General features: G+C 48.1%; 42 protein-coding genes across 42 annotated transcripts; 21 read left to right on the top strand and 21 right to left on the bottom strand.

The window, feature by feature from the left end:
• Nucleotides 1-1,267: 1,267 nt before the first annotated feature.
• ABOM_007470 (TMEM199/VMA12 family protein) lies at nucleotides 1,268-2,261 on the top strand (the record flags this gene model as incomplete). The annotated part of the gene is made up of 2 exons (XM_022534599.1): nucleotides 1,268-1,513; nucleotides 1,629-2,261. The coding sequence occupies 2 exons, from the start codon at nucleotides 1,268-1,270 to the stop codon at nucleotides 2,259-2,261; spliced, it is 879 nt and encodes a 292-aa protein (XP_022388384.1).
• A 473-nt stretch (nucleotides 2,262-2,734) lies between these two features.
• On the bottom strand, nucleotides 2,735-4,298 carry ABOM_007469 (allantoinase alX; the record flags this gene model as incomplete). The annotated part of the gene is made up of 2 exons (XM_022534598.1): nucleotides 2,735-3,751; nucleotides 3,801-4,298. 2 exons carry the CDS (start codon nucleotides 4,296-4,298, stop codon nucleotides 2,735-2,737), a joined length of 1,515 nt encoding a protein of 504 aa, XP_022388359.1.
• A 2,106-nt stretch (nucleotides 4,299-6,404) lies between these two features.
• Nucleotides 6,405-6,820, bottom strand: ABOM_007468 (ACT domain-containing protein; the record flags this gene model as incomplete). Its single annotated transcript, XM_022534597.1, has 2 exons — nucleotides 6,405-6,644; nucleotides 6,686-6,820. 2 exons carry the CDS (start codon nucleotides 6,818-6,820, stop codon nucleotides 6,405-6,407), a joined length of 375 nt encoding a protein of 124 aa, XP_022388358.1.
• A 513-nt stretch (nucleotides 6,821-7,333) lies between these two features.
• Nucleotides 7,334-8,706, bottom strand: ABOM_007467 (uncharacterized protein; the record flags this gene model as incomplete). Its single annotated transcript, XM_022534596.1, has 4 exons — nucleotides 7,334-7,707; nucleotides 7,784-8,392; nucleotides 8,462-8,577; nucleotides 8,639-8,706. 4 exons carry the CDS (start codon nucleotides 8,704-8,706, stop codon nucleotides 7,334-7,336), a joined length of 1,167 nt encoding a protein of 388 aa, XP_022388357.1.
• A 1,000-nt stretch (nucleotides 8,707-9,706) lies between these two features.
• Nucleotides 9,707-10,202, bottom strand: ABOM_007466 (mitochondrial 37S ribosomal protein uS14m; the record flags this gene model as incomplete). The annotated part of the gene is made up of 3 exons (XM_022534595.1): nucleotides 9,707-9,769; nucleotides 9,832-10,003; nucleotides 10,096-10,202. The coding sequence occupies 3 exons, from the start codon at nucleotides 10,200-10,202 to the stop codon at nucleotides 9,707-9,709; spliced, it is 342 nt and encodes a 113-aa protein (XP_022388356.1).
• Nucleotides 10,203-11,864: 1,662 nt separating this feature from the next.
• Nucleotides 11,865-12,426, top strand: ABOM_007465 (DASH complex subunit SPC19; the record flags this gene model as incomplete). The annotated part of the gene is made up of 2 exons (XM_022534594.1): nucleotides 11,865-11,996; nucleotides 12,058-12,426. The coding sequence occupies 2 exons, from the start codon at nucleotides 11,865-11,867 to the stop codon at nucleotides 12,424-12,426; spliced, it is 501 nt and encodes a 166-aa protein (XP_022388355.1).
• A 632-nt stretch (nucleotides 12,427-13,058) lies between these two features.
• On the bottom strand, nucleotides 13,059-16,816 carry ABOM_007464 (tRNA methyltransferase RSM22; the record flags this gene model as incomplete). Its single annotated transcript, XM_022534593.1, has 4 exons — nucleotides 13,059-15,483; nucleotides 15,931-16,307; nucleotides 16,368-16,673; nucleotides 16,748-16,816. The coding sequence occupies 4 exons, from the start codon at nucleotides 16,814-16,816 to the stop codon at nucleotides 13,059-13,061; spliced, it is 3,177 nt and encodes a 1,058-aa protein (XP_022388354.1).
• Nucleotides 16,817-18,753: 1,937 nt separating this feature from the next.
• ABOM_007463 (uncharacterized protein) lies at nucleotides 18,754-19,440 on the bottom strand (the record flags this gene model as incomplete). Its single annotated transcript, XM_022534592.1, has 4 exons — nucleotides 18,754-18,773; nucleotides 18,826-18,913; nucleotides 18,964-19,074; nucleotides 19,159-19,440. The coding sequence occupies 4 exons, from the start codon at nucleotides 19,438-19,440 to the stop codon at nucleotides 18,754-18,756; spliced, it is 501 nt and encodes a 166-aa protein (XP_022388353.1).
• A 3,275-nt stretch (nucleotides 19,441-22,715) lies between these two features.
• Nucleotides 22,716-23,641, top strand: ABOM_007462 (SUR7/PalI family protein; the record flags this gene model as incomplete). The annotated part of the gene is made up of 4 exons (XM_022534591.1): nucleotides 22,716-22,728; nucleotides 22,788-23,085; nucleotides 23,149-23,331; nucleotides 23,395-23,641. The coding sequence occupies 4 exons, from the start codon at nucleotides 22,716-22,718 to the stop codon at nucleotides 23,639-23,641; spliced, it is 741 nt and encodes a 246-aa protein (XP_022388352.1).
• A 3,262-nt stretch (nucleotides 23,642-26,903) lies between these two features.
• Nucleotides 26,904-28,901, bottom strand: ABOM_007461 (ribosome-associated complex protein SSZ1; the record flags this gene model as incomplete). The annotated part of the gene is made up of 5 exons (XM_022534590.1): nucleotides 26,904-27,572; nucleotides 27,641-28,412; nucleotides 28,477-28,603; nucleotides 28,678-28,714; nucleotides 28,812-28,901. The coding sequence occupies 5 exons, from the start codon at nucleotides 28,899-28,901 to the stop codon at nucleotides 26,904-26,906; spliced, it is 1,695 nt and encodes a 564-aa protein (XP_022388351.1).
• A 571-nt stretch (nucleotides 28,902-29,472) lies between these two features.
• Nucleotides 29,473-30,291, top strand: ABOM_007460 (exosome non-catalytic core subunit RRP40; the record flags this gene model as incomplete). Its single annotated transcript, XM_022534589.1, has 1 exon — nucleotides 29,473-30,291. The coding sequence occupies one exon, from the start codon at nucleotides 29,473-29,475 to the stop codon at nucleotides 30,289-30,291; it is 819 nt and encodes a 272-aa protein (XP_022388350.1).
• A 401-nt stretch (nucleotides 30,292-30,692) lies between these two features.
• Nucleotides 30,693-32,744, top strand: ABOM_007459 (MYB DNA-binding domain protein; the record flags this gene model as incomplete). The annotated part of the gene is made up of 2 exons (XM_022534588.1): nucleotides 30,693-30,744; nucleotides 30,820-32,744. 2 exons carry the CDS (start codon nucleotides 30,693-30,695, stop codon nucleotides 32,742-32,744), a joined length of 1,977 nt encoding a protein of 658 aa, XP_022388397.1.
• Nucleotides 32,745-33,234: 490 nt separating this feature from the next.
• On the bottom strand, nucleotides 33,235-37,929 carry ABOM_007458 (putative UDP-glucose:glycoprotein glucosyltransferase; the record flags this gene model as incomplete). Its single annotated transcript, XM_022534587.1, has 5 exons — nucleotides 33,235-36,096; nucleotides 36,154-36,414; nucleotides 36,469-37,297; nucleotides 37,360-37,713; nucleotides 37,784-37,929. The coding sequence occupies 5 exons, from the start codon at nucleotides 37,927-37,929 to the stop codon at nucleotides 33,235-33,237; spliced, it is 4,452 nt and encodes a 1,483-aa protein (XP_022388398.1).
• Nucleotides 37,930-39,261: 1,332 nt separating this feature from the next.
• Nucleotides 39,262-40,746, top strand: ABOM_007457 (uncharacterized protein; the record flags this gene model as incomplete). Its single annotated transcript, XM_022534586.1, has 1 exon — nucleotides 39,262-40,746. One exon carries the CDS (start codon nucleotides 39,262-39,264, stop codon nucleotides 40,744-40,746), a length of 1,485 nt encoding a protein of 494 aa, XP_022388392.1.
• A 575-nt stretch (nucleotides 40,747-41,321) lies between these two features.
• On the bottom strand, nucleotides 41,322-42,740 carry ABOM_007456 (uncharacterized protein; the record flags this gene model as incomplete). The annotated part of the gene is made up of 2 exons (XM_022534585.1): nucleotides 41,322-42,086; nucleotides 42,141-42,740. 2 exons carry the CDS (start codon nucleotides 42,738-42,740, stop codon nucleotides 41,322-41,324), a joined length of 1,365 nt encoding a protein of 454 aa, XP_022388380.1.
• Nucleotides 42,741-52,646: 9,906 nt separating this feature from the next.
• Nucleotides 52,647-54,209, top strand: ergS (the record flags this gene model as incomplete). The annotated part of the gene is made up of 1 exon (XM_022534584.1): nucleotides 52,647-54,209. The coding sequence occupies one exon, from the start codon at nucleotides 52,647-52,649 to the stop codon at nucleotides 54,207-54,209; it is 1,563 nt and encodes a 520-aa protein (XP_022388390.1).
• A 3,421-nt stretch (nucleotides 54,210-57,630) lies between these two features.
• ABOM_007454 (uncharacterized protein) lies at nucleotides 57,631-58,212 on the top strand (the record flags this gene model as incomplete). Its single annotated transcript, XM_022534583.1, has 3 exons — nucleotides 57,631-57,726; nucleotides 57,983-58,042; nucleotides 58,105-58,212. The coding sequence occupies 3 exons, from the start codon at nucleotides 57,631-57,633 to the stop codon at nucleotides 58,210-58,212; spliced, it is 264 nt and encodes an 87-aa protein (XP_022388391.1).
• Nucleotides 58,213-59,553: 1,341 nt separating this feature from the next.
• ABOM_007453 (uncharacterized protein) lies at nucleotides 59,554-61,588 on the top strand (the record flags this gene model as incomplete). Its single annotated transcript, XM_022534582.1, has 7 exons — nucleotides 59,554-59,766; nucleotides 59,835-60,060; nucleotides 60,127-60,443; nucleotides 60,551-60,865; nucleotides 60,925-61,059; nucleotides 61,118-61,198; nucleotides 61,265-61,588. The coding sequence occupies 7 exons, from the start codon at nucleotides 59,554-59,556 to the stop codon at nucleotides 61,586-61,588; spliced, it is 1,611 nt and encodes a 536-aa protein (XP_022388395.1).
• Nucleotides 61,589-62,752: 1,164 nt separating this feature from the next.
• On the top strand, nucleotides 62,753-64,580 carry ABOM_007452 (protein kinase domain-containing protein; the record flags this gene model as incomplete). Its single annotated transcript, XM_022534581.1, has 2 exons — nucleotides 62,753-63,340; nucleotides 63,402-64,580. 2 exons carry the CDS (start codon nucleotides 62,753-62,755, stop codon nucleotides 64,578-64,580), a joined length of 1,767 nt encoding a protein of 588 aa, XP_022388396.1.
• A 1,875-nt stretch (nucleotides 64,581-66,455) lies between these two features.
• Nucleotides 66,456-66,965, top strand: ABOM_007451 (uncharacterized protein; the record flags this gene model as incomplete). Its single annotated transcript, XM_022534580.1, has 1 exon — nucleotides 66,456-66,965. One exon carries the CDS (start codon nucleotides 66,456-66,458, stop codon nucleotides 66,963-66,965), a length of 510 nt encoding a protein of 169 aa, XP_022388393.1.
• A 787-nt stretch (nucleotides 66,966-67,752) lies between these two features.
• Nucleotides 67,753-68,481, top strand: ABOM_007450 (ribonuclease P subunit p20 family protein; the record flags this gene model as incomplete). Its single annotated transcript, XM_022534579.1, has 2 exons — nucleotides 67,753-67,828; nucleotides 67,916-68,481. The coding sequence occupies 2 exons, from the start codon at nucleotides 67,753-67,755 to the stop codon at nucleotides 68,479-68,481; spliced, it is 642 nt and encodes a 213-aa protein (XP_022388394.1).
• A 1,412-nt stretch (nucleotides 68,482-69,893) lies between these two features.
• On the bottom strand, nucleotides 69,894-72,199 carry ABOM_007449 (putative cytoplasm to vacuole targeting Vps64; the record flags this gene model as incomplete). The annotated part of the gene is made up of 2 exons (XM_022534578.1): nucleotides 69,894-71,024; nucleotides 71,078-72,199. The coding sequence occupies 2 exons, from the start codon at nucleotides 72,197-72,199 to the stop codon at nucleotides 69,894-69,896; spliced, it is 2,253 nt and encodes a 750-aa protein (XP_022388361.1).
• Nucleotides 72,200-72,611: 412 nt separating this feature from the next.
• ABOM_007448 (MGR2/ROMO1 family protein) lies at nucleotides 72,612-73,751 on the top strand (the record flags this gene model as incomplete). The annotated part of the gene is made up of 6 exons (XM_022534577.1): nucleotides 72,612-72,745; nucleotides 73,096-73,184; nucleotides 73,241-73,267; nucleotides 73,329-73,358; nucleotides 73,412-73,502; nucleotides 73,628-73,751. 6 exons carry the CDS (start codon nucleotides 72,612-72,614, stop codon nucleotides 73,749-73,751), a joined length of 495 nt encoding a protein of 164 aa, XP_022388360.1.
• Nucleotides 73,752-74,970: 1,219 nt separating this feature from the next.
• Nucleotides 74,971-75,770, bottom strand: ABOM_007447 (Rer1 family protein; the record flags this gene model as incomplete). The annotated part of the gene is made up of 4 exons (XM_022534576.1): nucleotides 74,971-75,050; nucleotides 75,116-75,415; nucleotides 75,501-75,639; nucleotides 75,702-75,770. 4 exons carry the CDS (start codon nucleotides 75,768-75,770, stop codon nucleotides 74,971-74,973), a joined length of 588 nt encoding a protein of 195 aa, XP_022388367.1.
• A 513-nt stretch (nucleotides 75,771-76,283) lies between these two features.
• echA (enoyl-CoA hydratase echA) lies at nucleotides 76,284-77,334 on the top strand (the record flags this gene model as incomplete). The annotated part of the gene is made up of 4 exons (XM_022534575.1): nucleotides 76,284-76,428; nucleotides 76,491-76,628; nucleotides 76,690-77,235; nucleotides 77,285-77,334. The coding sequence occupies 4 exons, from the start codon at nucleotides 76,284-76,286 to the stop codon at nucleotides 77,332-77,334; spliced, it is 879 nt and encodes a 292-aa protein (XP_022388366.1).
• Nucleotides 77,335-77,575: 241 nt separating this feature from the next.
• Nucleotides 77,576-79,361, bottom strand: ABOM_007445 (putative MFS alpha-glucoside transporter; the record flags this gene model as incomplete). Its single annotated transcript, XM_022534574.1, has 3 exons — nucleotides 77,576-78,658; nucleotides 78,723-78,962; nucleotides 79,038-79,361. 3 exons carry the CDS (start codon nucleotides 79,359-79,361, stop codon nucleotides 77,576-77,578), a joined length of 1,647 nt encoding a protein of 548 aa, XP_022388369.1.
• A 1,592-nt stretch (nucleotides 79,362-80,953) lies between these two features.
• On the bottom strand, nucleotides 80,954-81,332 carry ABOM_007444 (uncharacterized protein; the record flags this gene model as incomplete). Its single annotated transcript, XM_022534573.1, has 2 exons — nucleotides 80,954-81,174; nucleotides 81,305-81,332. 2 exons carry the CDS (start codon nucleotides 81,330-81,332, stop codon nucleotides 80,954-80,956), a joined length of 249 nt encoding a protein of 82 aa, XP_022388368.1.
• A 2,544-nt stretch (nucleotides 81,333-83,876) lies between these two features.
• Nucleotides 83,877-84,194, top strand: ABOM_007443 (uncharacterized protein; the record flags this gene model as incomplete). Its single annotated transcript, XM_022534572.1, has 1 exon — nucleotides 83,877-84,194. The coding sequence occupies one exon, from the start codon at nucleotides 83,877-83,879 to the stop codon at nucleotides 84,192-84,194; it is 318 nt and encodes a 105-aa protein (XP_022388363.1).
• Nucleotides 84,195-86,657: 2,463 nt separating this feature from the next.
• fgaCat (catalase easC) lies at nucleotides 86,658-88,270 on the top strand (the record flags this gene model as incomplete). Its single annotated transcript, XM_022534571.1, has 2 exons — nucleotides 86,658-86,679; nucleotides 86,739-88,270. The coding sequence occupies 2 exons, from the start codon at nucleotides 86,658-86,660 to the stop codon at nucleotides 88,268-88,270; spliced, it is 1,554 nt and encodes a 517-aa protein (XP_022388362.1).
• Nucleotides 88,271-88,969: 699 nt separating this feature from the next.
• Nucleotides 88,970-90,812, bottom strand: atg15 (triglyceride lipase ATG15; the record flags this gene model as incomplete). The annotated part of the gene is made up of 2 exons (XM_022534570.1): nucleotides 88,970-90,589; nucleotides 90,657-90,812. 2 exons carry the CDS (start codon nucleotides 90,810-90,812, stop codon nucleotides 88,970-88,972), a joined length of 1,776 nt encoding a protein of 591 aa, XP_022388365.1.
• A 684-nt stretch (nucleotides 90,813-91,496) lies between these two features.
• On the top strand, nucleotides 91,497-93,741 carry ABOM_007440 (VPS9 domain-containing protein; the record flags this gene model as incomplete). The annotated part of the gene is made up of 2 exons (XM_022534569.1): nucleotides 91,497-91,840; nucleotides 91,902-93,741. 2 exons carry the CDS (start codon nucleotides 91,497-91,499, stop codon nucleotides 93,739-93,741), a joined length of 2,184 nt encoding a protein of 727 aa, XP_022388364.1.
• Nucleotides 93,742-94,201: 460 nt separating this feature from the next.
• On the bottom strand, nucleotides 94,202-95,713 carry ABOM_007439 (uncharacterized protein; the record flags this gene model as incomplete). The annotated part of the gene is made up of 1 exon (XM_022534568.1): nucleotides 94,202-95,713. One exon carries the CDS (start codon nucleotides 95,711-95,713, stop codon nucleotides 94,202-94,204), a length of 1,512 nt encoding a protein of 503 aa, XP_022388400.1.
• Nucleotides 95,714-96,203: 490 nt separating this feature from the next.
• Nucleotides 96,204-97,517, bottom strand: ABOM_007438 (uncharacterized protein; the record flags this gene model as incomplete). Its single annotated transcript, XM_022534567.1, has 1 exon — nucleotides 96,204-97,517. The coding sequence occupies one exon, from the start codon at nucleotides 97,515-97,517 to the stop codon at nucleotides 96,204-96,206; it is 1,314 nt and encodes a 437-aa protein (XP_022388401.1).
• Nucleotides 97,518-98,896: 1,379 nt separating this feature from the next.
• Nucleotides 98,897-101,509, top strand: ABOM_007437 (RING finger protein; the record flags this gene model as incomplete). The annotated part of the gene is made up of 3 exons (XM_022534566.1): nucleotides 98,897-101,020; nucleotides 101,078-101,353; nucleotides 101,408-101,509. The coding sequence occupies 3 exons, from the start codon at nucleotides 98,897-98,899 to the stop codon at nucleotides 101,507-101,509; spliced, it is 2,502 nt and encodes an 833-aa protein (XP_022388402.1).
• A 911-nt stretch (nucleotides 101,510-102,420) lies between these two features.
• Nucleotides 102,421-103,199, top strand: ABOM_007436 (phosphoribosylglycinamide formyltransferase; the record flags this gene model as incomplete). The annotated part of the gene is made up of 2 exons (XM_022534565.1): nucleotides 102,421-102,831; nucleotides 102,936-103,199. The coding sequence occupies 2 exons, from the start codon at nucleotides 102,421-102,423 to the stop codon at nucleotides 103,197-103,199; spliced, it is 675 nt and encodes a 224-aa protein (XP_022388381.1).
• Nucleotides 103,200-108,579: 5,380 nt separating this feature from the next.
• ABOM_007435 (Zn(II)2Cys6 transcription factor) lies at nucleotides 108,580-110,972 on the top strand (the record flags this gene model as incomplete). Its single annotated transcript, XM_022534564.1, has 3 exons — nucleotides 108,580-109,716; nucleotides 109,834-110,630; nucleotides 110,711-110,972. The coding sequence occupies 3 exons, from the start codon at nucleotides 108,580-108,582 to the stop codon at nucleotides 110,970-110,972; spliced, it is 2,196 nt and encodes a 731-aa protein (XP_022388403.1).
• Nucleotides 110,973-111,737: 765 nt separating this feature from the next.
• ABOM_007434 (ATP-dependent 3'-5' DNA helicase) lies at nucleotides 111,738-115,228 on the bottom strand (the record flags this gene model as incomplete). Its single annotated transcript, XM_022534563.1, has 2 exons — nucleotides 111,738-112,654; nucleotides 112,684-115,228. 2 exons carry the CDS (start codon nucleotides 115,226-115,228, stop codon nucleotides 111,738-111,740), a joined length of 3,462 nt encoding a protein of 1,153 aa, XP_022388404.1.
• Nucleotides 115,229-116,023: 795 nt separating this feature from the next.
• Nucleotides 116,024-118,054, top strand: ABOM_007433 (flavin-containing monooxygenase; the record flags this gene model as incomplete). Its single annotated transcript, XM_022534562.1, has 4 exons — nucleotides 116,024-116,631; nucleotides 116,680-116,933; nucleotides 116,986-117,122; nucleotides 117,176-118,054. The coding sequence occupies 4 exons, from the start codon at nucleotides 116,024-116,026 to the stop codon at nucleotides 118,052-118,054; spliced, it is 1,878 nt and encodes a 625-aa protein (XP_022388405.1).
• Nucleotides 118,055-118,785: 731 nt separating this feature from the next.
• ABOM_007432 (Ran-binding domain-containing protein) lies at nucleotides 118,786-120,501 on the bottom strand (the record flags this gene model as incomplete). The annotated part of the gene is made up of 5 exons (XM_022534561.1): nucleotides 118,786-118,851; nucleotides 118,911-119,218; nucleotides 119,276-120,295; nucleotides 120,374-120,406; nucleotides 120,465-120,501. The coding sequence occupies 5 exons, from the start codon at nucleotides 120,499-120,501 to the stop codon at nucleotides 118,786-118,788; spliced, it is 1,464 nt and encodes a 487-aa protein (XP_022388406.1).
• A 667-nt stretch (nucleotides 120,502-121,168) lies between these two features.
• On the bottom strand, nucleotides 121,169-122,294 carry ABOM_007431 (Yip1 domain protein; the record flags this gene model as incomplete). Its single annotated transcript, XM_022534560.1, has 4 exons — nucleotides 121,169-121,418; nucleotides 121,480-121,632; nucleotides 121,715-122,129; nucleotides 122,207-122,294. 4 exons carry the CDS (start codon nucleotides 122,292-122,294, stop codon nucleotides 121,169-121,171), a joined length of 906 nt encoding a protein of 301 aa, XP_022388407.1.
• A 746-nt stretch (nucleotides 122,295-123,040) lies between these two features.
• ABOM_007430 (pentatricopeptide repeat-containing protein) lies at nucleotides 123,041-125,451 on the bottom strand (the record flags this gene model as incomplete). The annotated part of the gene is made up of 2 exons (XM_022534559.1): nucleotides 123,041-124,678; nucleotides 124,756-125,451. The coding sequence occupies 2 exons, from the start codon at nucleotides 125,449-125,451 to the stop codon at nucleotides 123,041-123,043; spliced, it is 2,334 nt and encodes a 777-aa protein (XP_022388408.1).
• Nucleotides 125,452-127,376: 1,925 nt separating this feature from the next.
• On the bottom strand, nucleotides 127,377-129,339 carry ABOM_007429 (putative C2H2 transcription factor (Con7); the record flags this gene model as incomplete). Its single annotated transcript, XM_022534558.1, has 4 exons — nucleotides 127,377-127,405; nucleotides 127,589-127,936; nucleotides 128,262-128,442; nucleotides 128,653-129,339. 4 exons carry the CDS (start codon nucleotides 129,337-129,339, stop codon nucleotides 127,377-127,379), a joined length of 1,245 nt encoding a protein of 414 aa, XP_022388371.1.
• Between the last annotated feature and the right edge of the window lie 5,965 nt (nucleotides 129,340-135,304).

Below are 135,304 nucleotides of genomic sequence, written 5' to 3'. Positions count from 1 at the left end.
ACACAGTATCTAAAATAGGACGCCAACGCAAAGGTCTCTTGATCCACACTTGCCACCTTGTCCTTTGGAGCTACATACAGAGATACGTGAGGCATTGTACACATGACCCGTCTGACTATTTGAAAGCTTTTGGTGAGTCCTAAAGAAGCCCTAGAGAGTTCCACTGATCACCCACAACGGCACACTATCGTCTCGTTACTGACAGCCAAGAGTGGCCGATTTGCCAGAAGCCCGGGTTCTGTATGATAAATCAGGTTATGATTTTCTTTCGTCTCATACGCTGTAGATCCCCGATTGTGAATCACATCATATTCCCTACTCAGGTACGGTGGATAAACGAAGACCCACCAAAAGGATGTGCCTCGAATCTACGACTTGTTCTATTCTAAAATAAGAGTACAAAAGAAATGATAGTCACATATCACCTTTCCAATATCTAATCTCTATTTATAAGACATGTATTTGCCACCTACGGCTCGGCCATTGAAGACCCATAGTTGGTGGCAACGCATTGTGTATATCGTAGGTCCCTCCCTACTTGCTATTTATGAAAGTACGTACAATTTTTCTATCTACGATCTTTATTAGCTTGCGATTGTATACGGGTTATTTCGCACCATCCCTCAAGACACCATCCCACCAAATCTGCTCTCAGACCTCATTCCTTTTTTTGCAGATCAGACAAATCACTACGAGTACCCAATCTCCTTCCAGAGTTCCTCTAATAGAAAGCATTCCCTATACCACTCAAGTCATCTTCACAAAAATGTGTTCAGTATTACTGGGATGCCTGTGGTTCATTCCAGACAGTGAAACCATCCCAATCTCCCTTACTCGGACCAAGGGCATGTATGTAGCTCGGTTATAGCCTCACAGTATCCTTACCTAGTCGACCGTTCTTCTACTCTGCGTAGTAAACATTAAAAGTATATTACATTATTATTCTAATCCACTAAGCTAGGATATGATGTATTAAGCTTAAGTACGGAGGAGTATATGGAGTATAAGCTACTCGAGTACTTCAATGTACCGTGATAACCAGACTAACCCCGACTAGGCAATACTAACCCTAATCCAGTAACCCCATTTATCACCGTCATGTGGAGTCCATATCGTGATTTGATACCAGTAACCAAATCCATCATCTTGAACAAATACTGTATATCCATCATCAACAACAACAACACCTGCAGTTCAACCAACAACCCCCCACCCAAACCACACATCCCCAAAATGTCCTAACCCAAACCCACACCACTACACAACCATGGTCCAACTAATAACAACAACCCGCATCCTCTCCGCTCTCGAAGCGATCCCAACCTCCGATCGCAAAGACCTCAATCTCCCCGACAACCCATCCCTCGACAGTCCCATCACCCACGACCAACTAATCCGTCTATCGCGCTACTTCCGCACCGAAAATGGCATCTCCAACTCCGCCCGAAGCCTCAACTCCCTGCTCCACGGAACAAAAGTCTACGTTCCGCCACCGCCGCCGAAACCCGAACCCGTACGTCTTGTCTTGTTCTCTTCACCCCATTCCAAACACCATACCACAAACCCCAACCACTAGTCCAAACCTCTCTTGTGCAACTAACTAACTAACTAAATGACAACCCCCTCAGAGCCCAGAATACCTCGCCCTAAAAGCGCGTCTCCTCGCCGCCTACGAAACAGACACCTACAACCAAATGACGACCTCGTCAAACACCACAAATGGCCCGTCACCGATCTTCGCTTCCTCGACACCGACTGTCTCGGCACTCCATGAGGACGACACACACTCGGACGCCGATACGCTTACCCCCGGGCTTGTGCTGAATATTTTCCTTTCGGTTGTTATCACCGGGTTCAGTGTTTACTGGGCGTTGGCGAGCTTTTCGACGCCTGAGTTGTTGACGGAGGCGGTTTCGTCGGTTTGGGACCAGAACCAGGGGTCAAGGAGGGGCGGAGGTGTCTCTGAGGCTGTGAAGGTGCTGGTGTCGTTTGGGGCCGCGGTGGGGGTCGGCGTTGCGGAGGTGGCCATCTATGCGATTTACCTGGGGAAGGTGGAGCGGGCGAGGAAGAAGGAGAGAGGGGTGAAAGAGAGGAAGGTGGTGGTTGGAAGGGAGGTTTTGGGTGGCGGGGATGAGAGTGAGAGCGTGCAGCGAGTGGATGGGGAGAAGGAGGAAATTTGGGGGAGAGGGCCTAATGGGGGGTTACGGAGGAGAGTGAGGGAGCGGTGGGAGGAAAAGGGAAAGGAAGGCGATGGGGATTGATTGATTGTAAGTTGCCGGTCCGCCGGTCTTCTGTTAACACTTGAACAGGATGCATATGCATGTTCTTGATACCCCTCAGTCTGGAAGGACTGATTTGTATGATACGTTTTTATCGACCTAAAAAAAAAAAAATGAGATACACCTTGTTGAAACGATTTTACTTCATTTGTTTACTTTTACCTACGTTCACCAACATGGACGGAAAGATGTTTTGGCAAAACATTAATATTGGTATTCATATTCCCTCTATAATAAAACAAAGAAAACAATGCTTAACAGAAATGCTACATCATCGCTCAGTCTATGGCGCTGATATATGCTGTGCTGCTGTCAGGTCGTTAGTGATCATCAGTAGCGTGGATATCTATGGTCATCAGGTATCTTTTGTGGTTTTTAGTTGTCGTCGGAAATGTGCGGGCGGCTGCGCCTTGGTCAACAGCCCGATCGAAGTACGGGAGCACAAATGAAAAGGATCAAACCCGTTTCTCTAACAGCAATGTGCCGGCCGGAGTCTTGCTGCTGAAGCCGCCGTCTCGGCTGAAGATCTTCTCGCCACGCAGCCACGTCTCACGGACCATGCCGCGCAGGGTGCGACCCTGGTACGGCGAGCACTTGTTCCGGAAGAGCATGGTGCTAGGCTCCACGACCCACTCGGCCGAGTCGTCGAAGACACAGATGTCGGCGTCAAACCCGGGGACGAGGTCACCCTTCTGGCGCTCGAGGCCAACCTGTGCCGCGGTGTTGGCACAGCACAGGCGCACAATGTCTTGGAGAGCCCGCTTGGTGTTGGTATCCTCCGGCGCAGAGGTGAGACCCTTCCGGCGGCTGAGCTCCGTCCACAGGATCGGAAGACCCAGGCCGACAGAAGAGATACCGCCCCAGGCCGAGTTGAAGCTACCTTGGTTCTTTTCAATAGCGGCATCGCCCTTAGCGGTGCAGCTGCCCGGGATATGGGAGGGAAGGAGCTTCAGATCCGGGGTGCACGGGGAGTGGTCCGAGACGACGGTCTTGATGACACCATCCTCGGCGTGGCGCTCCAATTCGGCCCAGAGGGCATCCTGGTTGAGCTGTGAGCGAATCGGTGGGCAGCACTTGTGGCGGGTATCACCGTCCCGGATTTCCTCGGCGGCCAGGGATAGATAGTGGAAACAAGTCTCTGCAGTGATGGAGATCCCATCTGCGCGGGCTTTCTTTAGGAGCGGAATAGCCTCCATGGCCGAGAGGTGGACAATATGCAACGCAAGCTTGGGAGCCAGGTGGGCCAAGGAGAGGATCTCTTCTACAGCGCAGGTCTCATATGCGGAGGGACGAGATGCCAGGAAAGTGGAGTATGCTTCCGCGGGGCCTTCAGGGGTCTGGGGTTGGTCCGCCTGGGAGGATGTGTTGGGGGGTACCATTTCCGCATGGAACATGAGGGTGGTGGGCTCATCGGCCAGTTCCGCCATGGCCTTACGGATGTCTTCAGAGGAGACGGCGGGGAATTCGTCAACCTACAACGGTAAGCACGGAAACTTGCTGAGGGAGCGCTGGTATACTTACCCCACTGTCGATGAGGAACCCCTTGAAGCCACGGACACCCTGGTTAACGAGGGCCTTCAGTTCACCAGCGTTGCCGGGGATGATGCCGCCATAGAAGCCGACATCTACCCAGCACTTGCCTTGGGCAGCATTGAGCTTCTCCTTGAAGCCTGCCACGGTGGTGGTGGGTGGGATGGCGTTCAAAGGCATGTCAATGACGGTGGTGACACCGCCAAAGGCAGCAGCCTGGGTGCCGGTGTAAAAGCCCTCCCATTCGGTGCGGCCAGGCTCGTTCAGGTGAACATGGGCATCAACTAAGCCGGGAAGCAGGACATGAGGCGAATAGTCGGTATAGGGAGTCCCCTCAGGGAAGTCAGAGGCCGGAATGACGGAGTCGAAGACCGCCGTGATCTTGCCAGAGGTGCGAGAGATAACGATCGTGGCTGACGTTAGACGACCCGAGATGACCGCCCGAGACGACGTCACCACAGCGATCGAGGGTATTTGTTGCGTCTCCATGGTCAAGGAAGGTTATCGATAGGCGGAGAGAAGAAGAGATAAGGGCACAAAGAGAGGAAGAGGAGGAAGAAGAAGAAGAGAAAACGGGGGAGAGGAGGAGGTCAAGGAGGGGCCCAAAGAGGGTGATGACAGTGAGTGGACGAAGAGATAAGGACGAGTTCAATGAGCTGATAAGAAACGAAGTTTCAGAAGGGTTTGGGAGGCAAGGGATTCTTCTCTGGGAAGTTCTTGAGGGTGGGCTGATAAGGACGAAACTCTCACAATGAAGAAAAGCGATATGGGAGGGCAGGCACGATATCGCAATCCGGGGTACCGATAAGGGTTTTATAACCATGTCCCCAGCATCTCCATCATCCGTGGGAGCCTTAGTGCCTTGTCTTTTTTCACTCCCCGAACTTTGGCCACATTTTCTCCCCTAACGATAACAGTACTGATCGAGTAATCGGAAAAGGGAAAAAAAAAAAAAGAAAAAGAAAAAAGTATAAAAGGGGGATCCACTTTCCAAACAAACGGATCCACCGGTGCCACCGGAACAGTATCAGAGATTCGTCTTACTCGATTGAAATACCGATAAGCCTTTCTGACTGTGTCGGTGTATTCACGGTCTCTCACCCCAAACCTGATCCAGCCATCAGCCGACCTGTTCGCCCTCATCGTAGGGAGATTCATGAGCAGAGGGAAGTTAGAAGGATCCATGTGACCCTCGATACCCTCACCATTACCGATTCGGGTATTGGGAAAAGTTGTTTTGGTGGCCTCGTAAAACCCTGAGTGGCCTGAGTGCTGGCCAGTCTGGCTGCTCCCCCTCAACCGTGGTTTTGCATCGGGCGCCTCCGGCATCCGCCATCGGCTCACGCCCTGCAATTGCTTTTAGTACCTGTCGTTACTCGATCAAAATTGGTCACATTTCCCCTTCAGGAATTTCCTTTACTCGATAGCTTCATGTAGTTGGACACAGGACCTCGGAGTCAGATGTACAACGCAGTGTGCGAAAAATCGTTATGCAGGCACTCCGCATGCGCGTGAATGTTTCCAAGCTCTGGGCCATTCGGCTAAACATGCCCGTTGTTGGACCGGAGGGCCCCGTTGGATTCCCGTCTCTCGATTTTTTATTAATTTTTTTTTTCATATTCTTTCGTTTGTGACGATGAGGGGAGGCACGATCTTGAGATTCGTTCCCCCTCACGAAGAGTAGATACTCGTAGATCCCAGGGAGATCCTGGGCCACAACACATCAGGGGGAAAACTCAAGAAATAACCGGGGGTTTCCCTGTAACACTTCCGAGTGTCACAACGCCACCCAGCTAAGCCTTCTTTTGCTTCAGGACACCCAACCGAGGAAAGTCCGTACCTGTGGTCGGACCACGCCACAGTGTCAACGCCGCTTCGACGTAAATGCTCTACAATATCGAACCTGCATCCACGATGATGATGCTACCATGATCCGCAACGGCGAGGAGATGTGCAAATAAACCTGTCAATTGACTTTCGAGTATCCACTTTTTGGACGAATCGAAGTTCTGATCGTATACTCCCAGACAGGGATGGACGATACGTTAGTCCCTGTCAAACCAAGAAGAAGCAAAAATAAGCAACCCATCGAGGCGACTAGAATCTGGTTCTTCGATCTGACATCAATGCCTGATTCAGCCTCGATGCCTAACTATCAGTAAACCAGAAATGAATTCCCATCGCCAGGAGACCGTCGGGCATGACTTTCCCCAACCAGTTTCAGTTTCACATATCGCTTGTAATATCCATATTTTAGTCTTCCATATAAGCTTGGTTCTGGCGTCATCTCGTCAACTGTCTATCTGAAAAGCGACACACAAGTGTAGTCGGAAAAGGGGATCATGAAAATGCACATCCTCAACAAGGAAGCGATACGTCCAACATCGATCTCTCCTCCCCCTAAACAAGGGAGAGGAAAGATGTACAAACCAGGTTACGGTCGCCCATGACCTTCCTCTCCGGGTTTGCGCCCGGTAACCTCTGACGTACCATATCAGCCCTACATAGATAGCCCTGTTTTCCCCATCATAGACAACGATCTCAATTTCCCTGTCTCCATGACACAATATCATACATACATACTCCAGCCCGCAATCAAGATTCGCCATTCATCATCCCCAGCAGAACACCCATCGCATCCCCCTCTCTGCCCGCCGGAACAAAAACATGGTCGTGGAAAAACCCACTCACAACGTTCGTGCTGATGCCATGCGCCGCCAAGGTCGTCGATATCGTTGCGATCAGGCCCACGGCTTCGAGGCTGGAATGCACCTTGAGGGAGATCTTGCGACAGGGGAAGGTGTAGTTGTTGTAATTGTGGGCTTCGGCGATGGCCTGGGTGGTGATTAGGGTCAGGCCTCGGATTCTTGGAAGACCATTTGGGGTTGGAGCGTGTGGAGGGGGAGGGAATGGAGGGGTGTGGTGGTCGTGAGAAAGACGTAGGTGTCGGGGTCGAGGACTGGGTCCATTGTTGAGAGGAGGATGGGGATGTTAGTTTCGCCTTGCGCCATTTTGGATGGTTTTGGAGAGCTTTTGTTATTTAGGGTGGGTTTGGTCTGGCTTGATGGTGTTCTTGGTGCTAACGGTGATTGTATCTCTGAGGTGGGGGCGTTGGTTAACTGGATTACATTAGTCCTGAGTGAAAATGGGAAATGCTTAGAGTCTAGACTCGAGGAATGCCGCTAATTACTAGTGTGCATGGGGAGGGAATTAATCGATGATCTTTCAGGAACGCGTTATCGATGTTAAATCGAACTTCTGTTCAAGCGACACTGAAGCGAGTCGATAGTGCCATGTGGACACAACTGACCTTGCATAAATTGATTGGGATAAACATCTTTCTGTACTTTCCGGAGGTCCCTAACTACAACTTGATCGCTACCTAATGCTTGGGGCTGTAAAGAAGCTGGAGCTCAAGTCTCGCCAGCATATCCATCCTAATCCCAGCCAGTAACTTTGCATAAATCCCAGAACCATCGATCAACGCAAACCAGCTCTTACAACGGCCAGAGACTAGACGAAACTTATGCATTGCTTTCATTCGAGCTCAAAGCCTCCGAGTCGCTGTCATCCATCTCCTTCAGCTCCAGCTGAGCCTCGTACATGGTCGGATCCGCATGTGCCCGATTCAGCCACTCAAGCATATGCTTCCAAGCGCGGGGCATGATGCACTCCACATGCTGCTGCTCCCCAGACGAGTAGCAGTTACAGCCATGCCGACGGGCACCCGGGACCGGACAACCCTGCGGCTCGTCAGAGATCACATAGGCACGACAGCGGGAGGAGATGAAGGCAAGGAATGAGCCCGAGATCTCATCAGTGACTGCCAGTTCAAGGTCAACGGAGTGCAGGGGGTTAGTCAGAACAATAGCAGAGATATATCCGCGCCAGTCCTCCCCTGTGTTGAATTGTGTCATTGTATTAGCCGTGGGACAGACGGATGTTCACTCTGAATACAATACAGTAGTACTTACAGTTCAGAGATAAGTGGCGGATTGCGCCCTGGCCCCCTTCAGCGATTCCGACGATGTTAATTTTCACATCGTGGCGCACCAAGCGTCCGCGGTCAGCTAGGATTTCATCAAAGACGCAAGCGACGTGATCTTCCCAGCAGCCGTTGGAAGGGATCTTGTTTCTGTGGGTCATCATCAGGGGAGGGTCGACGGCGGAGGGACGAGGATAAGCGAGCCAGGACGGCAGGGTCATTGGGCGACGAGCACCGCAATGCCAAATTAATTGGCCGGTGTTGGCCAGCACCAGAGCAGTGTCGCCGCATTTGGAGAAGGACTCAGTGTTGGTTCCCTCTCCGTTGGTTTCGGGGTGAAGGACAGCTTTGGCAAACGAGACAGCGGAGCCTGCGTTGATGCCATCCACACCTATGCTTCGATACGCCCAGATCCCAAGGTCCTGTACTGGCTCCCCAAAGACGACAATGATTCGAGATGCCGTCGATAGGTTAGATGACACCAGAATCGGAACATGGGCTTCGTTCACTTTAGAGGTGAGAGGGAGACGCAGGACTGTAAGGTTGAGCTCCCGCAGGCGAGAGGCCACGATCTTGCGGATGCACTCTGGAGTGTTTACTAGTGTTAGACATCTCAAGTTATGAGGTCTTTTGGGAGAAATGCGTATCTCGTCTTAAAAGGACGTACCACTCATCGCCTCTCTCTGCATGTCATTAACACGGGCATTTTTGTTGATCTTATATTGAAAATCCTCCTTGGGGTCCGCGATCTTTCTGATCTGGTCGTTCTCGTTGATGAAGTATCTTGTTATCATTCCTCGTTTAGTATTTAGTCTTGACTGTAGAGGAAACGTCGAGTTCATACCCTAACTTCTCAAGGTCCGCAGGAAACTCATGCTCGGGCGGCAGGTCTTCACGACGATAGACAAACATCTTGTGGGTTTATTGTTCTTTCAATTGTGAGGAAAGACAAGGAGGCACAGGACCAATGTGACAATTAAAGAAGAATAATGAGGCTGTTGCACCGAGAGTAAAGATGCCAGAGTTGATTAGTCGTCGTGAATATGCAGACGCATGAAACGAAGTGAATCAATACTGATTGAATAAATCCATCCAAACGGATATCCAGGGTTGACGATGAACACTTGGTCACAGACTTGTACTACATATCATAAGATATAGCTTCTTTGTATGCATGTCAGACCTTTGTCTTTATTTCTTAGGTATAAGATATCACTATCAAAAACATCCTTGAGCTGCAATATGAACATCGCAGTCGAAATTCTGGTAGTCGATGTACGGAATGGAGACCGCTGCTCAAGCTTAGGCTTATATACAGCAATAGAATTGTGACAATATATCAAAGAGTGTCAAGAGCAGGTTGGGATAAGGTCTTAGCCAAGTCAGTCAGGTTAATTCAGGGTTCTTCAAGGTACATACACTGGTACTGTGGAGGCATACTGATGACAACTAGACAAACATTCATTCACCTTTCAACTGAGTCCTTCTTCACGGGACTATTGCATGGAGAAAAAGAACCAGGAGCGACAAGTATATTCGCCAATTAATATATACTAGGATAAAAGTAGGCTCCCGGAGAGTGTTAGCTTTGTCTGTGTACAGTTTTATACAGCAACTATTTATGAATGACAGAGTCATGATCAATGACTTGCTGGAAAACAGATGGATTCCACCAACTATCAGGGTACTCATCCATTTTTGGAAGACTTAGCAGACGGTATCGAATGCCCGATATAAACGAAAAAATCGTAAATCAGCGGAGAAAATCCAGCACATATCGTCTATTGAAACCCAGCAGTTGATATATTGTACATCTTTCTCGAAAAAAAAGTATGGAATTAAACGCCCTCATGCAAACCAGCTGACCCAGTAGCCATGAACATAATAAAACAATCCGCAATATATGGACACACTACCAACTGGCCTTCTTCACACCGGGTAGTTCACCAGCCAGTGCCTGTTGACGGAATTGGTACTAAACACGATGTCAGTCAACGCCTGCCACCCCACGAAAAGAGCTAAGATAAATTCACTTACTCTAGCAATTCTGAAGTCGCGAATCACACTTCGAGCAATACCACCTGCCACACAGCGGTTCTTGATCTGGGTGGGCCGGGTGTAGGCGTGCATCTGGGAAAGCTGCAATTGAGCCTGGGCACGGGTACGCTGCGGGAGGGAGGTGTTGCGGATGATGTAGCGGAGAGCTTGGCTATATGATAAAAATCAATTAATGAGAGATAGTTCCCCAGAATCCTTGTCAGGGTGGAATGCGACAAGGTCAAAAAAGTCGACTTAGCATACCGTTCAGGCTCGTGCTGCTCGAAAACCTTCCGCTTGGTGTGGTCACGGATGACACGGGCGTTGATGAACCCGCTGAGGTCCAGGCGCTTGGATCTGAAGAGCGACATGGTGTATTTTCTCGTAACTGGTGAACTGCGATGGTCTGGATGTCGGCACTTGATATCTTTTGATGGCGGTTGTGATCGGAGTTCTGGGGTCACGGGAAAATACGCTTTCCTAGTTCGGATTAGTGTTCATCTGCCATACGTGACGGCTATCGATCCCCATCCGTCCGGTCTTTTTGATAGGGAGCTGTACCTCTGGATGACCCTCGTGCAAGTGATCATTGTTTACATGAGTTGATATGACGATAGTAATGTACACAGCCTACACCAACTTTACTGGGGCTTCGTAATAAACTCGGCAAAATGGACAAGATCGCGCTGTCAACATTAAAGATTCTTCTGCAACCGCATGATCAGCCTTGCTTGAGTAGGCCACTGAGATGCAGCTTAATTTTATCGAGCCGGTGGATTGAGTGACTCTATAGAAAAGCCCCGTAGGGATGGAACAGATTATCCATACTGTGAGACTGGATCATGCATGACTAGACTTGAGCTCTAGATCATTGCATGCATACTACAAGCGACTTTTTGAAGCTAACAGGCCAAGAGAATTGAAGAGCATTTGGCAGCGAAAGGCAGTTCACATAGAATAGCATGGAAGCAACAACGGCGTGTGATAACTGCTAGCTACTGCTGACTTCACAGCCAAATTACGCGAAGGGATATCATTCAAGACAAAGAGACCAGGTGAATCCTGTACCGAAAAAGACGGCCGTAGCAGTAGTGGTACAACTTGTCAATTCGTCAAAATCTTATGACGGTATAGTCTATATGCCTGTACAGAATAACTGTTCGCGAACCGAAACTTTGGCGAAACAGCAATCCGGGTAATCAGCCACCCTCCATATTCCTCTTTCACCCCGTCATGTCGACATTCTCAGATTAACAGAGATTAATTTAATGCTTGTTGTTCTTGAGGTTGGGGTTGCGGGGGTCGTTCTTGAACTCCTCGGCTGCAGAAGGGAACCGAGGTTAGCTATAATCGAGACATTGCGAGAATTGCTCGCATTGAAGCGACAAGCCAGCTCCTGAGGGGCAGGGCATATCATAAAGTCGGAGAATGGAGCGACTCACTGTTCATGAGGAGGTTGCCGAAGGAGTTGACGCCGTAGAGGATGACAACGCCTAGAAACAGTCCCGTCAGTATCCGAGATCTAGTACCCTGTGCACTTGTCCAAACACGTATCCCATAGTTGAAGCCAGATAGAATAGACGTATTCGAAGAGGGAATTCAAGGATGGCGGTGCATACCGGCAGCGAAGAAGGGGCCCAGAGGCTTGGCTATAACGAGGTAGGTCAGTCAGCTTTCAACCTGGTTTAATCCAACAAAAATATCCGACCCGCGCGGTGTCTTACCGATAGGGGTGGGGAACTTCTTTCCGAGGAGAGACATGGTGACAAGTTGTGTATTGCACGGGAATGTCTTAAGAGGTGAGAGGTGAGAGGTGAGTTGATGTAGGCGGAATACGGTGCGACGAGGAGGAGCGGGAACAACGAGTTTTGCCCGGAGGTCCGACTCCCGGCCGCTTTTACCATAGCCGCACGGACCCATCGCCGCTTTTATCGCTCCGTTAGCCCCTCCTGTAAACAAATGCAGCAGTTATCATCCAACTCCAACTTCAAACTTCATACGTATAGTCAGAAACGTTGCTCTCTCATATCACCATGGCGGCGTCACTAAATGCTTCAGTCTCATCGCTCCAATCATCACTTCTACTCCTCGACTCATCCATCTCCACTCTTGAGTCTGGTGTTAGCGACTTCCCCCGACTGTGTAAGGTCTTGCAAACAACCCGAGTAAGTGCCGGAAACGTACCTTTCGGAAACCGGCCAAGCTACTGATAAAATCCGACCACAGCACTTTGAGCTTCTCCCCGAGCCTACGCTCCGTGAAGCACAGCAATCATTACTTGATGAAATCACCCCCAGCATCGGACACTTGCTGTCATTAGCGTCAAACCACGTGGAAAAGCTCTCTCGCCGCGAACAAGCTCTCCGGGCAAAAGCTGAACTACAGGAAGGCAGAATGTACTCCAGCGAGAGCCGCCAAACCTCAAGCCGTAGCCAGAATGCCCATGGTGATCGACAAAAGGCTAATGCTGCGAAGGCGGCAGAGTTCAGGCGATTAGTGCAGAAGAAGGAACGGCTGAAGTATGCCGTGGAAAGACTGGAGTTACAGAGTAAACAGCGCGAGCGCCAGCTGAGAAAGAGCATGGCCGCCCAATAAGTCTGCTGCACCCACGGGGTGAAAGGAAGAGCAACAGCGCAGGATTGTTGCCACTACGTCATCCTTGGTATACAAAACACCTGCCATTATATGCGGTGAAACGACCTGAGCTCAACGAACCGAGCTCCGAGGAAGTAGGTCGCTGCCATCGCGGAGCAGCATTAAGACTGTATCTTCGATACGTCTACTCTTTGCATTAGTACCCACGGTGCATGGTGTTCCTTATGCGCTACTAATGTATAAAGCCAAAGAGTAGTGATGCGAAAATAAAGTCTATCGGCCATGTCGCCATGCGCCAGCAGACGACAGGTCTCTCATGGCGGGCATCTTCAGACCATTGACATTTTCCCGTGAATCTCCGGTCACAATTGTATCCAGTACAGCCTATGGAATATGTGGAGTTGCTGGTGTTACATGTGAGAGGAATATTGGTCACATTGAAATTGAGTGAAGAGCTCAATAAGCCTTACAGTTGTAGTCTAATTACATATATCCGTCATTTATGATACATTTATAATACATCTCTCAGAAATTGAAGCCCGGGCGCCTGTACCGAGATATGAACCATCCATGCGCCGTAGCCCTATGCCTTGTGTTCCCCGCCAGCCGATGAACTATGCCAAACGAAGCTCTCAAACCAAAAAGTCATCCTGCGCTACTTTCGCAGCGGCATGCTTCTTCGAAGCCTGTCTCACCTTCTTCTTGTCCGCATGCTTTTTCCAACTGGGAATTGTTTGACCCTTCTTTCTTTGCGGGATTAGCACTTCGGGCCAATCAGAACCCTCGGCCTGCTGCTCAAGTTCACCCTCCTCGGCTAATTCAGCCCTGAAAGCTGCCCGCCTGGCCAAACGTTCTTTCTTGCCTTCGCCGTGCTTATCACCGATTCTCAAGCTTCTTGGGATGCGGGTCTTCGCACCAAGAGCCCACAGATCTCCCCAACTTGACTTGCGAGCATCTTTGTATGCCCGACGACTATAGGAGCGGGGAACAGTCCAGCGCTCAATCTTTCCAGCGGGCGTACAGAAATCAAAGATAACATGTCCGCGGCGTTTCATTGGAGGATACACAATACGAGGAAGAGACAAGGTGTGGAAGTTCTCGGGCTTGGCCTGTTCGCTTACCTCAGCCTGGGAGCCACCAGCTTCGTTTGATGCTTCCATCTCTTCTACAGCTGTTTCATGTAGATCTTCGTAGCCAGCAAAGGCCGCTTCGGTAGCCTCGGGGCCTTGTATGATACCCTTCGTCTCACGTAAGTCCACGCCACGCCGTACAGCGATATAACTAAACTTCACGTCTTCGTGGTTCCGATCCTTGGCTCCTAAGATGCGCTGGAGGAATGACGGTCTGATATATCTCTGCTGGAAATGGCAATAATCTTTGCGACCCTTGGAATGGCCAGGGACGCTGAACATAGGGCATTTCTCATGGTTAGTGCAGGGCGCGACGATCATTCCGGGCTCCTTCTCGATATGTGAATCCTCAATTGGCGACTCAGTGAAGTTGGTATATTCTGTAGAGCCAGGACTTGAGATGAGACGCTTCAGGAGCATCTCACGAGCTCCAGCAATTGCTTCGAATCCTTTCTGGTGTCCCTTCTCGAGAAGGATCAGAACACCGCCGTCAGGGTTGAGGAGATTCCACAGGTTCTCCACGTGCTCTTTGCGTAAGAATTCCTCCTCTATGCCGAGCAAGCTATGGGGAGCGACGATGATGTCATATTGCTTTCGCTTTGGAGGAGCTCTCTCATCATCTAGAGTTGGTTTCTCGCGGATGTGAACGTAGTCCGGCAGGCGTGGTAGGAATGAAGTATTCTCCAACATTAAACTTGCGCGCATTCGAAGGGCATCCGAACCAGTGACGACAGTCGATCTACCCACAGGATAAGGACTTTTCTTCGGGTGGTCTGGGACCATAGTCTCCCACTCTGCGCGAATGACATCTCGCCAGGCAAGGACGCCTGCACCGCCACCACTAGCATCAAGGATATGCGGGCCATCTTCTTTCGAGATGAGCCCACGCAGCCACTCTGTGCCCAACCGCTTTCGGACCTCGACCAGAGTACTTAGTATAGAGGTATACATTCCGGGGTACAGAGCCGCAATATATGCATTCGCCTCCATTTCCGTCATGTGCCGCTGGGAAGCTTCTAGTGGAATAGGAAGCTGAGGCATCTGTGCGCGTGGTGGAGGAGTGGTAGTAGAATAAGGCAGACGCGGGCCGCCAAAGGTGCGATGGGTAACATCTGCGATATGTTTATTGGCGTAGTCGGATAAAATGATGGAAATGGGACTAGTTACTGTATCCTTAGGCAAGAAAACAGTGCTGGGATCAGTAGAGAACTTCCCCTCCACAGTGAGAGGATGTAGTCGAGGTGTGTCATCCGGGTTTGCTTCTTCTTCGAACTGCTCCAGCATGATTTCTCCGCCGAGCTGTTCTGCCACTTCCCTTGTCCGTTGCATGGCGATAGATTCATCCTCAGCCGGGCCAGCCTCCATATCATAGACCACAGGTGGTTCATCCTCTAAGTCAGCCTGCTCTACATCGACTGCTTCCCACCCTCCCTGGCCATCCTCACGGTATAATAAAACATCGGGGTCCTTCTCATCTTCCTCCGCTTCAAGCTCCAACTCCTCCTGCCGAATGATTGGCTCGCCATACAACTGGGTATACAACTGCAACTCGGTATTGTTCAGATATCCATCAGGCAGAGTGTCCCCGAACATTTGCCTCGCCTCCTGCACGCGCGCTTCTAAAGTCTCCTGGTCCCGATGGCCGATCGTCTCGCTAAACGCATGATCAAGCTCTGGACCATCAAGGTTGAGAGCTTCCCAATAGTCATCCAATAGGCTCAGCTCATCCATAAGCTCGGCCATTTCCATCTCATTCTGTTCAATCCTATCAATCACATCGTAGACAGCGTCCTTCCGATCCGTATTGACGTTGCCATCTGCAGGGGGCACCGTAGACGCATATCGCCGACCATCTTTCAGTCCGATTGGATAACCAGTAGCAGTTTTTCGGGGGAATCCGACCGGTGAATTAAGGGGAAACTCGTATCTTGCGTTTGTGCATCTGTACCGCTGCGCTATGAAACTGGTAGCTCCGCCGCGGAGCTGTTGCGAACAGATCTGCGACGACTTCGATGCAATGGTGCGCAGAAGGCCGTGGGAGCAAGACCGGCTCGCCCTTGATGCTGGAGATCTTGACAGCATCATCAACCCTTCTTACCACCCTGAAAGCGATAATCTGCGGTCTGAGTCTGGGGATGAAAGAAAAAACGCCACTCGTGAGAGCTCGGCCAGGAAAATCTTTGCCAAGAAATGCGACCATCGGAAATTCCGTTCTTCCTATTGGCAGGTAGAAGTAGATAGTCAGATTATGTAATAATTCAAGTATGGGCATTATCTCGACAACATGAGATTGAATATAGAAGTATTAAGTGACATGTTAATGTATCTGAATGATATAGAACAGCATGTACAATTTAGGGCCTTTCAAAACTACTCCTCGCTATCGGTATCTTCATTGCCCATAAGCACTTTCAGCGCAGAGATCCATTTCATCACTTCGTGTTGCAGAGCAGTCAACTTCGCCATGACTGCCATCAGGCTCGGGTCCTGACTTTCCACGCGAATCTTTTCCCTTACTTTGACCTCGTCTCCCTTCCATGTGAAAACATCTCCGGCCTCATCATGTCCACGGTGTCGAGTTCCAAACAAACGGTCTCGCAGATTGAACCCAGTCAGAGAAATGTCGGTGGCAAAAGCCGTTGGAGTATGTGTGGGTGTGCTGGACTCGAGCGTCCTTAGATATAAAACGAGGGCTGAATCGGCGATGGAGAGATGGAACGAAAGGTTTAGCGGCAACGGTGGGTCAAACATCTTCGCAGTCATAAGTTAGTCACGAGGAAAGAAAACTACAGAACGATGCGCCGAACATACATCCTCAAGCGCACTTGTCTCCCACCACTTGCCCCTGACCTGATCACTCTCGCCCTTCAACATCTGCCGAGCCTCGGACAGAGTTTCATATAATAGACGCAGCTGCCCATATATGAAACTTGCATTGAGTGGGTCGCCAGTCCAAGTGCTGACGTCCACCACATCGAGACTCTGGTTGACCAAATTCCTCACGGAAACCAACTGATGCAGCACAAGCTCTGGCGCACTGGGCGAGTTCGACAAACATAAGCGAGTTGTTGGGGAGCCACGCGCAGGAGCAAGGGAGCCAAGGCGTAGTTGAATATCCTAGCGCACGACGATACTTGGTCAGTCCAATCGGTTCGTTCAAGAATAGGAGAAAGCAAGCGCGGATAACATACGCCTTTCACGATTTCGGTTCCGACCCTTGTTACGAATCCTTTGACGATTTCGGATCGTACAGAGGACATAACCAATGTTGAGCCTGGCTCTTTAGGGGCAAGAAGCGCAGCGCATTCATGCAAGCCTTCCCTTAGGGAGACTAGCGAGTCCTGCAGGGAACGCAGTAACCATTCTAATTCCCTGGCCTGTATCGGTGCCAAAAGTCAACAACAGAGGTATACTATACATGCGATACTTTAATTTGTGTAAAAATCCAAAGGAATCTCGTATGCATCTGGGGAGAAGTATACCAATGCACTATCAGCTTCCGGTTCCAGCTGCTGCGGAGGTAGTGGTGGGTATACCCAAGTAGCCATTTTGGCGAACTGGGTCCACTAGATTGGGAGCCGTGCTATCTGTTCTAGGGATAGAATTTCTGTTACTATCCTAGAGCTTAGTGAAAGGTAGAATAATGACAGAGAAGGCTGTTCAGTTAGATGGTTGCTATTGCGCTCTTGCGACAGCGCTCGTGACGTTTGTAGGCGGATGAAAACGTACTAGCGCAGATCTAATCTATCGCCTGTATAATTACGTAATTTATGCTAATATGCGTTAAATCTATACAGTTACCCCATGGCTACGAATAGTTCTGTCTGATACTATAGCGGATCTTTCGTATGTTGTAGAAAAGACTGGTAGAAGTGGCCAGGGCAACACTTTTACCTTGTGAGTCCTTAATAAAAGTCGTACCTGATGGTTATGGAGTATGTATACTATAGCCTATCGATAACGATTTCTTCGGCGGAGAGGAAAATATATATACGTAGTAGTAATACTACTATTTGCAGTGCTTTCCCCTTTCCTCGTAGGTTCCATCATGCAAATATTTACATATATCATAATACCAACCATTTATACACTAAGAATTTATGGATTGCTATTTGTTTTCGAAATTGTCTTGAGCCTTCTTCCACAGCCAGCGGAGTCATACTGACGAATCCTGCGATGTCCGGGGGCGAATAGAATAAGAGAGAAAGAAAATTAATTATTTCTCATTTACTAAATCATAAATTGTGGCTTCGGGAGTGACTTGACAAGCATCAGAGATCCATTTACATACATTATCAATGTGCTTGATTTGCTATAATCTTTCCTAAGTTCTTTAAAATAAAACTGATATCGCTCAGGTTTCACCGCAATAAGAATATTGCTTCCGCTCCACTCATACATACTCTCCATACAACTTCCACGATCGTGAATTATGATGTTTTCCAGATAGCATTACCGTTTATTCTATTTAGGAGCTGATCTATGACTGATCTAGATTGTTCATAGTAAGGATAATAGTATTTTCTCTAATTAGTAATCCTGTAAGCACAACTTTTCATAATCTGAATGCTCCATCAGAGTTCTGCGAGGTCCATTGTTATATAACAGACTTTTGATATAATAATTTCAACCTCTGCCTTTATCATAGAACTACGATTTCAGCAAGGGGTTGTTCGCTTATCCAAATTACTGGCTGCGGGTCGATCATATTGGGAAGTAACACTGGGACTGCTGGCAGCAACTGGAAACATAGGACGAAGACTGTACCTAGCCTGAGCACATTGAGGCGCTGCTATATCACTGTTAGGTATACCGTATGAGCCTGACCCGAATAGCTCAGTCCAGAGAGTTGATGAATTCGTGGAAGACAAAGAAACAAAAATTGAAAGATTGGTATCCAAACGTAGCCAGTTTAAGCTTCGATGACAATTTTCATGCATACTCCTGCGTTACTATAGCATTTATACCTCGATTCCCATTTTTTGGGACAACGAGGAAATGGTCCCTGTATGGCTCGACATCATCGAGTGTAGTGTCAACCAGTCTCAGATCAAATCGACGCAACAAGGTAGCGAGTGTAAGGAATAGTTCTGCGTAGGCAAGGCTAATATATAGCATGGTTAGCTTCTCCTCGATTACGAGTAATTCTAGACTAGAGAAGAGGGAAGGGAAGAGGGGGAGTGCACGTACCTTATGCCTATACATTGGCGGCTTCCTCTAGAAAATGATACAAGCATTGACTCCAGAGTTCTTCTTTCTTCAGCTGTACCCAGCCATCTTTCTGGGTTGAAGGTGTGCGGGTCCGGGTAATGCTGAGGATCCATATTGACAAAATATGTTGATTGACTCACTGGTGTCTGACATAGTGTTAGATATGGCCACTATACGGACATCGCACCGCACTTACACCTGGAGGTATAATGTGTCCTTTATAGTTCAATGCTTCGAAAGGGGCAACTCGTGGCAAGCGCGTGAGCACACCAAAGGAGAGCCGAAGGCCTTCGTGTATTACTGCCCGCTTCATGGAATCAGTAAACAAACTATCTGTGAAAGTAATATGGAAAAGGAAAAAAGAAGAAGAAAGGGAGGCGAATTCCTATACCAGTAGTGGCAGAGTCTCGAGCTCGAATAGATCAGGAACATGATTTGGCTTCGGCATCACAAGCTTGAGTTCTTCATGAAGCCGGAGGAGAAATTTCTTGTTACTCAATAAATAAAACAGAGTCACACTTAGTGTCCAGCTTGTTGTTTCAGTTCCTGCCGCAAGAAGGACATACCCCTCATCCTGCAGCCGATCCAATGTTCGCTCCTCCGGGGGCAGGCTTTGGTCAATCAAAGAGGTGAAGACTGTATTTGGTAACGACATAGACTGCTTAGCAGACATTGCTACATTTGCCTGTTGTCCTAATAACTCCTGTACTTTGATCACCCTGGCTGCTGGTGGGAAGATCTTCTCCATCACGTTTGAAGGAATGCACCTTATCCTGGGCATGCCGAAGGGGATGAATCTGAAAAAGTGACTGAACGATCCAAGCGCTTGTGCTGTCTCTTTTAGCTCATTGTGTTCGATATTCTTCAAGAAACAGTAATCTTTACTGTATGCATAATTTGAGATAATATCCCCAGTTAATGCTGAGAAGGCTATAGAGAGATTTATGACACTTTGCTCCCTGTGGGCCTTTCCAAAATGTTGAATTAAGGTGTCAATTTTCCCCTGAATAAGTGGCTGCATTTTGGAAACCGAGCGTTTAGAGAAGTATTTGCTCAATATCTTACGACGGAACTGATGATGATTGTGATCAACCGTCGAAGCCATTGAATCCGGTGCACAGAATAAACGAACGAAAGACGAAGACTTTTCTCTCACACTGGAACCACCAGTATATATCTCATTGTAAAAGGATGAGTCTTTTATATGCACCTCGTCTGGCGTGATACGTACAATCGGCCCTTTTCATTTGTCAGTCTCTCGCAGACCTTCAAAATCTCATAGGTCTAGCATGAAGCCAATCCTTGATACCGTATTTGTCATGTAACCTGCCAAGTTCCCAAATGAATTGACCATCTTTAATCACTGTATAGTAAAACTCATATAGGCTTGTGATGGCTGCAAGCTTCGGACCGGGAAAGGAGCGAAGAGGGTGGAAGTACAGGCGATAACATGCCGTCCCAAGTATGTAAATGACAATAGCCACAATAGACAAGAACATAATGATATAGTCGGTTATCGTTCGATCTTGGATCTAGACTATAAGAAGCTCCAGGGTCCAACATGGAAAGCTGTCCAAATTGCTTCTTAAATATAGACTTTCTTCCTCGGGATATACTTTGAAAAGTAGTGTATTTGAACAGAACCAAGATAGATTTGGATTAAAACAAGGAATGTTAAGTCTAAACTTTTGCTTCTCCTTCCCTTTTCGCACTACTGACTACTGCTGATTTCAGCAACTTGGAGCTGAACTGGTTCGCATCTGATGACAATCTAAATAACCATAGCCATTGTTCCAAGTGCCTCGGGAATTTCGATGATTATACTATAGGTCTTTAAGATCATGAGGGGAAAGAGATAACATCCTCAATACCCTCGCGGGCATATTTTATTAGAGGGAAGTTATCCGGCTGGTCAGCGAGGCAATCACCTATATAAGAACTGTATAATGGAATGAGATTTATGTTCTAGTAGTAGATAGCTGGATAGAAAGCCACTGTTTGAGATATATCCTCCGTATCCATACTAGCAAATCGCAAAAGGTAATATAGAGGCATAATTATGTTACTTATCTACTGATTACAAAGCCTTGTGCTTTGGCACACTCACCCGTAAAGCGATGAGGCTTCAGACCGCATCAGTTCCTGGTCACGTTGATAGCTGTGGCTTGATTCTAGAGTACGGATGATCGGACAGAAAGCCCTGCTTCCCACCCCCTCTGGTGGCATGTACCAATTTTGACAGGCTTACAGTATATCTGGGACAAGCAATACCGTTTCAAGTCTCATACTCGCCAGAGTGAAAATTCTTAAGATACTTGATACCTTCAGGACCGGCGGACCCCTAGAACCTACATCAATAGTGGCTTCAATATGCCTCTAGCTACTTTGGAGGCATTAAATGGCCCGGCAAGGCGTGGGTTAGAATTTCCTGTGTGAAGAATCGGCTTGATGAATATAGTGCTGCAGCGTACACTCATTGTATTCCTAGATAATATACGTGAAATAATTGAGCAGTAAGCCAAGGTCTGGTGATGTTTAAAATGTCAGCTTGGATGTAGAGATATTTGTATGGCATATAAGTAGCGGACAAGAGTAGGGTATATTCAGATGTTTTGCCGAGGAGAGCACGGTTGCCGAAGAAGTGGTATAACTCGCTTCGGATGCTGCGGGCTATATTAGGGACTTCCTTTTGACAATGGACTGCAATCAAGGCAAGTAGATTATCCATAAGTAGATCAGTAAAAATTAAATGATCAAATTAATCAGGGTCTACGCTGCTGTGAGATGGAGAACTGAGTATGGGGATTTTTATTTACCCTTTGCTTAGAGTTTGGTTTTGTTCTCAGTTAAACAGCTAAGGAAAGTCTTTCTTGGGACTTTCATGGACGAACAATTTGGGCCAAGTTTACCGGTACAAGTGTTCAGCCACAAAAGGTCTGGATTGAAGTTAATTGCAGCGCGAGGGACAGTAAGCGACAGGGATCGAAGAAGATTCTCGGCCTCAGCTTTAAGTCAAAACATGAAGGCCTCATGGCGGCCGTCAATATATGATATCATGCAAACAAACCATTAATATCTAGGAGTACCTTGGAGCTTCTGCAGAAACTGTCACACTTCACATAATTTAGACCTACGCGTACATGCCGCTCTCTTTGTATGGTGGCACCAGAGTATTCATGGAAGGGTGTATGTGTGTACTGCAGCTAGTGGCGAATATACCCAACTAGCTATTCATGCTGATTGGGTTTACGAAACGTAAATCGGGATCGCTGTCCTCAAAACTTGGGTACTGTGATGTACCTAGTGGCCAAAGAGGCACCGTAAAGCGACAGTGACCAATATTCTACCACGCCCTAAGTAGGCGTAGCCACTTGACCGGTTCAATAGGCGGACGGGAGAAGAAATTGCAGCATTGACTTTTGGGGACCCACGCCAACCAGCGATCACCTTGAAAAATCTTGCAGCCTAATGGGAAACACAGGAGAGCGCTCAGTTCAGTTGCAACGTCAGATCAGAAAATGTAGTTCGACAACGTCATGGACGTTAAGTTTAAGTTGCCTGAATGGGGTTGGCGTGGAGGGAAAACTGGGGCTAGCCGAGGATAGTTAGCGGGGCACGCTGCAACGATGACGTTGAGACCGAGTCGCATGAGTGCAACTTTCGCCAGTCAACGAACCATGATGCACTCTCATTATTATATCACTACCCTTCCCCGTGAACATGGATCGCCGGGACTGCCGGGTTTCCGCTTTAATAGCTAAACCTCTAGCTGTGTTCTCCCACTTTCATCGTCTTCGACTCTTCCTTCCTTTTCGTCTACAACTCCTCCCATTGTACACCCAAACTGGCCAGTTGAGCATTTGAGATTGACCATCTTGATACGGCAATTGTGTGGTTATACATAAGATTAAAAATCCTTAGCCGGATAGAAGGCCAACTGCTTCAATCATGGCTTTCAGCAGTATGTTTCTCCCACTCCGGTTGCTGCAGTCGCGAAACCACTGACGCGGACCCGTATAGGAGTACTGCTGGGCTTCCTAGGCCTATTCTTCACGGCCGGAGCTCTGCTACTAATGTTCCTGACCCTTCTTGGAGGAGCACGGAACTCGGTTCCCTTGAACGAAATATACTTCCTTCAAGTCGACACAAGCAACATCCCGGGTGCACCAGCTGTATCCCGGTGGACATTCTGGAACATTTGCGCCGTCGGTGCCAATGGAAAGAGTGACTGCGGAAGCTCCTATCCCGACTTCCCCTTCGACCCTCCAAGCCACCGTAACTTCGACACGACAACCAACATCCCTGCAGACTTCATCGGGTAAGCAAGACACTCGGTCAGACCGGATCGCGACGAATTGAATTCCTAACTGATCCTACCCAGCACAAACCACTACTTCCTGACCTCCAGGTTCTCATTTCCATTCCTCATCATCGCGCTTTTCTTCGGCGTCGTATCTCTCTTCACCGGATTCCTGGCCATGTGCACCCGTATCGGCAGCTACATCTCTTCCCTGATGGCATGGATCTCCTTGATTTTCCAAATCATCACTACTTGCCTGATGACGTGAGTTCGGCCATTGACTCTGTAGAATACAATTTAAAGCACCCTTACTAATACCTATATTAGCGCTGTCTTTGTACAGGGTCGTAACAAGTTCAACGCCAACGGCCAAAATGCCAGCGTGGGCGCCAAGTCATTCGGCTTCATGTGGACGGCTGTAGCCTGTCTCTTCCTCGCCTGCATTATGTACTGCCTCGGCGGCTCCGTCGGCAGCAAAGAGTCCGGATACAGCGGTCGCGAACACCGTCGTCGTGGTTTCTTTTCTTCCCAACGGTCCAATAGCGTCCGGAGCAACAAGGAGGCCAACCCATGAGCCAGCTAGCCATATAGCCCCCACTTCCTCCGTCTATGTACGGGGGATAGATCTAAGTGGGTCGTATATATGGAATTATGGGTGGTGGGTGAGGAATAACTAATATGAGTTGCATTTCGACGTAATATCTGGCTTCATTCATTATAAGTTGGGGGAAAGAGCGATGGATAATTCCTCCAGAGCCAGCCCCTGTTTACCGCGAAACATATCGTGCTTTTCTCTCGCTGGGCTGCTATGATATGGTGGCTTAATTTTCGGAGCCCCATGGTCTTTTATCTTTTTTTCCTTTACAGGTAATTGGATGGTGTATGTGGTGTTTTATGGTATCTGCTACTTTTTTGCTGTTACTATACGTACAAGGTATTAATTGTAATGTTCTATCCCAACAGCTAGTCCATCTCACCAGAAAAGGCCCTGGATCAGGAAAACCAACTAGTAATAAATATAAGGACATCCAAGGGTTGTCAAGTAGCGATACGGCCCACCCTCTGTGCAGGCAAAACCGTTGACTGTTTGAGATGGGAACATTTCTGAATGCTCACTACGGCCGTCATGCGTCCTGAGTCACACCTCATGTTGATATCGTACCAAATGCCTTTATAATAGACTAGTCCAAAGCTTAGAACCTCATGGATTCGCCAAAGACCCAATCCCGAACGATAGATGCAGGGTAGGAAGTGGATAGATGCCATTGGTACCTCTTCTGGAGGCAAGGAAGAAGTCCCTCACACCAACTTAGCTCCTACAGGAGAAACAACCCCCATAAATAGAGAAGGGTTCTATACAGCCGCCAAATGGGGCAAACCCTGGTATACATACCGATTACAACTATGTTTGTCGGCGTCTCTGCCACTCAGCCGATGATGAAGGCTTACAAAGAATAGAGGGAAATGCGGGAAGAAGTTACCGAGAAGGATGGCGCTTGACATAGGCGATTCAGAATGAGGCTTTTATTAAAGATTGGAAGGAGTCGTTTGCAGACGTTTGGCTGGACTTTAGGGAGGCATTAGACCGAGGCCTCGTATGACATTACTACAGTAGTAAGCTTAGGGGGAATTAAAGGAGTTATGTATAAGCTTGACATATGCATGGAGCTCGCGATGCAGGTCAAGCGACAGCCTACGCTGCAAGACATTGAGGCGAAAGAATAATGTTTGCATGTCGGTACATACAAATCTACGAAGGCCATAGCGTAAATCCTACTAAATAGGCAGCAGATCATCCAGTCAGTCCCCTTTTCCATAGGCGCTAGGGCGGCCACTCCCGCATGATTTGCAGAGACCCACTAGTATAAATAGGGTTCCGTTGAAGTTCTCTATAGATCATCATCCCACCCTTTGCGAGAATTTGAACGAATACACCGTAATTCATTTTACCTTGCGCGGCGTGTAGCTGGATCAATGAACGCCAAAGGTGTTATAGCTATGAAAGCCGCGTCAAACTGGTCTATGAAGCAGGCGACCGATGCGTAGCTTTCAAAGTTCGGGGCGCTAGTCTTCCGACATACGAAGTACCAGACATTCAGCTCGTATAGAAAGAAATATTAATTCCTGTTTCCGGATAAAGATTCGCTTCACCATGATCCTGTAGTATCTGAACACGAAATATGGGCAGAAATGGAGTAAGGATTGAAAGAAACTGTGCCCGAGACCGTATATATACAACTCCGACGTTGAGTATATCACCCGTCGTATCTTGTATCTTTACATATAGTAACCCAACATATATCAATATTATAGTTGAGAACAGCTCCATTACTGATTTTATTGATTGGGAGTTTTCTAGATACTTTCCAATATAGTAGAAATATACTTATATTTCAGTTCCTGATCGCGAAGAGGATAGAGAGTAGAAAGTTTTGTTACAAAAAATATACCTCACCATAGCGCCGCGCGTGAATTCTGACTGGGTTATTACTACCTCTGCACAAGTCTGAAGCATGAAAGAGCCATGACATCTACTGAGGAAACAAAAAAGGAAGCCCTGTAGAGAGATTGTGACGCCTTGACTTGTAAGTCAGTAAAGAGCTGTCTCCGTTACTTGGAACCCTCATGACCTTGACCAGGGTCCTATTAGCGATTAACTGAAGGGCTATAATTATTGCTCTGTCATCTCACCACTATCCAAGGGCAAAAATACCCCATTTATGATCGTCTTACGCCCGTTGGCTCTGGCAGCGTATCAACAATTAGGCGCTCTATCGCGGTAATGGTTTTGTGAGGGTTTGGACAATCGCGATCGAACTAATCAACGTGAGCAGTTGGACGGAATTCATAAGAGAGCTGTATGTCATATCACTAGATCATCTCAACCATCTAACCTTTGAAGATCTGCCAGCAGCCCCGCTCAGGCTGTGAGACGCCATTGGATGTGAGCGACTGCGGCCAGGAACCGAACCAGAACTTTCGGAGTCCTTGTGTGTTGTATTTCTCAGGAGATACGAAGGTTAAACTTGAGAAGGCGCATGGCCAATGCTTTCTTAGCGCCTAACCCAGAGTCAGGCGCGGAAAGGTTGGATTGGAGCTGTCATTTGGGGTCATTTACCAGGCCCGTGCAGGTTCATTTAAGCGTAATAGGTGAAGCAGGGCCTTGGAGGGAAGAAGAGGATAGTCATTGGGTCGGCAATGAGTAGCATGGCTTTGCAAGGGAGCATCCTTAGATTGGACTAACCAAAGCTCTATTGGTTCGCTTGGTCCTTGCGAATTGAAGGTTGTGATCACCATATTGGAAGAAAAGACTCAACAGGGAAACATAACCTGGTACGTGGTAACTGACCCCAAAGAAGTTCCTGAAGGGTAAATTGTCCTTTACAATGAAATGGGCTCACTTGACACTATAGTCCTCAGTGGCCATTTTGACCAGACTGCGGAAGAATCAACCAAGTTCATTGCCCGAATCCTATCTTCCTCAGATGATTTGTGGTTATGGAGGTGTATGGTTTTATCCGTAAGGAATCATATTTCTAGAGTCTAGGCCTCTCTATATACTTTTGAAGAAACCATCATTGATACATTCATCATCGAACAGTCATTGCAAGACAGAACGCGTCTAAGACAAAAGGTCTCTCCTATCCAGAATCTCTTCTCATGAACCGACCACATCGAGATGAGGATATGGCGCGGTGGAGATAGAAAGGAAGTGCATGATGTCTAATAAATTTTGATGTTCTAATAAATCCATTGGGGAAAAGGAGCAAAGCATTAACCGTGAGGTGCGTCTGGAGATAAGAGAAAAAATACGTTATATATTACCGACGAAAGACTTAAGCAGCCTGCACAGCACCGCGGACGGCGTTCTGGCCGCCAACCTGGCGAGCGGTGATCTGCAGACCCAGGTCGGCGTTGACGTGGACCATCAGCTCAACCTTACTGCCGGCCTTGACGCCCTTGACGGCAAGCTCAGCAATGGGCTTCTCGGTCTTCCAGACGATCTCACGGGTCTCTTCCTCCTCATCCTCGTCGGAGTCGAAGTCGGAGTCGTCCTCATCGTCCTCAGCCTTGGGCTTCTCCTCCTTGGCCTTAGGCTCAGGCTTGGTAACCTTGATCTCGCGGACACCTTCGCAGACGCGGATGAAAACATCGCCACCGGCCTTGGGAGCGTCGTATTGAGCGACACGGCGAGCGGGGAGGGCAGTTTCAGTGTTCAGGAGAGGCTTGAACTCGACAGTCTCGCCAGAGGTGAACTCGACACCGATAGCGTTCTTCAGGTGAGGAGTGGCAGTAACCATGGGGTGGATAGACTGCTCAATGTCCTCCTGCTCAAACTCCTGGATAAGAGAGGCCTGGATGGCGGCACCCCTGGGGGCCAGCTCAGCGGGGTTGATGGCGCCAGTGAAAGTCGAAGGGGCGAGGATCTTAGTCTTCTCGGAGAAAATGTTGCGGGCAAGCTGGGCGATCTTGGGGGTATGAGAGGCACCACCAGCGAAGATAACCTAACCCTTAGTTAGAACATATCGTCTTATACTACTGTTGATCCTGAGAAATAACACAAGGGACTAACCTCATCGATGTCCAAGACATCCAATCCAGCCTTCTGGATGACCTGCTCGATCAAGCCGGTGAACTGGGCGAAGATCTTGCCGGAGAGAAGTTCGTAACGAGTACGGTTGACGGTGGAACCGAAATCAATGCCATCTGCGAGACTCTCAACGCTCAAGCTGGCGTTGGTACCCAAGCTCAAGGTCTTGCGAGCACCCTCACCCTCAAGCTTCAGCTTAGCGAGACCACGAGCGTTCTCGCGAGGATCGGTCTTGTGCTTCTTGATAAACTCCTTGGCGAAGTGGTCGATGATGATCTTGTCCAACGAAGCTCCACCCAATTCGTAGTCATGAGCAGTTGCGAGGATAGAGTACATGCCACCACGGCAAGCGAGAACAGCAGCGTCGGAGCGGGTACCACCGAGGTCGGCGACGACAACAAGCTTATCAGTAACAGTAGCCTCGGGCCTGGCATCGTAGGCCAGGGCAGCGGCAACAGGCTCATGGATGAGCTGCAGGACCTCAAGGCCAGCAGCCTTAGCGGAGGCGGTCAAAGCCTCACGCTGAGCGTCGGAGAAGTCAGTAGGGACAGTGATAACAGCAGCATTGACCTCCTTGCCCAGGTAGTCAGAGGCGGACTGCTTCAAACGACGGAGATGGCGGGTGGCAATCTCGGAGACGGTGACAGTGCTGGGGGTCTCGTTGGCAGAGTCCACAATGGAGAAAGCAACGGTAGACTCGTGAGGCTGAGGATGCGCCGAGTTATGGCATGGTGTGGCGTCTATCGACTTGAAGCTGTGGGGTATTCATGTCAGCGTTGTCTCACATGAAGTAGCATTTTTATATCACGAAGACATACTCCTTGCCAAGGTAATCTCTGAAGTATGCGACAGTGTTCTGGGAGTTGCGGACCAGCTGGGCCTTGGCTTGAGTACCGTGGTACTCCTCACCATCAATGTATGAAAGGACGGAAGGAATTTGACGATCTGTGTATCCGTAAGTTTGTGCTCCAAAGTTACCCGCCACCAAGCAATAATAGGGAGAGAAATATTGGACTAACCTCCTTCCTCGTTGGCGATAACCTCTGGCTTGCCCTCCTATATATTGATAACCATTAGTATAAATTTTTTTTTTCCATAACAAAAATTCATAGCCTTGAGAGTAAATCCGAAGTCACGAATCGGGCTCACATACAGGGTTGATGCGGGCAATAGAACTGGAGGTGTTGCCAAAAGAGATACCGATAGCGAAACGCTCCGGGGTACCGTTTGTTTCGTCACTCATTGTGAATTGTGTGTAGAGAGTTATAAAGGGAGGAAGAGGGAAAAGGGAAGGATTCAAAGGAGAGAGGGAATGGAGATAGAAAATGGGACACAATTCGGGCTCCGCCTCGGAATGGCTGATTCTCTTCCTTCGTTTTCTGCCAGACGATGAAAAAAATTTTTGGTCTGTTTGACAAGAAGGCGGGCATCTGTGGCTAGTGCTTATCGATAGCGCGGTGGCGGTGCGATCTAGACTGGGTAGCCAAAAAATGTATGGATGTACAGTACAATTATTGGACAGGTCACATAGACCGACCCTTCCTTGCATTGAAACAATAGTAGCTCACAAGAATTGTTAAAAGAAGTTTTAACATTATATCCTTGAAGTTTTTGTACATAACCACTAGTACTACCATCGCCTCAAGTCCACTGATAATAATACTGCAGAAACAATCTCTCACGTGGAGATAGCCGATAAGCAACGATTTGCGCTTTTCACAGCCAAGGGCGATCCTTCAAGTCTCCACCATCAGATCTCTTCAGACGCAAAGACAAACCACCACAACAACCCGCCCGGTGGACTTACCCTCACAATGGCGTCGCCATTAGTTCTACTCCCGGGCGACGAAGTCCCCTCCGAATATCTACCATCCAGTAATTCCGGTCCCTTGAGACTTGGAGCAGGTCTTCGTCTCCTCTCGCAACCGTCGTCGAACCCCCCCAGCCATGTCATATCCGCCACACAACCCGGGCTCCTCTCAACAGATAACAAAAGAAACGCCGTCTCGATCCTCTCTACCCCGAACCGTCGCTACCTCCCGACACCAGGCGATCTTGTGATCGCGCAGATCCACCACTCCAGTCCGGATTACTTCCATTGTATGGTTACGCCGCAAGCGCCCCAGACACTGCTGGGGCAGCTTTCATTTGAGGGTGCGACGAAGAAGACGCGGCCAATGCTGAAACAAGGCGATCTGGTCTATGCTCGTGTGTTGTCGACTGGTTTGGGCGCTGGCGCGGAGGTGGAACTTACATGTGTCAATCCGGCGACGGGACGGGCTGATGGGGGATTGGGTCCGTTAACTGGCGGTATGGTTTTTGATGTGTCGACTGGGTTGGCGGCTCGGTTGATAAAGGCGAGCTCTTCATCGGCGGAGCAACAGGATGGTGTGGCAGGCTTGGTGGTCCTGGATGAACTGGGCAAGAAGCTGGAGAAGGCAGGTGGATTTGAGATCGCTGTGGGGAGGAATGGAAAGGTTTGGGTGGATTGCGCCAATGGAGGCGATTATGCTGTCAAGGCGACGGTCGCAATTGGGCGATGCCTGAGTACCATCGACGAGCATGAATTGAGCTCGACAGATCAGAGGAAGTTGGTGACCAGGATATTACGAGAAATGAAGATAGAATCGTGATGTGGAAGATATTGCGTATTCTATGTTATATCTTATACACATCATCCGTTGTTGATGGTGTTATTCCTCATGTACCTACTAGTAGTTTACGACGCTGAGCGCAATTCAAAAGCATACCCAATAGAACGTGTTTATGTTAAGCAGGAAAAATTACAGAGGGAATGCTTGACCGCTTAATTTCTAATGCTTTGGCGCGGAAAAGACTGCAATAGTCCGCCCCGTGTTGCTCAGCTTTAGTGTCCTTCGGCCGGAACCTTTTTTTTTTTTTTCCCTCTTTTTTTGTAATTGACTCTTGACTAGTTAAACATTGTGCCTGACAATTTCAACTACATCCATACCTCCACCTACAACGTCCTTCACTAGATTCAGGCGATTCATCTTTTTACCCTTCCTCCCACCCCATGGGTAACGGGTCTTCCAAAAAGGCCGAAAATGGCATCCCCGACCACACGCGTAAGTTTACCAGAGAATGCCGGCGCGAGAAGCTCCGACCCTTGAATGATACCTGACATTGGGCTTCCACCATAGATAAAGTCGGGTCAGACGTCACGCCGAGTCGCCCGAAAAGTTTGAAAGCCAAGAAAAAAGAAACACCCAAGGGGCAGTCCGACGATGCAGCTACGCCGAAACGGAAACGAAAATCCAGCAAACATGACAAGTCGGCCGTCGCGCCGTCATCGCCGCCAGCCGAAGAGGAACCTAGGCCTTCGAAGCGCAAGAAGCTCACCGACTCGCCTATGGATAGCACTGAGGATGGTCGCAAAGCAGAAAAAGCATCTACCGCCGTGATTGATAATTCGCCAGTCAAAGCTCAAGTCAATGGTAGCCCTTCGACCAAGCCATCGAATGACACCACCATACCGCAGGTGTCTGTTAACAAAGGCAAGAGAAAACAAAGCGGAAAAGGGCTTACAGGCTTTTTCACGCAAGACGAAGTTCAGGCTCTGGAGAGTTTCAAGTTGGAGTTCTGCAACTCCCATGGCCTTCCGGCGCATGCGTTTGACGCGATGGTCCAACATTCCGAACGAGAAAAGGGCATTGACTTCCCTTGTGATTCGTCTATCACCATGAAACCCGAATTCTGGAAGACAATTTACGAAATTCTTCCTGACCGGGATAGGAGATCAGTGTACCGCTTCATGAGGCGCCACTTCCAAAACTCTGACGTGAAACCCCATCATTGGAGTCACGAACAAGATGAGGAACTCATTCAGCTCGTTGCACGGTATGGCTTCAAATTCGCCCAGATAGCTAAAGAGTTAGGCCGGAGTGACGACGATGTTGTCCAGAGATGGAAGAACCGCTTGGAGCATAGAACTACGATGAACCGAGGCGCATGGTCGGAGGAGGAAATTCGCTCGCTGCAGAACGCCTTGCAGACTGTATGGAAAAACATGAAGGAAAAGGGCCATGAAGTGGGCCGGGATATCTATGAGATGGACGAGACGCTCATATCCTGGGGGCATATCAGCAATAAAATCGGAAATTGTCGTTCCAGACAGCAATGCGCAGATAAATGGCGCAAGGCCAGGAAAAAGGTTCAGCAACTGCGCGACAAAGGGCACCCAGATGCTGTTTTTGACCCCGTCAAGGAGTCAAAGAACAGCAGACAGAGGTCGCGGCCGCCCACTCCAACTCCGGCGCCTCCTCCAAAAAGCGACAAATATGTTTATTCAGACGATTCAGATGTAGATGAAGCCGTGCAGCAGCATGAAAAGGAGGAGAAACCAGGCAAAACGTCCAAACAGGATTCCAGCTCAAGCGACAAATCCTCATCTTCCGACTCCGAATCACAATCAACGGAGGAGTCAAGCCCTGGCGATACAACTCAAGATGTGAAATCTAAGGCAAAGCGGAACAAACGCTTCACGGTCAAAGACCAGCTACAAGCTACAGAGAGCAAGAAAATTACCAATACTACCCCGCAGAAGAGAAAACAGTCAACATCAACATCCTCCACATCAGATTCTGAAGATAGCGACTCGAGCACAGGCTCTGATGTGCCCGCACACCCACAGAATTCGACGAACATCAAGCCAAAGATATCACCAGTAGCTCCGAAGAGCAAGGACAAGAACGAAGAGAGCTCTTCCGAAGATGACTCGAGCGATCCATCCGATGATGGAAGTAGTGAAAGTGATGCGGAGTCTGAGAGCGAAAGTGACGTGACCAGCTCAAGTGGCAACGAGAAAAGAAAGTCACCGAAGAAGGCCTCAAACAACATCAAGCAGCAACCCGAGGAATCCTCGTCAGAGGATGAAAGTGAAAGTGAGGATTCCGACTCGTCCGAATCAGAGTCGCCCCCAGCGCCCAAGTCCAGCAAGTCTAAGCAAAAGAGCACCAAGGAAGCGGGCGCTTTGAAACGACGCCGTCTCGCAGAGCTTTCCTCAACGTCTACTTCGGCTCGTTCGTCGGCTTCCCGAGATATCAAAATGGAGGGTGCTAGCGACTAGCTGTTGTCGGTGTTTTAAGAGGGGAGAAGAGTGAGACGTTGCAGGATGAGGTGTATGCAGAAGAGACTGGCTGACGAATGATGAACAACAAATGTGTGCACAATTTTGTCTAAGCGTTGGTGGGATGGAATGTAATTGTGTTGTTGGACGATGTCCTTGCTATTTATTCTCAAAAAGTTGTGTTTATTTTTATTCATATACCCCGTCATCCACATGTACAGTTCAGAACAAAGAATGACTTCGGACCTGAGAATATACCTGTGGATGTCCTTTCGAGTTGAGCAAGCTCTCTGAGGCGTTCCATCGACCTAGGGCGGGTCTTTTATCTACTAAATTCTACCTACGCACGAACAGGTTCGGCGTTCAACCTCTGATCGAGCACTCATTTAGATCTTAAACTCTCCATCCAAATGGATGTATGTACCATGTAATTCCGCGCAAACCACATATCTATTGAAATACGAACTCTAACACATAATATAATGTAGATCTACAACTCATCCTTTGTCCATTCCTCATCTTCCTCATCGTCAGGCTGCACTTCTTCACTCTGTTGCTGCTCTAAAGAAACCTTCTCCACCAACGCAGCAATCTCCCCGTCATACTCAGTCCACTCGGGGACTTGCCGTCTCGCCCTATCGAGCTTAGGCTCCTTAGTCTGCGGGTTATTGCATAAATCAATCGTTCTCGCCTGGCCCAAAGACTCATCGGAACACCAGGTCTCACACCACAGCCACTCCTGCGGCAGACTCTTGATCGGGATTTGGTGTTGCATATGATTCGGTAGGTCTTGGTCAAGATTACTCAAGCTGTTGGGGTCAGCAGAGAGCATCTGGTATTGACCACGGAGACGGTCGCCGGCAGCCAGAGCACGGAATCGGCTCAGGTCGACCACGTAAAGGGCGGAAATGTGATAGGGTTGGCCGCGGAGGAAGTTCTTCCAGTAACCTTGTTTCCAGAAGCGGAAGCCTTCCATTTCATGGCGCGAATCGCACATGGGTGTGAAGCCGTAAGGAGCGCCTTCTAGGTCTAAGTTGACGAGGTCGTACATGTCTGTGCGGACGACTTGGTCTGCGTCGACGAAGATGACCTTCTCCAAAGAAAGGGGGAAGAGAACGTCTAGGAAGAGGATCTTATAGCCCCAGATCTCGCGCTGCTTTTCACGCTGGGCGCGGAGCCAGTGTGGCCATTTAAAGGTGACCATTTCGTAGGAGAAGCCGTATTCTTTGGCTAGGTGGGGGAGGAAAGACTTGAAGGAAGGCGAGAGGAATTGCTCGATGAACCAGAACTTGACGGAATGCTTGGTATTCCGCATCACTGATACCATCATGATATTCAGCATTCGTTCGTATAGATGGCCGCTTGCCACTGAAAAGATGTTGATGTCGGCTTGCTTTTCGGTAGTACTAAGCTTAGAGCCGGCTCCAACGCTCGATAGGATCCCGGAGGCAAAACTGAGCCCCTTAGACACGTAGTCCATGGCAGATCCAGGCTTAGAATTTGTGTCCAATACATCTTCGGACTCATGGCCCTTCTTTCGCGATAAGCGAGGGAAAAGGGTTTTACCCTGGAAGGAAAGGAGTGCTACTTCATTGTTCTCATCACCGGGTTGTGGAGCGTAACCCATGCCACCAACGCTGTCGAGCTTGAAGATCCGTTCGCTGCGACCAGGTTTCAGATTTATCTGCCACAATCCTGGTTGAGCTTTGAACTGGAAGTAGCCTAGGTTGGCCATGATGATAGTGTCAGCAAAGTACGGGTTCTCCTGGGTACCAAGAGCTAGCTGAACCCCCCTTGGTGGAGTCTTTGTAGTCAAGTCCCGCGAGTGGCCTTCTATCAAGATGTGCTCTAATGCATAAATAGCATCAACATCAGATCCTGCCTTCAAGGAACTCAACTTGATGTTATCGAGATCGTGAACGGAGTCCTTGGGTGCTACAAGCCAAGACGATGGGACATCCATGCCCAGGGTAAGCAATGCCTCAACCGGCACACCTGAGAAAGAGGCACCAGGTCTTAATACAGCGCCATCGTTGGAAAAAGAGGGTTCCGGATCCAAGACGTAGCGGTAGAAGCGCTTAATTGGAAGCTCCTGTATTTCTTCCCGGGCGTTCAAGAAGAGTCTAAGCCTGACGCTTGCCAACTCTGAAAGTACCTTCAAGATTGGTAGCCATTTTTGGGCCACTTCAGACGTCGGGTCAATAGAAGCGACTATCGTGATCGCCGGGTCTTCAGAATTGGAGACGGTTACCACCGAGTGAGAATCGTTCCACTTGTCGAACAGGTTCATTCGGGCGTCCGAAGTTGATTCGAAAATACCCTCTGGGACATCAGATATAGTCGAAAGAGTAGCTAGAGAAGTAAGTTTAGCAAAAGCTAAAGGCCCAGAAAGCTTTGAGCCAATCGCGAGGTCCTTGACAGCTTTCGCAACAGGATCTATGCGCTTTGTGTGCTCATATATCAAAAGCTGATCAAAATCATCCGGCACCACCGTATAATCACCCGGTATAGGTCCAACTACTCTGCCATTGATGACAACACCGCTTACTCCGGGAGCAAAACCAAGCTCGCCAGCCAATGGCTGCTGTAACGCCCAAAAATGAGCAATCTCTGCTTCTTTATGGGCTGGCACAGAGGCACCAGAAGACCCAATATCAGCCAAGACCTGTGTGACATCCACATTTTGGCTTTCCTTTAGTAAATGATAGAGAGCTATGGATCCACTTGCACTAGGCACATGGGCTGGGTTGTGAAGGAAGAGGATCTCAACGTCACTATGCTTTTGCCGGCTCTCCAACGCTGCAGTGAGCAGCTTGGCACCGCTTTCGGAGTCAAAATCACCAATGACAATCATATGAACGCTATCGAGAGCATTATCTTTGTCAGAGGTAATGCGCGGGAGCACATCCAGCCCTCCTTTCTGCGACTCCGACACCTTAGCTAGATCAATAACCCGGATATCCTTTGGATCCTCGGGGATCACCCAGGGGTTGCGACGATCGAAGGCCTGGGAAAGGAAAACCCCTGGTAGCCACGTGTCTTCCTCAAAAGCATTGTCCATGATTCCTTGCTGGAGTGACTGCAGGTCTTTGCCCACCCTGTTGCTCATCTCTTGCACCCAATTATCATCCCGGACTACTGGGACACCGTTGATGAACATTAACGATGATCCACCTGTAATCTGGAGACGATTCTGATAACTAACTGTACGAGACACTGTCTTAGCGAGCTCTCCATGTTTCTGAATCTCTTCGAGCGACAAGGCACTTCTATCAGCACGGGCTTTCCGCTCTTTGGTTGCAGCTTGGAAGGATGTTTTATCTGGAGATGCGATTTTGTTTGCAGACAAAGACTGAGGAGAGTTAGCATATGGTAATGAGTGCGAGCATTTGAGATTATTGGAGCTTACCTCCTCGAGGTATTGAATCAAGCTTGCCAGACCGAAGGTCTCTTGGAGGTAATGTGCGACTTTAAGTTGAGCCGTAGATCCAGGAGAAGATGCAATAGGGACTAAGCCAAACCTCACAGGTATCTTTCTCTTTACAAACACCTGGATTGTCTTGACTACAAAGTTCATATCTTCAGCATCAGTCAAGTCTACTGGGACAACGATGTTGTGCGCATCGCGGCGGACTTGCGGAAGTTGACCTGGGAATGTAGGCCGCAGGAACTAGCAACGATCAGCATGAATATCCAAAGTAACACATCAGATGGATCCGCTTACTGCCCCTAATTCGCCTGGCCAAGAGTCATACTTGGCATCCTTTTCAAGGTCGTTCAGCCATATGAGGACCCCACCACCTTCAATTTCATCCCGGTAATTGTAACGCTGAGGTGCATCCTGTTCCAAAGACTCCCCAAGAAGCTTGTGAGACAGGAGGTCTACAGCCTCCTGCGCGGAGATTCCCAGATCTCTGAACTTCTCTATTAATCTTCTTTCACGACGTAGATGGTCCAGCAGAGAGTATGCATCAATCTTCCGAGGATCCATTTGGACCCCGTTAATCCACATAACGTTAACTCCAGATGGAAGCATTCCCAGTCGACTAGAGCGGATGTCTTGCAAAAGCTTGGTGGTGGCATTATGAGCTGCTATTTTAGCCGAGTATTTGGGAAAATCCTGCGAGAGCTTCACAAGTGTACCCAGAGGATTGTTGCTGTCCATCACGTAGCTAACAGTGTTCACACCTAGCCGTGATACTTCAGACGAGGATAGTGGCCGAAGATCATCTGGGGCGTCCTCTTCCAAATCGCCTACTTTGTTGGCCTCATTTCTGCGTTCTTTCTGTCCAGCGTCTCGGTCGTCGATCACAATATAGTCGGTTCGCTTTAACGCAAGCTCAACACCATAGCCGGATACATAAAGAGGTCGAGGGCTCCAGTGCTGAGGTGGCCGATAGCGTACTCGGTACGAAATCTGCCCTTCCTTTACCAAAGCACTCAGCGTCTGGTGGAACTCCTTGAACATTGGAGATGCCACATCCGCATACAAGACGGCCGGTGGCAACGACGTATCACCCAGGACTCTATCAAACTGGAGCTCTCGCAGGTCCCTGCAAACGGCAATAAGTTAGTATGTCGCCGGGCTTCTCATCCTCGGTAAGATGCTACCCACAAATCTCCAGAAACATCCTGCTGAGCACGCTCCATGGTCGAGGAGCAGTACTGTTTGCCATCTGAGTGTACCCATACCGGGCAGGCTGCGTCCTGCGCTGCCATCAAAGAATGTTGTACGGAAGCATTATAGTATTGATAATGGGCCGCGATTCGGGGGCTCGTCGAGCGAATTGCCAAGGAGAGTTTAAACGACGAAAGGCTTTCAGGAGTTCTCAGGTAACCATCCTCATGTACAACCTGTAGAAAACGATCATATACTTCTTTGTCAGTCACAACATCATCGAAGGCTCCATCGGCGATGCGGTCCAGCAGTGGGAAATAAGCAGTTGCGTTTTCTTCAGCGGCGGTTTCTCTATAACGTGTAAGTCACATTATTACTAGAGTAACCAGAGAAAAGGAAGGCATAGGGTACGATTGCTTACAGAAGCTCTATGAGATAGGGTGCCGAGTCAAATGAAGCTTCTAAAGCAACATTGACTGATGGGCTTGCGTGTACTAGGCAGGTCAGCAAAGCAGCGACAATTACAGAAAGTCGCCACGATGCGACAGGGCCAATGCCGGATATCATGTCTGCTGCTGCCTTCCACACATTCGTGTATACAGAGAATCGATTGATAGCGGGTTGTCTGGCCCCAAACTGAGCAAGTCTAATTATAGTCTCAAGTTAAAGCAAAGTAAGCATAACGGGCGAAGACAGGCAATCTTTGAGGGATGCAACAGAGGATGAGATCTCATGCAACGATATTTCGATATGTCATGGAGAAGATGTCGGATGATACAGATTGATCCCCGACTGCCGCCTAGAAAGGAGTGAAACAATGAACGATCATCTCTCATGCGTTCTGGCCACTTCGGCGCCTTGGAGAGCTTCTACGGGAGGTGCAGCGGCCACTTGTGCAGAACTTCCGTGTCTTCTTTTCTGGGTTCTTATTGGCTAATCACATCCATGGATCATCACCAATGTGACAGCTCTTCAGTCTTTACTACTTCCCCAGAGTACCTATACGTACTACTAGTACTACTAGTAGTACTAGTAGTAGGGCATGCAGCTACCTAGTGAACTATTCTTCTACGGAGACTTGTTCCAAGTTCAACCATGCGAGTTTCCATCCCGGAACAGGACTAGCTCAAGGCCGCCTTTTTATCAGTGATTGATACCGAAGCATAGGGCTAGGCGGGGTAGTAATCCATGATCAACTCATCCACACTACTCCGTCCGTTAGCTTGAATATCCTGGTTAACTAAAACTCGTGGAGCCAAGCCCACCCCCTTAATCAATTGATATAGTTAAACCATCATAACGTCTCTGAGTTATTAGTAACTAGAGTCTATTGACTCTATTCTGCATGCCTTGGTTAACTACATAGAGTTTCAGCTGACACAAACCCTGGATTGTCTGTGAAGATTATTAGTACTGTTTGACCCTGTATTCAATAATTGCAATGATCTCCTGTTGTGATATTTAGAGTTGGATGAGGTTCCCAAAGCACCTGACCTAAATTCTTAAAGATAGAAAGAATACTACCCTTCAAACAGCTGTATAATATTCGAACAGTATACGGTTGAAAAGCTTTCATTTTGATGTTGATGTGCAGCGGCGAAATCGTCTGGCAGACGATGATACCGTATACGAGTATGCGGTAGGTAGGTGGTGGCCGAGGTTACAACATACTAGGCAACCTTCTCCAGTTAGGTGTGAGCAGCCTGGGAAAACGGGAAAGTGCGCAAAAAATTTCACATCAAAGGCAATTGTAACCTTACTCCGGAGTACATTTCTACCAGTATATGAACCAATCAACCCAGTTTACGTTGAAAAAGAAAATAATAATCCTGGGTTCCTTAACAATTCATCATTATTGCCATTATCCGCGCTCTTCCCATCCCCCCCCAAAAAATCATCATGCCATCTTTGCTTGACCTTCCCTTGGAACTCTTGATACAGATCGTACAAGAAACGATCCCGGTGGATTTTGAAGCCACTGCCCTCTCTTGTAAAGCCCTGTTTGCTGCCAGCGCTCCTTATCGGGTGCAATATGCCATTCGACGGAAACGGTTTCGAAATTTCCAATTTTCATCAAAAGTCGATGAGAATCTAGAAGGAGCAGAGGAACCCGGCTTAGGCGACTCTTGGGATAAAATTACCCAAGAAACCGGCATTAAAATTGTGACCACACGGGAGCTATTGGAACAGATCGCACTGGACCCCTCTGTGGCGCAATACATACAATCAATTGACCTTAGGGAGCATGGAGATAATGAGGAAGATGAAGAAGTGATAAATTCCTTGGAAACAGAGGTACCTAGAGCTCTAAGGGACTTGGTTTTTGCGTCGCCCTTTATTGCAGCCATCGAGGGGAACCCCAATGACTGGATTGGAGGAATCGGAGAGTCCATAATAGATGCAGATGTCTTTCTCCTGACCTTGCTACCACAAGTGCGAGAGATAGCTTTACATCCACGTTGGGATGAAGTAAGTCCAGATGATGAACGCCTGTGGCCGGTACTCAGTCTTATTACGCACCGGGCCAATCATAAGGAGAAATTTCCCGATGCGCCGTTGTCCTTGCTGTCCGTCGTGCAGCCCTCCCGGGACATGGGCTATGAAGAGAAATCACGATTGACACCATTCGTACCATTACTAACGATCCATTCTGTGTCCGAAGTCAACTTGTGTAGCTGCGTCTTCAAGGATGACGGGTACACTGGATACGCCTTCGACCCATTGGTGGAATGCTACAGCGCAAACTTGCGGAAATTGAGTATAGAATCCTCTGTCGCCGGCGTAGAGGAGCTATCACAACTACTCTCGCGAATCCCGAACCTAGAGACCTTTGAGTTTTCTCATGAAACCAAGTGGCATGGCTGCGGTTATAACTGGAACGTTGGTGCATTTTTGGATACGGTGCAAGATATCTGTGCAAAGACGCTCAAGGAATTGTCGGTAACAAATCTCACCGAGTGGTGTAATAGAGGGGCCACACTGGTGGATATGACTCGTTTCCAGGTATTGGCAGTGCTTGATTTGGGCGTCGATATGCTTTGCGGTCCCGCATATGATCCGTCGATGAGAGCTTTAGAATGGGATGAAACTGAATGGCATGGAAATCCAGCCTGGCCCAAACTGATCGATATGTTGCCAGCATCCATTGAAAGGTTCAACTTGTACCTTGAGACATTCGATGATGATCATCTGAAGTGCATCTCTCATCTGATTGAGGGCCTTTCTGATGCTCGGGCCACAAAACTGCCCCGTTTAAATGATCTGAGCCTTTTTGTGCAAATGGATTCCATAACGATTCCAGACGTGGCACTTGAAGTTTTGAATGCTGCGAAGGAAAGTGGTTTCTCGATCTTGAAGGTTGCTACATCCGTCCCTCTTTTATAGCTGCCTTCTTGATCATTGTATTCAGGGATGCCCTCATGAAAACGATGGCCTCTTCCTTAGTTATAGCTTAGGAAGCTTAGTCATACATACCTTTAGACCTTGCCGTTGTCATGTTAATTATAACATGGAGACTTGTACCCACTCTTATGCAAAGATTCACAGATTCTCTACGCAAATGCATACATGAATTACACGACGAATTCTAAAATTAACTAACAACAGATATCAATTCGTAAAATCATCATCATTTAGTAACATTCATCAAGGCTTTTCTCTAGCCATTTTAGCTTTTGCGGTTGTTGAGGTTCTCCTGTTTAACCTAGGAGATATGATCCACGATGCTCAAAACTCCCAATGCGAAAATAACACGCCAATTCCTCCTGTATGCTGAAAGACCAAACAAAAGACGCCTGTGGCTGGCAATTGCGCCCCCAACCCGAAAGTAAGATAACTCACAAAAAGACAAATTAAACGGCCAACTCCATTACAATCCCAGTGTTAGAACATCAGCTTTTGTCTTTCCTGCTTTTTTGGTGGAGAAAAAAAATGCTGTCATAAGTGTACAATCAATCGAATCAAATCAAGTCACAGTCAATGTGAGTCATTGCTGGGCTGTTTGTATGAGCTCTTTTGCGGCTGGTAGCCTCCCAAATCAGACGCTTTCGTTTCTGGTCATCAATCTCAAAGAAAGATGAGTTATCAGGAGTGTGGCTGGGAATATTGTCCGGTCGCATAGCGAGGGCGCTCGAGGACTTCATTTTCTTGAGGCTCTTGACCTTTCCGGCGTCGCTGAGTTTTCGCAATTCTCGTGTTAGCCGCTCCAATGCAGATCCACCGGTCTTCTGGTGAGATACTTTCGGGGCCGGTGGCAAGGGTTTGTCCAGAATGTCGTCGGAGGCATTGCTGCTGTGAACAGATGGAGCGTGGAACTTATCTGCCGAGCCAAAGCTGATGCCTGAATCCACCTTCCGACGGGGCTGAGACTCCGCTTCCACAGTCACCTCGAGACTGGTCTGGTCATTGACCATGGCACAGTCATCGATAATTTCGTTGGTAAGCCGAAGGTACCTATCCAAGGCGTCTCGCACCAGTGGCCATCCCGTCTCCTCTCCCTCCGGTGCGCCCTGGGTGATGACCTTCTGGAGGATCTCTTTTCCATTGGGCTTATCGAAGGCTGCGATGTATCGGAAGAAGCCATCCCGCTGAGACTTGAGAATCTTGGCAGTCAACTGTGGTGTAGGGTTGACGGTTGCATCTGTAACAGGTGGAAATAGAGTGTTAAGCATGGCGATGCAGTTGGCCTTATTGTGTGGTTCGAGCAACATCTCATTGATCAGGGTCTGAGGGGAATCATTAGTCATCTATTGAAGAAGAGTAGAGACACGGTGACTTACCCAGCGGCGTAGGCCAATGTAGACCTGGGTATAGAGTGCCTCGGCCGTGCGGTTCTTGGCGCAGTTGGACTCGATCCAGGTCAACACATTAGGCCATTTCTTTCCAAGCTCCTCTTTCTCCTTAAGATCGTCCGGCTTGACCTGCAAACGGTACAGTGCCGCTTTCACTTCCTTCCTTCGACGAATCTCCAGATCCCTGAGATAATCAAGGCCGGTCAACGCCTGAGGAAAGTCAACATCACCCAACTCCGGGGTGAAGCAGCGACGCAGAAAGGATGTCACAAAGCTGGGAGGCAGAGAGCATGGTTGTGACGGCAATCGGGAGATTTGGTGGGTGAGCAGTGCCCTAAAATCGGCAGCACGATCCAAAGGAGCATCTTGAGATGACACAGAAGACTTTGGAGAGTGGGACGGGCGCTCGCAGAAAGCTGTCTCGGGAGCACAGTTGGCGGGTGGCGACTGTCTCGTTGGGTTGCAGTTCAATGCATACATAGTGCGTAATGGAAGTTCGTAAGAACCAGGGTAACGAAGACAGTGGTCAAAGATCCAGGTCAACGCGGATCCATCTGGGGCATCCAGGCGCTCTTGTGAATTCGCCATGATGCGTAATGAATGGAGGAAAGAAGCAAGTGAAACGATGATTCACGATGGTATGAAGGGGAAAGAAATGTAGGTTGCCCAGTGCGATGATGAGGAACTACGAGGGGAGCGGAGTATAAGAAGGGAAGCCAAGCATCCGAGCTGGCGAGGATCGACGGAAGGGGGATAAGTTTAGGGATAAGAAGGTACTTGTATGACGTGACAGGATGCAGTCAAGTACCGTATACACAGACTCAAAGTTGACTGGCGCTGTTCGCGATAAGGACGACTGACATTAGAACTCGTGTGTAACGTATGCTCTCATCGCACGAATATGCAGAGTCGACAGAGTCAAGACCGGTACCGAAACTCCTTCACTAGGGGAACAAGGGAGCGATAGGTTTATCCCTTGGGTCTTGATTGTGGTGATGCGGCGTGAGAGGGGCAACGTTCCTGCGGGAGTCTACCAGTGGAACCGGTTTGGTCAAGTTGAAGTAGACGGAATTGCCTCTCAACTTTTCTCTGTCCAAAGAGGACTGTTTTGTTTCTTCAGGGATCACAAAGTGAAAAGGAGGAGCAAGGAGTTCAAAGAGAAAAGAAAAAAAAAAGTAATAAGGATTGGATGGGATGGGTTATCAGTAACCCAGTAAGCAGAGAACGGAAGGATAAGTACTATGGCTTGGGTTACACGGCAAGCCAATAGTTTAAAGTCCCCGGATAGGGTTGCCGGCCAAGCAAACTTTGAAACCAACGCAACGGAATATGAACTATCAAGCGGAGCCGAGGCAGGCACTGCACGGTATTTTTTTTCTTTTGGGTTTGATGGTTGGTTGGTTGACACAGAAACAAGAAGAGACAAAAAGATGGGTGGGGTCGAATCCTCTGGGGAAGAAAAAGCTGAGACAGAATTGAAAACAGAAATGAATGTCTGTAGGATAGAGAGAGGTGAGCGAGTGATTGAATGTCTAAACGAAGGAGTGTTTCGTCCAGAAGAAGGAGAGAGACAGAGAGAGGAGAGAAAGTGGGCAAGGAAAGGGTAATAATAAAAAAGAACCCAAGACACCGGAAAGAGAGGGGAAGCAATCACAGTTTAATAAGATAATAAAATATTATTTGATGTGAAGGAAGGAAAAGAGGAGAACCAAGAGAGTGGAGACTGGATCAGGTACAGTCAGTTAAGTCTCGGTTCTGGACTCATAAACGGTGCGTCTAACAGCGATCCAAAAGTACAAGTTTCCAGTGGCCCTTTACCTAATCAATGCATAGCGTCCACTTCAACTCCGGAGGATCGATCGACTGCCAGTTCCAGTTCCACGGATACTGCCCGTGTCTTTGGTAAAATAGTACCAATCACCGAGTCGAGAAACTCTTGGAGATTCTGGTTGTTTTGTTGTCTTTTTGTTTCTTATTTTATGCCACCTCGAGTCCACCTCGACTAAAAAATTACAACAATACTTTTATTGCCCTGTGCTTAATTGCCCTGAACTTGAAAGAAGATAAAAATAAATCACACGTGTTCTTAGAATAATCGGGGGCAAAACAAGAAACCATTTTGTAAAAAAAATCAAAAAAACTCAGCCATCCCACCCTGTCCTAAAATCGCCACAGACATAGACGCAGACACAGACACGCATACTGAGCATCGCTAACGCAGTTGATCTGTCGGAAGCTGGGATGTCCGTCAGACTCGGTTTCGAAAAGTCTCGAGGATTCCGCGTAACAGCTTCCGGCCCCAGTCGGCTGGGTTGTTGACCGTTCGGAATGCGGACCCGTTCTTAGTGAAAAAACTAAAATTAAGTATGGCAAGAACTGAAGGAGGAGAGACCAACGCCCGATAATTGGGGCGGGAGAGCAACTAGGAGTCCATAGTGCAGTTTTTTGAGTTCATGCGCGTTGGTGTGGCTGAGAACGGGGGTTGATTGAATCTGTATGTATGTAAAGTCAACCCTCTCAATGAAATCTCTGCCGTCATTTGTTCCCGAGGATGAACTAAAATGATCGATCATACAGGAGGTTTTCCTGCTTCTCTGTCGGACATTCTACCGGACTATTTGATGATTCAATCATCGTGCGTGGTGTGGATGATGTCAATCGGCGCGCAAGGGGCGGATGAGATCATTCAATGAATTAGATACTTGCCTTTTTCCTTACTCTTTCTTCCTCCTCGTTTACCTGTCTTCTTTCTTTTTCTCTCGGTCTGTCTTGCCTGACAACCTCGGTGGGTCGGTCGGGACGCGCAATCTGACTGACATCCCGCGGGCCACTAACGATATTCTCCATGCGAAATATGAAACATTCTTGACGGAGTCACTTGGGTTGTGCTCGCTCCTCATGAGATACGACGTCGATAGAGCACACACAGGACTATCTAACAGCAGGGCTCAGGCCACGGTGACTAATTGGGAGCAGTACAGATGACCAAAACTCGATGTGTATCAAACTCTTCGTAGTAAGGTTACCTTCAATGTTCGACTTCGGTGACGCTATTCTACATGAAACAATCTAAAATCCGGACCCAGGGTCTTTGCTCTTCCCACGTTTTTTCTAGTCCGGGCCACCTTCTAATTGGGGGCGTTAGCTTTATTGGAGAAGAGGGTTCCTCTTTCATTCATTTCATTTGCAGCCCGGCGGGGGTCCGTTAGTATCGTCCATGCTCAGGAGTTCTCTGAGACGTAAGCAGTAGAACATCCATGATTACAATGCACGGCGAACGGGCGGGAGCGAAATCCTTGGTACAGAGTACATACAGTAGGTAGGTACCGTGGTTTGCTTACCCTACCTAAGAGAATATCCGTGACATGACAGGGTAAAACAACCCACTGGTCTCACACGTGACCTTACCGCTTCCAATGGTCGCTGGCAAATTTCTCGCGTAGGTCAAACATGCATCCCGATTAGGTGAGCTGGTACCCACCATTCTCACGTGTTTTTCGCATTGTCACCATCCAGAAGAACGGTGACATCCATTCAAAAGCAACTATAGAATCACTAAAGGAGTAGTACCCTGATAGTCTCTTAATGCAGCAGTTATTATCCAAGACATCCTAGCAACTTGAATCTGTACACCCCGACCGCAACCTATCAATCGGACGTTCCTGGCAGCCATCATCTCATCACATTGCATTGACAATCAATCGAGGTGTACAGCAAAAAGCAACTTACTCCGTACTGGTATGTTATGCGCGTGGGACAAGGGGTCGTTCACGTTTGAGCACCGCTGCTGCAGACCGTACTCCGTAGAGACTCGGTTCTCGAGTCGCTCTCAAGATCATATCGGACCCTGCCCCCACTCTCACCTAGTCAACGTGCTTGTGTCAGGCTAAGCACAGGCAGACAAATCTAGACTGCGCTACTGCGCCGGGAGCACACCAACGAGCGATCAATTGAAGACCGTCGTACGGTCATAGTTGACTTGTCCCATAATCGATGTGGGCTAGATGAATTTGTTGTCCTTAACGATGGGGAGCGTTAAGCTAACGCGCCAATCGTCCATGATGCCCAAGTGGATTCTCAAGCAGTGGAAAATCCTCGTGAACCTTGCCGAAAGAGTCGTGGGAGACACAAAGCGCTATACCATTCAAGGCAAAGTCAATACGCTAAGGTCGCCCTTTTTTTTCACTGGGTATTCTATCGTAATTAATCTTGCTCGATAGGGGGAAGCCGATGATGATCGCCAAACGCAGACCCGTGTTGCCGGTCTAGCTCCTGGGATCATCGTGAGCCGCAGGAAGCTGCCCAGCCGAGTTCAGGCAAAAAGAAAAGCAAAGGAGAACGACAAAAAGTCAAGAAAAGGCAATCGATAGCCCGGGAAATGATGTCAGTGGCATTGGATAAAACATACATTATGATCGACCACAAAGCTCACAACCAAACAGTGGGGGTAAAGATATTATCATCGCGCTCTTTTCCAGGAGAGCCCTCGCAAGAAGATGTGCGGCACGCCGGCAAGGGATATCCCAAGCCTCTTAGATGCTCTAACTAGTTAACTATCCCTTTCTCTTTGACTCAACACAACCCTGGGATCTGCTATTCTATAGGATGGTGTGGCTGTGTGGATCAGCTCGGAGTTAGTGAGCGCTTCTGAACAGTTATTCAAGTCCGCCGAGCATCCCCTTTCACGGCTCTGTCAATGCATAGGCTTGCGACTTCGTTTACGGGTGAATCGGTCACCGAGCTAGCACCAGTAGCGACCGAGTAGATTGGGGCATAGCTGAAATAATACCAATTATGCCCATTGCGGTGGGAATACATTTTGCCGAGTTCACCGGCCCAAGCGTCATTTCAGCGACATCGTACTCGTTTCCGCAGGAGCAAAGGATTGGGTCCATGTCCGCATCCATGTGAATGTCTTGCTAGGGGCTGAAGCGCAGGTCAAGATGCAATTGATGCTCTGGTAATTGTCACAATTCTTCTTGTGGAACTTCCAGTCGTATGGAGGAACAAAATGAAGCCTGAGGCTCAGTACATCCGGTACTGTACTCCGTACTCCGTAAGGGTACCAAAATTCGCGCAATCCGGGGCAGAGCACTTACCTCGGTACTGGGCATGTTCATGTTGCTATGTAGTGGATTAGTATTATTGATTGGCAGCCGTTGAAAACTTGTCTATTTGGATCGCCGGTTCGAGATTGAGACGGCTCGACGATCACTAGGCCCACCTTTCTTTATGCCCAAGGAGTTAAAGCTTTCGAATAAACGAGGGATTACGAAAGAATCCAATCGTCCAAAGAATAGCACGGAAAATTAACGAGATCCCTCGTTCACCGCTTCGCCTGTGTTCCCAAGGGTTGATCCCTGTATGACAGGCCAACCCTAAACCTACTATTGCTTACTGCGTACTTCCACATCCAGATCGTGGCCAAAAGTCCCATCATCTATAGTACGCGGCTATAATGCCCGTTCTAGAACGTTGATTTTCTTAGCCCACTGCGCCAAAGTCTCTACTAGCGCGCAAACTTTGGCCACTGGTTTGGTGGATATCCTTTTCAAGACATACGGAGTACCTTGTCCCAAGCTACATATCAAAGGAATCGAACTAAGTTTCCAAATCAGGTATACATTAATCTTGTTAGACAAAGTATGGAAGGTAGAGCGAAATCTCAATCTAAGGCTCAGACACTTAGATCCTTCTACGGAGTACGTCGAAACGAACTAGCAACTTATTTTGTTTATTATTGCAAGATATCCCATGGTTGAAGGCTAGATCAACCGCCACCTGATATTTTCGAAATTTGCTATGCTAATAACTACTAGAATGATACAGGCTAGAGGTACAAGCTATTATTGCTCCAGTAGCTTGATCTATTTTTCGCTATTGATTCGTACAAGGATAATGGTTGTTTACTCCTGGCAGTCAAAGATCATAGGCCTCTATCTATTTTATTCACAGAGCTTCATTAGATCTGAAGCAATCACGGCACACCTATGAGCGATGAGGTGACCTAGTTTAAGAATCATACGCCATGTTTCCCTAACACTAGGATAGGTTTGTCCCCCTTCCCCTTTGCACATGAGCCAATTCCAAGTGAACAAACAAGTCATGCACGCTTATGGCCTATATTGTGATGACTGAATACTCGATTACGGAAAGGAAAATCTAAGTACAGAATTTATTCGTCATTTAATACAATGTGCGGGCAAGAGTCTAGAGCGATCGATACTTTGGGCATCAAAACCAATGCCCTAAAGTTCTTGGATGCAAGTAAAAGGACAAGAGTGAACCGCCTTAGGGCTATCTGCGAGCAAGGATATTTCGAGTCATCTATGTCCCCTCACATGGTGTTCAAAAATCGGCGCTTAGACATAAGAAAGCGTTTAGGAAGGCCATCTCGCTGGGAGCGGTGGTGTCGTAGGACACCACTTTCATAATCTGTCTATCCAATAGAGCCTTTGACATTTACCCCTAACTCATTCCCATAATTTCAAATATGATTTTATTTTTCGGGATTCCCCACTGAGCGATGCTTACTTGTCACAACCTACACTCCTCTGAAGTGAGGTTTATAACACCTACTACTGACAGATGATTAATCCCTTTTCTGAGCATCTCCATGCAACGAAAGCCACTATTGTAGGGACAGTCCAAGGCACAACTATAAATTTGATCTGAGGTGATCCTGGCCTTTGATGGGGGAGAGGAGCCGCTTGCTAAGCTCAGGGATCATCATATCCGTGAAATATTCTGGTAGAGGGGCCGCGTTCATGGGGCTCAACACTCCAGAACGCACCCTCCACAATATGGTCGAAACATCAGTGCTAGCCGAGAGCCATTTTAAAATAACCGTGCTCAACGAAGAAAGGGGGTTCACACGGAGAGTGGCCAATTGACTTAGGCAACACAAGACGATGGTAGCCTTGGTGGAGACTCTAATCGTGCTTGAGCTCTACGGATTGTTTTCGGTTGTTTCGTTTCTAGGTTCTCGATAACTTTCAGGAATTCCCGATGGAGCTAAAATCAGTACACGCTGCTCTATATCAACATCTTTCCTTCACTTTCATTCGATGCTCAGTGTTGACCAGGAGACCGGTGTACCTCTGTGGGTCCAGCAAGCTGCTTAAGAGAAGAGGAACCAGTATGGTTTAATCAATATCATATACTCTCTACACAAACATGATCGCTGAATGCTTGACATGTTGAACGTATCTAGTCACATCCCTCTAAGTACTAGTAACTGGTGTACATCCCAGGATCATGAGAATGGATCATACTGGTCACAATAAAGCCCTAGTTTAAAACACAAACGGGCTACGTTGCCAGTATGGAGAGGCCTACTATCAACAACAAGCAATGGGTTGTGATATCAGTAAAATATATGAGCTGATGCTTACCGCAATAGACGCTAATCCAGTGAGTCCTAAAGTCAGTACTAGTGTAGCATCACCACACAGCCCCGTTAATCCTTGTTTGATGTGCATATGAAGAACTAAAACAGCTCTTTCTTCTTGGCTATCTCCGATCTCTTTTACCTTTGCCTACACCCCCTCTTTCAGGTCCTATCACAACACTCCAGGGAACTATTATGCTACGACAGTGGAATAGACAGGGGATATCTGCAACCGAGGACTTCTAAGCTGCTATATCCACAGGTCTTTCAATTCTTTTTTTTTTTCTATTTATTAACTCGACGTATCCTACCCGGAAACCTCCTTCCATCCTGTAACAGTATGTCATACTGTCAATAGAAAGATCTCGCTTGAGTAATTCGACAACATTACTTAGTAGTGTAGTGTTGTATATGTGCATGTCACATATGGCTTTGCCCCCAAAAGTTGTAAGTAGCCGAAGGATCATTGCCATAGCATGAGAACTACAGCATTTGAAGCTTCTCTGTATCCGCCATGGTGTCGAAGCAAGAAGCCTTGGTTGAAAGCTAGTAATCATGGCATTGCGTAGAAGGCAGTTCTAGCTGTATTCATGAAACAGGGAGATAAATGGAAGCGGCTCGGCCTAACCGCTCAATAGATATGTGAGTAAGAAGCGTCATGTTCGACATCAGGACTATCTGGTGCCAAGAGACGTGTGACATGAACCTGGAAGAAGCATGGGGAAGGAAGGAGACATTTTCAGTGCGAATACTTTTAGGAGTAGGAATGGAAGGGATGCACTGAAACAAACAACGTATGATTACACATATGGATTTGACAATTAAATGCCTTAGAGAACGACCACGAGGTGAAGAAACAATGACTGAAGTTTCTATGGCTTTTCAAAAGGGGCTCAAAGAGAATAGTTTTACTTAGGCTGCAAGCAACACCTTCTAATTAATTCTAGACTAGTCACTGTACGAAAGAAACCAGCATTAGTTCTGGTATACCTCTTTGCCAAGTTAGCATTCTGCCCACCTTCTTCAAGTACTAATTTGTCTAAGTCTGGCAGATTGTCCGGTAAGTATTCAATCAAGTGATAGTCAATTCCAGGTACACTGCTAGCCCAGCAAGGAGCGACTTCTAGTTTAGATAGCGGTAGTTCATCAAGCTTCTCGCAGTAGATATTCTTAGTTGCGTCACGCCGCATTCCCAGATCCAATCGCCATTTGAGTGTTCCTGCAATCTCTTCAGCAATAGAAGCAAGAATTGCGTACCGAATAAGATAACGGTTACTAAGGTCCGGTATGTGGTGGACTTCCCATGACTCTACTTCTGCGGGTATAACTGTATACTAGTGCACAACCATTTTAAATTCAGTAAAGAGGTTGAAGAGGGGTGTCTCTTGCGCGCCATATCGGGCTAGAGCGCATGTGCACACTTAATATGATTGTCGGAGAATAGCTCACAATTTGCCAGGGGTTGCATTGAGCTGACAAGAACACCCACTTGGCGACTGCTACATTAAGAGAAAAGTTGTTGCCTGAAAAATACATATGTAATATCCCATTAGCCCCAGGCATAGAGGTAGGTCATCCTGCTCTTTATTATGTTTTTATTGTTATTGGTCAAACGATCAATAATGCTACATAATCATAACTAAAATCGGAATAGAGCGGCCTCGATCACCTGGAGTGAGAGTATAAATGTACCGTAGCTATACCCGCCTTCCATAGCGGCTTCTACAGCCGCTGCTAACGAACTAATGCTGTGAACCTCTTCGTTATGGAGTGACATGACTGCAGACTACATCCATTGCCTATAGCCTAGGGAGCCATCCCATAAATGTGGTATATCTCCCTTTAGCTTTGGCCAAATCTTTGCTCCATGTTTAACTCGTATTCTTAGTGTTTTGGCTATGTTACTCCACAAGATCCTTTAAAGAAATCCAAATAGTTCGAAATAAACGTACGTATACGCCACAAGATAGATAGAAAGTTGACGTTCTAGACAGGTCGTTTCCCCCAAGCCAAGGGTCCGTTCTAGCGATCTTTCATGCATAATCGTATAGACGATCTTAAAATAGGAGAAATCGGCTCAGGCTCGTATTCCTTGCTCTATTGCTATCTGATCTAGCACCGTGGCATAGCCACACTATCGGCCTCGTATCATGAATTGTTTTACCATATTTGGTCCTTCAGGGTGTGGCAGTGTCGATCTTCTAGATGTTTATCTCCACTTCGGAATCCAGCCCTACCCGTGCCAAGGCAGTGTACCATTGGCCGAAGTCCTGCTTGGAACTACGAAAGGCTTGGTTCAAGCTTATTTTCCACGGCTGCCTGTTGTGTCGTAACCGCTGCGCATTCTTTTACCAAAAAAAAAAAGGTTCTAAGCCGGTTCCTTTAGGGTTTAAACGAATCCGACGCCCGTACTTCGTATTGGACACCGTTTAGCGCTCACTACTCCGAACCTGGGAATGAGTCACTATGAACTGTGAATGGTTCTTGTTCAGATAAACGCGGTCCATCTTTCCAATGACGTCCTCATCGCGCTGAAATTGCGGCCACATTCGAGGCCAACCTGCCGAATCCCTAGAGAAAACAATGAAACAGGTTGAAGAGTAAAAACCTGTTTGGATGGCATGTTGTGTGCCCGACAAAACCCCGGCGTAGGGCTAAGCAGGGCTCAATTAGGCAGACAAGTAAAGGGTTTCTCAAACACGATCTGACGTTGGAATCCCTACGGATCCGCAGTCCGTCCAAGACGGCACCCGCGGGGTCCGCATAAGCAAATGTCACCTCTCCGGGCCACTGAACTTAAAAGAAAGCGCTATAGTTGCAGACTACGCGTCGGACCCCTTATCTGAATAGACCAATCCTGGTCCAACGAATGCTACTGCCTAAGTATCCTTCGGAATACCCGCCGGGCGATATCATTCTATTGCCAAATCCGACTCTTATTGTTTGGTGTGAGTGGAGGCGAAGCGTCCATCCACTCAGTGCCCTTATGGGGTCCATCAGGGGTCCATTAAAGGGCTCTTTAATCTGTATTGAGCACAGGAACCTGCCTGTCTCCCAGACAATGAAGCAAAATCTTTCATATTCTGTCATACCAACTGTCCACCATGTCTATTCAATCGAGCGTTGAAGACGTTCCCCCAATTGTCCTACAAACACCCGACGGTGCAAAGACTAAGCGACCGAAGGCCCCTAAAAAGAAGTCAAGCCCGGCAAAGAAAGACCTCCTATTTCGTACTGTGGGTGAGTCCCTGGCGAGCCAACTATACAGTCACTCAAAGCTAGACAATACATGCATTTGGTGTTCACTTCCTGCGGATCGTAAACGTGATCAGATTTCCTTACTTCCACCATCGGCACATACTTTTCATGACGCAAAATCCCGACGTTGTGGCAGCAGCTGTTGTGGGAGTAGCAGCAGCAGCCAAACCCTTGTGGAACCGACATCAGACTCAGATGCGCTATCTTCCCGTCATTCCTCAAACACATACGGTCGTTCAAGCTCCGAATCATCCTTGCCTCTAGGACGCACCGGGTTCGTACCGCTGTCTACGTCGACATCCTTACCGCAGATCAACCTACCCGGCCGAGATCATATGGACAATGCCGAAGTATTAGAGAGATTAGCTGGGCGCTATGGAAAAGTCTCACATATGGTAATACTCGACCGAAGTTACAATTTCTTCCTCAACAAGGCACGAACCGGGGCTTTGTGTTATAAGGTGCAAAATCAGGTAGCAATAGTCGCAGGGGACCCTCTATGTGAGCCGTATTTGTTTCCCGATATCCTAGACGAGTTCAAGGCTTACCGAAAGCAGTTCCACTGGGGAATTGCTTTCATGGGGGCCAGTGACAGTCTAGTCAAGCATGCGCGACAGCAACATTGGACTACATTACAATTCGGTGCTGAGCGTGTGCTCAATCCGATGACGAACGATGTGCTGATGGAGCGAAGTGGCAAGCGAATCATCGTCCAAAACAAACAACTACTCAATCCAGACAAAGGTGGTATCACCTTAGGTGTTTACGCTCCAGAATATGGGGCAAACCCGTCCTTACAGAGCGAATTAATGGCCATTTATGAATCATGGCGGCATCAACGCAATCAAGCCGCGGCCGCAGCCCAGGCTTTTATTACCGTTTACAACCCGTTCGATTTTCCTAATCTAATGATCTACATATATACCCGCGACCCCGACGGTGTCGCTAACGGATTCGCAGCGCTTCGTCGGGTTGGTGCCAACGAAGGATATCATATTGACCCCTGCATCGCTGCTCCCGGTGCACCTAAAGGGATTAGCGACTTGCTGGCTTACGCAGCCATGGCGCTTCTCAACCAAATGAATGTATCTTACCTCAGTCTCGGATACGAACCTCTTACGACCTTAGGCGATGTGACGGGTTTACCATCGGCTATTGAAAAGATTACGCGGTCGTTATACCGTCACACCTTCCAGAGATTACCCATAGGAGGAAAGAAGGCGTATCACGACAAGTTCCGTCCCGATCCATTCTTGGACTCAGAGTTATATTTGGTGTTCCCATCAGGTGTTCCTGGACTGCGACATATGCTTGCCATGGTCCATATGGCCAACATCAGCATTCGCAAACTTGTTCGCTCCGAAGCGAAGTCCGCCTCGCATAAAGAAAGACCAGGAGAAGATAGATGACGTACCTCGCCATCGACATGTTTGCGTGCTATATTTCATTCCTAATAATCTGAACTTCATACGGGATTGGTGTTTTGGTTTTGCAGCCGTCATTTTGTTGGGGTTACAAAAACATTTAATTATATAGTGGCAATGTCCATGGATGTTGATCGCCGGCTGTACATGCCTGATAAGCATTGCACCGTGATTGTTTGTATTATATATCATCACCGGCGTTCCTTGGGCCTCGTTTATTCATTCGAGTATAGGGCATAGGCACATTGTGTTTGGATCACAATTTTGATTTGTGTTGGGTTCCAGTTTCAATACCATTTAAAATGGCATTCCTGTTATTCCATGCAAAGATTATCATGAGTATCCGGGCCGCTTAGCCTAAGAAAACTGCAGTGAAAATTCTTAGTTCTAACTTCCAACGGTCCAAGGGATACATCGGGTGAGCATACTGACCATGGTTCTTTGAATAAGCCTTGCGCTCAAAAGTTAACTAAGCCTTTTCCACCCTATTCCGTAAACTTGTGGGTACGGTATAAACTCTAACCCCCTTCTAGACCGTGGGGCGTTTACCTATTCAATAACTTTATACGGATTACTATACCAACGCATCACTCGCGAACATTCGGTCGGCAACGGCTTTAACGTATTATAGCACGATAACATGTATCTTTTATCGGTAATTTCAATAGAAACCTTACAAGCACAATCCTTCATCAACTTTTCCGATATCAAGAGGCGCAGAGCCTATCCCGAAGATCAAAATGGAGATGCCGAACTTCGCCCGAAGCCTTCCGTCTTAGCATCTCCGAGAAGGGTCGGCAAAGTTAGTTACGGAGTAGCTAGTACTACCCTTTTAGTCAACGGCACCGGCGAACATCCTCTATGCGGACAATTCTGGGCCCCGATTGATACTGCGTTGTATAACTTTCCGCCGATTGATCCACAGCCGACTCGGCGTATCTCTTTCCTGGAATGGTTTAGTGCGTTTATGATGTTACGTTACTGTTTGGATATATATTGTTTAGGGATCTCGATTCGGCGTGGCAATAGGGCATAGAGATGGATGTATATTTACGATGGTGTGCGCGTATCGCCGAGGGTCACGGCTATGAGGTGCTCTAAGTGTATCTTCTCCGGGCTTTATAGGTTTTTATTCGCAGTGGCTAGAATTTCTATGGGATGAAGAGTAGGGAGGAGATACGGATTGTTTGTACGGTGACGTGATAACTATTTGTGTAGTCTGAATTGGAGATGTAACCTCTTTGTATATCAAGAATATATTTGTGTTCTTATACTGTGTAAATGGGTTCTATTGTTTGTTTGACCGCAAGGACTACGCTCAATACTATGTCAAGCTTCTCGTGAAGATTGTGAGAGTCTTGATAGAGGCAAATTCCATCCGTCACAAAACCAATTTGCAATAGAATTGTGCATATTCTAGCATCGTCATAAGTGGAATGCCTTAGTGAGAATTATATGTTAATCAATTTCTGGACTAGTAGCAATTATTGGACCTGGTATAGGAAAGTTATTATCAAAATAAGGAAGGGAGGTATTGAGCATCATGAGACGGTAAACATCAACTTGCCCCACTGCACGGCAATGGCTGCTGGTGGTAGCAAAGATATTTTTTGAGAAATGAAATATCTGGGGAAAATGGTGTTGTTGTAAATTGACGACGGTTCTATGCCTTTATTCCTTCTTCTTCAAAGCACAGTTGCGAAGATAAGGGGACAGGAGACGCCGTAGATCCTTACGTCAATGGAAATTTGGATTATTCTTATCCAGACTAACCCTCTTTCATATGATCAAAGCCGAGATCTGGGACATCCAAGGACCAAGAGACATTGTTCCTTTCACACATTCACCATCATGGACTGGCTTCACGGACCATGAGAGCGAAGCTCGAGTTTGGACACCCAAGTTCAATCACTCCGTTCAAACATCAAAGCGGAATCTGTACCTTGATAACTGTTTTAGCTATGTGACATTAATGAGGGTAGCTACCATGCCGACTTATTTGTTGGGGCTCGGGCGGAAGGCTGGGCCTTTAGACTAAATGAAAAATGTATCAAACTTAGGAGTACACTGGAAGGTCATGAGGTTGGTATCGAAGTAAAAGTGATAGCTACCAGACGGAAGATTGACCGGATGATGACAACCAACAAGAACGCGCAAGAACGTAAGACTTCACCAAGGAGCTCTAATCTAACGAAGTATGGATGGTAAAAATATATTGTATCTCAAGAATGAGTAGCTCATTATTCAAATGATCATAGACATCACAGCCTAACTATAACGAATATTTTCGAGAGCATTATCACAATGTTGGCTGAATCTCAGCGTTATTCGTATATTCAGAAGCCCATGTACTGTATAAATTGCTTAGGATGATGATCGTATATAAATATAAAGTCCTCCCATGCTAGTTGTCACACAACCAACCTACTACTACCTCTTATACTTTTGAAAGATATTATGAGTAGACCTGATGTTATCCTTCCGCATTAGCCTGAATATGAGCCACGCACAAAACGCTGTATCCTGACTTTTAGATTATTTTGCAATTCTACCTGTGCATGTGATATATCTTCGGCTTTCGGTGATATTAAGTAAACAGAAGAAAACGCGAATAATATTTCGTAATTAGCACCTTGCCTTCACTTACAATGTGGTGTGCAGGGTGCTGGCCCGAAGGAAGCCAATCATTGCCACACGGAGGTATACTGCCCCGAAGAATACTCGTGATACATATATATGCAGTTATTCTACAGATACGAAGTCCAAGTCTCCCCATCCATGAATTTCCACTGCATTGAAGTCCATTTCGGCTTCACGAACGAGTTAGACCGCCACTTTTGAGCCCCAGGCTCTGCCATGGCCACGTCAACAGACTGGTTATATGAAATCATCTAACTGCTAGTAGTACAAACACACCAGTCGGAGCCATTGTCGATCTGCTTCGACTAGGATGGCCGGTCGGAAGAGGACAGGACAACACGCAATAGACCGGATTCATACCCTTGCGTAATATATTTCTATGTTTTCTTTTTTTCGATCCTGCCTATCAGAGAAATTGACATGTAGCACCTGCGCAGACAAACATTGTACATTGGGCATCCGCGCGAAGTAGATACTACACAACATTACCCAAGATCAACAGTTTGGCCTCAATCTGCGATGGGGCTCTTGCAACTAATAGACTATATGAGGCGAAAGAAACTCCGTGATGACCAAATAAAACAAGCCGATTGCAGTGCATCAAGCCTTGCTAGACTGTCTATTACTGCAGACTCCGCTCATCATATACTGTGAGTTGCCCAAGGCTAGATCACCCTTACCGAGAGTCTTGGGGTTTTGTTTGGCTCCGATTGAATGAGTGCTCACTCAGGTAAAGTTAGTGGCAAAACCTCATTATCGCTATATTATGGAATCTCAGACGATTGTCTTGCGATATGTCGTGCAGGATCGCCTGGAGGCACTGCTGAAGAGGCGATACCCACAGGGAGGGTATCAAGTTAGTGTAAGCTCAGAGTTTTTATTAATGTTTCTAAATCGCCACAGTTGGCTATCTAATTCGTTTGGATGACCCTTTCTCCAAGAAATCATTGAGCGGGTATTTCCATCTTGGTTAGATGGTGCCAGGAGATCGGATTGAAGCCCTCGTCCTATTTTTCTTTGGCCTCATTTTTGGTTGTTTGCTGTCCCTCCTTGGCCTTGCGTGTCTTACGTGTTTGCCTTACCCAACTCGATCACTATCATTTGCCTTTCAAAATCAGCCTTGCAGCCTGCTTGCTGAGTGCAAAAAAGGCGCGGAGAAACACATCAGCATCAGCGTAGTTTGCCGCAACTAATGCACCATAAGGTTGGATAAACGGGGCTGTGCTGACTGGGACCAAAGATTCGACGAGGAATTTGCTACCTGACCTTACCACAAGCATTATCGCAGGTCTGTCATTGCGCCGTACCCGCCACCTATGCACGCGGCTTGAAACGAGCCCCTAACTGATGCACAATTCGTGAGAGGTAATACTAATACCGACCCAATAGGATGATATCGACAGCTGTAGTTCTAGTTCTGTCTGACCGGGGCGTGCTCAGAAGTACAACTCGTTTTGACTTCTATTCATAGCAAGGAGTGATCGCGGGATATAAGGATGAGAAAAATATAATATCTGTTTGAGCACCTCCAAACCATGACTATTGTGCAAATGTGAATATGAAAATTTTTCTTTCTTGTTCGTGTATGAATCCGATCTCTTGATTCTTCTTGATGTTGAGTGCACAAAAGCAACTTCCACAGCCTTGTCGTGCGATGGGCCGAGGACGCTCCCCCAGTATAACCCCTAATCAGGTTATTGAGGGCAAATACATGAATCCGAAGAAGCTCATTAAATTGCTGGGAAATGAATATGGGCAAGCTAATTTTCGGGTCGAGGTGTGTTTCTTTGCTCGTCGTTAGGACACCTGTCCATGGCTAAGGTATGCCGCATAGTTACGCCTGGATCAATATAAAATATACGTGTTGGACCAAGAACGAGCACGCTCGCCGGGACTAACTCAGGTTTGGACTATGTGGAGTGACTGTGTTGATAAGAATTACTAAATCTTTATCCAGGAGCAAATCAATGAGTGTCGAGTATGGTATTAGAAAATCTCCACGCAAGCATTATCAATACGTTGTACAATAAACATCAAACGGGAGCCCACTCCAAGTGCTGCGCAATCGGGAAGAATTATGGTGGGGGGTGGGGGGTGAGGAGGTTGTACATGGCGTAATATTGATGGACATACCCATTACTCTATAAATGTATACGCAGTACAAAATATCACCTTGTGATGGCACCTGCATAAGCCTTCCAGCACGATGGAACCTGATTGATAGGCCTTGACACAGTAATGCTACATCCTCATTGGATATTGTAGGCGCTACTAAAGTACTAGGGTTGACCCTCGATTTTAAGAGGTGCCATTCCGCGAGCCCTGGAGAGTCTCCCGCTGACTGACAAACATGAGGAAAGCCTGCTGATCGCTGGCATGTGTTGAAATACGGCCCATCGTTTACATTCGCCCTGCGCTCAGCTGTCTTTTGCCCTCATAAGACCGATTTGCCTAGTAGTTCAAGTGCTAACCAGGTAGAAACCTTCCCATCCAATGCCTAGAGGGACATATGGTTGCGGCTTAAATGTTCAGCCTCTTGAATTAGAGCCGCATGCAAAAAGATATCGTGGGTACTGAGATTGAAGCCTCAAGCTGTGTTCTCGCTGGTGTATAAATGCATGCGTCTGCGTCTCAGGCTTGTGGTCTTCTAGATGTTGACTGACAATTCAATCCCTCGGTGCGCCGGAAAATGGACCACAGTTACCCTTCTTCCCGTGTTGATCAATTCCTAGAGGAAAAGATCAAGTCCAGGACGAACAGTCTCTTTAAATCTAGGAACGACGCTGCTCAGCTGGTAGTTTATCTTTTTTCTTCGTCAAAGGACTCATGTGGCAGACGGACATTGCAAACCAAGCAACCCATCCCGATTAATCACATCTCGGAGCTGAAGAGACTCCATCAGGTAATTCCACCACCTTGTATGGTACCTTTCCCCAGTCAATAGCTAACGTATTCTCTAATCCACCATAGGAAGAGACCATTGCTTGTGCACAAGTCTATACGGTCGCACAGTTGCGATCGTGGACGACATTAAACATATCGAGCGAACTTTTCCACCGCCTCCTAGAAGAACAAAGCGTCTTCCCATATTTCTGGAAGTCAGTCCTCACATTTGGCATCAGAGTCGTGGAGAATGAATATGCATTTCCTTCCTTTCGTGCCAAAAGCTCGCAGAGGGGAGACGGCAAAGTTGATGGTTAGATCCTGAAAGCCCTTACGTCTTCAATGTAGAGAATACCCGATAGGTTGACTGGTGGCATAGAGATTGCATATGTGATCCGGCGAGTTGAACGTAACCAGCGCCCGACGTCCAAAGGGGAGTGTCCCTGGTCAATTCGTCAGACGGGGGTTTACCATAAATTGACATACCCGCATGATGGATCAGCAAGCTCGTCGGTGTTCATTCTGATTGCGCCCTCCCGTACGACCGAAAATGAGGTCTCTCAGTGTTTCCCCGGAAGCCCATTCGAGGGGGAGGTCATGAAGCCGCACTTCTCTATTCACGAGAGACTCATAGCTGATGGCCTCAGCTGCTGGATGGATTACATGGCTTGGTTAGAGTCGGAATGCAAGCAAAAGGTCTGTTCGTTCACTCTCTTTTAGTCTTCTTACTCTTACCAATGTGTATGCACCTGCACGCATGCTTTCCGCTTCGGTTTACGCGGGCTAAACTATGCGCCCTTTAGGCTGACCGGCTCATTGTCTGGGATGTCGAAGACGGAGATAAACATATGACATACTTCAAGGTGGACGACAGACAACGCCTTAAACAACTGGGAGATTACATAACGGATTTGATTGTTGTCCTTCAGACTGCTGTAAACACCATCGGTCGCATTGGGAAGAGCTGCCAACGACACTGTCAAATGAGCTGTGGTGCCAGAAATGACTGTTCCTGCAGTTCCATGATCGAAGAGTTTAGTGAATATGAAGCAGAATCCCGCATTTACCTGGAACGAGCCAAGGTGTTACAGGAGCGTGTTCAATCAACAGAGCAACTGGTAGGCAGCCGTTATCACCCCACTCTCAGCACTGTTGCTGACATGCTGTGAACTGACAGTTAACCGACCTGCTAAGCTTTGAGGAGACACGAGCCTTGAAGCAATTGGCACGAGCATCACACGTGGAGACAAAAGCTTTGAAAGAACTGGCCCAGACATCTCAGGAGGAAAGCCACCACCTCGCCGAGCTTGCAGTGCGTTATTTTCCAACGTGGCTGTGACGGACATACTATTAATGAGGATGTTCGATAGAAACGGAGTGCAGAAGACGCAGCGGCTGTGAAAATGCTGAGTCTTGTTGGCCTGGTTTACCTCCCTACCACCATTGTAGCGGTGCGTTCCATTGGCTGGCCTTGGCATAGATCGAAAATGAAGACGGTTGCTGACCCTTCCATATAGAATTTCTTTTCCACAGAGTTCGTCAAGGTTAATGAACAGGGAGATATATACATATCACCCTGGGTTTGGATTTTAGCAGTTATCTCAGTTCCCTTAACAGTAGCTACGATCTTTCTGTGGATACTTTCTGTGCGATATAGTGACTCATCTTGGTTTCTGAAGGTGACTCGGGTTCGTCATAAACCGGTGTCACCCAGGGATGGCGAAGACGCAGATATGGAACGAGGCAGGTTGCGAGGCCGAGCGGAGACCCAGGGCACGATGCCCTTATTCAGCCTGATGCGCCCGTCCACCTATGCCACCACCACGACCAAAACCGATTAAACTAACCTTAACCCATCGTACGTTCTTAGGTAATTGTATTTTGCTTTGAAGAGGCTGAATGAAGGCAACGAGTATTCATAGTCTACACAGATTTACTGTAGATCGAATGGACAGCGCAGTACTAGTAGAGATTACGGAAGAGACAACGCTCGGATGTCCCTCGTGCAAAGTTCTGGAGGATCTCCGTGATTTGAGGGTGAAGACGCATAGAGACCGGGCAAAGGAGAAGGCAAAGAAGGAGAAACCGGCAGCGAAAGTGAAGAGTGAAGTGACGCGCAGCCGCAGGAAAGACGGTCTACTGCGGCTAGCTGGGGGAGGTCCTAAATTCCTAATGGACAAGCTCTAGGATCACTGCCTCGTTGCCCGATAATGTCATTCTTCATTCGACAATTTCTCCCTATTAGCAGAACACTATTGTCAAGCCCGCCAATGAGAGCGCCAACTTACTCGAGGTCAACCATCGTCAGTCAGTCTGTTCTCCGACCCGGCGGAGGCAACCGCTCACGTCGATCGAGGGAGAGTAAGTGCTCAGTGGATGATGTAGAATAAGATGGGGTGTTCGCTCCCTCCCTCTTGATCTCCGCCACCACGATTTGACTATTACATACTACTAGTAGCAATACTAGTACTGTAGTATACTAGTAGTATTCCCATGAGAAACGAATAGGTAAGCAGGCGGTAGCACTCCCGTCCCACCTTTTTCTCGGATTGTTGAGTTCCTTTAACCCTTTCCTTCCTCTACTTCATCTTCCACCTAGGAGGTGGAACAACTTTCACCACCACCGCCCAGTACACCACTTCTACTGGACATTTTCTCCTCTCCCAGCCGAACGGAAGCGTTAAAGTTGTCTTCAGTTCGTCTTCGTCTTCTTGATATGATCTATACCCTTTCTTTCTTTGCTGTCGTACACCTCCTCTCTATTCATTCATATTATATCCTTATTCGCTTTCCTTGCCCGTCACCACCCAATCAGATTTCACTGACGTTACACTCCAAGAACCAGCTCAGCTTGTACAGCATCCAGTATGTACTCGCTTTATTATTTGCTTTTCTCTTTGGTGTGTTTGTTCTTGTTCCTTTCATGGAACTCGCGACGTATCAGGGATGGCCTTCGTCTCCAACCCAGCTCTCCAAAACGATTTCCCGGGGCCATGAGTCCACCCATGTCCCACGAAGGGTCTCACTCCAGTCAAGGCTCGTTTCCTATTCTAACTTCGACGTTGAATCGGATACGAGAATGCACAATCAAGCTTGCGTTTATTCCGCGAAGTATTATCGATGCCGAGATCAACGAAAATGCCGTGCGAGACATACTAGCCGAGAAAAGAATCGATAGTAGAGTCCCAAGAGCCAAGCTGGCAGAGAAGATTGTCCAAAGCGCTCAAAAGCTATTTACAATTCTGGTCATGTCAAAAAAGGTGGATCATATAAACACCTTCCTGGACCGAGGGATACAAGATGGCAATCTCCCATTCAAACTGGACGGGAACGTCTTGCGAACCAGTCAAGGCCACAAGGTTCCGGTACCGGAAGATTGGGACTATGAAGACCTGGAAGCATTGGAATCAAAACAGTGGCGGGTGCTCGTGCCAGTCTTTCACCAAGATGTTCATTACGATTTTCCAGAGCAGCAGAGGTTTCCATTTGTGGACAAAGAATCTGCGAAGTCTGCTGAAGGTGGGTACGGAAGAGTCTCCTGTGAACGCATCCATGCCGACCACCACGACTTCTGTGAACCCCCTGACAGTAAGGTGAGTGACAACAATGCAGGCATCTGAGCAACGCTGCATCTTGGTTGCTAACCCAAAGTAGAGCCAAGGGTGTAGAGTTGCCGTCAAGAAGCTCATCCGGCAAGATATAACTCTGTTTCAGAGAGAAAGAGAATTTCTCATGGCACTGGGTTCAGCTGGGCCCCATCCACACCTGATCAATCTGTTGTGCACCTATAGCTTCCTGGGAGACAATCACCTAGTGTTCCCCTGTGCGGACGAGAACCTTCGAGAATACTGGAAGCGGACTGGGCTACCCGAATGGAATAGCCGGAATATCCTATGGTGGGTCAAGCAGGTGGTCGGAATCGCAAGTGGATTATCTGTGATACATAAGCTACCCCAGTCGGGTAACCCATCTAGTACGGCGCTTTATGGACGACATGGTGATCTGAAACCTGAGAACATCATATGGTTCAAGAAGCGTCCTGAGTGCACAGATCCAAACGGCATACTCTTGATTGCAGATCTAGGGCTTGCGAAACTTCATCGATTTGAGTCCAAGTCGAATGATGTAGATGCAGCCTTCCCTCATACCTACTCGCCTCCTCACCGTCCTGGGGAGTTCATAACCCGAGCCTTCGACATCTGGGGTCTCGGGTGTCTATATTTGGAGCTCGCTACCTACATCATATGCGGGGAGAACGCTATCGGGGAATTCGCCGAACTCCGGGGATATGACGACCCCAACTACACTATGAATACAGATTGCTTCTACAGCGTAGATCACACGAGCGTCCGTCCATCTGTGAATGAATGGGTGATGAGGTTGAAGATGAAACCGCGGTGCTCCCCCGTGTTTCGTGACTTGCTGGATTTGATCATGTCTCGCATGATCCGCATTGAACCGCGCGAGCGAAGCGACGCTCAAAATGTCTACGAGAAATTGAATGAGATGTACAAAAAGGCTGAGTCAGACCCGCAATACCTTCTGGGTCGTTACGAGATGTTGCCGCAGCAGAAGTTGGATGACTCCCCGGAGCCCACTCTCGAAGCATCACCTTCTGCTCAGAATGTGTCTCATGGCTCCAGCTCGACATCCTTCACCCCCAAAGCACACGGTCCAGGCGACACTGTCCACAATGCTCGACCCCTGTATTTAAATAGGTTAGGTCGCGATATGCCGTCCAGGTTAGTGGTTGATAGTGACAATTCGTGGCCCATGAGTTATCTAGGTCTACCAAGGAGCAGGGGCACATGGCCACAAGTCGGCAGCAGTTGATCCTGCTGTAGTCAACCCTGCTCCTATCAAGATGGGTACTCATTGTTTTGGATTTAACTATCTTGATTATGCTTGGGGAAGATGTAGAAGAACTATAGGTGTTTATTATCTTTGACATGGGCGTATATTTCGGACCAATTAGTTGTTTTGGGAGCTTCGATGGTGTTTGGCAAATGTATCATTGGGAAGGGAGAACTATAGAGCAGACATGATGAGGAAGTCGACGCTCGTTATCAGTCATGTCACTAGCAATTCTAACTTAGTAAAATTGTACGAAATATTCTATGTCAGAGTGAGGATTTGGGCAGGCAGGATACGAGTCAAGCTGGATACAGATAGATAGACAACTCTTAAACTCGAAGAGCTACGACAGGACCAGGCTGGGACCCGTAGTGCGCCGTGACATTAACCGGGTCCTGGCTTCTAGGGGTAGCGGCCGTGGAAGTTAGCGGCAAGCTGGCGGGCGGACCTTGGGCGGGGTTCCTCTCGGGACGCCAGCCTGCAGGGCATCTGTTCTTCATGTATTTATGGTGGAATTAGACATTTCACTGCAGAAGCCCTACTGCAGGGCTAATATTACAAATAACCCTTAACTTTCCTGATCCGATATATGCCAGGGTGTGCTGGAGCTGTTATACTAGTACTATTGGTGGTTTACTGTTCAGAAGCCTTGGATTTCAACGGTTCACCAGGCTTCCTAAGCATACTTCCGGTTTCAGTGCATCGTTACTCAAAAAAAAAAAAAAGAGGAGGGGTTCTACTCATTTTCCAGGGGCACTCAATGAGGGATAATCAATGAGCACTGAAAACTCGCCCTTCTCCATCGCGAACAATAAACGAGGGGCGATCGATCTGATTATTGTTGTCGCGTACACATATCGATCTGAGATGGATCATATTGATTGATTACGCCATCTGTGACAATCATGAGAGCATACCATGATGATCAACTCCACACACACTGCTCTCTATCATCGAGTTGAGTCTAAGAGCAGCCGATGCACAAGCCACATACTTTCTAAAGATGGCAAGACATTTACAAACTTGACTACTTGCTCTTCACGGAACCGATATTTAATCTTTCAGTGGCGTCATGGAAATGCTCCAGAATACCAAATAATAGATAATGGGACGTCTGACTAGTCGTGCCGTTCATGTGCCATCCGTGAATGATGCTCGCGTGGTCCGTCACTGAACTTTAGATTATAATTTATAGGGGGTCATATGGAGAAGGATGGTAAGCATATGGGGGAGCGCATATTCAGGAGATAGGTTTGGGGGACCTAGTCGTTACTATGGTACATCCAGGGACCAGACGCGTGGCTCAATGATATTGCTTTATATATATAGTACGACACTGACGAATCTTGGGAGCTTTACTGCTACCTTCCCAATATGATGTATTGTATCTGAGAGGGCCTCGATCGCTTCAATGTTATCAGAGAAGCTAGCCTGTCGTCATATTTGACGCCGATGGGCAGATGCAACAGTACGTGGAACTGCACCGAATAAACCCAGCCAACAAGAATAGCATATCAGCGAACATCATTGCTGCCATGAGCACACCGATCTGTGGTCGACCATATCTGGTTTTGGCTGAATGGTAATGGAAGATCCCGCGAATCACAGAAGACAAACCAGCAGCTCAACCGTGGTTTTGAAGCTCACTGACCCGCTTTTTTCCCTGGAGTCTAGGATGATGCATGTCCGATCAAATATCCAGGTATTTCCCGTCCGGGTAACAGCGTACAGGTCAATTAACTTTGAATCATAGATGTTATGTCCATTCATTTAAAGTCCTGACAGCCCCCCTGGGCTTAGAAAACCACAATCGATGTGAATAACAAGTCAGCTAGAAGCACAATCCTCCCGATCATGGCAATAGCAACAACAGAACTTAAACAATCTATTAATTTCTTCCGACAAGCTTCGCGTGCCAGTGTACATGGTCGATCATCTCTGGCTGCGATTTCACATGGGAAGCTACAGAAAGAGTCCTTCTCTCCTACCCCCGATCTCCGTCGCTGTCTGGGCCACCACGGTGTCTTCCGCAAGTGTGTACAAGCCGCTCAAGAAGCTGCAAGCCAGCCTGCCCATGCATCCTGTGGTGTAAACAGTAGCAAAGCTATTGCTATTCCGGGCAACGCAACAAAGCATAGACCCGCGCCTCCTCCTATCCGATCTCAGATTACCCAAGCCATCAAGGCAATGACCCAACGCCGACATGTCAGTGCATTTATCAAGCCTGAGAACGATCTGATCCGGATACCAGACTCGCCCCGGAAGAGAAACATGGTCGATAGTTTACAGTGCAGAGTCAAATTACTCTTAAACCGAAGATCCTCGCCGAAAGAGCGATATATGTGGCGCAATGCTGCGGGCTGATGCACTCGCATCAAGATCGTCTTATCATGCATGATTATCATCGACTCCTTTTTATTCTTTCTTCGATTACAGGGGCAATTCTTTCACGCCGCTTCTGCCATCAGGGATGGGACAGTTAGGTCTTTTACCATACAGATCTATGGTTTCACCGAGCTCAACTTGTTACGACGGTTATGATTAATGAATCGGGTTCGCATGTGCTTTGTCATCATATGCTTTTGTCACAATAAACGCGCAGCAGGATACATCCCATGAATACAAATCATCCTCCAAGATAGCAAATGCTTTCCTGACCATTCAAGTCAAAACATGATGACAATAAATAAATGTAAATGATTGACGAAACATTGACAGGGCTATACAAAACCTCAGAAATGATATTTATAGCAGTCTGAAGTTGAACTCTTCATGATTCTTCTTCCAGCATTTTAACGACAAATCATTCAATACCACGTCCTAATCCACACACCATTCGAGATTATGACATCTCCAAGACATTTCCGAATAGGAAGATAGCCCTAACCAATGACCTCACTCATACTTGCTCCAAAACGTAAAAGCCATGCAAACCAAACAAACACATCCAAACGCGGACTAGTTTTATCGCAGACCAATTCCTATCTATCTAAACTCTAAACTCCAACGAACAATTCGCGATAACCACCAAACCTACGTACGACAACGACCTCTTAGCATATAATATACCTTGATATCTTCACTCTTCACCTCTGCCTCCTTCTCAGGATCCTCTACACCGAAAACTCCAACAAAAAAAAAACCCCTCAAAATGCCCACCACCGAACCTCTACGAAACGCCCTCACCTTCGAAAAAAAGAATAAAGACATGCTCAAGCTCCCCAAACGTGCGTCAACCCGCAATCGCCCTTCCCAAGATAAAACAAGAAAAGACGAAACCAAACCAAACCCAAAACTAACAGTCTAAACCGCAGATGCCGGAATCCAAAAACGCCCGATCCCCCACGCCCCAATAGCATCCCCATATGCCGGCGCCAGTGTCCCCAAAATCGTCTACGTATCATCCAACACGCCGTTCATGAGCGCTGTGAAACGCGTCCAGAAATTCCTGCAACAGGCTGAGAAACGCGCGACCGCGTCTGTGAACCTGTCGAGCTCCAAGAAGCGGGACCGAGAGAGACTGGCGCAGATTGCGCGCGGGAGTGAGGCGCTGAAGAAGGAGGAGGTGTTTGTTAAGGCGACGGGGCGGGCGATTGAGAAGGCGCTGCGGGTGGGGAAATGGTTTGAGGAGAGGGAGAGCGAGTATGCGGTGCGTGTTGAGACGGGGAGTGTGCTTGTTGTTGATGATGTTGTTGAGGATGAGGAGAGGAAGAGGAGTTTGGAGGAGAAGGTGAAGGGGGGTGCTTCGCAGGCTTCTGAGTCTAAGGCGAAGAAGCAGAGGCGGGCGGCTAGTGCTTTGGCGGCTGCCGAGGAGGAGGAGTTGCCTGAGACGAGGACGCGGTGGGTGAATAAGGTGGAAGTTTCGATTGCCTTGAAATGAAAAAGGTATGCGTGTGCTCTGGGAAGAAACTTTGGACCCGATGGTCGACCGAGGATCAAGATGAGGGAGAGAAGCTGCTGGGGATAGCGCCGGTCGTTTACCCAAGTGCTCATGCGATGTTATGGTTCGGACTGTGCGTGGAGAACAGGCCTCCTTTTACGCCAAACGCGAGAGCCGGGTCAAGATACCATCCGTCGTGGTACAGCTCCTTTGCTAATATCCCTCTTGATGTTCGATATTGTTGAGGTGGACGACCGCAATGTTGTATACACTGGCAGGCATCACAAACAGGCAACAGTCCACCTGAACCTCTTATGGAGGTATTCTTCGAGGATTTCAAGGGGGAGGGAAGGAAGATCTCCCAAACGCGAAGACTTTCGCGTCTATAGGCTTTTGTCTATATTACTGCGTGTTGGACATATTCAATACACATGAACAATTGTGTGTTGAGATGTGCCACTTGCCGAGTTATTGGATTTGAAGAAACTAGGAAATCCAGCGTTTTAAGACCAGAAAACATGTTGCAAAACGAGGGTGCTCTAGAGTAACTCCACACCGATCTCAAAACTAAATACCATGACTTTTTGCACGCTCACGCTAAAACTGGAAGCTAGACGCAACACCCCGAGACAATGCATCTCAGAGTAGTTTAGTACACATAGCTACATCAGATATATACAACCTGGACAGAGAGTCAAGGGGAGTGATATCTTGCATATCAACGCTTCTAGAGTTGCCTTCTCTCGATCTTTTCAATCCAAAAGAAATTGTTTCCGTGGACCACGCATCGTTCAAATGATAATATGGCTGAACTCAGCCGAACGAGAATAGGACATCGGTAAATGGTACCTTGAAGGCTGGAGTGAGGAGATGATGGAAAAACATATCGATAATCATTCGTCGCTTTGCTTAACACTGGAACTGCCAAGGGAAGTGATGCTGCTATGATAGACTAATACACAAAGGCGGGTGAGCCTTATATGACTTGCTTCTGCCCATGAAGAAGGAAACATTAACGTAGAGTGAAATCAAGAGAAGAAAAAAGCGGGGAAACCTGCTGTTGCCAGAAGATCGTAACTGGAACAACATGCAGTACAGGAAAGATATATGAGAATGAACAGCAGATGACAAGGGAGGGTCATGCGAGTTATGCAATCTGATAACTGCCGATAAAAGCGGAAATGGGAAGAGAAAAAGATAAAGATTACACCAAACTGAGCGAATACTCTTTTGAGCATCTGCAGAATACATGAAAACACAATGATATCAAATGCGAAGATCGAAGCGAAGTGAGAAGGAAAAAGAAATGAAACGAGCGGTCCAAAGAGTGTGAAGGATCCAAGAGTCGACCTCTGGAAGTTCTTTTGTCGAGCAAGGTTGGGGCCTTTGCTTTGAAACAAATACAAGGACAATCATTTGTCCATTTTCTGCCATCCATTCAGATAGGCCATTAGCCCTACACCTAGAAGAACGACCCCAAGCATCGACGCGTATGGGCTAGAGTGCTGCAAGACATCATGTTTGCGGGGCGGCGTTGCAAACGTCGTATCGGAGATTTCGGCCTCCTTAGATACGGGCGGTGTTCCAGTGCACTCTGGTTCCGTTTCACCATCTGCGACTGGGTAATTCTTCGCTTCATCTGCGCTAGAAGAACTAGAGTGATTGGTAGCATCCTGTGCCTGAGTCCTTGACTCGTTGTTCGCCTCAGAGCGCTCTTCACGCTCTCGTCTTAGAGTCTCTATCATCTCTGCTAACGACTTTCTGGTCTCAGCCGTCTCACTCTCGGCCTTCTCAGCGCGGTCCCTAAACACCGTGATTTGCTTCCTCATTTCTTCCATCTCTTCCATCATCGCCTCAAGGCGCTGCTGCAAATCATTATTGTTTGTGGTCGCCGATTTCTCCTCTGAGATAGAATCTTCCAAGCTAGGTTCCGGTGACACACCATTTACTAGCGTCTCTTCAGGACCTAACTGTTCTGCAGAAGTCTCTTGGGTATTGACGGTATGAGAATCAGAGATAGTGTGGTTTGCAACTATTTCGTTATCCTTAGCCCTCATCTCGAGACTTTTGGCCTTCTCTTCTGCAGATTGCCGCGCAGTCCGCTCTTCAAGTAAAAGGCTCTCTAGCTCTTTCACACGAGCACCCTGGCTGTCGAGCTCTCTTTTCGCTGACGACAGAGCTTCAATCAACGATAGGATTTGACTCGATTCACGAGAGACAGGTGAGCTTGTGGCTCCAAGCTTTGGTTTCTCTGTATCGGATCGCTTAAGAGGAGAAGTAGCGTCAGTGCCATTACGTGGCAAGGCATCGGGCTTTTCAGGTAGAGGTTGTTGTGGAGGTGGGGCGGGAGGGTCAGAAAAGCGAGAGAAAGAATCAAGCCGAGGCATCTTTGGCCTGCCATTGACTTGACGGGACGAAGTGCTGTCTGCAGGCGAGCTCTTGACTCGTTCTTTCTCAAGATGGCCTGATTTCGTTAGATTAGTCAAGAATTCGTCCGTTTGGCGTAGGTCTTGTGACTGCTGTTTGGCTTGTTTCATTTCGCTCTATAGAGGGTTAGGAGGCAATTGGAATTGAAACCAGATACCATGGCACATACCGTAAGTCTTTTAACAACTTGTTCAATAGATATAGGAGAATTCCAGTAATTCATTTGCCGCTGTTGCTGTAGCGCGTTGAACTGACTGCTGGCTGTACTCTGTACACTCCGGTTGCTCAGCGAGCTCCCGGATCGCCCTCGCATGTGTGATAGAGGCTGGCTAAGGGGGGAGGGTAGAAGGCCTCCTCCTGAGGCAGGGTCCAGATCTCCAAGTGTGAGATCAAGAATATTCGGCATGGTGCCATAAACCCCAGCATATTCCACTTTGCAACAGACCTTGTGATGTACAACCGTTGTCTGATCTTCACTAATGATATCGATTCCCAGTTCCAGCTGGTCATTTTCACGGAGCTCATGTGGCTCTGACTCGCGGTTTTCCGGAGACAACCGTGTTCCGTTAACAAACGTGCCATTCGACGACTTCACATCCCGAATGAAAATTCTCCCGCCTTTTTCAGCCCAAACTTCGGCATGTTGTCGACTGAGCACCTTGGAATCGAAAAATCCATTCGCCGGTGTAGGTACTGTTTTTGCATTCGTTTGCCGGCCAATTCGAACGTTATCCGGGAAATAAGGCACATTAATCTGTTTCTTTTCAAATGTACCGTTGAGCGGCACCAGCGTCAAAATCGCGGGCGGTTCTCCCGAAGGTGCGCTCCCTGCGCGGATGCCATTTTGTTGGGGCTGGAGCATATGTTGGGATGGAACAATGGAAGAAGGCTGGTGATGGATGGCGGACATAGCCGATGAGGCAGTGGGACCGGAGGAAAATGCGGGCATTGCTTGAGAGCGTGCGTTGCTCACGCCGGACACTGGTTCTGACTTAGAGCTAGGCCACAGGCTGCGCGAAGGTTTCTTTTTAGACGACCAAGTGGCTGATTCAGGGTTGTGGCTTTGACCGGCATTAGTATTCTGCAGAGTTGATGTCACGGTCGACGTGGACGAAGTAGATCCCAGAGAAGAGGAGGAATTTGATCTTTGGATGGTCTTCCGTGGCATAAACATGCGTGAAACTTCCTCCCCGTTCACTGAAGACAGAGCTCCTTGTCCTCCGTTACCAGATTCGTACCATCCCAAGCGAGGCCCCGATTGCACACTAGGAGGCGATGCCACAGCAGTCATGGAGAAGGATACCGGCGATAGTCCGTAGCTGGTTTCAGGGCTACCTTATCTCATAGGCACTGGGTGAAAAAAAAGGTAGAAAACAGCGAGGAATCAACCGTCTAAATGTACAACTCGAGTACCAATCGTCGGAAATTCACCGATAATTTTCTTTCGCGACAGTTTCTAAAGCCAAATCGCAGTTAAGGGATGTGTGGTGCGCCAATGACCCGTATTCCGTATTCCAACCAACTGTTATCGAGGGTCACGTTAGCATCAAGCCGCAGTCGTCAAATTAAACAGCAATCCGGTTCCTCGCGAGGGGAGAGCGACATAAAGAAATAAAAAGGGTCCAGACCACAGGGGTACAGAAGACAGGAGAGGCTTACCTCCGTAGTACAAATGCTGACGATCAAAATAATGTGGAGTTCGGATGCAAAAGCAATGGGTGCTTCAGACCAAGGAGGCGTGGAGTCTTGGCCTAATCCGCACAGCGACCGGTGAAAACGCCGTCCAAAGGGGAAAAAGAAAGCAGCACGAGACGGTAATACCGCCTTGCACAGGCTTGTAAGCCGCCAAAAGCGTAATAACTCGATGCAGAGGATTGAAGCAGATCGAAAACCAAGTCGCATGGGCAACGGTTGAGAGGGTCAGCTCACGAATCTCTAACGCCTCAGGCTTCTATCACGTGAAAAACCACACGTGTAGATTATCTAAGCAGGTCTTCGCCTCGATGGGGACTCGACGGTCATGATTTCCCTAAGCGGAAGGCGGTGTCACGTGTCACCGGCGGAATAACCCCGGTTTTGGTGGTCCAACCGTCGGAGCTTTACACCTCTATAAGCCTTTCTGAAAGAAGGAGAAAAGAACTGCAGTTTGCCTGCAAGTTCCTCGTCGATTTATCTTTACTCCCTTAGAATACCCCTGGCTCAGCTTTCCCCGCTTTACAACATGCCCGTCGTTGCAGGACCTCCTCAGGCCCACGGCCCCTCCACTTTCGACAAGAGTAGGTTCTTCCTCCAGGGCAACAGAATAACGTGGTTTGACTGACCTTCTTTGCAGTGAAGATGGGTGCTATGATGGGATCAAGTAAGGCATAACCTAGATACTATTGTCACATTAGAGGAGTTTGTTAACAGTGTTTCTCCAGCTGTTGGCGGTATCATGGGCTTCATCATCGGTTCGTTGCTTTCTATGCAGTGAGTCCCAGCAGGCTTGCTAATCATACATCAGGAACTGTCACTATCTTCCAATACGGCGCCGGACCCAACGGTGTTATGCGAACCTTGGGTAAATACATGCTTGGCTCTGGGGCGACTTTCGGGTACGTTTGCACCTCCGAATTATTATGGTGGTAGTGTATTTATCAAACACAACATGCGCATCTCTTCTGATTTAGGCCATGTGGTGAAGTATACCTTGCTAACCAATCTTTTTCGTTATCGGCAGTCTCTTTATGTCCATTGGCAGCGTTATCCGTACCGAAGGACCTCACAACGATGCCTGGCTTCGCGCTCGCGGTCCCCCGATGATGCTTCCGCGCCAAAGCCCTCTGCGGCCCATGCGCCAGTAGACGCACATTCACCGATTTGTGCGCAGCAGTCGAACGGTGGGAACGTGAAACTTCCCGCGGGTTATCTGTACAATAGTATTTATCCTGGTGAACAATTTGTATGACCCACGGGTCAACAGGTAATGCAGGAGAGCGGATGGAAAGAGGCAGGGGTGATCTCTGCATAATGTACATACAGTCTGGGCATCGGGGCGGATTGAAAACAGTTTTGGCCCCGGTGACAGGATGTCTCTTGGCGTTACAACAAAGCTAACCGGTTAATGAAGGATGGTCATGAGCAAACGACCTGAAGAATGCGGTAGTCGATTGACTCAAATCTCACTATAGGACTAGTAGAGTCAGCTCCTACAGGCCCAATCAACGGGGAGTAGGGCGATCTTCAAGATGACCAAGCCGCTCGATAGTAGCGTAACCTAATGGCAGTCTAACTTTCATGTTTGCAGCACACCGTAGATCCTGAGCAGCGCATATTATGAGCTTGCTCAAGTTAAAGGTAATAAATATCCGAGACAACGATATTACGTTATGTTTAGATGCAAGCTGTCCAGAATTGTATTATATGATTGGTACCAACATCATGCAGTGGAATGCACTTGAAAGTAGGTTCTTGACCACTCAAACAAATAAGCTTGTGTAGATCAAGCAGAGTTTTTTCTGAATGCTGCCCGAGAATCGCCTTAAAAGCACCTTTATTTCTTTATTTATTTCATCTTAAAAAAAGTATGGATATCTGCAGGGAGAGATCATGTATTTTTATGTTCGGTCAAGGCAGGCTCGTTGCAAGGCAAGACTACTCATCGTAGCAGTGGCGTATCTGGACTGCTGTATATATGATAGTAGATAGGAATATGCAGCATCTCGGTCTATTGGCGCACAATTATACTACAGACAGAATCTAGAGTCACATGTGTGAAATAAATGTTTTAAAAACATGGAAAGGAAGGAGAAGAAAAAAGCAGACTATAACTCTGTACATGAAAACATCAGTTCATGAAGGCGATCACATGAACAGTCATTCGTCAATAATTAATATCAAGGACCCTCTTCTTTTCTTTTCCAATCCGCTTTTTGGCTTGGTCAAGATCACGTTAATCATGTCAAGAATAGACGAATTAAAAAGGGAGACGAGCTGGAAAGACATGCAGAAGCCAGGTCTGCAGTGGCCCCGCTCAGTTGAACACGAGAATCATTATCGGGAGACAGACTATGAATTCCCAATTTATGACCGACCGTACTTAGTCTTGCCGAAAGAGAAAGGCACGTAGCGGTACTTGATCATATGCTGGATCTGTCGGCGCACTGCACACAATCGCTCGGTTAGTACCGCTAAACAAACCCGTGCAAATTTCCAAGGGGAGACTCACTGGTCAAAACAAACAGAATAATCCAGTACACAACGAGCACAGGCCAGAACACAGGGATATCAAAGACGCTGAACCAGCTGCAGACAAACCCAATGGCGATGGCGCGGGTGGCGCTCTCCCAGAACTTGAACTCGGGAAGACGGCGGATGAACGGGCGGAACTCGTCATCCTGCTTGGTGGGGAGGGACGCAGCTGCGTCGCCATCCTCGAGACCTTCGTCTTGAGTGAGAGAGGGGTCGAACTTGGGCTGAAGGAAGAGAAGGAAGAGGTTCAGAAGGTAGATGCCGAGAGTGTAGGCGACTATTGGGTGATGTATCGTTAGCGCATGCTTTCTATGATTGGTAGTTTGTTTTGTAAAAGAGGTGAAATCGGATATTCTCCGTACCGATGTACCAGCCCTGAGCTAGGATGATCCTCAGGAAGAAGATGATGAGAAGGACGACGGTGCCGATCCAGCGGTAGGCAGTGAACGGTGTCGAGGCATCGAGAAGGGTTTGATATTTCTTGGAGCTGTCAGTGACGTTCTTCGATCATAGACCATATCTTGCGCCGAATCAAGACACCTGTATCCGGGAATTGAACGTACTCTGGCGAGCTTCGACGTCTGTGCAGTCACCGCGGTGAACGGGCTCTGCTCGGGCTCAGGGACATCCATGGCGTAAACAAGGAAAAGGTGGGGGAGAGAAAAGGATAGAAGATAACGGAAAATATCTCAGAAGCCTCTGATATCCGTACTACTCATGCACGATATGATTCCTCAAAAGAAAACCAATCGACTGTGGTCCGGAGGCTGAGAGGAGGCGCGAACTTATCTACACACTGGAGAAATGCGTGGATATCTGTTTCAGACGCAGGAAACTTGTCCACTGCGCTTGTCAGCTAAACCGCATTCGGGATTCCAGCCACTGGAAGGCGGTACAATTACGCTAGCCTGGATTTGTCCCTTGCTTACTCAGAAATTATTTAAGACAGGTACCAGCAGTTCACGTGCGCGCATTGCCTCGGAGGAACGGTTCGCTTCGGCTGCGGGGAGCGTCATAGCTCCGTCTACAAATAGCATATAGGGACTTGTCGACAGTAACAATAATCCCATCTTTTTTTTACGTCCATCATCTGTATCTTATCTGATTCAAGCCGCTTGACCTCAATTGATTTCATAGCAGCCGCAATGTTCGCCCGACAGTGCACACGATTGGTGTCTTCCCGGACTGCCGTCCCCTTGACTTCGTACCTTTCCCGTGCTAGGCCGTATTCCTCGGCATCAGGATATGAGCACATCCTGACCTCCAGCCCCAAGCCTGGTGTCGGGCTGAGTATGTATACACATCTTATTGCGCTTAATAAAGCAAACAATCGTTACTCATTGGGACGATAGTCACATTGAACCGCCCTAAAGCCCTCAATGCCCTTTCCAGCCCTCTCTTCAAAGAGATCAACGATGCCCTCTCCAAATACGACGAGGACAAGGATATTGGTGCCATAATTATCACAGGAAGCGAGAAGGCCTTCGCTGGTATTGTGTCTATCTGGTCCTAGATTTGATAATGCACGATTAGGCTGACTGACAACCAAAGCTGGTGCTGATATCAAGGAAATGGCGCCCTTGACCTTCTCCGCTGCCTATAGCAATAACTTCATCGCCCCTTGGTCCCACCTCGCCAACAGTATCCGTAAACCTGTTATTGCCGCAGTGTCTGGCTATGCCCTTGGTGGTGGCTGCGAGCTCGCCCTCATGTGCGACATCATCTACTGTACCTCGAATGCTACCTTCGGTCAACCGGAAATCAAACTAGGCGTTATCCCCGGTGCGGGCGGATCACAGCGTCTGACTCGTGCAGTAGGAAAGAGCAAGGCCATGGAGCTGATTCTGACCGGAAAGAATTTCAGCGGCAAGGAAGCGGGAGAATGGGGCGTTGCTGCGAAAGTCGTTGAAGGGGGTAAGGATGAGCTGCTCGAGGAGGCCCTCAAGACTGCCGAGACGATTGCAGGATATAGCCGTGTTGCCGTCGTTGCTGGCAAGGAGGTGGTGAACAAGAGTCAAGAACTCTCCTTGAGAGAGGGCGTCGAGTATGAGAGGCGGTTGTTCCATGCACTTTTCGGAAGTAAAGACCAGAAAATCGGTGAGTTGCCTCTGGATCCTTTACTGTGGCGCGTTGCTGATAGCATTAGGCATGACTGCTTTTGCCGAGAAGAAGAAGCCTGAGTGGTCGAATGAGTAAACTTGGTTGGAACGCTCGATATTCCAGAACCCCCGGCTGGCTTCGCCATTCAGGACAATTTGACAGAAAACAAAACCCTAAGACATTAATGCAAGAACAGCAATAACCGATCGCTTTAATATTGTAGCCAACGCACGTTGACAATTAAGATCGGACTTAGCATCGTAACGTAAATCGTATTCATGATTAGAGTATGTACAGCATTAGATATGATATTATGTTCGAGAATAGGATAACAGTGTCATGATGACCCAGCTTGCTTCTCTAATTGAGCCACGTCGGTTGTGGCCGACTTTTGTGTTTGATAGTCTTTCACCACCTGGTCTTCAATGGTTTCGTCGAAGACATCCACTTGGGTGCTAGCGAACTTGCGTGCGCTAACACCCCGTTCAAAGAGAAGGTCCAGCTCAGCAAAGGAGCGACCCCTGGGCTCCGGGACGCGGAAGTAAGTGTAAATGACACACAGGAAGCATATTCCACCCCAGAAGAAACCCGCGAAATTACTCCAGTCCCAAGCCTCTGGGTTGAGCATATATGGGGTCAGGACACCGCACACAATGGCGACAATATTATAGAGATTGCGGCCAAGGACCACGGTTTTGATTTGCAATCGGCGGGTTGAGAGTTCGGCGACCAGGGAGTATGCAACTGTTCCAACAGTGCATTGGTAGAACAGAGCCCAGACAAGCATCATGGCGCCTGTCGCGAGAGATGATTGGTCCCGATGTGAGTCTGGAACCAGACCGAGGAAGCCCATGACAAGCAACATGACACAGAGACCGCAAAGTCCGTACAGGTAAAGAGTTCTGCGACCGATTCCCAGAGTCATGAGAAACCATGCCCCGAAAACGCCCACCATATTTATACCGTATTGCCCCATGGCAAAAGCATAGGATGTATTGGTGGCTAAGCCAGCCTGCTTTAAGAAGTATGTGGAATAATTGGAGAAGGAGTTACCGCTCAGATTCTGAATTGCCCATACCATGCAAACGATCTCCGTTCTCCGTAGATCGGTTCCTCTGAAGCAGTCGAAGTAGCTAGCACCTCGCGTAATCTTAGCTTCGAGTGCTGTGGTATGAACCATCATGGAAATGGTTTCGTCTGGATCGAAGTCGGGGTCTCGTTTCGCGTTAGTTAACCGTTGAAGGGCTCGTTTGGCTTCCTGCGTTTTGCCTTTCCTCACAAGCCACCACGGCGACTCAGGGGCCAGGAGGATTCCAATGAGTAGGGGTCCCGGCCACATCCATTGCAAGCCGTACGGGATTCGATATGCCCACTCATCAGTCCGGTCGATCATTCCCATGATTACACCGATACCAATCAGCTGACCCAGGCCCCAGCAAAAGTTGACATAGGTTGTCAGGTACTCGCAAAGCAACGGGACAAACCTCTGATGCGTATGTGACCGAGAGTGTTTGGAAGACACCCCAGGGGATACCGGCGAGGATTTCGGCGGCGAGTAATGCTTGAACGTTTGGTGCGGTAAAAAAGATGGCAGTCCACGCAGTGATCAAGATGAGACATGCGATCATAGTAGGGCGGTATCCGAACCGTTCCGAAGCCCATCCATTGATAAAAAGCCCAATGATTTCTCCGACGTATGCACCGTTGCTCAGACCTGCTTGCCACTAGAAAATTCTGTCAGTATACATTCATACGTTTGGCTGGTTCGCAAGAAAGAGAAAAGATAAGAAAAGGCATACCCGAGCCGGTACTTCATATGTCCCATCTGCCGTTAGCTCGCCGTACTTCTTGTTGAACTGATCAAAAGCGTAGAAATTGTTGACCAGACTGATGTCGTAACCTTCCATGACTATGCAAGTAGAGATGAAAACACTCCACGCGACAGCTTTCGGGTAAAGTTTGATGCCTTGCAACAGGGTCATCTGCTGCTCCTTATCTGTCGCGGCTTTCGCATTATGAACGATCTTGGCCGCGGATGCCGTGGAGTCCTGACGATCGTTGCGGGATTCTGGCAAGTGTTCGTCTGCCGGGTCAATGGCATCCTGAGGCTTAAAGGAAGCCATGCTGGTCAATCACTGTCCCCAGTTGAGAAGAAAGGGCAAAGGGGGGACAGAAATGGTAGCAAAGGGATCCTGGGGAGAAAAGGGATGGACAATCGTGGACAAAAGATTGCACTGGTGGTTCCTCTTCTGGTACGGCCAGTGGGACGACGTCGCTAGAAATTTATGGCCTATGGCTCGGCGGGGCCTCTCAAGTCCCCACTTCCGCTTCTGCCCAGGAACATCGCCAGGGGAGGACGTCCTGGTTGGATTGTTGAAAATTTTCCGGCCTGGACGCCAACGAGGTAATAAAATTGTACTAAAGGGGAAAAGGGAATTTTTAAGGATTCGGGAAGCCCTAAACGGGACTAACACGAGACTGGGGATTTAAATTGCGGGGAAACGGAGATTTGACTCGTGCTCTGTAGCAGATCACAGGCGGCCAAGCCATTAGTCTGTCTCGCCCATTGGATTGCTGATGGAACTGGGCGTTCGGAGTCAATCGCAAGGTTTTGTAGCTCCCTGTCAGTGGGAAGATTCTGTCCCGAGGAAGGAATCACAAAGAACAGATCGGAACAGAAGGTTATAAATGTCGATGTCGATAGAAAAAGCAGAGCGCAGAAGTGGAATCGAGTTGCGCCAAATCTTTTCCAATGGTTCGAATCCCGGATAAGGCTATCATGGCTTAAGGGCTCTTCGTACAGTAGGAATTCTCTCTGTACTCCTGGGCTGGTTCCCGTGATCACCAATTCTGGTCTAGACCTTCCCCTGCCAGGTTCAAGTTCCTACCATTTGTCATGTGAGATCGTGACACGCGGGAAGAACGAACGAATCGAAAGGCAAGCAAAGAAATTAGGGCTCGACATTCCCAGGATTGTTATACATTTTAGTCATATATAATAAATTAAACAAGTGATACTGATGAGCTGGAGATTTTCATCTTTGCACGTGTCTACAAGCATATATCGAGGATTCATTAATATCATGCTGGATAGTGACATACGCGCTGCACATCAAAAGTAAGGATAATTCGTAAATAACCTTGTAATACTTCAGGATATTAGATATATGAGTGTGGTCCCATTTATCTAAATAAGCTATACTTGGCATTGCGTGCTTCAGTCCATGGTCAGTCGTATTCTCCGATAAATTAAGATTTTGAGCTATAATGTAGCAACCTGCCCTGTCTTTGCGTCTAGAGAAGGCCATAGGTATCCTGTGTAAGTTCTTTTGTCGAGGGCATATTTGTAGTTAGCAACATACATATCGCTACCCACTTCAGGCCAAAGCTCATTAGGACCAGGCACATCTGTTACAACCCTTGGAACAATCATCAATGTCTGCACCTAGTCAACAAGGGCTTTAACTCAAAACACTTAGGGTTCTATATAATTGACTCCCATGATAGAAGCAGGTCAGAAAACTAAATATCACGCAACAATTTCATCTCGGTCGCCAAATTAATAATACATCGGCAGAAGAGCATGCAACCCACACCTGCCACCGGATGAAAGCAACCTAGTAATAACATAACGAAGAAAAATCAAAGCCGTCAAAGCCTGAAAAGTCACACCTTGAGATACCTGTTGAATGACCGGAAGGTACGTGAGATATTCTCACTTCTTCTGCTCATTGTTGCTGAATATGCCCCCTGCCGACTCTCCAACGTTCTGAGTGGTGTTGCCGAGCCCTTCACTGGTGCCGCTGACAGTCTTCCCCAGGCCCTCAGTCGCTCCACCAACGGTTTTTCCTAATCCCCCAACGGCGGTGCCTAGGGTACCAGTTACTCCATCCACAGTCTTGCCCAGGGTGTTGCCGAGCCCACCAAGCAGGCCGGCTACAACGTCTGTTAGCACCACTAGTCATGTAAGTAGGTCGTATAGACCAACAAATGCGGCCAAGATCAATAGATGCAATTACAGGTTCATGGAACATCTTCTAAGAAAGGGAGCAGTGGATACACTTACGGTTCTGGTTATCAGAGGAGGAAGACATTGTGTTTGAGGAAGATGTGAGATGCGGGTGATTTAACGAAGGTAGTTGTTTCACCAAGTTAAATATAGATATTGTACCAGACTTATCAATTTTGATATAACCAAACTAGCAATACTGAAGTCGACTTTAACATCTATGCAGTTCTTATATGTAGGCCTGCAGGTTTCAACTTGCCCACTATGATATCATCGGCTGATCTCAACGGCGTCGCACCCGGCCAATTATGTCAGATAGATCGCTCGGAGAATAAGCGACCGACTGATATCGCCCTATGAAACTTATGGATATGATGCAAATGTGAAGACCAAGATTGTATATCTTGTTTCTGCCGATGATGGACTCCATACGTGTGGTAGTGCCTCTTCCGTCATCACGCATGCGAGATTATGCGTGCCATGCAGATAGATCTCGACTGATAGAATGGTATGTATAAGTTACAAGGATGTTCGGCACGAGCAACAGTCGGCTACACTCATCATAAAGTGGGTTTTTACGACCACCTGGCATCAACGGTAATGTAGTTGTCTGAACCGAATGAGTTATTGGCTATTGGTGTCTTGTTAGCCACATTCGAAGGTACACATGGGCGATATTGCACTATATCTTCAAGAAATTATTAATTGAGGGCACTTAGACGAGAAGGTCTGCTTGCTACAAGGCTGTATACACGCGAACCTTAATTCCATTTTCAATTATTGTTCGACTATAGGAAGAGATGCAAGTCATCGGTTTCGGTTACACCCCCTTTGTTCAAGTGATGTTGCTGGCATGCATGCCCCAAGGCATTCTATGCGAACTGCAATGGGAAAGCTCATTGAATAATTTCGCCCGACAGCAATTGTTCCTTGGGAACATGTTTCTCGATTATCCTCCGTCAAGAATCAGGCTTTAATATAATGGCTTTTATTGTGCCGGATTCGGCACCAAGTTGATTGTTCCACAAGGACAGGCCCAAATACTTGGGATATTTATATATCTTATAAGATCATATAGGACCCTATAATCAACAATTCGGATGAATGCGGAAGATGGTCAACTTGGCTTGAGTGTGCGTTAGGTTTGAACAATCCCAACCGTTATCACATCATTCAGCGGTGTCAATTCTCCCTAAAGTTGGTTTGAGGTTTATCCAACGAAAAGAGTCTGAATTGTGGGGATTTCAGTATGACGGTTGCTGTAGGCAAATACCGGACCCTATTATGACTGGGAAAGCCGCTGGTGTATGCAGAATGGTGGGATTGACCGTTGAGATTGGACGAGATGCCCCACTCATCCTTTCTTCACGAAGTGGGCTATCGCCATATGGAAAAGCGACCACCAATCGGGCGACCATGCTCCACTGTCCTGAGTTACATAGGAGCATTCCGGGCGTCTCGTCCAAGACAAGATTGTCCTTACTTTATACACATCAGGTGAGCTGCATAAGCTGTCATGAATTAGTGCGTGCTAACGTGCTGTATTTGTTGTCCACCAAGTCGTGATTGCCGAGATTTCGCCATTTTAGAGGTACACCTAGCTTATCGGGCGATGCCTGAAGGTAGTTGTTTCGTTAGGCCATCCTCATCAGGCAGCCTGAAGATGTGGCATAGATTGAGCGTCCCACCCCGCATCCAAGTACCGGCCCCATGGTGGTCGGTATGCCGTATATAACAATAGGTGAAGATAACATAGAGAAACCGACATGTTTTCCTAATCCTGAAATATCAGTATTTTGCAAAGATCTTGAGAGTTACCGACCGAATGAACAATCGTCAAGCTTCCGAAATTGAAACAGATAGTGAATACTGATACAGTGTTTAAAAATCATGTGTTGGCAGATCTGCCGTACTTATCAAGACTGCCCACACATGCACCGATATGACTATGGAAAGTGTAGCGACGCTAAAGCTCGTTCGAATCAACGCTTCTGTGTTGGTCCGGATGGCACAATGCGCTCCCTCGAACGAATAATTGATATGCAAGATCAGGATGTATCTGGAGTTTGTCCAGCCTGTGCTGCACAAACACCCTTCAGCTCTGAAGGCTCACATATGGGGCTTGTTGAGTAGTAAAGGTATCTTTCCCTCCAACTAATGTGATATCAGTATTTATACTCCCTCCTATGTTTAGACCATAATAGCTCCATGCGTCCTGACATCAACCCCAGGTGGCTGCAACGAACAAGAAAGAGAGCTTGGTCCCATAGACCTGAGCGGCCGCTGAGCCTAACACTTCAATGCGCAATCCTGGCTCGTCGGATATCTATTGGACGGAGCGGGATGCGGCATCTCTGCGCACTCCGTATGTATCCCGTGATTGGCAGGGACGTGACCTATGATCTAGAAGAGGGGTTAACGGCCTTGGCTCAGCTGTGTGTTTCGAACTCCAGGATTGTTTCCAGTACTAGTAGTACTGCCGCTAACAACAGATTAGGTACAAGCCACATCTTACCCATCCCGTCGGTAACCATACAGTCTAAGTTAGTATCTCAGGGTTATCTTACACTTTCTAGAGAGGGAAAAGTGTCAGAGCTAGAGCCACTAGTGCGAGACCATCTACTACTCAATGGCAACTCCTGTCTTCCAGAAACTACCCCGACAGCCGAAACGGGTCATTTTACAGCTCCGTGTGGACCAGTTCATTGATTTCCTGCAAAGTGATTTCGAACAGGCCATTGAGAAATACCTTGTTGTATCTGGGCGATCCATGAGTGAGCTACGCTTGGGACGGCATTTCATTCATATAGAGCCGTTCCAGAGTGACAATGTGCCTCAGAGATACTTCCATATTGTTCTCGATCTGGAGCAAAGCCACGGCCCCGTCGCTTTTTGCACGTTACCACATGAGCTATTTCATATTCGCCGGGCCGGCAAAGGAATGTAAGAGATAGTCCTCCTTCACATACGATGCATAATAATTGAAGTGGTTCGCGGTCTAACTAGGAATGCTGACTGTGAAATGGGCAGCTATTGAAAACGAACAATCTACTTATCGTAGAGAATATGTTGAGGAAAATACGTTCCTATACTGATGAGTTATACCCCTGGGGAAGAACTCGAGTATGAATGTGCTTTGAGGATAAATGATCTTTTATCATTTTGAAGCGCACGGCATTGTGTTTTGGATGGCGTGAGCTCATGTGCGACTTCACAATAATTGCAACTCTCCAGTCTGGGTGTCTCTATCTTGGCGCTCCAAGCTTTGGGACAAAGGTTTAGAGCGATGACCCAAAGGGTTCGCACCTATAAGCCATAAGCCCCCTTTGCTTCGATAGCTGCTATTTGACTTTGGGGTTTTCTCTCGACTTGGTTTGGTGTTTGCTCCAGCAAAGACAGTGTCGGAGTTGAGCTACAGTAGTCTATTATCAACTATATGGTCGACCTTTATTTTGATTGTTGATGTTGTTTTCCAGTGGGTCTTTCAGCGATCTAAAAGTGTCTTGGCTACTACCGGCGGGTTGCCTTAAATCTATTGAATTTTTCGCCATAGAACACAGGCCGGCCTCGCCATAGGCCAGAGGGTATTTTTGTCATAGAAACAAGTATCAACAAGATAAGACAGAACATATACTCATCTTTCGGATTACTGAGCCTGAGATTAAGCAACTATCCAGCATAATCGAACCTCAATATTCTCCGCTTCGGAGGGCGGAGCTTCCCGTCGGCTGGAGGCTTCCGCCGGGGAACTGCTCAGGGCCGGAAAGGACCTAACATCGGGTTCCACTGTACGGAGTAGATTGTGCTCGGTTAGATGTCCCGATGCCAACCCTCTCTCACGTCCGTTTGATCAAATCGCGCACATCTGGAGGCAATGGGAGTATAAATCTTCGCTGGTTTTGTACTGTATGTATATCGCCTTTCTTTTGCGGTACCTTGAGGACATGTGTCGTATGCCAAGTGTTTAGGGCCGATTATGGGCAAATATCGAAAGCTCGATCATGGAACGGTTGAAACTACTGTATTCAACGCGGGTATGGGGACGGAATAATTTCCGCAACGCGGCGCGCTCCGTAGACCGTTGCTAGTAGTAGTGTGTTTCACCGAGATGGTCAATTTGCCATGCGCCTGGGTTTAATTCACCTCAGGTACGGAATACAAGTCATAGAGATTCGGTGCCTAGGTCTGCGGGCCGTGGGCATACTTATGTCTATCTACTTGTTGAATAACCGTATTAGATAACCGATATTGTATTTTGTTCACTAGGGATATAACGTTGAAGATGAGCCAATGGGGAACTTGAAGTCGTGGGGCGCGTTCTATTGCCCAAAAAGGGCAAAACTTGCGCCCGGCAGGTAGATTAATGCGTACGCATCGGTAATCCTGCCGGTCAGGAAGGTCCAGAGTGTGCATTTTTCAGCATTCGAAGTCGACAGGACCATTCTAGCCTGGTCCACTGACTAAGATCTCTCGAAGGAAGCCTGATGTGCAATGCTGGCCGAGTGAATTGCATGCTACTAGTAGAACCTGGAGGAAATCGGGTCCACTCCCGGTTCCCTTAGCGTTGTCCACCGTACAGAGTAGGTGTTTCCGGGAGATACAGCCGTGTCTTTTTTTGCCAGATACGTGTACGACTCCGTACGACGGTTGGGGTATAGATATGAGTTGGTATCACCGAGATAAGGGTTTACCATTTTTTAAAGATTCTCCCCAGCTGCTTTTATCTACCCCAGAATACTAACGGGAGGGTCAAAGGTCAGGTCTCCATCTGACATTGACGCAGGTTTCATTGGCCAGGACCCTGGGAACGATGGATATTGAGTTGTGCGGGGTAAAAGAAAAGCTACTTCGTTAGCGCTTCGGGAAACTCCTTTTTGATTTTCTGAGGTCCAGAGCATACAGGAATTCGTCGGGAGCTTCTCCTCAATTTGCCCTGCCCGGTTAGGCCCGTTTAGTAAACCCTTTCCTCGCATAGGTTCAATGCGGAGATGATAATCCATCTCATACAACTTTCTGTATTGAAGCGTTAGTAATGTCTGGCACTAGGGGGTAGTTATGGGTCTTGGCCAGTGGATAGGGACGTCATCATCTGATTAAATCTGCTTAACCATTGGCTGAAGCTGGAATGGATTTGAGGAACCGCTACCGTTTCGCCTTTTTCCTTTTTTCTTTTCTTTCTTTTCTTTTCTTTTTTTTTTTTTTTTTAAATTTTAGTTACCATGTCTTTGTCCGACACGACCATTTTTATACTCGGCCTGCTTTCCCCTCCCTTCCTGTCGGCTCCGTTGATGATTGGAACTCCGGGTATATAAATCCCCGCATTCTCCATCTCCCGACTTGTTTGGTTTTATTCCTCCAGACCATCCCTTTCTTTCTTCCTTCATCTCATACTCTCCCCACATATTCCACCATGGGTAAAGACGACGAACCTAGTATGTCTAGTCTCCTTCGCTTCATCCGTGATAGAAACTAATCTACTCCTTCTTCACAGGAACCTACCGCTACAACGAGAAGCCGGCTTATACCACCTCCAATGGCTGCCCGGTCTTCGACCCTCAGGCCGCACAGCGCGTTGGCCGTAACGGCCCTCTGTTGCTTCAGGACTTCCACTTGATTGACCTTCTGGCACACTTTGACCGAGAGAGAATCCCGGAGCGTGTCGTTCACGCCAAGGGTGCTGGCGCCTATGGCGAGTTCGAGGTCACCGACGACATCAGCGACATCACTACCATCGACATGCTCAAGAGCGTTGGCAAGAAGACCAAGTGCTTCACCCGTTTCTCGACCGTCGGTGGCGAGAAGGGTTCTGCCGACAGTGCTCGCGATCCCCGTGGCTTCGCCATCAAGTTCTACACTGATGAGGGTAACTGGGACTGGGTGTTCAACAACACCCCCGTTTTCTTCCTTCGTGACCCCGCCAAGTTCCCCATCTTTATCCACACCCAGAAGCGTAACCCCCAGACCAACTTGAAGGATGCCACCATGTTCTGGGACTACCTCTCCACTCACCACGAGGCTGTTCACCAGGTCATGCACCTCTTCAGTGACCGCGGTACCCCTTACTCGTACCGCCATATGAACGGCTACTCTGGCCACACCTACAAGTGGATCAAGCCGGACGGCACTTTCAACTACGTTCAGATCCACCTGAAGACCGATCAGGGCAACAAGACTATGAACAACGAGGAAGCCGGCCGTTTGGCCTCCGAGAATCCCGACTGGCACACCCAGGACCTGTTCAACGCCATCGAGCGCGGCGAGAACCCCTCCTGGACCGTCTACGTCCAGACCTTGAGCCCTGAGCAGGCGGAGAAGTTCCGCTGGAACGTCTTCGACCTGACCAAGGTCTGGCCCCAGGCCGAGGTGCCCCTGCGTCGCTTCGGCAAGTTCACCCTCAACAAGAACCCCCAGAACTACTTCGCCGAGGTCGAGCAGGCCGCCTTCTCTCCCTCGCACATGGTCCCGGGTGTCGAGCCCTCTGCCGACCCCGTGCTGCAGTCCCGTCTCTTCTCCTACCCCGACACCCACCGCCACCGTCTCGGCGGCAACTACGAACAGATCCCCGTCAACTGCCCCATGCGTGCCTTCGCCCCCTGGCAGCGTGACGGCTACATGAACGTGCACGGCAACTACGGCGCCAACCCCAACTACCCATCCACCTTCCGCCCCTACGAGTACAAGCCCGTCAAGGCCAGCCAGGAGCACGAGAAGTGGTCCGGCGCCGTCATCACCGAGCAGCTCCCCGTCACGTCGGAGGACTACGTCCAGGCCAACGGCCTCTGGCAGGTCCTGGGCCGCCAGCCCGGCCAGCAGGACGCCCTCGTCCACAACATCTCTGTCCACCTGTGCAACGCTCACGAGCGCGTGCGCAAGGCCACCTACGAGATGTTCACCCGTGTAAACAAGGATCTTGGTGCCCGCATCCAGACGCTACCGAGGCGAACGCCACCCACGCCAAGTCTGCTCGTCTGTAATTCAAGAACCATCCCGCTTTTGTACTATCCATCTAGCAGTTCAGTTTGATTAAAATATTATTAGCATGAATTAACGAACCAAATGATAAACTATTCTTTTTACTCTTTGCCCTTTTTTTCTCGCTTTCTGCTTTGTCTCGCCCAGGCTGTTGGGGCGGAAGGAAATCTCACCTCTTTTCTTCTCTGATTGGCTCTCGAACGGGTTTACAGTCCTACTACTAAGTACTTGCCGTATTGCCTCCAATCGAAGTGCCCATCGCAGTTATGCTCCATACTCTTACTGATTGTATTCATGGTTGTTAGTACCGGATGTACATCACATACAGCCCTTAGTTTCTTAGTGGCCAAACGGAGAAAAAGGTACAGAAAAAGAACTCTAATACTAGTAGTGATAATGATGATTGCCAAAAGACAAGGCAGTATATATAAAACTTCTTACAATAAAACCAATAACAATACGTGATCCCGTATATCCAACGAAACAACCAATGCGATCCGAAAACCAAGCGTGTTCAAAAAATCAATAGATAATAATAGTCCCCGATCGGTCAGCCAGAAACACCCGAAACTCGCTATGTTGAAGAGGCAAGAGAGAAAAGATCGTAGATAGTCATGTCGTTTATGAGGTGGAATGTTGGAGTTTCTATATGTCAGTTTAGCTCGCGCTTTGAATACAGAGTCTTAACTTTCGGTGTATATGTTCAGCACAGAAAAGGGAGCGCTATATGCATGTGTTGTTGCGCTCCGATCAGGGCGGCGTGGTCATGGGGTGACTACTGGTTGTTACGGGGTCCCAGCAGCCCCAGAGATACCCAGGCGTGAGGCATGTGTGAGTCAGAGTTGGGGGTGCTGTTTGGGGAACTTTTGAAGTAGTGGTGGGGTCGTTGCAGCCAAACCAGCCGGGCGTCTTGCACGTTGACGAGGTCATAGTAGGTGCGGTGGTTGTGGGCGACGGTGCGGCGGTTGCGTCCGTTGTAGTGGTCGGGTCATTGCAACCGAACCAACCGGGTGTCTTACATGTTGATGTGGACGTCGACGTCGATGTCGTTGTAGCTGTCGTAGTTGTGCTCTCATCAAGACAGCCCCACCATCCGGGAGTCTTACAGGTTGAGGTGCTTATCGGGGTAGAGCTCGTCGTGGATGTTGTCGAGCTGGTGGTGGTGATTTCAGAGCCATTACTACGGAAGTATTTCCACAGCACGCAATCGTAGCACTCTTCTTCCGCGGCACAGTCTGGAACCTTGTCATATACCTTGATAACATCGGATATCACAGCTTTTATACGATGAGTCCCGATCCCGACACGCCAGCCTTTATCTTCAACGGTGTCGTAGACACACATTTGACCAGTATGACATGCTGACTCCATGGCGTAGCCTCCCCATGTGCATACAGAGCTAACGCCATTACAGGTTCCCATGTAAACGGGGTCAGCAGTATGCCCGAAGTGGTAGGCCCCGGTGTACCGCCTGGACTGAGGATATCTGGGATCATACCCTGGCGGACTGGGGAGACCCAGACGGGCTGCAGGAAGTGCCTCGGGGACGGCTTCAAATGTGACAACAGGAATTCCATACGTCAAACCAACCAAACTGGACATTGCACCGCCCAGGGAATGGCCTGTCAGCCAAACATTCGCCTCTGGATAAAGCTCGGTAACGTTGGAATAGAGATCCAGTGCCGCACGGTAGTACCGGTTCTCATCGTTCATGGCCTCAGTTATGCAAGTCAAGTTGGCTTTGTATGCTGATGTCTGGCAATCACATACTTGTCGCCAGAGGTACGAGCCGCCCTGCCCGCAACAGCAGCTAAAGAACAGGTTATCATTCTCTTTGTCCTTAGTAGTCGTACCTGCACCATCGAAGAGAGCCGGGGAGGTTCCCTTGAGAGATATAACAATAGTATGGTTTGTCTTGTCAGCATAGATATGACCTCTCAGTCCGTCGCCTCTCCAGCCGAAACTCGATGAGTAATTGAAGTGACCATGAACATCCTGCCAATCCTCAGTGCCTGGTTCTTCAATATAATCATTCGCCGTCATCTTAGCAAACGTGAGAACACTTTCTTTATGTGTAACATCGGGGCCAGCTAGCGTATCCATAACCCATTCCGTTGGAGAGAGTACGACCGCTGACCCAGACGACCTAGCTGCCCTCAAATGTGCCTCGATACTCGAAGGACGTCGATCTGCAAGCCGCTCGATGCTAATAGGACGCGATGAAGCCACTAATGGGGAGTCCAAGATGACAGGTCCCTCCTCGAGGCCATCTTCTGAAACAGCACGAAGGCGGGTATGCGGTTTGATGTCGAGCCTCTGGTGGAGATCTGGTTGTTCATGTGCTCCGCGACGGAAGATGTGGCGAAGCGTCTGTGTTGCCGTCAGTCTACTGCGAGCTCGACATAAGTATGTAAGCTAAGTAGCATAAAACACCTACAAACTCATGTGTGCCTGAAAGGGCAGGACGCTCAGCTAAGGGGACTTGTGGAGGGATCAAGGGAGATGATCCTCGGGATCCGAAGTATACGGACCCTATGCCGAAAGCCGTACTTGGGAGGAGGGCCACGCCCAAAAGGGCATTTAAAATAATCATAATTGCTGAAAGGTGCCTTTTACTTTAACCTCGGAGAAATTCCATAGTAATACAGAGATGATCACAGATGTTGGGGATGACTTTGGAGCAGTCAACCTTATCAACGAATGACCGATGGCCTGGGCGGTGAGTGAGGCGGCGGCGTGACGCAGTGCGGAGAGACAGGGGGCCCACTTCCTAAAATCTAGTAATGTGTTCCACGCTAGTCCTGATATAGTGATTCAGCGCAAAATATTCGTCCAAGTGATTCAACTATCTAACCGGGTCTGGTTAGGTCATCTACTCCTTAGCAAGGAAGGCTCCCACGTGATTGGCCCGGAAACGCGTGACAGTTTGTCAATCATGGCAGTTGATACTCCTCTATCTGTACTCCACATCTGCTTGTCCTTTCGGAGTACTGTCACTTTCTTCCCCAAAAGCTTTGGGTGTCTCCGAGCTCTTCTAACAGTATGCTTAGTCTGGACAAGTAAACTTATTTCCACCAAAGTTGCCTTGTTTCTCTTCCGGTGCTTGTCTCCTTTCTACCAGTGTCGGTTCATGTGTTACCTATCGATAAACAGTGGCGCCAGATAATTGCGCGGAATCTGCAAAAACCGGCCGACTAAACTACTTTAGGACCATATTGCAGTATACCACAGCATATTTCGACCGGGTTCGGGCCTAGTATACTTATCTATTATAATCATGTCTTGTGACCATATTGAAAATGGCTCTGCAAAGCCTCGTTTGCATACGGCTCGCTCGTTTCCCAGGATGGACACTTCAGAGGCAGGCCCTTTCATTCGCTCAAGGTCTAAGACCTTTCAGTCAGTAGCAACGCCGGAGCATGTCGACTCTGATGCGCATCCCTTACCACTATCGCCGGCCGAAGAGGACCAGGTGACCGGTCCTGACCTGTTTGAAAAAGCGGGTGCCTCAGAGCTAGGCATCGATGATGATGGACAAGTCGAGGAGGCTTCAGTGCTATCGCGGAATGCAGAGGAACAATCAGAGGAATTACCAATAGAGCTGATCAGTCTAACTGACCGGTAGGATGAAACGCTCAGTTTTCTAGCGGTGTTATCAATTGCTGACAATGATACTTGTTAGATTTGTCAACTCTCTCAGTGCCAAAGTGCACAGCTCACCACCAACGATCGAGAAACTTTCCCTTCTTTACCAAGATTTTTATGTCCGAGCAGAATCACATATAGCCACACACATATCTGCCCTCGCTTCCCGAATAAACCGGGATCCATCGCCACATACTCAGCCGAAATCAAAGAGTAAACGCGCCGAAAACAGCCGGCAGATGCTAACAGCATCAGAAGTCACAGAAAAGCGGATTGCCCGGAAGATGCTTGCTTCTAAGCGGGTCGCTTTGGAAGAAGCAGTGGAGCGAAGAGCTTGTGAGAGTATCTACGACAAAATATGGCGACATAAAAGTACACTGGATGAAGTTAGAGACGAGAAGTTACGCTCCAAAACAGCCACATTACTTCTAGTCGGGATAAACCTGAATGACCTTGGGGTCGATGTCGACACGGCTTCGATTGATGAAGAAAAGCAGAAGGAAGCTGATGAGGGTCTATCTGTTGCGAGGGAATATCTTAAGACAATGAACGACGCAAAATACCCATTAGGGAAGCTTCGGCATCTCGCCGCCGCCCACAAAGCGATAGTTGATGCCTTAACAAAGCTACTACCTTCTTCATCCTCTGCTGATGAGATTCTACCTACCTTGATCTACTCACTTATCACATCCCCACCGGAGGGCATTAACATCATAAGTAACTTACTGTTCATACAGAGATTTCGATCGTCAAATAAAATTGACGGCGAAACTGCGTATTGTTTGACGAACCTTGAAGCAGCAATAAGCTTCTTGGAAAACGTGGAACTTTCTGAGCTCCGCGCTGACCAAGTGCCGGAAGGTCCAACGAAAGTTCCTAGCAACGAGCCTACACCGACCATAGAAAAGGGCGATCAGCCTACAAAAGATGAACCAGCTTCGTCCCTTACAACAACGACGACTTATGCAGAATTCTCGAAGTCTGCCGGCAAGGTATCCGCTTCCAATACGTTGCCCAGGACTCAACAGTCTGCAACAACGCAGCAACGTTTGAATAACTTATTTCAGCCCCCATCAAAGGTTTTCGGTGCAGCAAATGATGCTGTCCGTAATACTGCAGACCAGGGCCTAAAAAATATAGGTGCAACATTGGACAGCAGTTTTAGTTTCCTTTTCGGCCGTCTCAAAGAATTGCAGTCTAGCCAACATGCTGGCAAGGATGGAGGTAATCCGATAGTACCAAAAACATTGGCAGAAGCCAGACGCCTGGTTACTTCTCCATCCTCTGCCGATAATAACCCCCCCAGCCAAGAATTCAAGTCAACGAGGGAGGCACCCAACGATCGGCCTCACCTAAGACGTATCGGCTCGAAGGCAGAGGATACTTTCTTAGGACTGGTTGGTGGGCAAAGGACGCCGCGCGACCGAAGTGCGGACAGCGTCAGAACGCAAGGAAGCTCCAAGAAGACTAACGCTGCTTCGAGCTCCTTGAAAGATGACCCGTCATCCGGCATGCCCCAGAGCTCCCCAGCTAGCTCGTCTTCTTTGGTCCCTACGCCTCTGGAATCGATGCGGAACTTTGGAAATACACTTAATCCCCTTAATCATATCCCTGGCATGATCAGGAGCTTCGGTCGTGCTACTCCAGACGGCACGGGGGTTCCTTCCACTCCCTCTCCTTCTACAAAGAGCCCTCCTATCTCGAGAGAGATGTCCTCAAACATGATCACTACTTCGTCGAGGATCGATCCCCCGATTCAGCGTTTCCTTCAGACAGCACACGCCAGCGATCTCACGATTGGAGATGTAACCACCCTACTTGAAGATTATAAAAGGATCGCCGCAGTCTTGTTAAAGCATGGCTCGAACTCAAAATGAAGACCAAATCTCTGATCTCTCTATGGTCTCGCCCCTTCTTGTAATCATTTGATCTCTCTCTTTTTTCCATTTTTTCCCCATCATTCATCATCATAGCGTTGCGAATTTTAAGTAATAGACTGCTGGTGGCGATCTGTCTTTTGACCTAACACATCGAGTATTTTTCCCAGGGATTTAAGTAGCTGGCATTAAATGCAGCCTAAATATATCCCGCGTGATCTGAATGTTCATTTCGTACAGTAGTACCACTACGAGTGCCCTTGCTGAGCCATGGCACCCTTCATTTTAATTAAAGCCAGTTAGAACCCCCTCAATATGCATAAACTACCCTAGTGACGTTGGGATAGGTATATGAACATGTGTATAGACAGGTGAATATGAAGAGCTGCAGTTGTATTCGACAAATCTCCAGGATCGGAATACGTTGCAGCATAAATAGAACCGAAAGTAAAGATACACTTCACGGAGTGCGACCACGTAGGACCTCAGTACCACCCGTCCTCATTCCATCTAGCTTTCTAGAAAGATCAGAAGATTGCTCCTCAACGCTCTCATGTCTTCTCCTGATCTCGGCTTCGAACACAGCGGCGGTTTTTCGTCGAGCATGACGCAGGTCCTTCATCTTAGTGAGCACCTGAGTGAATTGATCTATTAATTGATCACCGCAATCCTCCCATTCGTCCATTGATAGATTGGAGAAATAAGTGCGGCGGTCGGCATCGGAAAGATTCATAAGGTACGGGATTTTGTCTTCTGGATCGGGTTGCGTTTCCTGGGTTGCGTTCGGTGATGGGGCGGCTGCTGGAATGTGGTCAAAAGGTTCCGCTTGGAGCTCAGCGAATGACTTCTGATAGAGTATATCTGGCGGATAGTCTGGTTCGATATGACGCTTCTTCGGGTTGTGCTGATCCGGACTAATACGCTGAACTGAGAGACGTCTGGAAAAGGGATCATTGATAGGGTCATCATCGTCATTAAGGGCATCGATATTCGTCACGTCAAAAGCGGTTATTGACTGTATGCTGCCTCGTCTTCCGTAGCTGTTCGAAAAGAACCCGAGGCCTACATTTTCCATAGAGTCTAAAGTTTCAATGCTCGTGATTCTCTGAGATTTCTGCGGCCGAGGACCAGGGGTACGACGTGTGGGGGTCAGGTCTAATTGTTCCAGAAGAGTAGGCTTTGGTGGGCTGAATCTTGTCCTCGGGGTTGCACTCGTATTGGGAGGGAGCGTAACCTTCCTAGGTGCAGTAGCAGGCAGGACTTGACTAGTCCGTTTGGCGTCTTGTATTGACCGGGTGAAAGTTGGGATTTTTGACGACTCCACCTGAGCCTGGTTTTCCGGCTGTTGGTACGTCTTCCGGCCGGCATTCCAGAAGTTCTGCAGACGTTTGCTCAGAGGCTCATCATTAAGGCGTTTCCTGATAGGAACCGCCGATTCGTTGGTTCCGTCGGAAGCCTCATCATCACCCGCCACTGATGTTAGCTGACTTTCATTGTCGACTTCATCCGAGTCGAATCCGGTTGTCTTCATAGCTCGGTCTCCGAAATTATCGTACCACTGAGAGTCAAAAGGGCGGTGTGTTTGTTGGAATTGATGCAGAGAGTTCACAGCAGCGCCTTGCTGTCGAGCATTCGGAGCAGGCGAGAATCGGTATGGAAGATCCTCAACACCAACAACACTCGTTGCGGCAATGGTCGAGTCATCAACACCTTCCACATCTGTGTCAAACATGTCCTTCTTCGCCCCATTGTCATTTGGTACATGTGACCCCCCAGGAGCAGGCGGGCCACCATAGGGCTCGAATTGTGTTGGTCTACTGATTGGCAGAGGTGAAGGCGCAATCAATTTTGGTGTCGGAATTTCAACCCTTGCCTGTTCGGCTATCTGCTGCCGTGATTGATTGGAGACGTCAAGTTTAGGTGGTCTGTGTTGACCAGCTTCTTTTGAATGTACATAATCTCCGACACCCATTGTCGCTGAGATCAGAAGTGGAATGAACAGCCGATTTAAACATGTAATTAGGGACAGAGAATCGGAGACAATTTCATTATACTAGAGGTTCTCCACTCAGGACACAGATAATCTACCAGTGGTTGCAGTGGGGTCAATCAAGTTTGCCATGGATAAATATCGGCCTTGCTCAGAGTGAGTGGGTGGACGCGTTACCTTGATTTTGCCTTTAAGGCACGCGCGAGGCATCCACGAAGTCACGTGTGGACGGTGGTGCATGGTATAGTCTCAATTGCCATCAAAGCTCTTTTTAGGTATTTTAAATGGAGCTGGCCAAAAAATCTAAATATGCGGTTGTACATAAGGTTGTCAACATATTATGAAGAGATGATTATGGATTGCGTATACCTCATTATGCATCTCACGTCTCTACTATGATCGCTCGGAGATATAAATTTCATCATACATTCCCCCTTGGCGAGTGATTCTATCTATGCGTGCAAGAATCGCCTTATCCATCGAGAGAAGCATTGTCGTCAATGTGTAGGTCCTCAAGTGTCGAGGTCATCCCTTTGCCACGCTGCTTCGCTTTGTCAAAGAAATCTTGAGCCTTTTCAACCTCAGATCGTCTCTTCTCATCTGCAAGTCTCTGCTCCCGTCTGGCTTGAATTGAGTTTTGAAAGCCCTCTCCTGGGATCAAGTCGGTGTCATCAAACCCGTCGGTATCCTCCATGCGATGAGCCAAGGAAGACATGAAAAGGTCGCCGATCCAAAGAGAAACCATGCCTCTAAGTTCTAATAGCTCGGGAGAATCCGAATAGGGGGGAGAGACAAGAACTTCATCCATTCTTGCCGCAATCTTCTGGGCTTCGTGTAGCTCAATTGCCCTGATGTCTGCGATGAGGCTTTGCATTTCTTGACTTGAGCCGTCGGAACTCTCTAGATCAGATGCTGCATCGTCCGAGTCTTCCTTGGGTGCAACTTCCTGGCGATTCCGGATATCTTGGCGAGCAGCATTGCTCTCCTCTTGTGTAACATAAACCCAAAGTCCGAACATGGCTGGGTAAAAGTGCAAAGAACTTGTGAAGTCCGGAGCAGTTTTCCGAAATGGATACTGGACCACGAGTCTCTCATAGTATTGCTTGGCAGCTTCGAACCCTTGTCTTGTAAAATAAAGCCCAGGAACTTCCGACTTCTGGCCATTTTTGATAGCTCTCGCAGATCCCGAGGCGTGATCCGAATGCTGGCGATCTCGACGGAGCAAGATTTCAGCTCCAATACCCCATCTCCCTTCAGCGCGCACATCGATTGGGCTTCCTTGAAACTCCTCACGAAGGATTAAACCCCAGGCCCTTCCAGCACGGATGTAGTCTCTATCAAGAAGACAACGATGCAAAATAGAAGAGAGAACAGCGAGATGCTGCAGACGAAGGTTGCCTTGATAGGCAGCAGACTGTGGTGGGTAAACCGGTGGTGTCAATGATGATAATCCTTTCATAACATTATCCTTTCTCCGGTTGCTAGCGGTTTCATCTTTGGCGGGACCATGTGGGAAATGGCCCCCTGGTAGTTCTCTGTCGAAAGATAGACCGGCTATGCGATATTGATGTGCTTCTTCTGGTGACAGAATCAATGATGCACCAGAAGGTGCAATTTCAGATCCTGCATCAGTTGTGTCGCCTTCAAAAACATCGTCCTCAGTGTCCCAGCCATAATAGTCTTTCCTACGCTTCCTCGACTCATACCGGGCAACGCGCGCACTTTGAGGTTGTTGCCATGATGGAATTGGCAATGAGAAGGCAGAGGCTGAGGGAACGGATGCCATCAGCGCTTAAGAGAAGAGTAATCTATGGTCTGAATGTTTGAGCCACTATGCATGAATGCATTGGTCATATGTCCAAGAGTAATTATACATATGCTTGATTGACCTTAATCGTAGCTCTAGCTCTCTAGTTGTATCGCAAAGCAGGAATGCGGTTCCGTAGAGTTTGGAATATGGTATCCTGAGGCACCAAGGCATTAAACCTCAGGCACCACCAGGTGTAGAGGTACTACGTGCTCTAGTAGTGATTGGCAATCAATATTCACCGCCTACTTCATTAGACACAGGACTCCGGAGTAGTATAGTAGTTACTACTAGTAGAACTACAACTCCGTTAGTAGTGCCTAATGGCTCGACCAGTTCAATATGGACCAGAGCCTGGTAACTACACAGTAGTACTCCGTAGTTAGTTGATACTTTATTAGTACTACTAGAACGGAGTACTTTGGAGATGTTTTTGGAATACCGTATGTACGCACTGGAGTTTTTGCACTTTATACGGTATGGATGGATTTGAGCTTCATCTTACCTTGGCTCTACCTGCTATCATGAATCCAATAGCGAAGAGATAGCCTATTTTTGTCCTGTGAGGATGAAGCGTTTTCGGTCAAGAAATATAATCATGTATGTACGTTCCCGGCAAAGTATGTACTGTACTGTAACACAACTGTCACCCTACTCCGAGTATTAGGATGCCAATCCCTCAGCCAAGAAAGTCACGGGCCAGCCTCGACCCGCCTTAACCAAAGCGCCCTGACTTGAAGACCACCACTCCCAATTTAGGTGCGGCCGTTATCAATTGCCATCATCATCATCAGCATCACTACCACCACCACCATCACCCTTCCACCCCCCTCGTTCCTGCCGTCTCCTTCGTTTTTAATCCACCATACCGCATATAATATTACGTTTAAGTCGTGACCTCCGGCCGGCCACCTGGCACTACGACGTACCTACCGTTTCTATTCTTTAATTCTCTCCCTGACGGTCTAATTTTCATAACCGACTTTGTATCGACAGTCCTTTCGCAGTTCCATTATATATTCCCATGTTTTTTGCTTAAGCCGTCCAATGGTATGTGGTGTGTGGCTTTGTTGAATTAATATGGTAGTTGGAACTCCCAGCACCGGAAGTTCACGGTGCTTAGGTGCTGCCGAGGATTCCGCGGATATGTTTGCCTTAACAATCATTTGACCTTCCATGTATCCCTGCTCCTATGTCACTATCTCCCTATCTCTCGAGCATGTTGCCCCTTAGCAGTGAATGCGGTATTGCTTGTCTTACTAATGTTGAACTGTGTCTCTTTAGTCATCAAATGCTGATGGCAATACTAGGCGGTTTATAAATCCTAGCGCCACGTCCTGACCATTCATTTTGTTACTATGGGACAATCTTCCTCTACGCATCAACGCCACAACAGTCCTTCGAACCGTCTGTCATTCATACACCGTGGTCATCGCGATAGGGATAGGGACAGGGATATGAACAACGATCACAACTTGGAGCAAAACGGGGTGTTTAGGCCCCAACGAGGGGCGGATAATGGCGATATGCTACCGGATCAAGCCAGCTCAGGCGGGGAGACATGGCGACCGGCCGAGGAGCAATCGAGCGGTATAGGACATATGGGAAGCATTCAAGAAGAAAATGGGCCACAATATGAACCAACTCAGCGGGAGTATCGGTCTGCGATCTTCGCCCGCATGGCAGCAAGAAGGCAATCCACGATGTCAAGGCTGGGATCCAGAATTCTGCCAAACTCAGTTATTCGTGGCCTTCTTAGCAGCGAAGAAGAAACCCCTGCCGAGGGCCACGCTCATCGACACGGAATCGTATCAAGGTCGATACCAAGATCAGAAGTCGCTCATAGCAGCAGTCGTTTTAGTCCGTTTAGCTCGCTTAGCTCAAGAGGTATCTCTCGACGACGCTCTGCCCGTGGTCCCTATTTCATTCCACGTAGTGATCCGGGACTGCTTTCGGATGCTCCCCACTCTCCTACTTTTTTCGACCCTACCTCAGATCATACACTGGAGACAACTAGAAGTTCTTGGCGTCGAAGTGCTCGGTTGCATCGCGTTAGAAATTCAATTTCGGGTCCGATCACGCAGATGTTCGGCCAACCGTCTACAAACATGTCTGATCAGAACATCGGAGATATACGCCATTCGATGGGGCCAATACCTGACGACACTCCAGGTACATTCCTCCCTCCACCAGGGCCAATGACTAGTCAGATGGACTTTGATGAACCCCATGAACTCGATTCCGTGGAGCCTGCTATAGGACACACCCGCCCCGTCTCTCCCATGTCTTTGCAGTCTGGACAAAGCCCAACTGGCTTGCGGCACTTCCCAAATCTGTTGCGAGCACGCCCATCTAGAGTTTTGCGGCGGGAGGAGCAGACACCGCTCTCGCGTGTCCTTCAACTGGCGGCTGCTGCCATTGCTGCCCAACTTTCTGGCACAACTGGCCCTGTAATGCCTAATATTCAAGCCCTTGGCAACGAAGGTCTCGATAATTCGTTAGAAAACTTTATACAGAGTTTACAACACGCTACCTCCGCGCAGGCAGCAGGTGATAGCCAAGCCGCTTCTGGGGAGAACGGAGCGCCAACTCCGGTCAATTTCTTACGAGTGTTCCGATTTGCAAATTCAGATGGCGTAAGACCCTCAGCAACTTCAAATCGATCTGCAACAGCCACGAATGCTCCAGAGAGTGGCGCAGATGGGATGGATGTTGAGAACCCCACGGATGGACCTGAAGGACGTACTGTTACCCTGGTTGTTGTGGGAGTAAGGTCTGTCCCGTCAGGTAATAGTCCCGGCAATGACCAGCAGAATCCAGGCCCTGGACCCGGCTTGGATACGTTGCTCCGTCTACCGTTCTTGTCACCAGGAAGTCTACCACGGAATCCAGACAACGGTCCTAACCTCACAGCACGCGCTGAAGGACGACCAAGATTTATACCTAGTCGGCATCAAACTGGAGGTCCTAGTACTACGCATAATAATGAAGATATTCCCCTGCAAGTCGGACATCGGAGTCCGTCAAGGAGGCTATCTGATACTGGGAGTCGTGGTCCCCTCTCATCTCTCCCTTCCATTGTCTCTGAAAGCCCTCCTGGCCCTCACCCTCCACCATCGACGCCTGCTGACCCCGGGCTTTCAGCCGTGTCGTCGGGTGCTTCAACTCCAAGCCGAAGAACATCTTCTGCATCGGTGAGGTCCCCAAGCACCTTGCCGCAACTGAACGAACACCGGACTATGCAGCCTCCAGCTGAACCTGCTGATGGTAACACTCCATTCAACGTATCCCGTCAACGACGTCGTAGTGATTCTGAGTATGTCCGCCATCGTGACCTAGGCGCTGGTGCGGTCAGGCGCAATGGTGTTGTCGAACCAGACAATGCTCCCTCTCCTGCAGGTAGAAGCTGGTTGATCTATGTCGTGGGAACAAACCTTTCCGAAAATCACCCTGCGTTTGCGACACCAAGTCTCTTCACCGATGTAAGGATGACATGTTCCTCCCCTTGCCCATAGAACTCAAGCTAACCTAAATACTAGAACCCAACGTATGAAGACATGATTCTACTCTCGTCTCTCCTTGGTCCAGTGAAGCCTCCGGTTGCCACGCAGGAGGACCTCACTTCGGCGGGTGGAGTATACCGTATTGTAGAATATAGTAGCTCTCTTGTTGCGGAAGCCCTGGATGGTGCTGGCGCCATTCAAATTCCCGACGGGGATCGATGCCTGATCTGTCTTAGCGATTACGAAGCTGCTGAAGAGCTCCGGCAATTGACCAAATGTGCGCATGTGTTCCACCGAGATTGCATAGATCAGGTTTGTCGACACATCTATATTGAGCCTTTTCTGCAGAACTAACATATTCTATAGTGGTTGACAACTGGTCGCAACTCTTGCCCTCTATGCAGAGGTCAGGGCGTAGCCGAGACATCGAATGCAGATCACACCCCAGAAAACACGTCATCTGCTTGATTGCCGTTTTCCTGCCCACATTAACGATCATCTGTCCCGCTGCCACCAATTTGCATTGGTTATCACCCAAGATTTGCATGAAGCGCATATTTCATAGCTTAACGAACTTCTTTTTTTGTTTTCACCGAGGATATCCATTACAGCATTTTGTTTCTCTTTTCTGCATACTTCTTCCTGGAGCCTATTTATTTCCTCTGTTCTTAATTTTGGCTGTTGATATTGGGGCTGATAAAGGCTGGATGGTGAGACAACGGATAGAATGACGCGGAATGGTCTCTTAACTTTGCCAGAACACTGGGTTCATCATCTATGTCTCCTGTACCTTCTGATATGACATGGGTATGAAATGCTAAAATCTCTACTATAAGACACTAATTCAGTAGTTGTAACATACTGTGTGGTGAGGTAGAGAAAGAGAGACTTGAGTGGCTCACAATTGTGAATGTGAGATCATTGTAATACTACTAGTAGGAACGCAGTACACGCCCTATAATTCAGGCATTACGTGTTCAGCCAACTACACTACTACTACTAGTAGTACGTACTGCAATACCTACAGTAATCCAGATGCCCCGCATGCGTCGAACTGGAAACCGAACTGTTGCCCCTCTTCAACAAGCTGCTGACTCAGCCCACATCTTTCCTCGACCCCACCAAACTATATCTATTGATCCTCTCAGTTGTTGAGAGGAAAGATTAAGCTTATCTTCGCTCCGTGGTGACTTTTTTTTTTCCATCGCCTGCAAGCTTACTCTGTCCGCTCGACTAACATACTTACATTATAAATTTACCTGGATCAATTGAGTTGGGCAGAAATTAACTAGCAGGAATTGTTACCAATCGTTATCGGCAATCCCGACAACGCTTCCTATTCTCCGTTTCTCCAGCCATACCTATACATTATATCCAAGATGGATACACCGATTCGACTCACTGTATTGATATCAGGCAATGGCTCAAACCTCCAAACCGTAATCGACCAGACAGTCGCGGGACAACTTCCGGTGAACATTGTCCGAGTCTTATCGAACCGCAAAGACGCATTTGGACTCGAACGTGCTCGACGTGCGAGCATTCCTACACATTACCACAACCTTGTGAAATATAAGAAGCAGCACCCTGCGACACCAGAGGGCATTCAGGCGGCTCGGGAGGAATATGATGCGGAGCTGGCGAGGTTGGTCCTGGCTGATAAGCCGGACATGGTAGCTTGTCTGGGATTCATGCATGTGCTGTCACCGAGGTTCTTAGAGCCACTGGAGACGGCTAAGGTTAAGATCATTAACCTTCACCCTGCGTTGCCGGGGGCTTTCAATGGAGCGGTATGTTCTCTATATTCCCCTTGTTGCATTCTTCCCCGCTACATCTATTAAGTTGTGGATACGCCCCTCGAGGAATGATATGATTAACTTGCAAACCCTTGCAGCATGCAATTGAGCGGGCCCATGCCGCCTGGTTAGAAGGAAAGATCGACAAGACAGGGGTAATGATTCACAAGGTGATCTCTGAGGTTGATATGGGCACCCCGATAGTTGTACGAGAGATCCCATTCGTCAAGGGAGAGGATGAAGATCTTGAACATTTTGAAGAAAAGGTCCATGCTGTTGAATGGGAGGTTGTGATTGAAGGGGTGCAGCTTACAGTCGATGAGATAAGAAAGGAAAAGAAACGTGGCTCGACGGAAGCATGAATGAGGTTGCCACAGCAGGGCTAAGAAACAACAAAAAAGAAGCGGTCTGGTCTAAGATGACGAGTCACAGCTATACTCTTCGGGACAATAATTTATGGTTTCAATTAAGCATTGCATGATAGCAAGGGCCTGGCGGTATGGTTACTGCTTAGTTTATACAGTGCATACGTGGTCTCCGGATGTGCTAATGGAAAAGTTTTCCAGGTGGACGCCTTGTGATTAAAGTTTTAACCCCCTCCAAAAGATCCGAATGAAGGTATGAAATGACTCGTAGACTTTTGTCGGCGGTGATCAATCGGATTCAAAGTTCAAATTTACTCCTCTATGGCTGTTAGTACCTAAGCTAAGATCTGTCCAACGCTGAGCCACTGTGTGACTGGTCTTGTGGACGAAGGCCTTCTGGGACTTTATTGTCGTGGAATGAATGCAGATCACGTTATACTCTATTGGGATGGCTACTAGTATGTACGGAGTACCTCAGGCCCTATGAGTATGCCCTTACCTGGCCCTTGTCATACCATAGTTTCCACAGATTCAACATATCGAGTATCTTTTAGATCAGAAGCTAGTGAGAAGTACTTTTGAACGACTCTGACAGTTTGACTCGTCCAAAACAGTGATCTAATACTTTAGTATTCCGCCTTTCTCGGAGTTGATCTCATAGTGGATTAGAGAGACTCCGCCACTCAACCCAAGGTAATTAAGGGCCAGACTCGGAAGGGGGGGTGTGTGTGGTTAGGCCTATGATGTGGCCTCAACGGTTGGCCTGCATCTAAGCTAAGCCTGAGCATATCCTATGAGGATCTACCCTGGATAGTAGGCCGGCACTAAGTGGTTGATGGCTGGCTGATATCCTCCTAGAGGGTTAGTCGCCATTTCCGAGAGCTTCTCGGATGGGACAGAGATTGAGCGCCAGAAATTAATCCCCATCGGAATGAGCCAGCTGCAAGCCACCGGATTTGTGATATGGGGGCCATTGGATCGTCACGCGCACGACAGTCTGGGAGCTGATCCAGTTCTCATCCCCGCTTCTCCCCGTCCTTTCTCCCCTGCTTTCCCCCCCAGCTAATGGTATCAGTTGAGTCAGTTCCCCTTTCAGCAAGCCTCCCAGTGTTACCTGGTTGAACTGTGCTTCAACTGTGCTGGCTTGGGCCCTCTTCCCAGAGTTGGACTCCCTGGGCATTTTGTTTCAGATCGCTGGCCACGTAGGTACCTGTGCGTCATAATATCCCATCCGTGGATCGAGGCAACCCGGGATAAACCTCATTCGAAGCTGATCAGGCGTGCCAGGAAGCAGACTAGACAGCAAGGTAGTCACTTTGAGTTTGGAGAGGGCCACAATCCGAGACCGTGGGCCCCCAAGACCAAAGCGGAACAGAAGTACGGTATCTTTTGACCGTCGGGAGTCGGGACATGTGCAATGTGCATACTTATCGAGGTATGGATGTCCTAGCCATTCAGTACGGAGGAGGTCGTTGGGTCCATCGCTCACGGCCCTGGAATGGTCCCCAAACAATTAATTCATTTCTTCCATGGATCCCTTTTCCCCATCTGGGGAGTCACCATAGGTAGACAACAGATAGTCAAGCGCTTAGTTTGGTACCCAGGGAATGTGAGTGGTAGTTGTCTGGATTGTCCACCCCCGACTGGACATGTTGCTCAATTCCCTTCGGAGTAGAGAGGCAAATCCTTTTCTGTCTTCCAAGTGACGGGCAGCCTACCCACAGGAGCAATTACCTCCTTTTGGGCCATATGGTCCCCATTTCCAATCCTTGGTTAGTACTATTTTCACTGGATTCGGCAGAGAGCCACGCCAGTCAATTCGTTAGTACTCGGATAATTTGGGACCATTTTTTTTCTTTTTCCTTTTTCATTCTTGTCTTTCTTTTTTTATTATGATTATGATTATTATTATTATTATTGCGGGTTTGTGAAGATATCGTCCCACTTGGGTCCAATCCCCTCGTCACGAGCACTAGCCAAGAACCTCTACAAGCCTGGAAGAGGCACAAGAGGAGAAAGGAGAACGACCAAATGAGAGAGGACGAGCTGGTAACTGCAACTTTCATTTAGCAAGATAGACAAATACGAAGAAAGTGGATAGGGTAGGGCGGATTGTGCAGAAAATTTCCATTTTCTGTACATAATAACGGATAGAACGAATACGCCGGAGTACGACGCATAAGGGAAATGAACAATTTCCATTTGCCCCTGCTAATTAGACTGGTCCCCGGCACGAAACTTTGGCCTGTGGGTTGGGTCGAGCATGAGCGAAAGAGAGAAAAGCTGTCAAAACCCTCGATGTCGATCAGGAACGGATGTCTTGTCCGATTATGCCGATTTGCTTCCTCGGCGGGTCAAGTTCCCTTCCATCCCATCCGTTGGAACTTCCACGACCAAAACTATTTATCACGGTTAATCAAACAAACGGGACCTCATGTGGTTGCCTAGATTGTCGACTTCATGAATGATTCTTGATAGCCTCATGAGTTGACCTGCAGCGGACGGTGATCGCCCTGGCGATCAAATGCAGCTGTTCCGCACAACCAACCACATGCACAGGCAGGATGCAAACACCGTTCACCAAATGTCTCACTTGCACTGGGCGGTACAGATCGTGTGGCATGCCTAACCAGGACCACAACGGCTGTCAGATACCCTGGTCATAAGATTGACTTCTATGAGCCTGGTTGATGGAACGCGGTGCGCAAAAAGGCTGTTCCACCGAACCACCATATGCCCCAAGTCGGTAGGACTAATCCTCTTTTCCGTCTCCACTACTGGAACAGCACGTCGGCAAATCCTGCCCAGATAGTACTGGTTTCAACAAAGGGTCAGTTTCATATTTGCCGACGCGGCGAACGGCAATATGGATGAATTCGTTTTAGATGCTATGGTTCTACGAGGCATTTGTAACTTATTATCCACAACATTCCCCGAGAAAGAAGGTTGGGCGGAGTGCTCCGCGTGCTGCAGAACGACCGGGAGGCGTTCCCAAGGGGCCAGACATCCAAGGGAAAAAAGAATAATAAAAAAAATAAAAAATAAAAAATAAAAAATCGAATAAAACTGCTATTTGCTGGGGATAGATCGTCAAGCTGCCAGTAAGATTTGTACCCGGACAGGAAATTACCGGCGTCAAGCTCTGCAGCAACTTGAATCATGTTCTGGAGCTGGAAGACATCAACGGCACTTGCTCGGCATTCCTAGGGCACAGGTACATGAAGCTGGACAAGCCTTGGCAGACATGGCCATATCTGGTCGGGGACCACTAGGTCTCTTGGTCCCCTAACACAGCCCTTTTCACACGGCGTTCGTGTTTGGAATTCTTCCGCTGACGGATGGGCTGACTGATCTGAAAGCTCAGAAACAGTATAGATCGACCTAACATGAGCTCGGTTGCATGACCACCACCACCACCACCACCACCACTACCCACAGTCTCCATGGGGCTCCATGTTACAATTCCTGGATTAATCAGACCAATCAGCGCTCAACTTCCGGGACTTAATTCCGCGGCCTCTTCAACAGTTTCTTTCTTTTTCTTTCTCTTTTCTTTTGCTTTTTTCTTTTTTTCTACATCTGAACCTTGCCTTGGGTCATGGTTAACCTTTTTGACTCGATTGTCCTGCACGTATATTCTCGGTCTAACTCGAATTGTGGCTGATTTCATTCGGGATCAGCATGGCTGGTTACTGAAGGCAGGAAAAGAAGGGAATCGATAGAACACGATTAATATATTTCCTACCAATGAACACGAAGAACTAAAAGGAATTAAGTCGGTCTTTATTTCGCCCGTAAGTTCCGAGGAGACATCATCATGACTTGTCTGCATCATGAGTGGAGAAAGGGAAAACAAGAAAAAAAAAAGAAAAAAGAAAAAAAGAAAAAAAGAAAAAAAAGGGAAGAAAGAAAAAGAGAAGAGGCCAGAGAGGACAGGCAAAAGTAACGGCACATATGGTGGCTGACGGTGAATTGTGCGCCAGTCTTTCTTGGCTTCTCTGCATAAGAGGAAGAAAAGCAAAGACCACCTCCCAGGAACCCATTTGTTTTTTCGTTTTTCTTTCTTTCTTTCTTTTCTTTTTTTGTACTTTCTGTTCCGTAACCCTTAGTCTGGTATTAGCATTTTTTTTCTCCCAGACTGAGGACCCCCTTTTTCTGTTTTTGACTTTTGACTCATGAATCATCTTATGCATGTTTCCCAAGGCCAAAGCCGCACATACCAACCCAAAGCCACTAGTGAGATAGCGTTGGGTCTCTGCCCCATAGTATGGGTCCCATTTTCATCTGCTCATATCTAAAGTCATTCCGGTGCCCCAGACTGTCCGAGGGGAGTTCGGGTGGTTCCTGCAATGACTGACAAGATGACTATATATGGTGCATTAGAAAAGCAAGGAGGTTCTACTTACAGGAGTAGGGGGAAATCAAGGGTGAAAGACAAAAGCAAACAAAAAAAAAAGGATTAAGATTATATCAATTCCGAAATGAACTGGACTTCACATGGGTTCGATAGATAGCGAGCTATGGAGGTTTAAGTCATGCTTCATAATAAAGCCATGAGGCGTAGCTTATCGGTGGCCATGAGGGATCTGCTGATTCTCCATCGTCAGAAACGCTCTAAAATTGGCAAACAGTCGATAGAATGGACTAGTAGAAGATCAGAGGGAGGGGAGTCTTAGGAATTTAGTGTTATATTATAGTATAGGATAGTGTGTATAGTGTCATTGGCATCGCTGGAACTCGCGATGGGTTGGAATTCCAATTAGGGCAATCGAGGCGGTGGTGAAGTCATGGTTCACCTCCTTCTTGCTGCTGCTTAATTTTCCTAATTATTATTTTATTTTCTTTTCCATTTTGCTTTCTGATTTCATGGATTTTTCTTTTTCTTTTTTTATCCTGTTGCCCACTCTTCTTCCCATCCTCCCCTTCCAGATCATACACACTAGTGATCCTTGGATTTGACTTTTTTTGACTCTCCCCATCAGTCTCACTAACGCCATTCATATCCATTCCTGCTTGTTGACCGGGACCATTTTAGTTGTCTTGATGTCTCCAGCGGAGTCACGATTTCCACTTCATCCATCTTTCCGCTTCCTTTCTTTCCGTTTGCCCATCCTTCTCGAAGACGCTTGTTTCAACTTCCTCCCCCCTTTTTTCCCTTCGGCATTATATATAATCAACTATTTTTAATTTAATCCCTAATACTATCCGTCCGCCCTCTCAACGAACATCCTCCTCGCCTGGATGATGAGAGTGGCCAGAGTTCCTAGCCTGCGGTGCCGACGAGCTCTGAGTTGATCAGATCATTTCTCTTCATGCCGATCTCGTCAACATCAATCCGATTGAAGGCTTGGATGCAACTCACCTGGTCTCGGTCACGATGGCAAACTCATTTCCGCCATCTCAGACACCCTTAAACAGCTTTCTCTTGCATCCGTCACAGCACCTGAACGAGCCGTCGGCACTCTCCGCCTACTCCATCCTGGGTCCCGGGCAATATCCGGAGAGTGTCGCCCTGTGGCATAACCCTCCTAACCAACCCCCCTCGCAGTCGGGCTTGTCAGTAACGGCCCCGCCTGCTTCATTTGCGCCTGTTCCGAAGTCACAGTCGCTGCTGCAGCCCATCCCAGACCAGAAAAAGCACAAGCGCACCAGAAGTGGCTGTTTCACATGCCGAGCCCGTCGGATCAAATGTGATGAGACCCGTCCCGTCTGCGATAGATGTCGGAAGGGAAACCGCGACTGTGTCTATCCCACTCCGGGCACGAGCGGCTCTATGGCCTCGGCTGGATCCCGTTCCGGAGCTAAGTCCAAGGCACCTCGGCCCCAATCGCGCGGGAGTGATTCATCTAGCCATGTGGAAGCAGACGACATACACATCTTGGAACCCATCGCCGATGAGGACGAGGAAGAAGAAGGCAGCGTGGGATCTAGTTCACGTTTATCGCCCTCCACGGGTCCGAATGGGACAAGAACCAAGCTCGACCTTCGCAACAAACGCAGCGCACAATCTTTAGCCAGACGCAAAGCGAAGCAACAGTCACTCACAATTCAAGCTGCCTCTGAAACTCCGGGATCTTATAGGGAGCCTAGCAGTTCGCCATCGACTGAGGCGTCGTTGAGGCTCGATTCCGCAAGTGTGCGGTCGGTCAGCGTCGGCCTGAACCCTTATGAATCCTTCGCAGTTCCCAACGCCGCTCATCTACCGGAAGATGTGCGCTTCTATCTCGCCTTCCATCAGGGGTATATGACCCCACGGCATTATTTCATGAGGAGTGACAGCCACCGATTCGTCCATCAGAGTCTCATCGAATTGGCTCTGCAATATGACCCCCTTCTCTATGCCGTCGTCGGCTTCGCTGCGTACCATCATTGCGTTCAAACTGGAAACGGGAAGCTGTATACGTTTCTCAAATATTACAACATGGCTTTGAAGATGTTACGGAAATCATTGGCGTCAAGTGAAGACCATTCGGAGGCGACACTGATCACCGTTTTGGTTCTCACAACTTTTGAAGTAGGTTTCACCATCGTAGTACCGCCATTATCATGCTTCCTCCCTTGTACCACTATTCATCTGTCCGCGAAAGCGCCCTTGTCTTGCCCGGAGAGACACTAATTTGGAATCAACCAGGAATTCATCGGTGACTGGGTAAACCTGATCGACCACCATCAAGCTGCTCATGCACTGATGCGTGAGCTCTTAAGCCCCGAATCCATAATCACAAACGAGCTCCATGGTCAAATATTTCCTTGGTACGCTCGATTTGACGTGGTAGCGGGAATATTAGCCGGAAATGAAATGGTCCTGGGCCGGGAATGGTACATCGCGAAAGAAGACTACGATGCTCAACAGGCCGCCATATATCCAGAGGACGCAGACAAGCAGCTCAACTTGGCTGCGTCGATCAATCGTCGATTCGGGCTGGAGATGGCGTCGTTGTATGCCAAACTGTCGCGCGGGATGATTCCAATTGACGAGTTTATCTTGCAAAATGACCAGCTCGGCCAGCTCATCGAAAAAGTACGGGAAATCCTGGAGAAATTCCACAATTCGGAGTACACTGTCTGGCAGTATCCAGACAGACAACCTTTGACAGAAGATGACATTGTTGACCCGTATATCCCTGGCGGCATGTATCGGGGCCCGCTGTGGGATGTGAATGTGGCATGGATTGATTACTATTCCACCAAAGCGATGTATAAGTACCAATCGCTGCTCTCTGTGAGACAATCGTCACCATCCGAGTTGCAACATTTGGCTCTAGAGCAATGTCGACTGATCGAGGCCATTGAGAGGTGGCCGGAGAAGGAAAATGGATATATGTTTACATATAAGAACAGTATTGGAATGGCGTGCTTGTTTGCCCCTAAGGACAGTAAACATGCCATGTGGGGCCGAAAAAGGTTGGCGCTGTTGGAGCGTAACGGGTAAGTCATTCTGATATCTCTTTCCCCTTGGGCAACAGGTACCACAGAAACCAGGTAACTGACCGTGCATTGGGCGGTAGGTATGTAATGGCCCCGAAGTTCCGGCAGCTATTGGCCACTGTATGGCAGTCGCCAGAGGTCAACCACTGGTGGCTCTCTAACGATGAAGGGTATCCGGATATCATCCGAGAGGTGCGGTCTATGACGGAGGAACGTTCTAATACTCCGCGTGATAATTTCCGCGAGAGTGTTCGCAACATGAGGTCATTGTTCTGGAATATCAGCTTGGATGACTCCTCGAGCTCGAATAATTCGTCCCCATTGGGACAAGAAGACCGATGAACAGGGTTACGTGCCCGAAGCTTCTGCATTTACAATAACACTTTCGAATGCTATAAGCTCACTCTCGAGTCCACTGTGAAGTGTGGCTCCTCAATCTTGAAGACCAGCAGAGGGCTCTGTAGAGCATACTCCTCAACCCTCATGACCACCAGTGGTATTTTCACCATGTCCCGATTATAGTCCAACATTTTCTGGACATTTTCTCTTAGCTTCCACGGAGTGGAGGCTCCCCATACTTGGGGGGGATGCACTCCATCCCAGCGAAACACACCCCCCCGAACTGATGACCGGATGAGATGTCTTTTCCTTAGCCTCTTCACTTATTTTGCTTTTTTAATCCATATACCCATTGAGCGACATCTTATATTCGTTCATGACATGCATTTTCAGTATTATCTTTGTGTTCGATCCTGGAGATGATCGGAACAAAACAAACGAAGGTCCTTTAAAAGTAATATTATAATATTGGACACTGCGCTACTGACAGCCAGGATACGGGGGCAATCGCTTATTCATGGATTTCATATCATTTACTCGCATTTGCATACAGATATACATGAGATCATATATACCCAATGGAAGGAAGCATGAGCTTGTCTACATTCTGTAGACAATCAAACTAACTATCACGGTTTCGTTTGAATTTTACACCTACGCACAATGTTCAGCAACTGTAGTACAAGTCTAAATATAGGTTTGGCCGGCGGAGTAACAACAAAGTCACCTAAAGCCAGACAATCCCTTTATCGACAGTAAGCATAAATGTCAACACCGAACCCGAACCTCCTGAGCCGGAACAACCGTCTCCAATCCACCCGCCAATTCCCCCACTCCATCCTCCCCATTCACATCCTCACCCCACGGCAAAGAATCAACATCGACCTCCCAACCAAGTAAACACCTCAGCACAACTCCCGCCCCAGCTTTACTCATCACTTCGTTCATCTCCTTGCACCGTTCGTCGCAAACACATTCAATACATCCCTTCGGTGTAATACACTGACAAGCCTCGATCCTCGCTACCGCGCGTCGAAGAAGTACATCGACAAACTCAAAAGCCTTTCCTGCAATTCCAGAACCGCAGGACCCGCCCTTGGCGTCATAGAACATTAATCGTGCGGGTCGTTGGCGGGCAGGAGGTCGGAGGATATTCTGGATATTCTCTTTCTCCTTGCTTCGGGCTTCGACGGCGACTCGTAGATTCTTGCCTAGTTCCTTTTTCGCGACCTTGCACTCTGTTCGCACGTCGCCCGGGGAGGAAATGACGAATGTGGGGAGTAGGGAGAGAACGGCGTGTTCGGCAGCGTGTATGGCCGCCGCGATGTTGAGGTGTCTTGATTCGAGGATTTCGAGGGCCCGTGTGGGTACGTCGAGCCACATGCCTTTGGTAAGGATATCGATGGGCGGGTTATCAACCGCCACGGCGTCGAGAACGCGACCTCGTTTATCGATCTTGAAGAAGCCGTAGACGACCGCGTGGATGCGTACGGCGCCGTAGAAGGCGCGGGAGCTCGTTGTCGGGCTAATCTGTCGGATGGTTTCTGTTTCGATGGGGTCGATGTCTGTGTAGTCGCGTTGCATGGTGTTCCAGTCGACGTGGACGCGGACGACGCGCGCAAACCGGCTGTCGGGGTTGAGTTCCTTGACGAGGTATGTGTGGCCCTGGTGGAGGAAAATGCCGCCTTCGTAGATGGTGAAGAAGGCGCGTGACGCCTCGACTTCTTCGAGGACAATGTTGCGGGCGTGGTGGCGTCAATGACGGCGAAGTGCTGGTCTTCTGTGTCGCGGATGGAGACGCAGCGGGATGGTTGTGGGCGGAATCGTTCATGGCAGTGGTAGAAGCCTAGGGCGTCTTGTGTGAGGCGTGTAGCGGCGAATTCGGGGAGTTGTTGCCCGAAGAAGATGCTGTCTTCGTCGGGGCGGATGGGCATCTCGAATGCGGCACATTGCACGTGGCCCTCGAGGATGAGCTCGTTGGCTAGGTCCACCTGCAGCTCACAGTTGGGTTTGGTGAATAGTTCTTCTGGGTTTTTCATGTAGTATTGGTCTGTGGGATATCTGTCTCCGACGAGCACCGAGAGGGAATCCTTGTTCCTGCGTCCGGCACGGCCGCTCTGTTGCCGTAGGTTGGAGATGGAATATGGGAAGCCGAGGGTGATGACAGCATCTAGAGAGCCGATATCGACACCCAGCTCGAGGGCATTGGTCGCCACGATCCCCATTAGCTGGCCCTCGAACATTTCCTTTTCAATTTTCCGTCGATCCTGGGGACTATACCCGCCTCGATAGCCCATAACCAAGTTACCAATTTCTGGTCTTTCGAGGGTCTGAAATTCAGCCCGCACAGCCTGTAAGAGGACCTCGCATAGCTTGCGTATCCTACAGAACGCTATTACCCTTGCGCCTCTCAGGATTAGCTGGCAGAACAGTCGTGCGGTTTCAGCGACGCTGTCTCCACGTCCTGAAGTAGGATCGCCAGGGTCTTTAAAGGGTGTGTTCCAGCATATGAACTCTTTTCGGCCAGAGGGAGAGCCGTCAAAGTCTATTAGTTTGACGTCTTCAACGCCGAAAATAGCCTTCATGTGGCCTTCAGGGTTTGCCACTGTAGCTGAGCATGAGATGAACCGGACATGGCGGTTCCCTACAGCTGCACATATCCTGCGTAGTCGCCGCATGACGAATGCAACATGGGATCCGAAGAGACCGTTGTAGACGTGTAGCTCGTCGACCACAACGAATTTCAGACTCTTTAGGAATGTACGCCAGGCACTCTCCTGTGGTAAGATTGTGATATGTAGCATATCTGGGTTCGTGAAGATGATTCGCGCCTCGTCACGAACCATATTACGATTCTCCATTGGCGTATCACCATCGAATGTCTCGACCATGGTATGTTGCAAACCTTCCATATACTGCAGTAGATCTTTCATACTTCGTCTCTGGTCCTGGGCCAAGGCCTTCGTGGGAAATATATACAGTCCCCGGCTATCATGATCATTTTCCAGTTCATGTAGCATCGGAACCTGGTATATCAACGATTTACCAGAACTGGTAGAGGTGGAAACAATGACGTTGTGACCCTCGTACAGATGATTGATTGCTTCCGCCTGGTGAGAGTAGAACTGCGTGATACTCCGTGTGTTATACAGGGCATTGACGAGATTTTGAGAAAGCCTAAACGACAACTCTCCGTAAATAGCAGGCTGAGCGTCGATCACCCTATGGCCCTCTGGTACGATCTGTGCTGAATACCAGTCCATCTCACGGATCTCCGTAATAATCTCCGACATAGATTTGCGTTCCTTGGGGATCTGCTGTGGCGGAGCACTCGTCACAGGCACCGCATTATCATCATCTGGAGGTACAGGGATCCAAGCATCCTTTTCCCGTTCGAGTTTCTCAACTGGGTCAGTACTGTCGTCTTCACACTGTACTAAGAAAGTATCAACCGCGTCTGAGAACTTTTTATTCCGCTTCTCGATTAACGCGAGCATCTGCTTCTGGCTGTAGACTGGCATCTTCAGATCTTCATCTTTCAACTTGCGCACGGGTTTTGCATCCTCCCCAGACTTAGATCGTTGGGTTTCCCTCTTCAAATCACCATCTATAAACTCGAATAACAGAGCTTTACTCTGTGAGGATGGCTCTATATCACTATCGCCACTATTATCAAGCTCATATCTTCTATGCCGACCATAAGTTTCCACTATCTCCTTGTCCCCAACAGTCATCACTTCCAGTTTCGCCTCATCAACATACTCAAACCGTACCGCCCGCGGCACAAGCACCCTCACCCGCGCAATCTCCTCAACCGTCAATTCCTCGCCCATCTGCGCCTGAACCGCTTTCTTGATGTTCTCAAATGTTGTGGCGAAGTGCTTCCGTGTGCAGCAGAATGTGTATACTATATTCAGGGCGCGGTGCGTCCGTGACAGTTTCTTGAATGGGTCCGGCCATGGTGTAGATGGAGTGCTTTTTGGTGGCGGCGTTGCTTTGGATTTGGGTCCCTTTTTGGCGGCCTTTTTGGGTGCCAGGTTTTCTTTAAGTATATCGGAGGTATTGTTGGGTGTGGATATTGTTGATGAGTTTGGAGAAGTTGGATCTTGGGCTTTTCTGCGTCGCTTGGCTTTGGTTGGCTGTTCTGGGGTTATGGTTGTTGACGCGCCATCTTGGTTCAGAGGGTTATCTTCGGCAGATGATTTCTTGCGTTTTGATACCGAGCTCAAACGGGTTGTCTGGGGGTTGACACCGGTCATGTTGATGCTACATTGTGACGTTTTCAACGTCCCTGGATGGAAGTATGAAGATTTTGGGTCGGAGAAAACACGGGGAGGCGACAAGACGCGGTGTCACGTGGAGATAGGGATGCAATGTTACTGGATTCGGAGTAGTGAGTTTGGGGATCTATAAAAGGTAGCCCTTGAGTACTACTCGAGTCTCTTCAAGAAATTGGCTTGCTAATCATAATTGTTAATCATTGGCAGCGAAGCCCCATAGTACAGTATAGCAATAGGTAAGCAGGATCGGGTCTGTAGACTCTGTTTATGCATGCAGATCATCTTGCTGCATGCATGATCCAGACCCGCTCAGAGCCCGTTCTGCTTCTGAATTGCATCACTATAGTGTGTACCTACTCTTTCGTCATTTAATTTCTAGAGAAAGGGAGGGCTTGCAGTTCACGGCACGCAAGGTAATTCTTGACAGACCCACATTGAAACGCTCAGTCTAAGGTACAAGAAATCAATGTCCGGTTCGAGGTAGTATTAGGGCTTAGTGGCAGGATTAAGCTGGCCTTCGCGCCCTTGTTGCAAAGTTCCGTCATCGATGTATTTACCTTCGTAATCCAGCAACTTGCGGCTCATTGACTGGCAGTCGGTAGTCCATCGAACTCGAACTGAGATGGAGGGGCTCGCGGGCAGGGATCTCCGCACGTCACATGGCAAGTACATATACCTGGAACAAAAACATTCCAGACATCTTCACTAAGTCTATCATAACACCTCGTGCTTTAAGCATTCATTCAAAACCGGAAGCCCGTTCTCATTCTCACAATGGGGGATTCTAACCTAGCTACCTCAACCCCTTTGACCTTGGGAAGTAATCGACGAGGCCCTCACCCCGCATCGAAAGACCGGCCGGTGGATTTCCCCGAATGGGGTCAGCCTTCAGCCAGCGGATACCGCGTAACTGGCCACATTATCGGAGAACCATGGCCCGGAAGGCAGGGCAAACCATTCAAAGTGATCATGATGGGAGCCGGGCCTGCAGGGATCGACTTCTTGCACCACGCCCAGAAGGCTCTGGAAGACCTGAACGTGGAAATAAAATGTTTCGAAAAGAACGCCGACGTGGGTGGTACATGGTACGAAAATCGCTACCCGGGTTGTGCCTGTGATATCCCCAGTGCCAACTATCAGTTTCCTTGGCGTCCGAATCCCGACTGGACTCATTTCTACAGTGGTGCCCGGGAGATCTGGGAATATCTGAAAGGTATTGTCTTAGATGAAGGACTTGATGAGTACATTCAGCTCAATACACGGGTCGAGAAGGCTGTCTGGCATGATGATATATCGCGGTGGGTTTTGACTTTGCGTGGTGCACATGATCAGGTGTGGGAGGAGGATTGCGATGTGCTTTTGGATGGAACAGGGCCTCTGAAGTAAGTTTCAGGGTAAATACAGGCACTTTGAGTCTAACCCGCAGATAGTGCCTGGAAATGGCCGAGTATCCCTGGACTAAAGACCTTCAAAGGGCGCCTCTTTCACACAGCGCATTATGAGGAAGGATATGATCTGACGGGCAAGCGTGTGGCTGTCATTGGGTCTGGTAGCTCTGGGGTTCAAACCGTCGCTTCAATTTACCCTCATGTATCCAGGTTATATGCCTGGGTGCGTAACCCTACATGGATCACGGCAGGGTTTGCTCAAAAGTATGCCGGCAAGGGCGGCGCGAATTTCAAGTGTAAGTGACAAGCTTCTGCCATAGTAGCTCCACTGTGCTCACAGTGCTTCAGACTCAGAGGAAGATAAAGCCGAATGGCGTCGGAACCCAGAGAAGTACTTTGATTACCGCAGACTGATCGAAGGCGAGCTGAACCAACGGTATAAACTTGTGCTCAGGAATACGAAAGAATCACACGAGGCCAATGAAGTGAGTACAACGCATCAGCCAAGTTGAGAACTTCACCTCTAACGAAGCCATAGTACGCATATAACGAAATGAGAAAGAAACTTGACAGCAAGCCGCATCTCGTCGATAAAATTATCCCCAAGAATTTCAACGTGGGCTGTAGGCGGCCAACTCCCGGAAACGGGTACTTAGAGGCCCTAGTAGGAGAGAAGACCACTGCTTTCACCGAACCAGTAGCAAGTATCACATCCAAAGGCTTCACAGACCAAGATGGAAACGAGTACGAATGTGATGTTATAATCTGCGCCACCGGCTTTGACACCTCATACCGACCTCAATTTCCTATCTACGGACTCGACGGAGTCTGCTTACAAGAACGCTGGGCTGAAGTCCCCGAGTCCTATGTAGGAATCGCTGCTCCCAGGATGCCAAACTATCTTATGTTCTCTGGGCCATTCACACCCGTTGCACAGGGATCCCTTCTACCTATCATCACAAAGATGAGCAAGCATTGTCTGCAAGTTATCCGCAAGATGTACGTACAGCACATTCGATGTATAACTCCGAAGGACTCCGCCATTGCCCAGTTCATGGAGCACTGCCGTGCATATCTCCCACGAACATGCTGGGCCGATCCATGCACTAGCTGGTTTAAGCAAGGGAGGTCCGATGGTCCCATCGTGATGTGGCCCGGCTCCCGTCTTGCATTTTTCGATGTGCTTAGTACTCCCCAGTGGGAAGATTTCGATATAGAGTATCATTCTGGGAATCGGTTCGGTTTCCTAGGAAGCGGGTTTTCGCATTGTGAATTCTCTACCGAGGAGCAACTAACATCCTATCTGAATGTTGAGATGGTGAACACGTTGCCTTACCCGGAGGTTAAAAGGTTGATAGAAACCAAGGGAACTGGGAAAGTGAAAGAGAAGCCTCGGGCAAATGACACATCTCCCTAGTTACCTTGACCTGTACACTACTATGCCTTACATAAACCCGAGATATAATGGAAATTCGGTCGTTCGGTGCAGACACCTCACTAGTCAATAAGATTTTAGCCTTTAATTGCTAGTCTCTTCCGTTTCTTCTTTGTCTTCCTTGGAATCTATGATGGTGGGTTATATGGCATTGCCTGTGTAAGATGTCTCTCACCCCTTATCCAACGATGTGGGACATATTTATGCATACGGTAAGTTGAATGTCACTAGCCACTGTGAAAAGGGAATATCAGAAAAGTTGGTAAAAGAAGCATACAGGCACTGATATCCCTACCTGCCATATGCCCTTGCCCTGCCATTGTCACGTATGTCTCTTCGTGTTGATTTACCTTGCGGTGATCAGAACCTTAGATTGAAATGGTAAAACGATTGATGGGTGTATTAAAGAAATAAGATAACTGTACAAAGCGAATGCAGTGGGTGTATATTCAAAAGTTAAGAAAGGAAAAACGTGAATGTCAAATGAGACCCCAGTGCCAGCCAATGTAGAGCCATGCCTATGGCTACATCCAACACTCCAGTCAATAGAGACTCCTCGTAACAAATGCAAAATGCCATCCCATCTTAACCTACTACTGTAAGGATGTAGATGCTCGTCTCCTGCGCCGAAGAGCCCTTGATGCGACAGCCACATCCCAAAACATCTGCCTCCGAGTAATTGTTTTCTGAGGGCTGATTCCTATATAATGGGTTTACTGATGTTCCAGTAGGTCACAGACAACGCGATAGAGCTCCCTGGCAAGATCCTCGCTTGGCATCTACAACTTGTTAGTTGTTTTGTCCGTGTAGAGATCTTGCACGTGCAGATTTGACTTACCCTCAGTAAGGTAGGGACCGATCGACCTTCTTCCAGACTTGCTAGGTGGATCTGCTTGGACTTGGGCTCGTTGCCTGACGCATCGCCAACCTTCATGCCCTTGAAAATGGGCGTGTTTAGCATTACTCGTAGAACACCGTCGGCGCGCATGATCAAGCGAGTAGCCTTCTTGTCCTCTTCACCATCGGTAACCTTGACATTAACCTTGAAGGTGCCAATGCCACGCTCCTTCCACTCTCCATTTGAGAACTGGAAGAGTTTTGCTTTGCTTGAGAAGTAGGTTTTCTCTTCTTCCTCTCCTGTCTCGACTAGTTTGGGAATGTGGTCAGTAAGGTTGTTTGAGGGATTGGAATGGGACGACGTACTCGGCCGTTCAAAGAATCTTTCGTCTGTCTTCTCCTGTTCGAATTCTCCAGGCGCAGTATCGGCTTCTTGATCCTTTTCTTTTTCTTCTTCTTCCCCGTCCGCTTCTGCTCCAAACGGCTTACCCTTGCTAGAACTGCCGAGAATACCGGGCCCCCCTGGTGCAGCGAAGCTAGTGAGACCGCCCTTTGAACCAGCAGCCCCAAACCCACCGCTGAACCCTGAGAATCCGGAACCCAGAGATGCAAACCCGGAGGTGCCAGCGGCGCTCGCGAATCCAGTAGCGGCTGGCTTGGTAGCTTCAGTAGTAGTTGCTGACTTAAAGACAGATGTGTTAGAACCTCCTATGGCGCCGAAAGGTGACTGCTCCGAGCTAGCAAAAGCGGCCAGGCTCGAAGCAGCGAATGCAGATGAGGATGTGGCAGCCGGCTTCGAGGTTTCTTCCTTGGGCTTCGAGGCACCAAGCGAGCCGAAAGGAGAAACAGCAGATGTGTTTGCAAATGCGCTCTTAAGAGGGACCGATCCTCTTTCTTGGGAAGCGTCCCTGTGCCGCTTCTTCTCAGGCTCTCCTGCAGTCGTCTCGGATGCGCCATTTTCTGCGGGAGCCTTACTGTCATCGACGGTGCTTTCGGCCTTTGGCTCATCCTTATCCAGTTGGTCCCGGCTTCTTTTCTTCTTTGGGCTCAGGATTTTTCTGGCAATGTCTGTGGTGTGTGTCTTCTCTCCCTCTGCCTCGGGCGCATTTGATGAAGTAATGCCCTCATCCTCATCAGCCTTAGAGTCGCGTGATCTCTTCCGTCTATGACCGTTTTCCTCATCCAGATTCTCGGGCTGGTCCTCGTCGAATGATCGCTTCCTGCCCCTGCTGCTCGAACGGCTATTTTCGCTGTCCCGTTGTTGCTCAGTGGAAGTGCCAGCTGTCCAAGCGTTCGGGGCCGAGGTGATGGATGTCTCCTTTAGCTTGTGGCGAACAGGGCGCTCAGCGTTGTCGTTATCGGACGCTTGAGAATCATCCGCAGTGGCTGTGGGCTGTTAGACCAAACGCACTACCAGCGAGTCCCGACATCCGCAGGAGGGACAGACTTCAAAATTTTACGTACCTTTAGTGTCCATTGGGTCCACGCGAGCATCATCTGTGCGATCACCACGTCAGTTTTACAGCCGATACCTCTGCAGAACGGTGTAATGTACCCTTCACCCCAACATTATCTCCCGAGTCAGTTGCCATGTCCTATATTTTCGGTTGACTCCAACAAAAGCTGTAGTGGATGCCGGCAAAGAGAGATTTGCACGATCCAACGAATGTGGGATATCTTCCCGAGCTAAAAGGTCGCTCCTCAGCTGTATGATCGACGTGGGGACGACAATCGGATCAGGTGGTAGGTACTGTGGTGGTCGCTGTAGGGCGTCTGGTAGAAGAAGGAGTCCCAGGTGCCAAGTGCTAACGGTCTCTGTGGAAAAGCGATCGAATGAGGCAGAGATCTAACTACTAGTGGGCGAGGTGCAGGTCGAGAAGCGGCCGATTCGCACCAACGAACGGGTGACGACAAACTGCTTTGTTGTCGTCGGCAGTCGTCCGGTCACCGCCCCGCAGTAGCCTTCCTTACTAGTCAGTTTTATCTCTCGGCACGCTTTTAATCTGATAGAACAACAACAATAAATCGAGTATAAGAAACATTCTCAATTGGATATCTTAGCATGCAATAAACTAATACACTAAGGAGAACCAAACAAAGCACAGCTTCAAGGAACATTGACGGGATAAACAGAAAGAACATAAAGTGATGGGTAGGTTTCAGACGCCCGTTACCATTAGCTTGCAGCACTGTCTTTCTATCACGAAGGCTGGTTAATCCCCCAGCTATTACATCGCCAGCATCTCATAGCACCTATCCTTAACTGATAAAGCAGAGGCAACCGATCGCAATGTAGAAGACAAACAGCGGGTATACTGCGATACCGACCCGATTCTTGAGCACTCCGGATCCACCAAGAATGCTGATGCCCGCCGCCAAAGACCATGCGATCAAGACAAGATATACCGGTATCCGCGCAATAGTCGGCAGGCCAAGCGCACTAAGAAGGGCAGCGATGACAAGAGGGAAGAGCGTATAGCCGATGATGCAGACAGACTGGAAGAAGGATCTAAGATCACAACATTAGTAACCATTCTCGGAACCACCCTAGAAGACATGAATGCACATACATATTCCCACCCAGCAGCTTAATCTGTAAAGTCACAACCGCTTCTCCAATCCACACGATACAGAACACACCGGAGAAGACCAGGTCTGACTGATCTCCCTTTGCGCGCATTGCTAGGAAAAAGCTCAAAAGCAAGCAGAAAATGAGTGGACCCCTAGAAAGGCAGTTCTTATTAGTATTCCCGCACGACCAAGTCGCATTAGGTCAAGACAATAGCATGCTGCCAGATTACTTACCAGAGATCCCAGTCACGCAGACCTTCACTCATTCCGCCTTGCAAGACAGTATCGGCGTCCGGCCAGCGGCCCACAAGATTCCTCAGACCACCACCACTACCAAACCCAGTGGCCTCTCCTCGTTCGGCTGCACCACCAATACCTCCACCACCACGCTGAAGCATCCCACCCATCAAGTATTTGGGCCACAAAACCTGGCGCATCTTCTCCCAGACTGCCAATAGATCACGCGACACGGTTTCCCATACTGTTTCATCAATGGTGTTCTGAGCGGCGCGGCGGTCTTCACCGGGGATTGAAGAGGTCAGGTAATTGCCGGAAAGATTTCCTCCTCGGGAACTCGAAGCCTCGGGCTGAATATTGCCTCTTAAGGGAGTGGTATCGGTATCGTGTAACGGGTCATCAGCGTCGATGGCTAAAGCGCGGAAGGGTCAGTGGCAGTTAACAAGGGGCACGACTCCATCCGAGGGGCCAGTGAGAGGTCAAACTCACCATCATCGGCTTCAATAACATCATCATCAAGAATTGATTCATCATCGCGTAGATCCCCGTGGGAATGGGTATGTGATACACTGGCCATGGTAGATACCGTTTGTTGTAGTGAGATGGAGTTCGATCGCGGGAAGGAGTTAGCACCAGACGAGCATTGCTTGTTGATCCAGATGCTACCAGAGCTACTGGATTATAGAGTGTGTCAAGCGTTGGTTCGCTAAGCACAAAGAATTCGCCGAGGGATAGTGAGATGAGGAGGCAGAGGTCACGATATGAGCTGTCTCGTTCCTGGGAGAGGCTACAGTGGCATAATGCAGTCTTACGTACGCGGCACGGGCTGAAAGGGGAAGGCGGAAACCTGTGGATCTTATCACCTTCATATCAGATTGTTATCCCAACATCAACCTCCAACATGAGCTACTACTAGTAGATAGTTCAGTGTAAAGTCTGTATCCCAAGTCCGACATAGCAGCAATGGCTTCTGATGTGGTAGGGGGCTAACTTGGTGACAAAACCATGGCTTCTACCCGACGTAACTTACAGAGTACCTACTCCTGGCCACGATACTTGCGGAACCAATCCTGTTACAGGAGTTATGAATTAATTAAACCAGAATTGAGATGTCTTTTATGTAAAGAGATATCTATTATTACATGAACACTGCCGATATTTGTACATATAAACCACCTCATTGCCAACCATGATAGTGTACACTGAAGATTATATACCAACGCCCGTATATGCATGCAAGTATGAGGTAGTGTCAACCATCAAACAAGTCATAAAACTATTCGTCGTGCAGACTGTACAAGCTCCCGCTACTCTTCATTGAACTCAGTCCACATCTAGTGGATCTTCAGCAACTTGCTGATCTTGGTATGCCAGAACCTGTTCGGAAGTTGGGGAAACCAGAGCATTCTTGTACTTCTCGGTGATCTCAGCGTTGGAATACTTCCTTAAATCCCGTGATTCTTTCTTGAGTTGGGCACGGATTTCTTTGGAAAGCAGCTTGGAGTTTGCTGGCTTCAAGATATCATCTATCAAAACCCTTATAGTGGCTAATACCTTGAGAGCTTCCGCTCCGGAGACGGTATGCTGATCAGAGCTATTAGAGCGAATACCGCGGCCTCTGGCTGGAGCTGGAGACACTAGACCATGTTCCATAGCTTTATCGAGTTTGGCAACGCAAGGGCGCAGAGCTTCAACAGCGGTTGTTTGTAAATTAAAACGCAACTGCTGACCCATAGCACTCAGGCTACCGGCTGGCCGTTTTCCGTTCCCATCAATGCCGTTCAATGACATAAGAAGCTGGGGGCTATTACCCAAGATGCGGACTAGGTCAAGGTAGGCTCCCAATGCCTGAGGGAAGGGAAGCACAAGTGACGTCTCCATGAGATGAAGGAGCCCATTGGCATTCTTGAAAACATTGATATTTTTGCGATCACGGAGACAACACGCAAATGCAATCCGGAAGGACCTCCCCTCCGTCATTTGGGCGGGCACCATCTGGTTGCGTACGAGCTCAAGGGCAACGCGACTGGAATGACCAAGTCGTAAAAGTCGAAGGTATTGATGGTATGTGCCGCCATCCGGCTCAATCTTATAGTGGGTATCATCCAGAGTTAGGTGCTGCCAGTACGCTTTTCCAGCACCAATTCCTTGAGTCATACTTAAGCAAGCCTCCAGGATCAATGAAAGTTCCCTATTTCCCACAGAAATAAAAGAAGGTCCCGGACCAACGATAGGGTCAAAAACGTTCTCAAATGTCTTTTCTTCCTCTTCTTGTTCGAGCTCCTCTGGCTCCGGCTCTGATGGTCGATACAACTTTTCACTATCATCCACGAACGGAACATCTTCCTCTAAGTCGCTTCCTCTGCTCTTCTTTTGTAGTTTCGAGGATGAATCCGATGGCTTTTTGGCGAGAATTGGGACTCCAGTGACTTGGTGAATCAACGCGAATACGTCATAGCAATCCCGATCCGTCGATCCTTCCAGGAGCAGATTAGCCATTGCACTCACAAGGAGGTTGTCTATTTCGAGCTGCCCCTTCTTCCATCGAAAGATAATATCGGACCATATCCGCTTGCCTTCTTTGATACCCTGGGCTTTCCTTGCTAGAATTTGCTCCACCTGAGAAGCCTTCATCCGTTCTACGTCTGCCTGGGCTGCATCCGAGATAGCTCTCAGGATAATACTGTACGTTGTGCAGTCTGGAGAACCAGGCCCGTCTTCAGGGAGCTCGCCAGCGACTTGCCATAGGCTGTCCATATTACCATGACGTGCACAGACATTGAGCATCGCATTTGTGTGGATAAGGTTTGGCGTTACGGTTGAATTGGGCGCAAAGATAGACCTGTAAATAGAGAACGCGGTCTTGACAGGGTGGACGCCGGCGTCCCTGCTTACTCTGCATAGGCCATCCAGCATAATTGTGTACGTCAACGAATTAGGTCTTCGTCCTCGCTTCTTCATCTGCAGATTGAAAACCAGTTGTCAGCCCTACTGCCAGCAAATAAACAAATCTCACACGAACAATGATAATATCTCACCTCATTGTAGAACTTAAGTGCTGCTCTCGGATTGTTTTTCTTCATACAATACTCCATGAGATGATTCCAAGCCACCGCGCACTCCATATGCTCCCTTTGCGCCGTGCGGACCAACGCCACAGCCAGCAGCACATCATCGGCATTCAAAAGCCTTGCGACTCGGTCAGACAGCGCCCGAGGGTCCTTCAACCATTTCAACTCCATTTCGACGACTTTCCCGGAAACTCTAACTGACATGGTCCCGTCCAATTCCTCCCGAGTCTTCGGCGAAGTGCCTGCCTTGGCAATCGAGAGCAAAATGTCATCGTGTGTGGTTCCTTGTCTAGATTTCAGCCACCGGTTGGGCTCCAGGAGCGTATCCTCAAACTCCTCATTCGCAACGACAGGTTCCGAATCTTCAAACTCCCCGCTCTCAGCGACGGATTCCGGGTCTTCAATTTCTTCATTCACATTCAGAGGTTCCGAGTCTCCAGAGTGTGTAACTTCGGAATTTGTAGAATATCGTTTTGCGCCATCAGGTAACCTCCAAGCACTAATTTGTCCCGGCACTGTGGCTCTCGGAGCAGGATACGAGAGGGAAATGCCCCTAGCGCCTCCTGAAGCACCCCTGGGCCATTTTGAGCCGAGAGATAATCTCGTTAACGGGTAGCTCTTAACGCCCGTCCGAAGAGCACTAGCATTGGTGCAACGAAGCATTTAAACAGCGAAGACCGACGAATCGCCTCGTCACCCAATTGTAAAGTTGAATTCTAGCCGTTCTTTACGTATCGTTCGTCTGTCGCAGTAATATGACCGTCTTGTAAGCCTAAACTGACCTCCGCAGGCTTATTGTTGAACAAGGAAAACTTTTCGGCACGATAACGGAGTCGTGAAGGGGCGATAATGGGGTGGTTAAAGCGAGATTGAAGACAGAGAAAAGAAAGGGATATTTTTTTAAAAAAATAAAAACAACAGAGAGAATAAGAAATTCAAAGGCACACACCCAAACAATCTCCGAGGCAAGCAGCAGAGCAATAAAGACGGATTAGAAAGGAAGGTGAGCCTGTCTCATGAATGCGCAGCTCTCCGATAGCTCAAATTATCGCTGTATCGTATCGGCCTGGTTCACGCTAGTCAGAATGAGGTTAGAATACCTAAAGGTCTTTCTGGGAAAGTATCTCCGCTTCCGCTCTGTTCGGCCTTAGGCTGCAAATCCCATAGAAATGTGTGCCTCAGGCACCGACCACTAAACGCTCTTTCGCCGCTAGTGGCGAAGTGAACCGCTGGACATGTCACGGAGCAGTAACAGGATGCCCTACTTCGTCTTAGCTTCAATAGACAGTTAAGGAAGTAGCCGCTAGTCGACCAGCATCTTGTTTGCGATGGGCAAGCCTCTCGGGGCCTACGGAACCCCGCCAAACCATAGATAACCTAAAACCAAACCATGTGTGCCTCGTGGGCAGAGAAGGTTCCGAACTTACAGATCTACTAGCCTAGTCTCATACCTTAGCAGCTTAACCTTACATTGTACATGCTTTGTACTACGTACTAGTAATCCTGGCAGGAATGGTCGCACCACTAAATCTTAGCCCGCCATTTCTGATGCATATTACCTGTAAAATTCAATGATCGGCCCTACACCGGTTCGCATAGCCGGATGTGTCAAGTTTAAGACAGGAGTTAGATTGGACTACAACACACAGTCGTACTGCAGATCTCGCTTATACAACTCCACTAGTTCTTCCTAGGGTATACTGTGTAGGGAGTACCGCATCTATATTAGTGTATCTGTATTCACCCACGGCCCTTGCTCTGCAATACGCCTCCCCGTCAGGGTGGGAGCCTTGACATTAATCGATATACTTATCATTACACATCACTGAAGTATTGATTTAACGAAAAGGATTACGGTCTTTGGAAGAGCTGAACATGGTAAATCTGATGGCGCACTTTCCGTGCAAATATGTCCACAATTATTGAAATGTATCGTAGGTATTCAGAAGTTCATAAGAAATGCGAAAGAGGAGAAAGTTCCGAGTTGCGTGGAAAACTGTATCCACCAGACCATGACCTGACGAATAGATGAACAAAGGCCATGGACCATAGAAAATAATGCACAGTTTCGGGGACCAAAACCCAGGGTAACATAAATTTGGCCGAAGCAGGGAGGACGGTCGAAAACGAAAGCAAAGGCCATAACAAATTATTCACATACATAAGAAAGGTGAATTCAATAGAAACATGATCTGCATAATCCACAGGGAATAAAACGCGTGAAAGAAAACGGGAGGAAGACAAGACGAGAAAAGAAAGAAAAAAAAAACATCAGCTAATGCAGATTGCCCCGCCAGACATCTCAAATCACAATCCTATAGCCGGTATTCGCGAGGAGGGAAACAAAGATGGGATTTCCCGATAAAGGAGATTTTCTTCCTTTTGTCAAGCGATCTAATTCAAAAAAACATAACTGGGACAGAAGCGTAAGTCGCATGGCCACTCTTTTTGACTGGAGCAATCAAGGCCAAGAAATGGTATCATTTGCGCAAGACTTTAAAGAATTAGATCCGGGGGGTGGCGATACACGATTAGGAGAATTTGTTATTAGAATATTCAAGCTGAGAGAAGAGAGGGAAGTTGGATATCTATTGCGGGTAGCTGGTCGATTGGTTTTCTGCAAAGCCATCCTCGATCAGCTACAACCCGTACAACGATAGACCAGAGGACCTCTCCTCCCGAACTTTCCTTTATCTCTTTCTCATGATGTGTTTGGTCATGTCGAAACTTTTTTTTTCTTTGGAATTCCTCGTGGCCCGGTCCTAACCAATAATGCAAACACAAAGGACTGACTACTTACGTTGCTGATATACCTGACCACTCTGGCCATAAGGCGAGTGAGGGTAGTTTGGAGGATAGGCCATCTGTCCATTGCCCTGATAAACCATGCCACCGCCAGGAGCTCCGTACTGACCAGGCACCTGGCCGTCAGCGGGCTGGTACCCGATCGGGGGCAGTTGAGGACGGACACTGCCAGGGTATGCGGGAGGTTGACCGGGCTGCCCCGGATCGCCAGGGCCAGGGGCATCAACTTGGTTGGCTTGCGCAGCCTGGGCAGCAGCAGCACGCTCACGTTCCTCGGCAGCCTTACGCTGAGCTTCTTCCTCCTTCTTGCGAGCCTTCCACTCCTTGCGAATTTCCTTGAATTCTAGGACAGAACAGTTAGCCCCATTGTCACCAATGGTTGTGGTATGATCTCAGTGAGAAAAAGACGAGAATATGGGGACAGCTGTAAGCGACGACGTCACTGGCAGGGAGGACGGCTTCGGTTTAGGTTAACCTCCGCACCGGCTCCTCGCGCTACTGCCATCCCGTCGCGCTAAAGCTGTGTAACTCGACTAGCGCGTGGCACCCGCACTAGCCTAAATTGAGATACCCGCGACCCCTCTCAAAAACACAAGGATCTTGAGAAGACATTGAAACAATGTCCCCCAGAAGCACCCACCCAGAAAAGGGGGGAGGGGAAAACATACCTTCAGGAGTTCGCTTGGCTCCATGAGACTGCATGGTAACGTGCGCGTTCAGGTGGTTCAGTGTACCATATGCCTTTTCACACCCATTCCATCCACACTTGTACATACGCTCGATTTCCTCATACCGACGACGAGGCCGCTTATGCTGCTGCGCACCGGGAATCGGAACGAATGAGTAGACCTAAAAATTTCCAGATGAGCCTATGACCATTGACAGTATAACCCCGAAAATAGAGGAGAAAGTTAAAGATGAAAAAAGCGCGCCGCTAGCCATCCTTGACCCCAAAAAAGGCAGGCTGACAGCGGCCCCCACTTCTGGAGGCGTCCAAGACAATAACCAACGCGAATGCGCAGCCTTTGGAAACAGACGCCAAAATCATCAAAAACATACCTGGCCAGGGCGCGGCCCTGCGGTCGCAGCAGGGGAGGCGGGACCAACCGTTGTGGCAGGAGTGGTATAAGGTCCAGGCAGACCATGCTGATGTTGACCATACCCATGCGACCAATCTGGACGCGCATACATCTGTGGAGGCGGCGGAGGAGGGTGACCTTGATACTGGGCCATTTCATGACCCTGTGGCTGATAAGGCGAGTAGGGAGGAGGATAGGTGGGGCTAGAGGCCGCGATTGAGGGATCTATAGGAACGTCCGCGTCAGACTTTACGTTCGTGTGATTGCGATGGTCATTTTGCAGCCCATCATGGAGGGTATGCATAGACGGACTTGTTGCTTGAGCCATACCTGCCGCACCACCGGCCTGTGTGTTCGGCGCGTGATGGTACTGGGGCGGGCGGGCGAGGTAATCAGGATAAGCTGGAGAGCGCGCGGCTGGTGGAGGCTGATTCAGACCGTAGTCTGACTGCGGCGTGTTGGAGGAGGAAATATTGGCGGCAGGGCGAACCTCGGGTTGCGGTGTGTATTGAGGATTGGGGCGCACCTCAGGCTGAGGCGTGTATTGAGCAGTAGCAGCAGCAGATGCCTGGTCTGCAGCTGGAAGTTCAGAATGGGGCGCGACAGACGGTGGATATGGAAAGTGCGAACCTGACTGCGCGTACTCGGAAGCCGGTCTGTTGTCCATATAATATACTTTGCGCCGTTACCGGATAAATATCCCTGACAGAATCCTCCAAGCTAAAAACTCGCGTGTCTGTCTGTAGACGCGTCGAATAACACAATGAGCTTTGTGAACGTGATAAATTTGGGGTAAGATACGCCGATATAGGCCAGGTATGAAGCAGGGGGGAAAGTTTTGGTTCAGATCTCTGAACAAGATCCCCGTAGTGTGAATACTTCTAGAGATCCTTCCTTGTTGTCACGTACTATTTAGTGGATTGGAACCCCGGTGTATGAGCGATGATCACTTGACCAGCTCTTCGCAAATGGTGGTGTATTGGGTGAAAAGAGGGGAAAAAGAACAGTTCAGGAAAAGACAACAAAAAAAGGATGGACGCGTGAGACTAAAGTGAAAATAGTCACACTGAGAACACCACAATTCAAGAAACACCTGGATTGGGTATTGGGAGTCGAAAGGGTAAAGGATGAGGGTGCAGTGACTCTTCCAGACGGAGATGTTGGATCGCGATGCTTAATCGCCTTAGTCGCCTCTTAGGGTGACGGAGAATGCCTTGCAGGGTGGCGGTCGACACAACAGCACGAGGAACCAGCGGGAAAGAAAGAGACGGTCCTGTCCTGCGCTCGGGCAAGCTTGGGGGTAGAGGGTTTAGAAAGCAGCCAGGCCAAGAGCCAAAAAGTAGCGTCGATAGCCTAGCACAAACTAGTAGAAATGGGTAATATAATAAAATAAAATAATTTAGGTCCCAGAATCCACTGCTTAAACGGGTGATAGCGCGAAGAGCGATGTCTCGATCCACGAGTGGCCACACAGTAGTACAATCACCCTAAAATCGAGACGGAGGAAAAATGGTTCGACTCGACCCGGAAAAAAAAGAGAGACTTGAGCAGATGAGGCGACCTAAAAGGTTTTTCGGACGGACAAGCAAAAAAGAGGCTTTTCGGCAGGAGGAAAAATCGCAGGTTAGAGCACCTCGTGGGATCCGAGAGTGCGGTGGAGCGGCGCGTGGGCCCGTAATTTTTCTTTGGTACTCTCTCTCTTTTTCCTTTTTTTTTTCCTGCCAACAATTTTTTTTAATTTCTTTCCCCTTTCCCCTCTGGAGAAATTAGGGAGAAGGTAATTGAAGGACAAGAAAACAAAAATAAAAGATAAAAAAAATAAAGTAACAAAACAATAAGAGAGGTAACGAATGGTAATATCGTAAGGGGGGGCGGTTTTGGTATTGTTACTGAAGGGAACCCGGAAGATTAATTGTTATTTGTTCTTCCTCTCTTCTCACTCAAATCACCTTCTCTCTCTCTATTTCTCTCTTTTTCCTTTCCCTTTTTTTTTGTCCCTCTCACCCTTGGGAAAGAGTATTGCTGTCGCGCTTTGTGGTGACGGGTCCGTTGCCAGTACTTCGACCCACTTTTTCACAATGAAATATCAGGCCCCAGAGACTTTTTCTTTTCAATTAGTATTATGAATTATTATTTCTTTTTGGCCCCCTTCCCCTCAGTTGTTCACCTGTATTGTGCTTTTTCGTGACCCGGTTAAGCTTTCCTTGTCTGTGGGAATTTTTTTTTTTCTCTCCCTTCTCCCTCCTCTTTTCTATCTCTCCTGAAGGCGGAACACTCCGCGATAGGGTGGCGAAACTAATTTTTTTTCCCCTTCCCTCTTGGACACACCCCCCCTTTTTTTTCTTTCTTTGAATCCTTTGTTATGTATTTTTTTTCCGTTCCCTTGGGAATTCCTCCCCCACTCTTGTAGCCGTGTGGTGGTGTGAAGGTGTAATGGTGTAACGAAGCTTTATATCAAAAGTTGTAAATAATCACTCGATATAGTAAGGGGGATTTTTTTAGAGCTTGGATAGTCTACCCGCAATTCGGGACGGACGGTGCTTGTCGAGTTTGGTCGTAGGGAGGACCTGGTGAACCTAGCGTATGCGCCCGTGGGTACTAAACCAAGATCGCTGGCCAACGTTCGGGAAGCGTGGGTAGGAGGAGGTATCAAGGCCTTAGTGAGCACAAAGGAAAGATGGGGCTAGGAATGGCGTGCCCGAGGAACGGCTTGAACGGTCTAGGATTAGGGGGCCGCGATAGCGCCAGACTAGTGAGAAAGAAGGTGTAGCGCAAGTCGGGGGAAACGACCACCTAGCGCGTGCAGGGTCCACGGAGGAAAATCCCAGAAAAAATTTTAGGGGGGATATTAGGAATGGTAATGGCGTTTAGATTAAATCTCGAATGGAATAACCAATAGCGTTCGGGACAGATTCAAATAGGATATTGACAGGGCGGTTGATGCCGGTGATAGCTCTCTTTTCCTGCTGAAGGCACTTCGGTTGGAAAAGAGTTGTTGTGGTGGAGGGGAAGGATGGGTAAGCAGAATAATAAAAATAAAAATAAAATCAACAAAAAGACAGCAACGACTGGTGGGAAATCAGGAGGAGGAAAGATACTGTAATGTCACTTGCAAGTCTGTCATCACTCTTACTACCTCATCCCCCCCCCCCAGGTTGTGCTACTCTTACCAATCTACTTACAGGTCTCTCTGCCCAGAGAAGAGGGGGAACAAAAAACTTCCAGCCGAAGTATGATGGTACATTGCCAATGAAAACCACAAATTCTAGTGGGGTCGAGTCTTGACCTTCACGATCACTGGTCATCCTCTTATTGCCCTGGAAGGTGCATTTACCAGTGTTTCCAAGGTCGCAACACCTCGCCATCTTCTGTTGCATCTGATCTCTTGATCTCTTGTTATCCTTTTTCTGCTGCCAATGCAGTCCTGTAATATATTGTATGTATTGGCTGTGTAACCCGGTAAGCAACTACTGCGGGCTAGTACCTTTCACTGCGCAAGTCAGGAACGCGTCGGTGGAGAACACGAGGATAAGAAGCCCAATCGAGGTCATGGGAGAATTCACACCATCGGACATTAGGTTTCAATTTCCAACCGCGCTAAATGAATATGTATTTCATGTCAAGAGAGGTTGGCTGTCACAAAAGACTTGATGATCGAGATCATCGACCTCAGTGTTGCGTACAATACAACATCTCTTTCATGAAGGCGATACATAGAGAATTGATAGGTCGATTATGACCTCAGTGTATGCAATGTTGAAGTCAGGTGAGATGGTGTTGAACGGTAATGGCCATAATTATTACGACATGTCCGTAATGAGGACGTATGTACTCCGGAGTACTTTTGCAAAGTATACAGTATCACGGTACGTAATAATTACCTCCAAAGTATGTCTTCTATCTCTTGCCAACAACCTCAACTTGAAAGAATTCAGACGAGAAGAAAAGAATTAGAATGGAAGCGTTATGTTTCTTGATGTATTGAGATATAGGGATGCTAATTGGGCAATAAGATAATAGAAATGAAGAAATGAAAAAAGAAAGAAAAACAGAGCCAAAACTCAGATTGGATTTTGATATCTATCAACCCTGAGATGTTACAAGATTCCGATAGGTTACCAGCATAGAAAGAAACGACGTCGGGGGTCAATTGCCCGAGCAAGATATCGCACTTCATTATGCATAAAAGAAGACAGTACTACTATAACGTTCGTTGGACGTACAACAACCGTAGATACTACCTTACCTACTTAAGCATAGGAGCAAAATAACTGGTGTTCCGAAGTCACATTCAACTGAATAACTTTTCAAAACAAGTTGACTCCCCTTACTATCTTCAGACAACAGCCGCCGCCGAAGAAAACGATGTTCATCAAGAATAATTTAAAAAAGAAAGTTTCGGGAAGTTGTCCTCGAGAGGGAAGCCATGCGCAAGGTAGGAGAAAATAGGAACGCGAGAAATGCAAGGCTCCAGTCTGGGAAAGGTTCTCCTCTGGGCAAAGCCAGATGGATGCATGTTGATTGGCGTTTGAACTGGGCCGTACCCCGCGCAGGCGGAACCCAGACAACACCCACTGCCGGTGAAGGACGAGAGGTCAAGAGTCTCCTGGCTGTCTCCTGGTTGGTGCTAAAGCTTGATAACTCCTGTCGAGACCATGGCTGTGATTATCTCGATATTAAATCATCCTTATTCTTATTATTCGATTTGATTTTATAAAAAAGAAAAATAATGTAAAATTACAAAATAAAACAAGATCACGATTATTTTTATCATTTTCGAAGTGATAATTACTCAATCGTCCCACGGTAGAGGCATTATACTGAACAAATAGTTCCAATCATGCGATATGAGCACCACGGTGGGTCAATAGATGTGGTGAATTAATAACTGATATCAATGTGGAATACAGGTCAGTACTCCTCGTTGGCAAATCCATAGACTCCATACACGCGCGGGATAATCTCAAAATAACTGGCAAGGCTTTTTTTTTTGGTTTTACAGACGGAGTCGAGTGAGTTCTGTTTTCCGAAGCGTTATCGGACATTATAATTTACTACACTTTGGGGCCGGCTAAAGACTGTTGCCCACAAGGCACTCGGTTCTTAATTTTACTATCCTGATCAAATTACAGATTAGAGCTCCTTTGGTTCCCCAGACGTATGGGGTAATACTTATTATACTACCAGTACTATCCGACTGTCCCTCAATAAGCCGTAAGGTGTTTCGGATGCTGGCCGATAACCATAGGGTGATGGACGCCTGTCGATCCGGGTTAAAACACCCCCTTTTTACTCCGTACACTGGCTTCATTTTAGTACAAAGGTAGCTAATCCACATGCATCTGCTATGTCTCCGGGAAACCAATGAACAATAGCATTTCTGATATCTACTCCGAAGTGGTGAAAAGCAAAGCAGTGACAGCTGACAAAGAAAGCCCTAAGATCACGAAATCAGCAGCAGGACATCGGCTATCTGACCTACCATGTAGAATGAGATAATGGCATTGGGGTGTCGCGCTTGTAATAAACCTGTATTATTTACAGCCAGGGTGGCCCACCTTGACAACACAGCAAAGCTCGTCCGCCCCTCATAATATTTATTTTTTTTGGCTCTAGCATGGGACATTATATGCACATGAAAGGGGCTAAGTTGCAGTTCCGGGTATGATGTAGTATGTCCGTTGTTGGTTGATGATTGACAGTTGCAGTGGATGCCCTGCCATCGAATTTTCTTATTTTCCCCTCTAAACTTTTTTTATTGTCCGCAATATGGCTACTGTAACTACTAACTGCACATACTACTGCAATGCTTAGGACAGATTGTCGGTGCCTTAGTAGTACTGTATTAGTATGTACAAGCAGATAGGCTATGGTGTTATCGCGTCCGTGTCCAGGCTACTTGGGTGCTTTCCCCACGTGGGCCAAGGGAGCTGTAGATACCAGCTGTATTTGGTCTATAGCGTCTTCCTCTCTCGGTGTAGACCATTCTCCAATGTCGAATACTTCTAAACGGATATCCATACTAAATGGCAGCCATAGGGGATTCCCTACTCCGGAGTAGGCAGTCAGTAAAGCATAACATTCATTTTTATCGCGTAATTGGTTAAGGAGATAAAATATAAACTGAATAATACCATGTACGGCGTCCTCATTATTTTGCGCTTTTTCATTATTCATTCAATCCTCTTGCCCCCTTTTACCGACTGCAACACTACAAAATCAAATTTAATACCTGGCAGCTGACATTATCCAATAAAGGCGGGGGAGTAAGTAAATATTCTATTGGACGACAGAGTCAAAATAATCTCCATTCTCGCACAGTGTATGAAAAAGATAAAAAATACAAAGAAAAATAAAAATAAAAAGACAGGCCTGTTCTCATAGGTTGAATGGAACTGCCGTATATTAACAGCGAAATTGTTCCAACATTTTACCGAGGAATGGTGTTTTGTACGGGGGACCGCGTGCCAGCCTTCAGATATTGTTTAGGGTACACCAAAGGCCAACCAACACCGCTTTTGCGGTTCACACCTCCGACTTTAGTTCTGTGGAGTATATGGTTTGGAATGGGACCATGGTTATGGTTATTATTGTAATTATTTTAAGAAAGGCCTTTTGACTCCCGCTCCTAA

The sequence above is a fragment of the Aspergillus bombycis genome (assembly GCF_001792695.1).
Source record: "Aspergillus bombycis strain NRRL26010 chromosome Unknown contig00052, whole genome shotgun sequence".
NCBI classification, from domain to species: domain Eukaryota; kingdom Fungi; phylum Ascomycota; class Eurotiomycetes; order Eurotiales; family Aspergillaceae; genus Aspergillus; species Aspergillus bombycis.
This window is presented reverse-complemented; position numbering and strand designations above follow the sequence as displayed.